Source organism: Miscanthus floridulus, chromosome 7 (genome assembly GCF_019320115.1).
Source record: "Miscanthus floridulus cultivar M001 chromosome 7, ASM1932011v1, whole genome shotgun sequence".
NCBI classification, from domain to species: Eukaryota; Viridiplantae; Streptophyta; class Magnoliopsida; order Poales; family Poaceae; genus Miscanthus; species Miscanthus floridulus.
In genome coordinates this window covers 132,705,411-132,848,881 of record NC_089586.1, presented here as the reverse complement: position 1 = coordinate 132,848,881, position 143,471 = coordinate 132,705,411, and the positions used below count along the sequence as shown (strand labels likewise).

Below are 143,471 nucleotides of genomic sequence, written 5' to 3'. Positions count from 1 at the left end.
ATACTAAATCAATCACCGGGAGAATATCAAAGGGCAAGAGACAACCATTTTTTGTCCTGAGGTTCACGTGCTTGCCGGCACGCTAGCCCCTATTGTGTCGACCAACACTTGGTGGTTCGGCGGCTAAGATGTGTTGTATGAACCTCATCCACACAATTGGACACTGTAAGAACCTACCCATAAGTGAGGTAACTCAATGACACGAGCAATCCACTAGAGTTACCTTTTGGCGCTCCGTCGAGGAAGGCACAAGACCCCTCACAATCACCACGATCGGAGCCAGAGACAATCATCAACCTCCGCTCAACGATCCTCGCTGCTCTAAGCTATCTAGGTGGCGGCAACCACTAAGAGAAACAAGTGAATCCCGCAGCAAAACATGAATACCAAGTGCCTCTAGATGCAATCACTCAAGCAATGCACTTGGATTCTCTTCTAATCTCACAATGATGATAGATCAATGATCGAGATGAATGGAAGGGCTTTGGCTAAGCTCACAAGGTTGCTATGTCAATGCAAATGGCTAAGAGAGTAAGCTTGAGCTGGCCATGGGGCTTAAATAGAAGCCTCTACAAAATAGAGCCATTGGCTCCTTATTCCACTGAAAAACTAGGCGACCGGACGCACCGGTCAGATTGACCGAACGCTAGACCCCAGCGTTCGGTCATGCGATGTGTTCCATGTGTCCCTGCTTCGAAACGCTGATCGCCCAATCTCAACGGTCATCAATACATTTAAGTTGTGATCGGACGCGCTGCTTCATAGTGACCGGACGCAGGACCTCAGCGTTCGGTCATTTCTAGTAAGCATCCAGAAGCATAAAATCACGACCGGACGCGTCCGGTCATGCCTGACCAGACTCACCCAACGTCCGATCACACGGCGTCTCCTTTGTGCGCTGCCATGTCAACAGGACCGGACGCACCCCGTCAGCGTCCGGTCACTAAGTGACCCAGCGTCTGGTCGAAGACCGACACCAGCGTCTTCATGCTTCCATTGACCAGACACGCTGGTCCTACCAAGACCAGCATCCGGTCACTTACAGTGACCTTCGTTTTTTTTGTATAGAGCGTCGGTGGCACCGTTGGACTGTTCGCACTCTATGGGCGGAAACTCCGCCGGTGAAGTTCCTATCCCTTGCTCAAATGTTACAACCACCAAGTGTATCCCCTTGTACATATGTGTTAGCATATTTTCACAAATGTTTTCAAGGGTGTTAGCACTCCACTAGATCCTAAATGCATATGCAATGAGTTAGAACATCTAGCGGCACTTTGATAACCGCATTTCAATACGAGTTTCACCCCTCTTAATAGTATGGCTATCGATCCTAAATGTGATCACACTCACTAAGTGTCTCGATCACTAAAATAAAATAGCTCCTACTATTTATACCTTTGCCTTGAGCCTTTTGTTTTTCTCTTTCTTCTTTTCCAAGTTCAAGCATTTGATCATCACCATGACATCACCATTGTCATGATCTTCACCATTGCTTCATCACTTGGAGTAGTGCTACCTATCTCATAATCACTTTGATAAATTAGGTTAGCACTTAGGGTTTCATCAATTAACCAAAACCAAACTAGAGCTTTCACATATTATGGCTGTCCCTGCCCCAAGCCACCCTATGATCCTTTGTTACTGTCTCTACTACCATCAATCGTCGTCGTCATCATCTCCACCCACCTTACCCACTAGACGTCCTCTTGCCGGTAATGCCCTCCTTGGCTTGCCCACTATCTGCCAGCAACCTATCACTATGGCCCCTTAAATCCCATGGGACTTTGATGACTCTAATCCAGTCCCTGGCTCTCAACCATGAGTAAATTCATGAGTTTGCTTGGTTCTCTCGCCCATCGCTCACCTCGCCTCGTTGAGCAAAGCTAGCCTTGCCAATGCAGATAGGTTGAATTGGCTCACCCATGCCAGCGAAGCCAATCCTTGATTTCATAGGTTACAATGCAACCAACAAGGGGATCCAACACATTATTCATGGTTCTACTTCTTGCTAGGCTAGGAGAAGGGAGGGTGAGCAAGGGATCAAGAGCACACCCTAATCTCCATGATGAGGTCACGGAAGACAGACCCAGAAAGTGAATTCAATAGGGGCGGATTCAGGGGGGCTGGGTGGGCTACAGCCCTATGTGGGCCACAAATACAAGGAGGATGTCGGCCCAACGCGTCCTTAATTCAGCCCAAAAGTCCTATGGAAGCCCACTTAAAGCCTTTTTCTATTATTTAGCCTCCCCTAGGCTAATTCTAGATCCACCCCTGGAATTCAACACGGTCGCATCAGCAAACAATAAGCAGCATGTTCGTTTGGTCGTATTTGACTTATAAGCCATGGCTTATCAGCCAACGAATAATATTTTTCTCTCACACCAAACTAGCTAACAGTACTTTTAGCCATGGCTTATAAGGCAAATAAGCCCAAACAAACAGGCCGAAGGATTAGGTGTTGGTAAGGCACTAACGCTAGATTGATTGTTGTTTCTCAGTTTTTGGATCATGTGAAATACTCAGATGAAGTATGCACTGATGAAGCTAGACATGGCTAATCGCATGTCTATGTGTTATTTGCAGCTAGCATATATAGCATAGCGTGGAGTGGTTGTTTGTTCCTTATGCTGATAACGAAACTATGTAACACGCGTTTAGCTGCCTATTCATCTTGCCCAAAGTGCAAGGCGTATGTGCAACTAATAACGCATACAAAATGTGACACCGTACCTACCCAGCCTGTGCTAGGTGAGGGTGAGAGACATGCCACAGGTCAATATTAGTATCATCTTCATCCTAGAAAGAATATTATCTTAAGTTTGTACTAAATCAAAATTTTAAAATGTAAGTATACATTTATTATATAGAAAATATTACCAAAATTTGTATCTCTAAAGTTTTTATATATGAAAATATATTATATGATTCATTGAGACCTAATGGTAGTTGTTATATACTATAAATATTAGTGATTTTTTCTTTATATTTGATGATGAAATATGAGATTCATTGACTCCTCGGAAAAGTGTAACTTACATTATTAATTTTTCGGATGGAGGGAGCATTATGCAGATAATAGTAGTTGTTTCTGGACTTCGGGCGGTTAGATGGGTCAGCTTAACAAAATGTGTGTGTAGGAGAGGAGGGGGGCGGGGCAAGGCATGCTGCCGCTGACCAACATCAGAATACACATGAATGCTCGATATATACTAGTACGTGGCGCGCGCCCTCACGTGCGTTGTACATGGGCCAACAATAGATAATTTTTACTGGGATGTGGTACGTGGACATGTCAAAAGATAAGTTATGAAGCTAGAAACATAATACATTATTATATACAACATAACATACAAGCATGTGGCGTTACTGGGATTATAGATTATGTAAGCACAGTGTGGTATAACATAGTGACATAGTAGGAGAAAGAAATAGATAAGTTTAAGGTCCCATGTGCACACGGTGTCATTGTTTCTCAATGATCTTGGCAGGGTCTCAATTTTAAATTTCTAGCATAAACAGTACCACAATATTGATAACAAGCTGAGGGAGCAATTCCATATCACCACTAATCTTTGAATATACATACAAATAAATATATATGGCTGACGATATGGTGATAACATCAGTATGACATAAGAAAATGTGAACATATTTGGTTTCTCTAAGTTCTAAGATGTAGGTGTTGGCCTCTTTATTTTTGTCAGTGTTTATGAACTCTTGGCATCCTTCTATGTCAGTGAAAGGATCAAGATGCCTAAGAGGAGGGGTGAATTAGGCTAATTCTAAATTTTCTTGCAATAATTAAATCCTACAGTTAGCCCAATTAACCCCTTGTGCCTAGAAAATTGTTTCTATTAATCTAACGCACAAAGGACTTGCAACCTATGTTCCAAACTTACTCTAGCATGGCAATTCTATGAATTTAAAAACAAGTATTGAATTGCTCAAAGTAATGCTCAAAGTAAATGCTCAAAGTAAATAGAGAGATAGGAACACGGCGATATTTTGCCGATGTATCGGAGAGTCGCCACTCCCCACTAGTCCTCGTTAGAGCACCCGTGCAAGGGTGTAGCTCCTCCTTAATCCACGCAAGGATCAAGTGCTCTCTATGGATTGATTCTTCGACACTCTGTCGCGGTGAATCACCCACAACCGTTCACAACTTGAGTTGGGTCACCCACAAGCTCTGCCGGGTGATCACCAAGCTCCCAATCACTACCAAGCCGTCTAGGTGATGGCGATCACCAAGAGTAACAAGCACGAACTCTCACTTGACCACGACAAGCCTAATGAGAACGGTGGATGCACACTTTGCTACTCTTGCTTCACTAATGAGGCTACTCTCTTGGATTCTCATATCTCAATCACCTCACTAGGACCTTGCTCTTCTTGACACTCACAAACATGTTTCTCAGCTGTTGGAATGAGCAAAAGTAACTCCACACATGAGTGGAGCTTCTATTTATAACAAGGGCTAAAAAACAAACCGTTATGTGCCTCTGCGGGGTGACCGGACGCTCCAGTCATGTTGACCGGACGCTCCGATCAGTTCAACCCACACACCAGTGTTTAAGTGTTGATCGGACGTGTCTGGTCGCATTTAACCCTCACTGGAACCTTATTGTACTCGACCGGACGCTGAACCCCTAGGGTCCAGTCAGTACTGACCGGACACGTCCGGTCCCAGATTTTCTCTTCTGGAACCTTACTGGAGTCGATCGGACGCTGGACCTCAGCGTCCGGTCACTTGACCATTCAGTGTCCGGTCACACCAGACGTAATCTCCTTGGTCAAATGAACTGACCGGACCCTACGGCCAGCGTCCGGTCGCACCGGAGCCAGCGTCCGATCAGTACTTGACCCTCCATTCACTTCCAACTCTCGATCATATGTGAATGAAGTTTGCTCCAAAGGATCTTAGGCATATGTAGGAGCTATCTAGTGCTAGTTTTGACAAGTGTGCACCACACCTAACTCACTAGACTCATCTAGGTCAAGCTACCCATCCATACCCCCCTTAATAGTATGGCCAAAGGAAAAATAAAGTCCTAAACTACTCTAAGTGTCTCTCCAACTCCAATCGAAACTTAGAACTAGTCATCCTTAACCTTATCATCCGTCCTTTGAAAACCAAAATGATTTCCATCGTAGGGACATGACCACCTAGATTGCCCAATTGATCTCCATTACTATGACCTAACTTAATTGCCTCTGCAAAACACACGTTATTCACAGTAATCACGTATTGTCATTAATCACCGAAACCCAATAAGGGGCCTAGATGCTTTCAATCTCCCCCTTTTTGGTGATTGATGACAATACTACCTCGAGTATGTGAAAGAGTTGAGGTTTTTGACATGCTTGGATCATATAAGCTTTTGTCAATAAGAACAAAAGAGTTAGACAAGCTTATATGACCCAAGCCAACATAATGTACTCAAAGGATATGAAATAAGTATAAGTACAAGTAATAAAGCTCATTTGCATTGGAGTATAAACGCGGAAGCAGAGCAAATGAGCATAACACAAGTGATATGACATATAAATAGTTATGAAGTAGAGAGCACACATGTCATATATCACAATCACGTAGATATCACTATCACATAGATATAGTTTAATGCATGAAGGTAAACACACGAATGCATAATAGTAATAGTGTATCACACAAATAAAACTCCAAATGTATATAATAGACTAATAGCTAACTAGGCTCCCCCTAAAAGTCGCTCCCCCTGCGTCTACATACTTGAACCCTCTCCCCCTTTGGCGTCAAACACCAAAACCTAAGGGTCGGCCGGCGGAGCTGCAGCGGACGAGCCGGGCACTGAGGTACGAGGAGCAAGCTAAAACTAGGCGCCATCATCATCTGACCCTGAGCTCTGTATGGACTGACCCTCTATGGTTGGAAGCATCACTGAAGTGGTCTGGGTCTGAGCTGGGGTAGGTGCAGCCTGTGATGGTGTTGGTATGTCTGTCGTAGGATCTGAAGATACGACAGAAGAAGGGAGCCTCTGAGTAGTCACGGCGACGGGAGCTGCTGTAGAAGGACCTAGGAAATGCATATGTGGTGGTGTAGGCATCCCTGTCAACTCGCTAATCGATGCTCCAAGACTCCTGGAGACTGACATGTCAGACACAAATAGCGAGGATGACTGATCTGGTGTGAAGCCCGTCTGAAATGGTGTGAACTGCGGGGCTACCACTGGCGAGGATAACCACTGGGACACCTATACTATAGGAGAAGCAAACTGAGCTAGAGGTTGTCCTTGACTCTGAGGCCCACTGGGCTGTACTGCTGGAGCCGTCATAGTGGTAGCACGCTAACCAATCTAGGGCGAAGGTTGTGGCTGTGGGGCCCCAATGGCTGTCACTACGTGCTGCATGAATCCCAAAAGCTGCTGCTGCATGAGTAACTACCGCTGATGCATCTGCTGCTGCTACTGGAGGACCTGCTACTGTCGCTAGAACTCATCCTGATGAGCCTAAAACTGTGCAAAGTTGGCAGCGGTCTCCTGAGCCTGTCTAGCCTGATCCTGCTGCATCCGCTCAAGGATAGCAATCAAAGCGGGGTCCGTCTACGGTGCAGGTGGAGCGAAGCTGGAACTACCGGCCTCTACATCATGTCTGCATGGAGGCATCCAAGGAATAGGCTGGTAGTCATCGTCTGAGCTGTCACTAGGCTCGCTCACCTCCTGCTGTGCCTCAAGCTGCTCCTCCTCAGTAGCTGTTATGCCTCTAATGATCTCATCCTACTGAGCTACAGACTCTAGTATATCTGGACGACGGCGATGCTGACTGGGTGCCTGTGGTGTGCTATGCCGGATCCTCTATGCCATGTTATAAGCAGAAAACTCGGTGGTGGCACCTCTATACTCTATAACCATCTCTGGTGACCTAACTGTCACTGCCTTGAGGATAATGAAAGTGATCCAGTGAGCATAGGGTAGCTGCCTGTGACCCTTGAAGCCCTCAGCTATCGTGTCCTCCATCTCAGACAGAAGAAGATCCCAAACATCAAACACTATCTGTTGCATCAGGGCATTGAGAAGCCATAGCTGGATACGTGTTAGGCCCTCCCTGTATCCCATCCTAGGAAGCAGTGTCCTCCTCATAATAGCCTCTAGAACTTGAGCAGTCGGAGTAAGATCACTGGGGTTCCTGCGTGAGCCCTCACCAAAAGGCTCCTTGAAGTAGTGTCGCACAAGATCTGTAGGGGGCACCAAACCACCATGAGGACACCTGGGAGGCTCTGTCTGTCCATAACAGACCTCATGTAACCTGACTGGCTGCTCCTGTAGCCTTAGTATCTCCCTGACCCTCTGACTTGTCAGTCTATAATCTCTGCCTCGGAATGCAAAGTGAATAAAGTTATAGCGCGGGTCAACAAAGAGAAGCATAGAACTGACGAACCTATGATGGAACATATAGTCCTGTCCATCCAATCAAATCAGTCAGCCCCGGCAGATATGCAAGGTAGGGGCAAATATACTCTCTAGCTACTGCTGCTATAGCCTCAATGCTACAGACTCTCTGAGATATGAAGACTGCTCCATTGTTTAGATATGCATTATAGAAATCTTCTTGGAGCGGTGGGTAGAATCCCTCAGATGCTCTCTCTTCCCTCCTCGGAGGAAACCATACATCAAACTCTACAAACCTCAGCTGCTGAACCTGCTTGGTCATGGCAGCCCTCAAGTCAAGGTGGGTCACTGGAGGCAGACCCTGTGGTCTAGGCAGTGGACATGATCCCCTCCACTGTGTCAGTGGCCTCGGTGAGACTAGAACATGGGTATGACCAGAGCGGCGTAGCTGTGGCTACGGTTCCTACTTAGTCTCCTCGGCCTACTCATCCTCCTGAGTCTGCTCTGTCGGCTCTACTAGTGGGGGCTGCTGCTGTGGCTCCTACTGTGACTCCCCCTGAGGCTGAGGATCCACAATGGGAAGACGTCGTCCTGCCATCATGACAGTCCTAGGTGGACTACCATGAAGACACTCAATACGCTCAAGTCTACCCTACGCCTTTAGTGACAAATGATCTGCAATAACAACTCCACTACGAGCTTCTCCTCTCTCAGCACGCTCTACGGCCTCAGCGACTATAGCTGCTCTGGCTATCTCTGCATCAGGGTACTTGCACTTCTTTGATGCAACCTTCTTTGTCACCTTGCCTTTAGGATTTGCAGGCAAGCGAGGTGGACGCCTTGGATCCTCATCGCCTAGACCACCACCGACATTCTTCGTGCGAGCCATCTGATCTGACTAGAACCACTACCGCTGACAAAATCAACTGTCCACTAACACTTTTGAGGCTTGGCCTCGATCCGTACTCGTGAGCTTAGCTCCGAGTTAACTGACAACAGCACCTATCACCTCAACGGCACCGACTCGCTGCACGATGGAATAGATAGATATAATAATAAATACGATATTTCTAATAGATGCGAAACCCTAAGAGAGCAAGCAATGTAGGTACGAAATTGAAGCAACTGGCTTGCTGCCTGACGAACCGATGATCCGAGAAGAGAAAAGCATCACGCGAGGGAAAACACTGAATAGGCTAGGGTTAGGGTTGAGCGGTGAATTGATAGCCCTAGATGCAATTAAAGTCAAAGCTTTGAAACCGATCTAGATCAAGAGCAAAGCAAAGTGGGTGCTAAGGCATGGCCTTACCGGTGCGGAGCAATGGGTGAGAACTTTGCAGTGAATCTTGGCGGTGTGGGAGCACGACAGGTGCGTAGGAGAGGACAGCGGTGGAGCTTTGCGTGGTGGCACGATGGTGCACGGGAACGGCGTGGTGCTAGGGCAGGCACGGCGGAGCTTGCTACGCGGCGGCTGGCAGTGAAGGCGTGACTCGAGGAGGCACTGGCGGTGGCACACGGGCTCGGATGCACGGCTGCTAGGGCATGGGAGATGGCGCATGAGCACAGGAGGCGGCGATGTCGGTGGCTGAGAATAGGATGTGATGGATTTGGTTAATGCTGCGACGATGATTTGGTTATAAAGTGGCCTCCCACGTGAGTAGAAAAGTAAACAGAAGAGAAGTCCAGAAAACACATGTTTTCTACTGACCGGACGCTCTGGTGGTAGCGACCGGACGCTATCACCCAGCGTCCGGTCAATTCCAGAGAGGTCCAATTCCTCTGGAATCGCGACCGGACGCGTCCGGTGGACACCGACCAGACGTAGCTAGAGTCCGGTCAACTTAACCTTCGTCTTCTTTACACGACCAGACGCTGAGACGTCTTCTGATCGGATGCTAAAAGACAGAGTCCGGTCACTCCTTCGCAGCGAGTTCACCTCCTATGAACTGACCGGACGCTGGACTTCAGAGTCCGGTACAGCGTCCAGTCACTCTTTTCCAGCAAATCTTCAAAGTTCATTCGCACTGCCTGTTTCCAATCAAGTCCCAACTTGAACAAGACTCAAATAAACACCAATTGGGACTGATGTGAGTGACCTTTCTCAAACCCTCATATTTTTCAAAATATTTTGCCTTAGGCTATAATTCTTTTTAAGAAAATAGGCAATAAGAGGGCAAATGGAATAAAACGACAAAACAACATCCATGCATATGCAATACTTGTAAGTAAATCTAGTTGCTTGTCAAGTTTGATCCAAGGTTAAGCTTCTTCACACGCTTTTTGGTGGTTATCTTAACCATGTTAGACAAGCTCTATATGCATTTCCAAAAAATTAATCATGTTGTATATTACAATGAATGCAAGGGACAACACAAGCTCATCTTTTAGTGAAGTTACTAAAATCAAGTACATTGAGCTCATTCCGCAATCTACAAAATGTAGCCTCATCTAGCGGTTTAGTAAAGATATCCGCTAATTGATCTTCAGTTCTTACACCTTCTAGTGATATATCATTTTTAGCAACATGATCTCTTAGAAAGTGATGGCGGATATCTATGTGCTTGGTGCGAGAGTGTTGAACTGGATTATTTACAAGTTTTACCGCACTTTCATTGTCGCACAAAAGAGGTACCTTTTCTAGAACTACACCATAGTCTAGCAAAGTTTGTTTCATGTATAATATTTGTGCACAACAAGCACCCGCGGCAATGTATTCCGCTTCGGCGGTGGACAAAGCCACACTATTTTGTTTCTTGGAGGACCAAGACATAAGTGATCTACCAAGCAAATGGCACCCTCCGGATGTGCTTTTTCTATCAACTTTGCAACCGGCATAATCCGAATCAGAATAGCCAACTAATTCAAATATAGCTCCTTTGGGATACCATAGGCCAATGCTTGGTGTGTGCTTAAGATACCTAAGGATTCTTTTTATGGCAATTAAATGTGTTTCCTTAGGATTAGCTTGAAATCTAGCACACATACACACACTAAACATGATGTTGGGCCTAGATACGGTTAAATATAATAAGCTACCAATCATGGAACGGTAGAGAGTTTGATCAACCGGGTTACCTCCCTCATCTAGGTCGAGATGTCCATTGGTAGGCATTGGTGTCTTGATTGGCTTACATTCATCCATCTTGAATCTCTTAAGAAGATCTTTTGTGTATTTCTCTTGAGAGATGAAGATGCCTTCTTTCATTTGCTTGACTTGAAAACCAAGAAAGAATGTAAGCTCACCAATCATTGACATCTCGAACTCCTTTGACATCATTTCACCAAATTCTTTACATGAGTCTTCATTTGATGATCCAAAGATGACACCATCAACATATACTTGACAAAAGAAGATATGCCCATCAAGTTTCTTGGTGAATAGTGTGGTGTCGACCTTCCCAGTGGTGAAGCCCTTCTCAATGAGGAAGTCCCGAAGGCGCTCATACCAAGCTCTTGGGGCTTGCTTAAGCCCATATAGTGCCTTAGACAACCTATAAACATGATTAGGATATTTAGGGTCTTCAAACCTGGGAGGTTGATCAACATAGACTAGTTCATTAATAAAGCCATTTAAAAATGCACTTTTCACATCCATTTGATATAGTTTCATTTCATGATATGACGCATATGCAAGTAGGATACGGATGGCTTCTAATCTTGCAACCGGTGCAAAGGTCTCTCCAAAATCCAAACCTTCAACTTGGGAGAACCCCTTTGCAACTAGTCTTGCCTTGTTCCTCACAACAACATCTTGATCATCTTGCTTGTTACGGAACACCCACTTTGTTCCAATGACTCTTGCACCTTTTGGTCGCTCTTTAAGAGTCCAAACTTCATTGCGAGTGAAGTTGTTCAACTCTTCATGCATGGCATTGATCCAATCCGGATCTTTAAGAGCTTCTTCTATCTTGGTAGGCTCATAGCAAGAGACAAAAGAGTGATGAGTAATAAATGAAGCAAGTTTTTGAGATCGAGTCATTACACCCTTTGATGGACTCTCTATGATGAGATCTTGTGGATGATCTTGTAGGAGAGGTGTATTTCTTCTATTGACCACTTGAGGAGGAGGTTGTGGAGCATCAACATCTTATGCTTGTACCACCATTTGCTCATGGGAGATATGAGTATCTTCATTTTCTACTCTCCCATCTTTTTCACCATCTCGTGGCACACTTGATGAAGAGGGTTGATCAATGACCTATACATCATCTTCATCCTCTTTAGGCTTGATGTCTCCCACCAGAATATTCTTCATAGCCTCCCTTAATGGTTCATCACCTACATCATCAAGATTCTCATGTGCTCCTTGGGAGCCGTTAGATTCATCAAATTTCACATCATATGTTTCTTCAACCAAGCCGATGGCATGATTAAATACTCTATATGCTTTGGACTTTGATGAGTAACCAACAAGAAAACCAATATCACAACGTCTTTGAAACTTCCTTAGGTGTTGTCTCTTTTTGTAGATGTAGCATTTACAACCAAACACCCTAAAGAAGGAGGCGTCCGGCTTCTTCCCATTGAGCAACTCATAAGGTGTCTTACCAAGGAACTTTTGAAGGAATAAGTGGTTGGATGCATAGCATGCGGTGTTGATTGCTTCCACCCATAGAGCTTCGGGGGTGTTGTATTCATCTAGCATTGTCCTTGCAAGAGTGATCAATGTCCGGTTCTTCCTCTCAACTACACCATTTTGTTGAGGAGTATAAGTTGCAGAGACTTCATGTTTGATTCCAACTTCATCACAATAGGCTTCAATGTTTGTGTTGTCAAACTCTTTGCCATTATCACTTCTAATCTTCTTGAGCTTCACTTCAAATTCATTTTGTGCTCTCTTGGCAAACTTCTTGAAGCAAGATGCAACTTCGGATTTGTCATGAAGAAAGAATACCCATGTATACCTTGAATAGTCATCAACAATCACAAGACAATAAATGTTTCCTCCCAAACTCTTATATGTTGTTGGTCCAAATAAATCCATGTGTAGGAGTTCTAGCACTCTTGTGGTTGACATGAAAGTTTTTGTTGGATGGGTATTTACAACTTGCTTGCCGGCTTGACATGCACTACAAAGCTTGTCCTTTTCAAACTTCACATCCTTCAACCCTCTCACCAAATCATTCTTCATAAGCTTCTTGAGTGAGCTCATCCCAACATGAGCAAGTCTTCTATGCCATAGCCACCCAAGTATTGTTTTGGAGAATAGGCAAGTCTTCAAATTTACATCTTCAGAGTTGAAGTCCACTAGATATAAGTTGTTGTATCTAAATCCATTGAATATCACTTGATTATCATCTAACTTGGATACAACAACCTCCTTCTCGGTGAACAAGCATTGGAAGCCAAGATCACACAATTGTCCAATGGATAGCAAGTTGAAGCTCAATGAAGCAACATAAAGCACATTGGAGATAGAATGATCATTTGATATTACCACTTTACCCAATCCTTTAACCTTGCCCTTTGAGTTATCTTCAAATGTTATTCCCTCTTGTCCATCTACCTCTTCATCTAGTGAGGTGAACATACGAGGATCACCGGTCATATGTTGAGCGCAACCACTATCAATAACCAAATGACTTCCACCGGTCTTGTAGTTCACCTACACACAAGAGATTCAAGCTTTAGGAACCCAAACTTGTTGAGGGCCCTTCACCTTCTCAACAAGTTACTTAGCCACCCAAATCTTCGTAGGCCTATTCTTGTTAGGGGGTCCTAAGAACATAACTTTCATCTTTCCACTAGAATCCTTTCTAAGCATGTAGTGAGCACTGAAGGCAAAGGGTCTAGCATGCTTGGGCAAGGGTTGTGGCGGTGGAGTTTGGCACTCATGGGCAAAGTGGCTTTCTTATCCACACTCAAAACATCTCTTTGGCTTTGGCTTTGGCTTTGATTGTTGTTGTTGAACTTGAGCCTTCTTCTTCTCTACACTCGCCACATATCCAATGCCACTTCTATCCATCTTCATGATGGTGTTCATGAGTAGCTCACTTTGGAGATGCTTGCCTCTTGCAAACTTGCTCAATCCCATCTTGAGATGCTCTTTCTCCATCTTGAGCTTCTTGTTCTCTTCCTTGAGAACATCATTGTTCTTCTCTTCCTTGAGCTTCTTATTCTCTTCTTTGAGCTTCTCATTCTCAAGGATCAACTCTTCATCATGATCAAGAGTTTCTAGCATAATGGTGTTGTGGCTTTTCATCTCTTCAAGATCTTTCATGAGCTTTTCATTTGCATTCTTGAGCTTGACATATTCATCATAGTCATTACACTCAACCACTTTCTTGCCTTTGCCACTAGATCCTTGTTCAATCCTCTCATCAATTAAATCATCACATGATGTAGCTATATCAATCTTAACAACATGGTTAGTAGCATCATGTGGCTCATTTGGTAAAAATTCTTGAGCAATAACAAGAGTATCATAATTGATCTTTAGAGTTGTATATTCATCTTTTAGCTTGTTGTGGCTAGTGATGAGCTCATTATGCACCCACTCAAGTTTATTATTTTTATCTTTAAGCTCTTTCTTAGAAGATTTGAGCTCCTTGAGTTTGGATGATATAGCATCATTTGTTTCTTTAAGCTCAACATTAGCCTTTTCTAATGTATCGCATTTTGCTAAGAGTGAATCATTTTTAGCATCAAGCTTTTCATTTTTAGCTCTACTCTTTCTAATGATCTTAGTGTATTGTCTTAGTATTTTGACAAGTTCATCATATGAAGGTGAATCATCATCATCGCTATCGCTATCATCATCACTAGCTTGCTCATCATCACTACTATCATCATTATTAGTTACCTTGCGTTCACCCTTGACCATAAGGCATAGGTGTATAGAGGATAATGGCGATGGTGGTGGTGAAGATGAAAGATCAATAGTAATGGCGGCCACCTTCTCATTTTCACTATCATCATTGGATGATCCACTAGATGAATCAATGTCCGCGAGCCAATCACCGACGATGTAGGCCTTTCCACTCTTCTTCTTCTTGTGGAAGTTCCTCTTTTTGCCATCTCTCTTCTTGTATGGCTTGTTCTTCTTCTTCTCTTCTTCTTCTTCATTGCTTGAGTCATCTTTCTTGCCCTTGACCTTGTTCTTGAACTTGTCTTTCTTGGGCTTTGTACATTGGTGTGCTAGATGACCAAGTTGACCACAATTGAAGCAATCCATTTCGGACATTGGCTTCCTTCTAGAGTTTGTGAAGAACTTCTTCTTCTTGCCATCAAACTTGATGACACTCTTGTTTAGCTTCTTTAGCATCTTGGCGGCTTTTCTCACCATGAGAGCAAGATTTTCATCATCATCTTCTTCATCACTTGAGCTCTCATACTCAAGTCTTGCTTTGCCCTTCTCTTGGCTAGCTTTGAATGCTAAGTCCTTCTCTTTCTTCTTGGTAGAGGATGAGCCATCTTATGGTGTGATGTGCATGTACATCTTATAAGCATTGATCTTTCCCAAGATTTGTGTCGGTGTAGTGGTGAAAAGATCACCTTGGTGTAGCACGGTCACAATATGCCTATATTTGTCAATGGGGAGGACACTCAAGATCTTTCTCACAACATCGGATGGTGATATTTGAGTAAGTCCAAGCCCATTGACTTCCTCTACAAGAACATTCAAACGTGAATACATCTCATTAGCACATTCTTTGGGAAGCATCTCAAATGAATTTAGCTTTTTAATTACAAGATGATAGCGTTCCTCATGCTCACTCTTGGTTCCCTCATGGAGCGCACAAACGTCCGACCATAGTGCATGGACGTCTTTGTGGTTCCTTACGCGGTTGAACACATCTTTGCAAAGGCCTCTAAAGATGGTGTTTCGAGCCTTTGCATTCCACTTTTCATAATTAACCTCATCGCCTTGTAAGTGTGTAGCATCCCGAGGTTATGGGAAGCCTTGTGAGGCGGCTCTAAGTATACCAACGTCTAGAGCTTCTAAGTACGCATCCATGCGGATTTTCTAATATGGAAAGTCATCTCCCTCAAAGATAGGAGGAGGTCCATCCCCGTAAGACATCTTGCTCTAAGCGATTAAGCTTAAAAACATGAGCACGAGGCTCTGATACCAATTGAAAGGATCAAGATGCCCAAGAGGAGGGGGTGAACTAGGCTAATTCTAAATTTTCTTGCAATAATTAAATCCTACGGTTAGCCCAATTAACCCCTTGTGCCTAGAAAAGTGTTTTTATTAATCTAACGCACAAAGGACTTACAACCTATGTTCCAAACTTACTCTAGCATGGCAATTCTATGAATGTAAAAACAAGTATTGAATTGCTCAAAGTAAATGCTCAAAGTAAATGCTCAAAGTAAATAGAGAGATAGGAACACGGTGATGTTTTGCCGACATATCGGAGAGTCGCCACTCCCCACTAGTCCTCGTTGGAGCACCCGCGCAAGGGTGTAGCTCCCCCTTGATCCGCGCAAGGATCAAGTGCTCTCTATGGGTTGATTCTTCGACACTCTATCGCGGTGAATCACCCACAGCCGCTCACAACTTGAGTTGGGCCACCCACAAGCTCCGTTGGGTGATCACCAAGCTCCCAATCACTACCAAGCCATCTAGGTGATGGCGATCACCAAGAGTAACAAGCACGAACTCTCACTTGACCACGACAAGCCTAATGAGAACGGTGGATGCACACTTTGCTACTCTTGCTTCACTAATGAGGCTACTCTCTTGGATTCTCAAATCTCAATCACCTCATTAGGACCTTGCTCTTCTTGACACTCATAAACATGTTTCTCAGCTGTTGGATTGAGCAAAAGTAACTCCACACATGAGTGGAGCTTCTATTTATAACAAGGGCTGAAAAACAAACCGTTATGTGCCTCTATGGGGTGATCGAACGCTCCGGTCATGTTGATCGGATGCTCTGGTCAGTTCAACCCGCACACCAGTGTTTAAGTGTTGACCGGACACGTCCGGTCGCATTTAACCCTCACTGGAACCTTACTGTACTCGACCGGACGCTGAACCCCCAGGGTCTGGTCAGTACTGACCGAACACGTCCGGTCAAAGATTTTCTCTTCTGGAACCTTACTAGAGTCGACCGGACGCTGGACCTCAGCGTCCGGTCACTTGACCACTTAGCGTTCGGTCGCGCCAGACACAATCTCCTTAGCCAAATGAACTGACCAGACCCTATGGCCAACGTCCGATCGCACCGGAGCCAGCGTCCGGTCAGTACTTGACCCTCCATTCACTTCCAACTCTCGATCATATATGAATAAAGTTTGCTCCAAAGGATCTTAGGCTTATGTAGGAGCTACCTAGCGCTAGTTTTGACAAGTGTGCACCACACCTAACTCACTAGACTCATCTAGGTTAAGCTACCCGTCCATACCCCCTTAATAGTACGGCCAAAGGAAAAACAAAGTCCTAAACTACTCTAGTGTCTCTCCAACTCCAATCGACACTTAGAACTAGTCATCCTTAACCTTGTCGTCCGTCCTTTGAAAACCGAAACGATTTCCATCGTAGGGGCTTGACCACCTAGATTGCCCAATTGATCTCCATTACTATGACCTAACTTAATTGCCTCTACAAAACACACGTTAGTCACAGTAATCACGTATTATCATTAATCACCGAAACCCAACAAGGGGCCTAGATGCTTTCAGTCAGCGATTTGTGCACTTGGAGGAGGAACCTGTAATCATAGATATTTGCTTTTATTCTTTAATATGTTGCATGAACACGAATCATTAGGCAAAACATATCATTTTGCACACAGATTTAACTAAATAGCGAGGAAAACACTAAGTAGGATAGCTTACCGAGGAAAGCCAAACCAGAACACCACATCTGCTTTCTTCTCTACATATGTGGGCCCATGAGCATCCAAACCCTGGCATAATATAATAGTAGGATTAAGCGGGCATGAAATCAATAGAAGGAACATATACTTGATTAGTGTTACCGTACTCTACTAAGGCAGTGTCCTTGTTATCCATCTTATTCCAGCTTTCATTATCAGGAACAGATCATTGGTTGAACATCTAGAACCCTTGCATAATATATTTGGGCTAATTGACCATGCAACCAACAAAAAGAAGATATGGATGATTATCTACTATTACTTGTTTATCTAAATTACTTTCAGGAGGCAGCGCCATTATTATCCACATTGCTGTAGGATCAGAACACAGATACATATCACTGCCTAGACCCTATTGATGTAGACCGTGGTCAATATGCTCTGTAGAAAAGATCCAAATTAAATAAGCAACAACCTATTTGATTTTGCTAAACATGTAGTGCTCCTCCGACAGTAACTGAAAGAAGTGAAGAACATGCGGTGCCAACACATATTCCAAAGATATTGATTAACACTTTATGGAGCTACAAACTGAGTGGGCAATGTATTAAAAGATAGGACATGACCACGTTATTTTATTTTCCAACAAAATCATGAAACAGAAGTGACATGAATATTGAAAATTCAATTAAGCAAGTAAATGTCCCTCAAGAAACAGAGAGAATGAGCAGAAATATAGATAACTGCACCGATCATCAGGGCCAGTAGGGAGAAACATTAGCATAGATCTTTATTGACTAAAACTTCCTTTTTTGGCCTGCAATGACCAGCGCCCAAATTAGGCCGAGAAAGAAGTTTTTTTTAATCCGAAAACCAAGTAGGAGACACCAAAACTAATAAGGCAATGCACAACTTCAAATCAATAAGCTCATATTTTTTTGTCAAAACAAGCTAAGAAATAGTGCTTATGCTGAAACATCGGTAAGAGTCAGAATAATTTCTACCTGTATTTGTGTCAATTAGATAGAAAGAAGGGACATAAATGGTGCTATGTTACCATAGATCTTTATCGACTAAAACATCTATTTTTTGTCACCTCCAATGGCCAGCGCCCAGATTAGGCCGCGAAAGAAGCCTTTTTTCTCCTCTGGAAACCAAGTAGGAGACACCAAAACTAACAAGGCAAAGCACAACCTCAAATCGATAAGCTCATAATTTTTCTCAACACAAGCTAAGAAATAGTGCTTATGTTGAAACATCGGTAGGAGTCATAATAATCTTAGCCTGTATTTGTGTCAATCAGATAGAAAGAAGGAACACAAAGGTTCTATCAACTATCATGGGCATTGCCTCAGCTATCATGGGACAGGCAGAAAGAGATGGCAAAAATAGTATCAACACTGGCCATGGTCATCGCCAAAGTTGTCAACATAGTAAAAACATGTAAGACGAAGAATGATAATAGGTCATGAGCATTTCCTCAGGTATCTAAAAAAACAAAGCGATGCAATCTGTGGAAAGGTAGACCATGATCATTACTTGAAACAGTAAACCTAATTTATGGTGCAATCATCATAGCACAAGCTCATTCCCACAACTTGAAACGTAACAACAATAGGAAATCGTACTCATCACTGCACATGAATGAAATGCAAACAATAAAACAAAAAACATCACCAATGTAGTGCATATGGTGTCAAACAAATATCACCGACATGCTCATGTGCTCAGATCTATGTCATAATAGCTGCCTGCTCTCAGATCTAGCCGAACCGAGCAGATCAGGACTTAAAAACCAACAAAAATTTGCAGTATGCCACATCAGAAGAGAGAACATCAGATCTACGGCGAAACGGAATCTTGCATATGCCACATCAGGAGAGAGGGAGAGAGGGAGAGAGGAAGAGGGAGAGAGAGAGAGAGGAGTAAACCAGCGAGCGGACGGATCTAGGGACAGCAGAACCGCGCCGACCGTCTGCAGGACCTCGCACGGAGGGGGGCCGGCGGCTGGCAGTGGCCACCCGCGCCGCGCCGTGCTGTGGGGGCCACCCGTAGGGGGGGCGGTGGGGGGAAGGGAGGGGGCCGCCGCGTCCTGGCCGCGCCGGCGCGCAACCCCAGCAAGCACCGTCGCCTCGCGCCCGTTGCTGCTTCGTGAGGGAAGGAGAGAGAAACGGGGGGAGTGAAGGAGATATTTTACGTTCTACAGGATTAAGAAGGGATCATGGACATTGAAGCCGACATCCAATGGCCTAAAATGAATTTGCTATCGTGGATAGCCCAGTTAGTGGCCAAAGTCTCCTGCTTTGATATATAGAGATCCCAACCCACATCTATAAACAGGATGGAATATCCCATGAGCAGATGTGGATATGCTTTCACTTGACATTAACAAAACATCACTAAGAGTTGCAACTGGATGTTTTTTAGACAAATATAAATAATATACCAAGCACCATATACCTGCATGACATGAACCCACGGTCTGGTCGTCCTAATAGTGCAAGCACACCATTACTGTTCATTTAGTACTTGCACCTACCTAGCCCAGTACACTGCTGCATATCGTAATGCCTAATACTGACTGCATATATCCTAATGCTCGCAGCATTTAATTTGACCTAATCACTAAGAAATGCAGGTACATATATTATTAAAACCTGGTTGCCACGCCACAAGCATCGGAGTTGTGGAAGAGATCAACGGTTCACAGTCATTTGGTACCACAGCAAAGGCCTTCTATATATGCTAGTGATGATGAAACGTCGTGCTATAAGGGCTTGTTTGCTCGGAGGACAGGGGAAAATCTGCACAGCGATCCTAGACGTCCGATTAGAGTTGGATCGAGCTAACCAGAGTGGCAACTAATTAAACACACCCTAATCACTGATGTATATATGACGGTTTCTATGCCACAAACATCAGAGTTGTTGTGGGAGAGATCATCAGCCGCCTGTCATAATCTAGCCTACCTCTACTATAAAAATAAATATATTTGAAGATATAAGTGTTGATTATTTTCTGTAAATATGGTCAAATTTATGAAAGTTTGATCATTCCAAATCTAGATTTGTATTTTTTTGGAACGAGGGAGTATACTGATCGATATAGATTACTGAGCATGATGTATGTATGTGTAGTCAATCGAGTAGTAGATATTTTTTGCATGATTTGTTTTAGTCATCTCGTAGCAAGGCACGAACATTCAACTAGTGCCAAAGAAAAAAGATACAGAATTTTTTTGAAGGAGCCGGTTAAGTTTATGTATACTAGCAAATATGGTTGTGCGGGAATATGCCATCTCATACCGCAGCATGGGGAACCGCATCCTGGCGGCCGCGTCGACGTTCCTCTATGTGGTGCTTACTGAGAGCAAGTATAATAGCAGGCTCTAAGCTGACTAAATATTGAGGTGGAGGAGAGAGGGGAGGAGAGAGGAGAAGTGGGTTGTAAGCTTACAGCCGGCTTGGGCATAAGAACCAAGAAAGTCTGTGAGAGAGATAAGTGGGCCATATACTAACTACTATATGAGTGGGCTGAGAGAAAGCTAAAAAAAAAACCTTACACTAATAAGTCGGCTATATTATTAGCTTTGCTCTGATGCGTCCTCGTGGACCCGAGCATCGAGATGGACGAGCTCTTTTGTGATCCATTATTCCCCGGCACGACGTGGCTGCTCCCACAGGACTTTCCGTGGCGAGTTACACCTACTTCAGCACCAACACAATTGCCGGCGTTCGTATACCTCCACCTCGACCACTGCTACAGGGACAAGTGTCCAATACTATCGATTTATTTGTTGTGAGAGAAAAAATACTATTTATTGACTGGAAAAATACGGCTCAGGTTTTCTTAAGGTTTTCTTATGCGCTGACGACCAACAGCTGTTGTCGAACATGCAGTGGCTGGTCATGAAGACCAACATGTACACTGTGCCGAAGTTGTTCGTGGTCACGACGTTCCAGCAGGAACTCGACATTCTGTTCCCAAAGCACGACACCGTGACAGAGGATGATGAGCCCAAAACTCACGAATTCGGTCCCGTTCGACTGGTAGAATTTTGGCTAAAACTGACTAAAAAACACTATTCTGGCGAAATTATTATGAGAGAAAAACGTTGTTTCGACTGGAAAAAGAAGCCGAACAAACTGATTTGATTGTTTTTTATTTGATGCAAAGAAAAGCAAGATCGAGGATGTAGCTCTGTCAGTCGTTGTTCATTTGCCGGCCAAGCTAAATATGAAGGAGATAATTTTCTCATGAAAACTGGAAAAAAGCAAAGAAATTATATTGGTATTATTGTCTCTACTCTAATGGAATTCAAAGATAAATTGATGACCCAATTTTTTATAATTTGATTTATTTTTTTTGAAGAAAATTTACGTTTGGTCATTTGAGAGACGTAAACTTATCTATTGATCCTTGGGGTTGGCGCCAGGACTCATAGCGCCGAGGTAATACGTCTCGGAGCCATAGATCTTGGCTTCGAGATGCCTGACCATGCACAGCAGAGCATCCTAGGTGGTGTTGACGTGGCCGGTACCTCGACGCCAGAATACATGGCTCCGAGCTCAGCGCCACAGAACTTGGTGCCGACCTCGGAATCGTCAGATGATGTACTGCGATGAAGATGATGAGACGTGTAAGCAGTAGCAGCCCACACACCACACATCGCTCTCCTCTCCTCCCCTCTGAGCCCTTGTTTAGTTGGCCGAAATCGGCGCCGCCAAATCCACTGTAGCGCATTTCGTTTGTATTCGGTAATAATTGTCCAACCATTGACTAATTAGGTTCAAAACGTTCGTCTCGCAAAGTACAATCAAACTGTGCAATTAGTTTTTGATTTCGTCTACATTTAGTACTTCATGCATATACCGCAAGTTGGATGTGACGGGGAATCTTCTTTTTGCATAGTACCAAATTCAGGAGTTTGGGGCGCGTTTAGTTGGCCGGAATTTGGATGTGCAAAGTTTGCATAGTGCCAGATTCCCTACTGTAGCATTTCCTTTGTATTTGGTAATAATTGTCAACCGTTGACTAATTAGGCTCAAAATGTTCGTCTCGCAAAGTACAACCAAACTGTGCAATTAATTTTTAATTTCATCTACTTTTAGTATTCCATGCATGTACCGCAAATTTGATGTAATGGAAAATCTTCTTTTTATATAGTGCCCAAGTTAGAAACTAAACCACGGCAGATGCCTGCCAGTCTGCCACCGTGCACGCGTTCAGTGCATGCAGGTTTTCAGTCGCGGAGTCGAGTCTTCCCAGTCGTCCCTCGTCTTCGGCCTTCACAGTTCACACTACAATCAGTCATTGCTATGTAGCTGTATAGGGAGCCAGCATTAACCACCGGCTCATCGCCGCGTCCTTGAGACGGCTGTTCACATCCTGCATGCCAGCCCAACTGATGACGTCTTCCTTCTTTATGCATGTCAGAGTAGTAAGGGGGTGTTTGGTTCCTACTGAAAAATTTTAGTCCCTATCCTATCGAATGTTTGATATATATATGGAGTATTAAATATAGACGAAAAAATAACTAATTACACAGATTGTGACTAATTTGTGAGACGATTTTTTTAAGCCTAATTAGCCCATGATTTAACAATGTGGTGCTACAGTAAATATGTGCTAATGATGGATTAATTAGGCTTAATAAATTCGTCTCGTAAATTAGTCTCCACCTATGTAATTAGTTTTATAATTAACTCATATTTAATTCTCCTAAATAACATCCGAACGTCCGATGTGACATGGACTAAAATTTAGTCCGTGGAACCAAACACCCCCTAATTTTGATAATAACGCCTAACATTGTACTATTACGGCCGGGATTGACAGTATAGTTGTTTATTTCTTTAGTCCCTCCTAAAATTCATGTCACATCGAATGTTTAGATTAAATATAGATTAATTATAAAACCAATTATATAGATGGAGGTTAATTTGCGAGACGATTTTTTAAGCCTAATTAATCTATCATTAGCACATGTTTACTGTAGCACCGCGTTGTCAAATCATAGACTAATTAGGCTTAAAAGATTCGTCTCGTAAATTAGTCGTAAATTGTGTAATTAATTTCGTAATTAGTCTATATTTAATACTCCATGCATGTGTTCAAATATTCGATGTGATAGAAATTTTAGGAGGTACTGCAGAAACCTAACCGGCCCTAAATAACACCACCAACTACAATTCTACTTATCAAACACCTAACAGTTGTTTACAGTCACCGGTCACCGCGTACCAAAGCAGCCGACATGGCACTGCACTCGCTGAGCTTGCTACTACTCCTGCTGCTATCCTCCTCGGTCACCATCTCGGCACTCACCAAGTCACCACCGCCGCAGAAGCCAACGACGAGGAGGCCTCGCTGCTGGCCTTCAAGGCAGCGGCGGGTACAACGACCCGCTTGCTTCGTGGAACCGCAGTACCTCCGGCAGGTACTGCAGCTGGGAGGGGTGAGGTGCCGGGGCAAGCACCAGCGATGAGCCAGTGGTTAATGCTGGCTGGTGCACAGCTGCACTCAATTACTCTCCCTATACAGCTATAGCAATGACTGAGGCCTCGTTTAGGTGGGTAAAATTTGGAAATTTGGCTACTGTAGCACTTTCGTTTTTATTTGACAATTATTATTCAATCATGGACTAATTAGGCTCAAAACGTTCGTCTCGCGATTTTCAACCAAACTGTGCAATTAGTTTTTTTTCTTCTACATTTAATGCTCCATGCACGTATCGCAAGATTCGATGTAATGACTACTGTAGTACTTTTTGGAAAAACTTTTTAGAACTAAATATGGCCTGATTGTAGTGTGAACTGTGAAGGCTGAACACGAGGGACGACCGAGAAGACTAGACTCCGCGACCGAGAGAAAACCTGCATGGCAGGCTGGCAGGCACCTACCGTTCGTGTCAGAGGGGAAGAGAGTTGAGCGGTGTGTGATGTGTGGACTGCTACCATTTACACGTCTCTACCATTTACACGTCTCATCATCTTCGTTGCATCACATCATCTGACGGTTTTGAGGTCGACGTCAAGATCTGTGACGTCGAGCTCGGAGCCATATATTCTGGCATTAAGATATCGGCCACGTTAACACCACCTAGAATGTCTTGCTGTGCACGACCAGTACCTCGGAGTCAAGATCTGTGACGTCGAGACGTATTACCTCGACGCCATGAGTTCTGGCGCTGAACCTCAGGGTCCAAAGATGAGTTTACGTCTTCAGGAGTCGAGCGTAATTTTTTTTTTCAAAAAAGAATTAAATTGTAAAAAACAGGAATTGCTGACCACCTAACTGGCATCGTTCGGAGGCTTACTTTCTTTAACTACACTGGTGCCATATACACGTTTGCATGTGTGAAGCGCAGGGAGGGGAATGAGATCCTCTGCAGTTGGCTACATGACTTCTCTCTACGGTTGCTGAACATCTGGCCGTTTATTCGTATCTAACGGTGACCGGAGCATATGCGCTGCCCCCCTCAGCTAGCTGGGCTTCGGCCCAATGCCAGCACAGCCCTTCACGTACAACAGAGCAGCGTGTAGTCGACGAGATCAGACACGGTGCAGTAGCTTCGTCGGCGATGAGGCTCGTGCATGGTGGCGGGTGGCGGAGTGACAAGCGCCGACACCTCACGCGCCCCTGGCGAGGACGGCACCGCCGGTCCAGTGATGCGTCGATCTGGTGACGAGAGGTCGGGAGTGCTGCGCCGCTCCAGTGACGCACCTGGCGAGGACGAGGATGGAGCCGCTGCGCCGTGCAATGGTGTTAGAGGAACGACGGCCGGCACCAACGACGCGCGCCGCGCGCCTGACCAGGACGGCAGCGCCCAATCCGGTGTGGCGCCAGAAGAGTACGGGAGCACCGGGGCGCTTCGGTGATGTGCCCGGCGACGACGGAGGAGCCACACGGCATGGGGAACGAGCGACGACGGAGGCGGAGGTTGGTGTCGCGAGCGGATAAGAATCGTGCGGGATGGACTCACATGGGCCGGTTGGAGGCCTATTAAATTAGTTTCCTAAAGCTCACCCTTGGATCTAGTATCAACGGTTTGGATGAGCAACTGCAGGGACAAGTCGTATTTGTCAACTGCAGACGATCTCGTTCCCAGGGAGGAGGAGACATGTACATGCAGGAGGTCAGAGTTAGTTGTTTAATATTCAAGTTTTAGCTTGGATGCTAGCTATTTGCCTATTTTTAGTTTCATGGCTATATGTCAGTCCGATTATTGGCTTGGAGATATCTTGTCCCTGCGTGCACCTGTTTTGGGCATACCAGGTTCTTGGCTTGAGTCCGATTAGGATTAGGAATTTGGTGTCCTGTGCCTGCATGCACCTGTCTGGTCGAACCAGTTTCAATTGGAATTGTTTCCTACCTATTGCTGAGAGATAGAGTTGTAGCTGCAATCCTTTTGATTTGTTGGGTGATTATTAATTTGGTCTTGCACGATCCAATATGTTTTGTAATCAGACTGTGTATCATGTTAGACAAGTGCTATTCTAACTTGTATGGTACATGTTATATATGCAAGTTTGAACGGAAGAAACTCTTAGTTGTCCGGTAATTAGATGGAAACGAACCAAAAAATGGATAGACAAAAAAATAGGCTAAAATTTATTAGGTAGGTATAGATATAGATTAAGGAAAAAGTCTACTTGACCCCCCCCAACTATCATACTTGGTCTACTTCACCCCCTCAACTATGAAACCGTCTGTTTTACCCCCTGAACTATCTAAAACCGTCTGTTTTACCCCCTGGGGCGGTTTTCAGCGGCGGTTTTGCTACAGTAACTGTAGCAAACCACCGCCACTGTAGCAAGCCCGCTGTTACTGTAGCAAAACCGCCGCTGAAAACCGCCCCAGGGGGTAAAACAGACGGTTTTAGATAGTTTAGGGGGTAAAACAGACGGTTTCATAGTTGAGAGGGTGAAGTAGACCAAGTATGATAGTTGAGGGGGTCAAGTAGACTTTTTCCTATAGATTAATATTAGGTATAGATATAAATACACACACTACACATTATGTGGTATGCCTACCTTTTTTGAGATTAACGTAGTATATGACTACTTAATATGTCAATTACCATCAGATGCACATCTCTTTGGACTACATCTTCTTATCTAAGCGCCTATTTGGTACAACCTCATAGTTATACAGCCTGTTCACTTATGCTGAAATTTAACTTATGAAGATGCTTACACTAAAATATTGTGAGAGAAAAACACTATTTCATATCTAAAAAGTGGTTCTGAATAAGTTAAAGCGAACATGACAATAGTTATTATAGGCCCTGTTTGGGAACGCTTATCTGAGAATCAATTTTAATCTGATCAAGATTTTTTGATAAGCTGCGATGAAAAGAATCTGCTGTCTAAACAATCGAGAGTGTTTGGCAATCCTGATTATTGCCCTTAGATTGTCTGTCATGAGTGCAAAATGACCTGTATGCCCCTGAGATTGATGACACCTCATTTATTCACTGGATACGAGCTGAAAACAGTTATGGTACTAATTTTTTGTGTTTCCATAATAATTAGTTTGTGACAATAACTAATGTGTAGGCAACATGAAATTAACAAAAGTCTAGACAAATTGAGATCGATACAACAGTTCATCAGCCAACCATATCATCTCCAGAAGCACTTCCTTCACCCGAGCTGAATTCGGGTCCATCTGTACCTTCTTCTTCGATATTTGATTGAAAGTAAGCATCATTTGTGGAATTGTCTCTAATGAAATTGTGAAGGGCCATACAAGCAACTATAATTTTTTATTGCTTGTCCACTGAATATTTGGGCATCTTCAAGAGAATGCGTCATTTCATCTTTAGGACTCCAAATGACCTCTCAATCACGTTTCTCAAACTTGAATGCGCATTATTGAACACCTCCTTGAATCCCACTGGAGTACGACCGTGTTGCCATTTAGAAACATGGTACATTTGTTCCTTGTATGGTGCAAGATATCCTTTTTTATTAGGATATCCTGAATCGGCGAGATAATACTTCCCTACATTTTGTAATTGTAGGTTACTTAACACCTCATATCCTTGTCAATTGCAAAAAAATGAGTTGAGTCCAAAAGATACGTACCTTCGGGAGGGTGTGGGAATTATTGCTTGTATGTGACTAGAGTATCCAATAAGACACGACTGTCATGCACAGATCCGGGCCAACCAGTGATAACAAATATGAATCGCATATCAAAGTCACAGACCGCCATTACATTTTGCGAAGCATAACCATGGCGACCAATGTATTTAGGTTGCTCATGCAGTGGAACAGTTACTGGTATATGTGTGCCATCAATTGCACCAATGCAATCTTTGAAATGAGGTCAAAACCTAGCTTCTTGTAGCTTAGGATGTATAGAACCAAAATGTGGATATGTAGGCCTCACAATGTAAAAAGCCAACTGCATGACACACTTAAGTACCTCTGTAAATTTCCTGCTAATAGTTTCTAATGAGTGGGTGAACTTGTTCTTCACTTGCCTAAATGATTGAGGTGCACCACATGCCCAAAAAAACACTTAAGTACCTCTGTAAATTTCCCGCTAATAGTTTCTAATGAGTGGGTGAACTTGTTCTTCACTTGCCTAAACGATTGAGGTGCACCACATGCCCACAAAAACACTTAAGTACCTCTTGGTACGTTCGAAGAACTTTCGGACAAGATTTGCATAGCCCAAACTATTCAAACAATGTCCAGGCCTATCGTGGGCAAGAACTTCTTCCACACAAATGTCATTGAAGGCCTTAGTAGAAAAAGCATCCCATTTTGCTTGAACTTTTGGTGACTTGTCCATTTCAAATCTCCACAGACTAATAAATATATAAAACACAAGCATTCAACATTATATTTGAAGAAAAATTCTTAACCAAAGCAATGCAACTCTAATTCCTAAAACAAAAAACATTCAACATCTGCACAGACATATCCCTGGCCATGGTACTCATCTATAATTCGTCCTTTTGTAATACAAATCAAAGCAATCCATAGATCGGGTATGAAGAAAAGTACCTCAACAAATCAAGGGAACCAGGATGGAGGGGGTCGTAGACGAAGCGGAACACCTTCAGTCGGAGTAGAGGAAAGGGCGACGGGGGAGACGGCCTCCACCGACCGAACAACTGCGGGTGCCTCCGGAGAAGATGACAGCGGGAGGGGCGACGCGAGCGGAGGGGAGGGGCGGCGTGAGCGTAGGCGGCGGCGTGAACCCTAGCGAGCGAGTCACGAGTGGAGGGGAGCGGACGGGACACGGACGGGTGAGCGGAGGGGCAGAGGGTGGAAAAAGAGTCGCGTTGTGAGAAACGCAGTCGCTCGCTCACGGTTCGCAAAACGCCGGTACAGTTCATTTAGGATTGTTTTCAACTCCCCGATAATTACATAATCTAAAATATTTCCACCTCGATTCCGATTATAAGCGAAAACAAACACACCATAGGCTTCTTTCGTGAGGCAGAGTGGGATGTCGACTCCTCCTCCAAACACACAGAAGCGTTTCTTCTGGTGCGGCTCCTCCAGCTCCATGCCAAACCTAGCGCCAGCGCCAGCGCCGGAGCCGAAGCTGCACCAAACACGCCCTAACGTGTTCACTCAAATAATACGTTTTCACAGGGCGGGTTTACGCGTCTGCCCTGACGAAGCGTGATGCAGTAGCTCGCCGTTCCGTCGCCCCAACGGAACGGACGTGACACGCACGCACGCGGCGGACTCCGTCCGAGTCATCGGACGAGAGGCCCGGGGTCTCCCTCTTCCACTCCCTTCCCTCAGATCCAAGTCCGTTTCTCCATTCCATCCCTCTCCCTAGCCCAGCCAAGGAATCAGTCCTCAGTGAATCCCGCACCCGGATCAATCTCGCCCAGATTCATCCATCCCAGGTGGGTTGGGGGCGTCGGTGGGGGAATGGGGGAGGGAATCAGCGGCGACGCCGGCCTCGCCGCGGCGCCGTACGACCAGTGGGTGCTGCTGAGCCCCGCCGGGGGCTCGCCGCGCCCGCCCGCGCGCTATAAGGTATGGCACGAGCGGTTCCTGCCTTTCTGCTGCTGCTGTTATACCTACTACTGTATCATTCGATCGATTTCCTCGTCGCCGTTACCGTTGCTGGCGGCGATCTCGCTGTGATTTCGTAACCAGCTAGGAGCCTTCCTAGTGTGCCGTCACCATCATCACTTCATATTCATTACTGGGTGCAAATTCGATCGGTGCAAACAGATGCATCGCCTGCCACAGATTGCAGCAGGAACCGCGCTGTAGTTCTGCCTTCTAGTGTCCGTCCCGTTTATGTCTAGCGGCTAGTTTTAGCTTAGCTCACGAGTCACGAGGAAGGGACATTGGCCCATCAAGCGGTAATTTCCGTCCATGTGTCTATACTGCACTAGGACTTCCATGTGTCTATGCTGCACTAGGACGACGGGGTGAATGGCGGAATGAATTAGATCTGCTGGCCGTGGTGTGTTGTGCGTTGATTGAACCCTCTGCTTCGGTTACCGCCCTCACTCCTCAAGTGCGCTGATATGTGACAGCATGCCGCGCAAGTGGTCCAAGACAAGCTGTATGTGGTCGGAGGGAGTCGCAACGGCCGTTCTCTATCGGATGTCCAGGTTTGCCACGCCACTAAATCTCATCCCTCACGGTTTTCCGTTACCTATATTTGAACAAACTCGGACACGTTTGGCAGGTTTTTTATTTTAGGACATCCACGTGGTCAGCGTTAAACCCTGCTAGAGACTCAAACCAGCTGAATCATGAAAACAATGCCACAGGTGGATCTTTCCCAGCATTAGCAGGCCACAGTTTGGTAAACATACAATCCTTCCTTTTTAATGGAATTTTTAATGTCTTGTTCATTCGATCCAAACAGCTGTTATGATCTATGCTGACCGTTGTTTTTTGCTCAGGTCAAGTGGAAAAATTATCTCGTGGTTGTAGCTGGAAACACGAGGTCATCATCATCATCAAATAAGGTTTCAGGTATTTCTTCATGAAACCATTACATTTTTTGTAACACACTAAACTTAGAGCAGAAAAATGTGAGATCATAGATTTCCTTTGACGCACATATAGTTCTCAGTACACCAGTAATTCAGTTGTTTCCCATGCTACGTTGATGTACCCCTTTTTCCCAAAACATTGCCTGTTGCTTGTTAATTTTATTGTAGTGATCTCAGTTCTACTAGAGCCAAACTGATTGTAAATGATAGTGCTGAATTTCTGGATGCAGTTTGGCTTATTGATGTGCAAGCCAATAGCTGGTCTGCTGTTGATACTTATGGAAAAGTTCCAGTAAGAATCCTTTCTTCCGCACTTAAAAACAAACTGATTTGTAAGTGAACTGGTGCACATGTTTACCTGGGACCTTGCTGAGTTCTATTGTTTTTTTAGACAGCTCGAGGTGGCCAATCTGTATCCCTACTTGGTTCTCGATTACTAATGTTTGGTGGAGAGGATAACAAGAGAAGGCTACTGAATGATCTTCATATACTTGACTTGGAGACAATGATGTGGGAAGAAATCAAATCAGAGTAAGAATTATGTACAGCTTATACTGAAAATATCCTTGTGTAATTCCAAGCTCTTGCTGAGCTTATTGTTTTGTTTTCCTATTGTGAAATAGGAAAGGTGGTCCGGCTCCTAGGTACGATCATTCAGCTGCTGTTTACGCTGACCAGTATCTTCTGATCTTTGGTGGCTCTTCTCACTCTACATGCTTCAATGATCTTTACCTACTCGATTTGCAAACTGTAAGTACTGAATGTTGTTTACGAGTTAGGTTACACAAGTTCATTTGTGTTCTTATATACTTTGGAACTTCGAATAATTTTACAAAAACAATCTGTTGCAATCCATCTTCTAATCTTGTTCTTTGATTGCTTATGAGTGCCTTCAAATCATTTTACACGTACTAGTAGTTTTGGTTTTAGTAGGACTACCAAATTCAAAAACTTTACCAAGTTAATAGTAATTACAATCCATTGATAGGGTAGGACTCCATTTCACTATGTCTAAAAGAAGCTGCTGTATGGCATAAGGTATTAAGGTGACATGCAGACATGCTAAGCAAATTACACCGTACTTCTACAAGATGGGATCAAGTCTATGTTCTCTCTCTCTCTCTCTCTCTCAGAAGTTTAACATTAAATTTGAAGACTCCAATGAACATAGGAATGAATAATATACTTTCAATACTCGCTTAAGTAATTTCTTGTGCTAACAGCTGGAGTGGTCTCAACCTGATGCCCAAGGAGCACATATAACTCCTAGAAGTGGTCATGCTGGTGCTATGATTGATGAAAACTGGTACATTGTTGGTGGTGGAGATAATGCAAATGGTAATGTGCACAGGATGCTGCAATTAGTGTTTATATTTTTTTTGGGTACAATTACTTATGATCTAATATCTATGTAAATGCACATGTTGCAGGTTCCACTGATACAATTGTAATGAATGCTTCCAAGTTTGTGTGGTCAGTGGTCACCAGCGTCTCAGCTAGAGATCCTCTAGCTTGTGAGGTAAGAAATATTTGGTGCAATTGTGTTTCCTAGTTCTGGAATTAGCTAAACTCACCATAAAGTAAGGTAGTCTTGTAGCAGCATTCCATCTGCAATTTCATGTCTCGAGTGCATGGATGTAAAATTGTAATAGACTCACATTGACAACTTTTTATTTTGCCTTCTGTACACTGCTTATTTACTAAATATCATATTATCATGATTATTCACATCTAACTCTTGTTTTCATATTTTTTTCCAACACTTGTCTAGATTTGGTTACAATACTTTTGTGGATAGATGTTAGGGATGGCTTAATGCTTTACAATCAGGTTTAACTTTTACTCTTGCAAACACCATTACAAAATGCCATGCCATCTTTGTGGTACTTTCATTTGCAATTCTTTTTGTTTCAACATTAGCCTAAATAAATGACAGTGTGCTGTTTATTTTTGGGGGCAACAATCAAATATGCCATTAAGAAACACATTCATGTTCCTTAGATCTTGAGCTTTGCAAAATGTGGTGATGTAAGACTAAACTGTGACTTACCAACACACTTTTAATACTATCTTTTGACTTGTGCTTATTTGATACTTTATACAGGGTCTCACCCTTTGCTCAACCACAGTTGATGGTGAAAAGGTTCTAATTGCCTTTGGCGGTTACAATGGGAAATACAGCAACGAGGTGCTCAGTTTAAGTGAATGATATCTAGTCATATTACCTTTTTTTTTTGGGGGAAATGATTCATGTGTTATATGTCAGATATTAGATTCATTTTCTGGGATTGTCTTCGTATATGTTAGCGGCTTGAGTGCCTGAGTTTCTTTCAGTTATCTATTCCTAATGTTAAAAGACATGCTTAACTATCTGACAAAAATGAGCACTTTGCTGCAGATCTTTGTTTTGAAACCCAAGGAAAGAAATTTAGTTCAACCTCGTCTTCTTCAATCACCAGCTGCAGCTGCCGCTGCAGCTTCTGTGACAGCTGCCTATGCTGTAATTACTGCTACAGATGAGAAAACCAGAGATATTGTTGCTACAGATGATTTTGACATCAAGAGAGCTCAACCTGCAAGTAATTCCAAAAAGTTCGTTGCTGAAATTGATGTACTTAATGGAGAGAATGGTAAACTAGCGTCCAGACTGGCAGAAGTTCGCGATGAAAACTCAAAACTAAAGGATAAATTAGACATGGCAAACTTGTCATATGGTGAATTAGCAAAGGTAAAGCTTTCTTTACGTTCTGCAATATGGAATTCTTGAATTTTTGTTGACAATCTCTGCCTTTTCCCCTTTCAAAGGAGCTTAAATCAGTTCAAGATCAACTAGCAGCAGAGGGTTCAAGATGCCAGAAGCTTGAGGTGCTAAACTTAAACATACAATTGATTCGCTGATCCTGAAAATACTTATTTTCTGGTTTCCTTCTTATGCTTCTGATCACTTGTCTTTTTTCCTGAATCTCTCAACTTAGTCGCAAATTACTGCTGCACGGAAGAGACTGGAATCTGCTGGTTCTTTGGAGAATGAACTAGACGTACTGCGTCAACAAATATCTCAGGTGGAGCAAACCATTGCAACGACTCAGAGACGAAAATCTGGGGGTGTTTGGAAGTGGGTGGCAGGTGGTGCAGAGGTCTCTGACGACGAATAGTAAGTCCTATCTGCAGCATGCTTGGATGGAACAATGTTTGATGTACTCAGGGTTTCAGCTACAGTTGTAGCTTTATGGTTTCCATTCCACACGACCTTTTTGGTCAGAAACTTGTTCAAATAGGGTTCTAACTCATGAATTGTCTAGTGCACACTGCATCATGCTGTTGCTAAGTTGTACTCTCTGTTTCAAATTGTAAGTCGTTTTAGTTTTGTCCTAAGTTAAATATGTCTAACTTTGGCCAAGTTTATAGAATTAACATCTACAATATCAAATAAATGCAATGATGACGTGGACATTAAATCATAATTATCTTGGATTTTTCACATTTATTTTTACTTAACAGAAGACAATAGAAACCTTGTAGATGGTATAGCCTTTTTGACCAAGATTTTATGGCACACTAAATTATGTTTGCCGGGAACTTTAGGGGAGACGTATGTGATTACCTAATCTCTAGTACATCGTTTATCTAAAAAATCTCTACTACATCGTTTATCTAAAAAATCTCCAGTACATCTGAAGGTCTTTTGAGTTTAGATTTTTATATGTTTCATACTTATGGGACGAAAAAAATGCAAAAGTTGTCACTTGAAATCTTAGAGGTAGGGACTTATAGCGTTGTAAGTATGGGGGTAAACTCTGCATCTTTTTTTCCCCATTCACATCATAAACTCACGGACTGCTTCCATACAATTTGATAGTAGAAATTATCAGCTTCTACTTTATAACTCAACATTTGATACTAGAAATTTCGACTGATTGTAACTTTTGAATCATGCTTCATCAGGTTGACAAGCAGCTTCCGAACAGGAAATGAAAGCGGAGGATCTGCTACAGTTTTGAGGCAGCTTGTCTGTTCCCAGTTACCGGGTGCTTCCTCAAGATCTTGCTCATGGTTGATCTTGAAAATATGCCTCCTGAAATAATCTTGTTTATCTTCTTAGGTGGTGGCACCTGGTAGAAAATTTTCCTAGGTAGTCTTAGACAATAATTCAACAGTAAGAGCATAGCATCATACAAGTATACCAAAGACTGAGATTGTATCACATTGGATTATTAGCTAGCTAGCACTTTGTTTATGTCGTCTGATACCCCTTTGTTTCCGTTTGGTTCTCCGGCGTGCCGGACAGTAGCTGCATCAGCTGGACCCACGGCAGCCTCCGGCGGAACTCCTCCCGTGCCCCTGGCGTCAACGGTGTGGGCACCACGATCACCTGCCTCAGCGAAGAGAGCTTCCCATCTAGCGGCACGGAAGCGGCGAGAGCTTGAAAGCTCTAGTTTGGTTTTGGTGAAACTCTAAGTGCTAACCTTGTTTATCAAAGTGATTATGAGATAGGTAGCACTACTCCAAGTGGTGAAGTAAATGAAGATCATGACATGATGATGATGATGATGGCACGATGATGATCAAATGCTTGGACTTGGAAAAGAAGAAAGAAAAATAAAAAGTTGACAAAGGTGAAACTTGATAGGAGCTTTTTCGTTTTAGTGATCGAGACACTTAGTGAGTGTGATCATATTTAGGATCGATAGCCGTACTATTAATAGGGGTGAAACTTGTATCGAAATGCGGTTATCAAAGTGCTACTAGATGCTCTAACTCATTGTATGCATTTAGAATCTAGTGGAGTGTTAACATCCTTCAAAATATTTGTGAAAATATGCTAATATATGTGCACAAGGTGATACACTTGGTGGTTGGCACATTTGAGCAAGGGTAAAGAAGATAGAGTTGAAAAGGAGTTAGTCGCCCTGGTTATAGAGTGACCGGACGCGTCTAGTAGACATACCGGACGTGTTTGGTATTTTGTCGAGAATTCAGGTAGTCTGACAGAAGTGATTGGACGCGTCTGGTCGCCACACCGGACGCGTCCGGTATTTGGACCCGAGGTGAAGCGACTACGAGAAAGTGATCGGACTTAGTGGAGTGATCGGACGCTGATGAGTTACTGTTCAGCGTCAGGTCAAAGTGATGTAGCCCGATATAGGTTTGCAGAGAAGCGATCGGACACGTCCGGTCGCTAGTATGAACCAAGAAATCTCGGTCTTCAGCGCTATATTTGATTGGACTCTAGGAGCGTCCGGTCCGGTGTGATCAGACGCGTTCGGTCAGCCCAGAGCGGCTCTGGGAGCTCTGTGGACTCGGCCAGACGCTGCGTCTTCCGCGTCCGGTCCGGTGTGACCGGACGCGTCGCGTTGGGTCATAGTTGAGCGTGGGACTCGTGGCAGCAACGGCTACTTCTTTTGAATGGGACACGTGGCGGTCAGGCTACGACCGGACGTGTTCGGTCGCCACACCTAGAGTTACTCTAGGTGGTTGTCGCCATCTAGACGGCTTGGAGCAGCGAGGATCGTCGAGCGGAGGTTGGTGATTGTCTACGGCTCTGATCGTGGTGATTGTGAGGGGTTCTTGACCTTTTTCCAGCGGAGAGACAAAATGTACTCTAGTAAATTACTCGTGGCTTGTGTGATCCTCATCTTGTGTTGGTTGTGCGGCACCCTATTGATGGTTTAGCGTGTGATGCCAATTAACGCGTGAACCTCCAAGTGAGTGAATCGCCACAACAAGAACTAGCTTGCCGCCAAACAAGTGAATCTCGATAAAAAATTATTGTGTCATCATTTGATTCCGATGTGATTGGTATTCATTGGTATTTATTCGTGTGATTGATTGGTTCATTTCTCAACTCGGTGGTATAACTATCTTGCTCTATCTATTTATATTACCGCAAATTAGTTGTCATGCTCTTTAGTGTAGCTAGTCGTAAGAGCTTGTTAGTTTTTTAGTGTGGCTCTTTAGTTAGCCTTTGAGAGCACACTAACTTAGTGTAGCAACATAGTCATTGTGTGAATAGAGACTATAGAAACTAAAATTATGGTAGGTGGCTTGCATTTTTAGTAGGCTAGTGCAACACTCGCTTTGTTATCTTATTGACTAATCATTTATCTTAGTGTTGTAGAAATTTTAATAGGCTATTCACCCCTCCTCTAGTCATTAGGACCTTTTAAATGGTATCAGAGCCATGTTATCGTGATTTGAGGCTTAACAACCTTCGGTGTAAAAATATCTCAAATCAACAACAGCAAGAAGTCACCCTGATTTGATGGATCAAATTATCTCTATTGGAAGGCTAAGATGACAACTTATATCAAGTCAATAAATATGAAGGTTTGGAAAGTGGTGCAGACCAAGATTGAGATTGATGATGAAGAGGCTCCCACCACCGTCGAAGAGATGCTACTTTAAAATAATGACATTGCTCTTAGTGCCATCCATGATGTTTTAGATGGGAGAACATTTGAGCAAATCAAAAACATTGAGAGAGCTCATGAGACATGAAAAAAGTTGGAGAAATTATTTGAGGGCACTCAAGTCGTGAGTTTGCAAGCTTCAAGATGAAGGAGGATGAGAGTGTGCCAGAGATGTTACATAGGCTTCAAATGCTTATAAATGATCTCAAAGCACTTGGAGAGAAGGTGAAGGATAAGGACTTCTCTCATAAGTTCTTGAGATGCTTACCCTCAAGATTTGACACATTGGTCATTGTTCTAGTGAGGAGTGGTTTGAACACCATGACACCAAACCAAGTGTTGGAAGATATAATGATCAATGATATATATAGAGATGATGATGAAAAGAAAAAAAGGAGAAGAAAGATGAGAAGAAGAGTGTGGCATTTAAGGCCACATCATCAAAGGGCAAGCCAAAGCAAGAATCATCAAGTAAAGATGAAGACTTGAGCTTTGATGAGATGGATGATGAGAAGATGGCTCTCTTTGTCAAGATATTTGTCAAGTTCATGATGAAAAAAGGCTACCGTGCTAGAAGAAAGAAATCTTTATCTAAGAACAATGAAGAGTTAAGAAGGTGCTTCAAATATGGAAGCAAAGTTCATCTTGTTGCTCAATGCCTATATAATAGTGATAATGATGATGATAACAAGAATAATAAGAAGAAGAAAAAGAAGGAAAAGAAAAAGAAGAAGGACAAGATGACCTTCAAGAAGAAGGGTGATTCATATGTGGTCACTTGGGATAGTGATGCTTCCTCAAGTGATGATAATGATAGTGATGATGACAAGACCATCAAGAAGAAGGCACTTGCAAGCATTGCTATAAATGAGAAGCCTTCACTCTTCGACACTCCATCATGTTTCATGGCTAAGGCCACTAAGGTACAAACTTATGATGATGGTAGTGATGAGGAAAATGATAATAAAAATAAAAATAAAAGTGATAGCGATAATGATGAATCAACTAAGGATGAACTACTTGACATGCTAGATGATGCTAAAAACACTTGACATTAAGAGAAGGGAATACAAAAGCTTATATAAGGAATTAAAAGCCTTTAAGCAAGCCTTTGATGAGCTTAATGCATCTCATGAGAGGCTAGAGGAAGCCCATGAGAAGCTTGGCAAGGCTCACAAAAAGCTTGAAAAAGCTCATTCTTCTTTGCTTAATGAACAAAATAAGAAGAAGCATATTGAGACATGTAATGTAGGCTTAACTTATGATTTAATTGATGAATCATTATATATGCCTATCATTGTTGCTCCCACTAATCCTTCTTGTAGCACTTTCGCTTTCACCTCATCTAGTAGTGATGGTTTTACTAGTGATGCCTCACTAATGGTTGAGAATGAGACCCTCAAGAAGAAGATCAATAAGCTCACTCACACCTTGGCTAAGGCTTATGGTGGTGAGGACCGCTTATTTATGTGCTTAGGTAGCCAAAGAGTTTCTCTCTATAAAGAGGGATTGAGATATATCTCCAAGAAAGACAAGGCGGCATTTGCTCCTCATAAGACTAGTTTTGTGAAAAACAATGGTCGATTTTACACTAGTTGTAAGCAAATTGATCATAAAGAGCATGAATGCAAGAACAAGAGCAAAAATGCTAATATATCCTTCATTAAGCTTGATTCTTTCTATATGCTTACTAAGGGTGCAAATGGTGTAAAGGCTAATTTATTGGTAAACCATGGATGAGCTTAAAAAAGAAAGTCATTTGGGTAACAAAGAGCTTAGTAACTAACCTTCAAGGACCCAAGCAAGTTTGGGTAACTAAAAAGAATTGATCTTCTTTTGTAGGTCAATTACAAAGTCGAAGGAAGGCATTGGATTCTTGATAGTGGGTGCACTCAACATATGACTGACGATGCAAGAATGTTCAACTCAATCAGCACCAATAACAATGATGATTATGATAGTATCATATTTGGTGACAATAGAAAAGGAAGGTCAAAGGGCTTGATAAGATTGCAATATCCAATGACATGAGCATTTTCAATGTGTTGCTAGTAGAGAGCTTGAACTTCAATTTACTATCCGTAGCTTAATTGTGTGATCTTGGATTCAAATGCATATTTAGGGTAGATGTAGAGATCATAATTGTAGATGTGTTTAACTTGATCTTTAAAGGTTTTAGATATGAGAATCTATACTTTGTTGATTTTAATGCTAGTGAAGCTAAATTATCTACATGTTTATTTACTAAGTCTAGCATGAGTTGGTTATGACATAGAAGGCTTGATCATGTTGGAATAAAATAATTGAATAAATTGGTTAAGCATGACTTGGTTAGATTCTTGAAAGATGTAGTGTTTGGGAAAGATAAGCTTTGTAGCTCTTGTCAAGCCGGAAAACAAGTTGGAAACACCCATCCTAAGAAAAGCATGATGAGCACTAGTAAAACATTTGAGTTATTGTACATGGACTTGTTTGGACCAACTCAATACACTAGTATTGGTGATAACAAATATGACTTTGTGATAGTGGATGATTATACTAGATACATTTGTGTATTCTTTCTAGTAGACAAAAGTAATATGTTTACAACATTCAAATCATTTATCAAGGGTATTCACAATGACTTTGAAACAACCATCAAGAGAGTTAGAAGTGACAATGGTAGTGAGTTCAAGAACACTAAAATTATTGAGTTGTGTGATGAATTTGGAATTAGACATCAATTTTCGACCAAGTACACTCCACAATCAAATGGCCTTGTTAAGAGGAAGAATAGAACACTCATTGATATGACAAAGTCTATGCTTAGTGAGTACAATGTGAGAATCTTTTTAGGCCAAAGCTATCAATACGGCTTGCTATTGTAACAACCGCCTCTATTGTCACCCATTGAAAGAGAAGACACTATATGAGCTTTTGAATGGTAGAAAGCCCAACATTGTATATTTTTGGGTGTTTGGTTGCAAATGCTATATCTTGAAGAAAGGCACTAGATTGAATAAGTTTGACAAGAAATGTGATGTAGGATTTCTACTTGGATACTCAACTACTAGCAAAGCATAGAGTTTTTAATTTGGATAGTGGTACTTTTGAGGAAGTTCATGATATTGAATTTGATTAAACCAAGGGTTCACAAGAAGAAAAGGAGAACTTCAAATATGTTAGAGGCATTCAACTTTCAAATGCCATGAAGAACATGGATGTTGGTGAATTAAGGCCTAGGCAAGTGAATAATGATAAAGATGATCAAGTACAAGTGCTCTCTAACTCAAATATGCAAGATAATACAAATCAAGTTAGTACTAATGGCTCTCATGATAATGAACAAAATCAAGTGACTAGTACATCATCTCAATCCAACGATCAAGCAAGTGCAATCAATCAAGTTTCAATACTCCAACCAAGCAATATTGCAATGGATCATCCATTGGACACTATCATTGATGATATTTCAAAAGATGTGCAAACTAGATCAAGATTAGCTTTATTTTGTGAGCATTTTTCATTTGTGTTATCTATTGAACCAAATAAGATAGATGAAGCATTGAAGGATATTGATTGGGTGAATACTATGCATGAAGAATTGAATAACTTCACAAGAAATCAAGTATGTGAATTGGTAGAGAGACCAAAGGGACACAATATGATTGAAACTAAATAGGCCTTTAGAAACAAGCAAGATCAAGATGGGATAGTAATAAGGAACAAAGCAAGATTGGTAGCATAAGGATATACACAAGTTAAAGGTCTTGACTTTGAAGAAACATATGCCCCAGTTGCTAGATTAGAAGTAATTAGAATCTTGCTAGCCTATGCTTATGCCCACAACATCAAGCTTCATCAAATGGATGTCAAGAGTGCATTTCTCAATGGTTACATCAATAAAGAAGTATATGTTGAGCAACCTCTCAGTTTTGAAGATGATAAAAAGCCCGACCATGTGTACAAGTTGAAAAAGGCATTGTATGACTTGAAGGAAGCACCTAGAGCATGGTATGAGAGATTGAGGGACTTCCTACTCTTTAAAGGGTTCATGATGGGTAAGGTTGACACCACTCTTTTCATCAAGAAGATTAGAAAAGATTTATTTGTGTTGCAAATCTATGTTGATGACATCATATTTGGATCAACCAATAAAGACTTTTATGATGAGTTTGAAAAGATAATGGCTAATGAGTTTGAGATGTCCATGATTAGAGAGTTAAGTTACTTCCTTGATCTTCAAATCAAGCAATTGAAGAATGGTACATTTGTGAGTCAAGACAAATATATCAAGGACATGATCAAGAAGTTTGGCATGAGTGATAGCAAAGCCATTAGCACACCAATGGAAATAAATGGCAACTTGGATAGTGATGCAAGTGGCAATATGGTGGATCAAAAATTATATCAGTCTATGATTGAAAGCTTACTCTATGTGACTGCATCAATGCCGAATGTCATGTTTAGTGTATTCATGTGTGCAAGATTTCAAGCCTCACCAAGAGAAAGTTATTTGAAGGCTACAAAGAGAATATTGATGTACTTAAAGCATACACCAAATGTTGGTTTGTGGTATCCCAAAGAAGTAAAGTTTGAGCTAGTTGGTTACTCCGACTCGGATTATGCGGGATGCAAGGTTGAAAGGAAGAGTACCTCGGGCACATGTCAATTATTGGGAAGATCACTTGTTTCATGGTCATCAAAGAAGCAAAATAGTATTGCATTATCAACCGCCGAAGATAAATACTTATCCATCGGTAGTTGTTGTACACAAGTACATTTGATGAAGGCCACTTTGAGTGACTTTGGAATCAAGTTCAAGAAAATGTCATTGCTATGTGACAATGAAAGTACAATCAAGTTGACCAATAATCCGGCTCAACATATAAGAACAAAGTATATTGATGTCCGCCACCATTTCATAAGAGATCACCAACAAAAAGGAAACATTTGCATTGAGAGTGTAGACACCGAAGATCAACTAGCTGATATATTCACCACGCCATTGGATGAGAAAAGGTTTTACAAGCTAAGAAATAAGTTTAATATATTGGATTTCTTAAATATGTGTTGATGTACCCCCCACTTATATGACATGCCTCTCCTTCGAGCAATCCAAGATAAAAGTTGATTGGCATGACATACATCCTTGCTAAGGACTCATTTAGTGCATCTAGTTATCTTTCACATTTAATATGCTCATTCATGAAAATCAAATGATTTTGATGTTTGTATGGTACCACTATTGCTTCTATACTTATTTTGGTCTAGTGGTACCATATGACATATTTGTGGGCTTATAAACCTAGTGTTTGATCTAGAAAATAAGCTATAAGTGTTTAACTCAACATGGTACAAGATAACCCTTATTTGGAGGTATGAAGAAGCTTGTTCTTGGATCAAACCGAGTTAAATATCTTTGGCAGATAATCTAGATTGGACCAAATTTAGAAAAATAATCCTCACCCTATTGATTGACATTGATTATCCTAACCTATCTATCATTTAATCCTTTATGGTCACTGATGATAAAGGAGAAGAAATAGTGTACAAAGATAGTAAAAAAGACAACAAGGGTGAGAGAAACAAAGATATAAGTAGATATAAGTGATAGGGGAAGAAATATTGAAAATTGACATAGGAGAAGAGATATGATAAAGAAAAGGATCAATTAAAATTTTAAGCACACAAGTAGAGGGAGCAAGCTCATAAACTTGGTGGATGCATCTGAATGCGCATTTCATATGTTTGCTTGTATGGCACAAGTTTTAAATTTCAATATCCATACTTGTGTGGTGTATGCTAGTTGTAAGTTTGATGAAATAAAAAACTAGCATGCATAGGTTAAATAACTAGAGTAATGTTCACATTATAAAAACTAGACCCTTACTTCTAATGTTGATCTCACGGGGTATTCTAGTTTTTGTGTCTGTCTAGTTACTAATGGTGCTAAGAATGGTATATTGGTGCACTCCGATTGGTACCACGCTTCAAAGGTCCATCTTTTATACCTTAGCATAATTTGGTAGATATTGTCTCCCATATTTTCTATCTAAGCATATGTGCAAGCTACAACACAAACTCTTAGCACATATATAGGGGGAGCAATTGCTACCATTTGGGGTTCATGAAACTTGTCCATATCCTTTTACATATGATAAATATGCTTGGCAAGCAACATAGATTCAATTAAATTTTAATTCATATCTTTAATGTAAGGGTTGCCATCAATTACCAAAAAGGGGGAGATTGAAAGTTTTAGTTTGATTTTGGTGAATTGATGAAATCCTAAGTGTTAACCTAGTTTATCAAAGTGATTATGAGATAGGTAGCACTACTCTAAGTGGTGAAGCAAATAAAGATCATGACATGATGATGATGATGACATGATGATGATCAAATGCTTAGACTTGGAAAAGAAGAAAGAAAAATAAAAAGCTCAAGACAAAGGTGAAACTTGATAGGAGCTTTTTTGTTTTGGTGATCGAGATACTTAGTGAGTATGATCATATTTAGGATCGATAGCCGTACTATTAAGAGGGGTGAAACTCATATCGAAATGCAGTTATCAAAGTACCACTATATGCTCTAACTTATTGCATATGCATTTAGAATCAGTAGAGTGCTAACACCCTTGAAAACATTTGTAAAAATATGCTAACACATGTGCATAAGGTGATACACTCGGTGGTTGGCACATTTGAGCAAGGGTAAAGAAGATAGAGTTGAAAAGGAGTTAGTCGCGCTGGTCATAGAGTGACCGGACGCGTCCGGTAGACATATGGTATTTTGTCGAGAATTCGGGTAGTCTGACAGAAGTGACTGGACGCGTCCGGTCGCCCCATCGGACGTGTCTGGTATTTGGACCCGAGGTGAAGCGACTAAGAGAAAGTGACCAGACTCAGTGGAGTGACCGAACGCTGACGAGTTATTGTCCAGCATCAGGTCAAAGTGATGTACCCCGATATAGGTTTGCAGAGAAACGACCGAACGCGTTCGGTCGCCAGAACCAGGAAATCTCGGTCTTCAGCGCTATATTTGATCGGACTCTAGGCGCGTCCAGTCCGGTTGGCCCAGAGCTGCTCTGGGAGCTCTCTAGACTCGACCGGACGCTGCGTCTCTCGTGTCTGGTTCGGTGTGACCGGACGTGTCCGGTCGGCCCAGAGCGGCTTTGGGAGCTCTCTGGACTCGACCGGACGCTGCGTCTCCTACGTCTGGTCGGCCAGACCAGACACGTCTGGTCGTAATTAAGCATGGGACTCGTGGCAGCAACGGCTACTTCGTTTGAATGTGACACATGGCGGTCAGGCTACGACCGGACGCGTTCGATCGCCACACCGGACACGTCTAGTGTGCACGACCTGCTCGTCCGATCGTCCCACAGTCAGTCCAATAATTAAGCCAACGGCTCTATTATTTGCAAGTGTCTATAAATATCGTTTGGCCGGTTTTAGCTCACTCTCTTGGCCATTTACATTGACATAACAACCTTGTGATCTTAGCCAAAGCCCTCACACTCATCTTCATTATTGATTCATCATCTTTGTGAGATTGAGAGTGAATCCAAGTGTATTGCTTGAGTGTTTGCATCTAGAGGCATTTGGTGTTCGTGTTTTGCTACGGGATTCACTTGTTTCTCTTGGTGGTTGCCGCTACCTAGACAGCTTGGAGCAGCGAGGATCGGCGAGCGGAGGTTGGTGATTGTTTCCGGCTCCGATCGTAGTGATTGTGAGGGATTTTTGACATTTCCCCGATGGAGAGCCAAAAGGTACTGTTGACAACCAAAAATGTTCATTTTGTGAAGTTGTCAAAATATAAAACGGACATCACCATTGCGTTCCTCTCGTCGAGACGGTCAAGAAACATATATGGAATGTCTAATTCGGAGTCCGGATGAAGAAGTTATGCCCTCGGAAAGATGCCTCAGTGTCGAGAGTTCCGACCCAAGTCGAGACTTCCGACTGTCGGAAGTTCCGACGTGTGTCGAGACTTCCGGGAAGCCTGAAGAAATCTGCTCGGGTGTCTGGGGTTATCCCTACGTCGGGAGTTCCGACAAAAGTCGAAAGTTCCGACTGTCGGGAGTTTCGACCCAAGTCGGGACTTCCGACTGGACTTCCGACATACCTGATAGAAAATCCTATTCGGATCTGGCCTTTTGGATTCTGATCCAAACTGTTCCAAACTCGTGGAAAACTTGGAAAATAAGGCTTGGAGAGGTTTTCTATTGGGATAAGACCACCCCCTCTATATATATGAGAGGATCATGACCAATTGAGTTACCATCTATCCAATCGTCATACAAACCAATCTATCAACTCCTTATACCCTAATTCCCCTCTCTCAACCCCTCTTGCTGTTCGTTAAGTTTACCAGCGAGATTCAGCGGCATTCTAGGCGGCCTTGCTGGTCCTAGAAGATCCTCCACGTGCTCTTCCCTGACGGGTCTTCCCGGGAGAAGTTCGGGAGCTTTTTCTTCTAAGAACAAGCTCTACATCGGTCTCACCGATTTTTAGATTGGTTTGATCGATTACGCCGTGTTCTTGCTGCGTTGCAGGTTGTGTGCAACCTCTTTGGGCGTTCAAGGCCCTGCTGGTGTGTTGGTTTGGGATCATCCTCAACGTCAACATGTACTAGTAAATTGCTCGTGGCTTGTGTGATCCTCATCTTGTGTTGGTTGTGCGGCACCCTATTGAGGGTTTGACGTGTGATGCCAATTAGCGCGTGAACCTCCAAGTGAGTGAATCGCCATAAGGACTAGCTTGCCGGCAAGCAAGTGAACCTCGGTAAAAAAACCATTGTGTCATCATTTGATTCCGAGGTGATTGGTATTCATTGGTATTCATTCGCTTGATTGATTGGTTCATTTCTCAACTCGGTGGTATAACCATCTTACTCTATCTATTTACATTATCGTAAATTAGTTGTCAAGCTCTTTAGTGTAGCTAGTCGTGACTCGTGAGAGCTTGTTAGTTTGGTTAGTGTGGCTCTTTAGTTAGTCTTTGAAAGCACACTAACTTAGTGTAGCAACATACTCATTGTGTGGATAGAGACTATAGAAACTAGAATTGTGGTAGGTGGCTTGCATTTTTAGTAAGCTAGCGCAACACTCGCTTCGACATCCTATTGACTAATGATTTGTCTTAGTGTTGTTGTAGAAATTTTAATAGGCTATCCACCCCTCTAGCCACTAGGACCTTTCAGAGTTGCCGCAGCCTCGTTGGGCATCGCCACGAAGTCTGTGGCGGCGTGCGCGACCACCGCCTACGACGGCGGAGGCAGCGGCACCGTGGTGGCTCCTGTAGCTGGGAGCCCGAGGGCGAGCAGCGGCAGGCCGTGGGCGCTGCACATGGGAAGGGAAGCCAGGCACACCCGGCGGCGGCTGCCGCCGCTGTCCGCGACGCGGGCCATGGCAGTCACGAGGTCGGCGTGCGTCATCGTGACTGTGGTGGCGGTTGTTGACTTGTTGTCGTGGACGGGTAGGCCAGGAACGCCACATCGGAGTCGGACACGGCCACCACCTCAGCAGCAGCGGCAGCAGGGTCCACAGGGTCACCGCTGTCGATGAGCTCCTCGGCTGAGAGCGCTGCGGGATCCTCCGGCGACCGCGATGTGAGGAGCGGCGGCAGCAGACCCACGGCGGGCGAGTCGCGCGCGGCGGCAGCTACCTCGGCGGGCGTGGCGTCCGGGTCGGCGGCGAGGACGCCGAGGACTACCTACGGGAGCAGGAGTGAGTTGCGCGAGAGGACCAGGACGGTGTCGCCGCGGCCGAGGCGGAGCGCGGAGGCGAGGGACAGCACGGCCCGCCGGAGGGCGGAGAAAGAAAGGCTCGTGCCCGTGCCCGTGGTGGCGTCGATGAAGGCGGCAGCGTCGGCGGCCGTTGTGCCAGGGTGGGGCAGGCGGGACAGCACGAAGGCTGCCGCGTCGTCGCCGGCCACGGGGAGGAGGAGCTGGAGCTCTTCCACGCGCGCGCATCGTCGTCTTGTTGGATCGGCGCTAGCTGGCGGGGGAATTTAAATTTAAAGCAAGGAAGAAGGAAGCAGGCGGGCGGGAGGGGCGTGGTGGAGTCCGCGCTTGTTTGTCCGGTGGGGTGGGCGGTGGCGTCAAGGCCAGCGACGGCTGGACCTGGACGGCGGTGACGATGCCAATGCCAATGCAAGCCAAGCCACGACTCAATCCATTCTCTTCCTGACTGGTTCTTTGTGCTGTTGGGATGCCATGTTTTTCTTCTTTTTATTTTAAATGAGATTTGACATCTGAGATCTTGTCTTATTTGCAATGTATGTATACGAACGATGTCTGCCAAGTGCCAACTCACTACGTAGCCAGAACACAGCTTACATATAGCGCTCCTTTCTTCAGTAATAATCAGTATGCAGTCAGCTTAAATAGACAGATGACAATATATCTATGATCTATCACAAGATTAAAAAAAAACGGCACAAGTAGTACCGCTCCTAGGTACTGTACAGGCTGAAAGTTCTGTATGGCATTTACATGATCTTTGATGCTACTAGTAATAATAAGCTTATTTAAGGGCGAAAGTATGAGTTCCGCAGGCATCTTCTTTCTAAATTTAATTTCTCCATATGTCCTTTTGAGAGAACGGATTTGTTATTTCACTCCCATTCTAGTATTGCATATACTTTATTGTAAAAATTCCACATGAACACCTGCGATTACAATTTTTTACCTTAAAAACAACAACTGGTTACAATTTATGAACAATGGAATCATAAGAAAATACGTACGCATCCTTTTTCCATGGAATGTTTTTCTTCGCAACAACACCCCAATTTAAAATATCATAGTTAGACCACCTGGACTTGAACTTGTCCAATGAAGACATGCCAGCTTGCAAAATTGAATGAATTCCAATGATCTGCAAGATAGTTTAACTCAGTAAATTTATAGACCAGATTGACAATTTTAACTTAATTGCTTAATATAACAAAGTAATGCACATACCAATTCTTTTGTTTCTTGTACATAATATTTATTGGTCTATTGTAAGAATCTAGAACTTGAATTTCGTTTCTAGCAGGATGCAGAACACAAAGCCACCAGTGAGTGTCTGTAGTGTTTATGGGAATGAAGATCTACATTCACACAGAGAGCAACATTTAGGACGTGCTTTAACATATGAAATAATAAATTATGATTTTACTCTTACCATATCAGCTTCTAAAAATTCTTGGCATATACCACATGGTTCACCGTATAATAAGGTAAACCTGTTTTTCTCCAGGCTTTCGCAACAATTTGTTGTAGCCATTGACATGTCTCAGCTGCAATTGCATGTTTCTTGTTCTCGGTATCCTTATCCATTCAGAGTTAAGCATACTTACATATGAGCTCATTATCTGCATGCGATAATTTTAAGAATAAAGGACATAAGTTAAAGTACATGAATTACCCAAGTACATAACCATTTTGACTGTCCATCCTCTCTCACAGGTCTAACTAGACAATCCAATTGGCCTGCATTTACATTCAGTCCATCTATACATACTAGATCTTTTTCGGGAGCAACCGCAACTTCCTCTTGAACATATGTAGTGGCAGCAAGTTCAAATTCACTTAAATTCAGCCCTTCAGTGACCTCATCTGCATAAATGTAAAGATCAAGACATAGAAAACTCTATGTGAAGAAGAACCAAAGCATGAAAGCATACCAACAGAAGCAGCATTCGTTTTTTTGTAGACACCCTCTTTTGTTTTAAGTCTGCGTACGGGGACTTCAAGACTTTGCTTGGTTGCCTACTTTCCCTGGTTTTCACCTTTTCAACAAGTGTAGGACTCGAAACAAAATCAATTTTCCTCTTTACTCCTGAAGAAAAGTTCGATCGATCACTGGTTCGAAAAGAAAACTCCCTTTCAGCAGCAGTACCTGGTTCTGGGCAGGGTTTTCCTTTCTCTGATGCAGGAATTGCCTTGTCACTTTCATCATTTGAATGGGATTCTCCCGGTTTGCTAGTACCCGCTGAATCGCACTGTTTTTCCTCACACTTTGCTGGCTTATTATTTCCATCAGCTGGCTTTACAAGCATCTAATATTTTAAATGGAAATGGTGTAAGGAACTTTATACTGATAATTCACATTTTCCCATCGTCACTTTTACGTTTATGCGACGGCGCGCACGGGATATCACCTAGTATGGTATTATATGAATATGATACTCCTACTCCGATAAGTTAGGCATGGGTTGCGATAGGGGCCAAGTTGGGTCTAGACACCGGCACTTAGGTAGATAGATAAATACTAGTATGTACTAATCGATGCACGTAATAATGTTTCAAGGTATGTAAAAAAAGGAATTACTTATACATATTACTTTCCATTTCCAGAAGTTAGAGGAGGACAGATAGGATAATTAAGCAAATAAAATTTATTTCGATTTATGGTGCTATATATAATTCATACTTAGCTCCATTACATACTAATAAATAAGGAGAATGATTAACACTGCCAATAATATAATATAATAGGTATACTTATTTTTGGTAAATAATACAAAAAAGGAATGTTTCTAAGAAATCAAATAATTGTGTGAGGACACCGTCATTAATTAATGGATCACATCGGTGACGATCGGAGCAAAAAGTTGTGTTCGTTGGTGCCCGATGAAATTAAAGCCATACACAAGAAGTAAAACAGTCGGAGGTGGACAGCAACTCCCGCCGGTTGTGTCCACTTTCGGATACGATGGTGGTGCCATCGTATATATCATATAAAAACAGGTGGTTCCACCTACTAAAATTTAGTCTATGTTGTATCGAATGTTTGGACATATGCATAGAGTATTAAACATAGACTAATTACAAAACTAACTGCATAGATTGAGACTTATTTACGAGACGAATCTATTAAGCCTAATTAAACTCCTGTTTAATCTTTCTAATTAGTACCTCATGCGACATCCACTAAACTTTAGCCCTTGCCGCCGCCGCCGCCTGCTACTACTTGTCTGCAGGTGGTATGGATAGGATCCAATTGTCTCCGGAGACAAATTGGGTTCCAAGAAAGGGTGCGGCCTCGGCATACTTAGACCCCGTTCGCTGGTCTGAAACTTGGCTGAAAAATACTATTCCGGTTAAATTGTTGTGAGAAAAAAATACTGTTTCGACTAAAAAAAGAAGTCGAACAAGCCGAATATAGGATAAGCCGAACAGGGCCTTAAACTGTACTGCACCCCCGCTCACACCGTCGTAGTTGTTGAATGAAGTATAGAAGAACGGCGTCAACTCCCTACATGCATGCAAGAAACAATATATTAATTAATTATATTATAAAGGGAGTGCGCATGTACCATAAATAAATATTGTATAAATAAATGAATAAATAAACTTAATAATATGAGGCCAGCCGCGCGCAGGTACGGTAGTGGTACCTGTTGATCTGAAATTTAGAGCCAGAGATGATTAGAGGAATAAGGTCGTGTTGTATGTCGGTGTAGGAGTAGACGACAGGCCAGCCCACCCTTCCCAGGTAGACAAAACTGTCCCCCGCGATGGTGCATGTCTTGAAAGAGAAACCGCCGCCATCAGCCGGCAACGTCAACGGCAGGTCGAGGTATCCACCGAACGTGGAGACAATGTTGCAGTCCTCGCAAATTAAAAGGACCTTGCATTACCCAAGATGAAGTCGATGGTGCCGTTGATTGTGCACTGACTTAAAGTAGTGCAGTCCCCTGTGGTCATATAGGGCGCCCTGCCCGCCCTCGATGGTGCATTTGTAGAAGGTGGCCTTGGATGCGCCATGCATGTTGCCGGTACTCAGCTCGCTGATCTTTCCCTTGTTGAGGATTCCGCTTCTCCTCCGGCCGCGGCGCGTCGTTCCTGAACACGACGCCGCTGGCAATATGAAGAAGTCCGACTCGATGGTCACGCTCTGCTGCTTCCCTGTGCTCCCAGGGTGGCGGCGGTGTCGTTCCAGGCGATGACGGCAGGGACCTTGGGGTGGCTGGAGGCGAAGGTGACGAACAATTACAACGGCTTGCTCCTGCCCAGGAACACCTTCTGATGACGTACCGTTTGGTGTTGCCGTCGGCGATCTTGGCGATGGCCTCGCCGATATGATGGTGTTGACGAAGAGAGCATGACGTACCGAGAGTGGGGTGTGTGTGTGTGCGCCTGGCATCGATGGATCGAGCAAGACCAGTGCTAGTGTTCCGCCACTTTGTGTCGCATTGCCAACGTATGGTCATCAGGCATTAGTGGCTATATATAATATAATAACCTAGCTAATTTCAGACCCGGGCACTGAACTAACAGGAGGGTAGAGTGCAGTGGCGGATGTGGGATGCGGGATAAGGGGGGGCTAAAACAACAGAGATGTTGATTTGCACGAAGATTTAACGGTGAAATCAAGTTTTTACTACAGTAATTAGCATTGAAATCAAGAAATTAGGGGGGGCTGGAGCCCCCCCAGCCCCCCCTTTGGATCCGCCACTGGTAGAGTGGTATTCTGGTCGATACAAAAAAAACGATGCGGGGCCTAACGGCATCCAAAGTGTACAAAGTGGCAGATTTTAGGGTATCCGTGTATATTGTGTTAAGCCTAGAAGATTTTAGGGTATCACCTAGTGTTGTGTTAAGCCTATATATCCCATTTGTATCTCCCTGCACAGATTCAGGTGACTGTCCCAGCTCAAGGAGCTAGAAGATTGACCCCTCGATCAGATCACTGAGCTTCTCCAAAGAGTTTGGATGCACAAGACCTTGCCTCCAGAAGAAAATGGAGACTCATTTCACATTTTCACATGCATTAGCAACACGTGGGCTTCAAGGTACTCCTCCCGCATTGACAACCGCTGCAAGCTTTGTGGTAAAGAATGAGAATGATAAGCACCTTTTCTTAGATTCTGACTTCGCTAGAGTAATCTGGTTAAGTGTACAACTTTCGTTGTCCCTTCTCCATTCTGACTCTTGTTCGAATGAGCTATTACAGAAGGCCCACACCAATTTGTGGTATATTTACAAAGCTAGAAACGACTTTAAGGTCTAATAACAAAAAGTGGACCATCATGAAGCGGTTGCCCTGAGATTTTATGTTGATTATAAGTGGTAATCGTCTTATAACTTACTCTGTACACTACGTAGTTCACAATGTATTAAGAATGTGATAATCTGATTATCTGAACCAGGGCAAATAACACGGCCTGATAATAATCCTATTTTCAGTGTTTCTTCACCTGCAGCTCACCAGGGTATCACACCAGAAAAAATAGCTTTTCTTCCACAGGACAGAACATAACATACTGCAGTTAAATTTTGGTTACAATAATAAGGGCAGAGCCCCAAGTTCACAGTGCACTACTTTGCCTGATGAGGACATGGTCCCGGCATGGCTACCATCACCAGTTCAAAAGTTTATTACTATATGTTTCGACAGGTCAGAATGGTAAATGTGTAAAAAACAAACAAACAGTGTCGAACGACTGCTATCCCCTCATCACTGAGGGGATGATCCACGTATAAAATCAAAATAAATAAACAGCCCTCGGGTCAGGCCAGACAAGAGGCACCATCACCTTCAACTTACCTGCTGTAGATACACGACCCTACTTTGTAGCTCAACAAGAGAATCATGGCCGACATAAAGAAAAGGTAAAAGCCACTTCGCAGCACCATGGGGACGGTGTTAATCCGAGTAGCATCCTCGAGACCAACAGGAAGCTTGGATGACACGTCGCTCTCTACGGCGAAAGACACAAGCAAACTCAAGTCTCCATTCTTCTGCAAGGGCCACCGATCGGAGCCACTGCTAAAAGTGAGGCCATCAAGTTGGATGATGCCAGCAGTAACACGAATTGAGCTCGAGCTGATAGCCGAGAGCACCCCAACAGATTTCCCTGTTGATGGCGGGAATTCTGAGGCCATTGCAGGTGGAGCTGGGATAGAGCCCAACATGCTGGCAAGGCGCTTTCCATAAGTTTTATCAGCAGTGTCATCTGTTGGCACACCTGGAGAAAAGGCAGTTACAAACTTACAGTCGAATTGTAGGTATGAATTTATTTCCAGACAAACTCAAGTATAGGCACCACAACATTAAAAATGAAGCTCTACAATACAAGTATACAACGCTAAGTATTAGTAAATAAAGAAATAAAAGGAATATAACTAATGTACCTGGAAATTCAGTATCTGTATGGGAACCAGATGAGGATGCACCGTACTGAGCATTTGCTTCCGGAACCTCAGAGATCCCATCGAATGTAAACTTGTCTTTGTTATCACTCTGTAAATAAGTAAACAATGTGGGTGTATCACCAGAAAGACAGGAAAGAAGACACGCTTAGGGATCCAAATTAGCTCCTTAGCATAGCGATCACCAATTATTTCTTTAGCCTAATAGTCAGAGAACTAGGAAAGAAATGCTACATACATACATACATACATCATACATATAAATAACAGTTCCAAGGCACACCTTTTGGGCAAAGTTCAACGGCATGTCTGCAAGTTGATAATTCGAACCCTGAGCAGAGCCCAAAATGTCATAATTGAAATCATTCTCTGTGGCATCAAAGTAAGCCATCACATTATCTCCATCAAAGAGTGATTCATTTCCAAGTGGCTCGTTGAGGAGGTCGTTCAGATATACGAAGTCATCATTTCCATCCACCAAGTTGTAATCAGATGGAGCATCATAAAATACCATACTGTCATCCACTTGGCAAGGTGCTGGAAAGCCATCAGCTTGCTGGTGCCCAGAATATGCAATCCCATTGGTATCATTCCCTGTGTCAAAGAACTCATCGGCAAGAGGGCCATTGACATAGTTCTGATTACTATATGCTCTCAAAGGCCAGCTTGTGTGATCACCATCTGCTGGACCACTCCCATTCATAGTGTTATCCTGGCCTACATAGCCATTATCTTTCCTGGGGTGTGCTGATAACAAGTCATCAACATTGATGCTATCATCAGTGGCATTCTGCCCTTCAAGTCTACCTATATTCTCCACGCTAATATTCGACAAAGGTTCCTGCAAAATCTCTTCCAGAGAAATAGCACCATCAGCACAGCTTCCATCACTCGTCTCTTTAGAATCCTGACCTTGTAGAGGAGCCATCTCTGGTGGATTGAGCATTTCATGGACCTGAATTCAAGGGAAATGATAACAGAAGTAAATATCAACACGTTAACTGGAGCTGCAAGGCGACACTCAAATTCGATTGCATGCCAGGAAATACGATGTCATTTGTCCATCGGGAGAGTATAATATGAGCAAATAAACATTTACCAAAGGCAGATGAGATGGTTCTACTCGAGCAGGTCTGTTTGTTTCACAATATGCATTCTCATCGTCCTCATTTGACTCCTCATCTACAGCACATGTGATTGCAGCCATTTGAGCAGATGCGCCACTGGTAGGACCATTCTCAATAGCATCATCATCCTCTTCCCATTCCTCTTCCATGTATGGTGCACCATACTGCGCACCGTTCTGTGGTCCAGATCCATGCTTCTGGAAGATTCTACAGACCACATGCAGATCCTACAGGCTCAGCAGAAAATAAACATCAGGATTTAAGCAGAACATGGGGCAAGCCACAAAACCACGTTCTCCTAAGCAGCATACATAATATGAAAAGGAACACATAGCCAAAGAGAAACATTATTCTTAGCGCATTCCTTTTTTTCCTTCTTGACTTTTAGATCAATCACACACAATTTCTGGAACTGAACTCTGGTATGGGAACTTGCAGCAACAAATAACTACTTCCTCGATCCCTTAGGGCACCTCCAATAGTGGCTTATGAGCTAGCTCTAAGCATTTTATTTCATATTTTAATAGAAGAGAGAAAAAAGATATCTCTTGATCAAGAGCTAGTCTCATGCACACATTCCAAGATCATGTGAGGTCGTCATGTGGGCCTATCCATATTATGAGCTATTGCTAAAAGTTAACACCATTGGAGAAGCTGTCTTAGAGACAGTAACTAGCTCATACTGTTGAGGATGCCCTTATACAAGTCCATTAGGACATTGATGGCATGGCCCGGTCTACAAAGTTACACTTTAACTAGCAACATTTATAAAAACACACTACTTAAAATAGAAAGAAGGCCTAGAAAGAATTAAAGTAATAATGAAAGTTATATCCATGAGCAATCTATTAACATGAATCATATGAAGTCAATCTATAGGCTTTTATAGAAATAGATGGTAATAAACGTTAAGAAATTTGAGTTAGGACAAACTCAGATGAACTTATATTTGGGTTCAAAGGTAGTCCATTACACCATCCTAACGTTGTTTAATAGAACCATCCAATTCCAATGACACAAAAACAAGAGCTATGTATACTGTATTGTCGTATCATAATCATGCAGCATGATGAGAATACACAATGTGCTGTTGCATATATCAGGTTACAGAATTTTTTTACAAAAGACAGAATCAATTATCTATCTATACTAGTAACCCCTTTTGGGTTGCATGCTGCCATACAACAAATGACAATGTGAAGCAGCAAACTCGCCTTCCATGAATGACTAGATGTATTGTCAGAGGGTCCTTATTCACGAAAGGATAGTCTCACAACAACAGGTTGCCAACGATATCATCTTGATGTAGAAGTAAATTAGCACCCACACAGGAGGAAGAGAGTGATTGCACCTTTTCAGGTGGCAGGGATTTATTTACAAAAAATAGAAACATGTACCAAGCCAAGCCATTTTTTGTTTTTGCATGGCATCCTACCATAAATTGTGAGAATACAAAACCATAAGGAGAGCTGCTGCCCTTAAGCAGCTGATGATCGAAATATTTGTATTGCAGATGGCCCTTAAATCGACAAAATAAAAATACTGTGCCGATTGGTCCGCGTGCAAAAGGGCGGGCCTGGTGCAAGCGGTAGAGTCATACCGCCTGTGACCGTCTGGTGCAAGCGGTAGAGTCTTACCGCCTGTGACCGGAAGGTCCCGGGTTCGAGTCGCGATCTCCTCGCATTGCACAGGCGAGGGTAAGGCTTGCCACTGGCACCCTTCCCCAGACCCCGCACAGAGCGGGAGCTCTCTGCACTGGGTACGCCCTACGCCCGATTGGTCCGCGTGCAAAATAGATTGGGCAGTCAGCCAAGGGCGTGAATTGGGGCAGAAAGAGCAGATCATAATCCTCCAGAACTGGGAGGTGGTGTGTTTGGGGATCGGGTCGTGAGTAGTACATACATACACTCTAATTTATATACACGCTCTTATTGATTAGATGAACACTCTAACTGATATTGATTGAGGATGGACGGACTGGTTGATTGATTTGTGAATGAAGCAAGGAGAAAACAACCTGAGGCCCGTCTGCGTCGAGGAGGCGGTACTCGTGCATGACCCAGTTGGTCCTGTCGCCCTTAGGCGCCCTCCCGGCGTGGAAGACGAGCGTCTTCTTCATCCCGACGGGCTTGCCGCGGTGGTGCACCTCGCGGTCCTTGCCCGTGGTCTTCCAGTACCCCCTCGGCGTGGCGCGGTTGGTCCTGTTGCCGGGGCCGCCCCGGCCCCCGGCGCCGGCGCCGGCGACCTTGCGGTCGAGGCGGGCGAAGAAGTACCACTGGGCGTCGCGGCTGCGGATGCGGGAGAGGGAGGGCAGGTCCCAGGGCTCGAGGCGGTAGAGATCGACCTCGGCGATGGCGTCGACGCGGAGGCGGCGGCCGAGGACGCGGCGGCGGAGGTAGTAGGAGACGAGCTCCTCGTCGGTGGGGTGGAAGCGGAAGCCCGGGGCGAGGGGCACCTCCGCCGCCGCCGGCGGGGAGGAGTCGAGCGGTGATAGGCTCATCGTAGTCTCTATCTATCTACAGATTGAGACTACGAGGGTTGGTGGCGAGCGAGCGAGCGATCGATCGATCTGGTACAGTAGGGTTGGGCCGGGCTAGGATCTCGGGGAATTTCGCATAATTCCTCGGGTGGGATGAGCGGATTTGGGTTCGATCGGGGGTGGGGGTTGCTAGGGTTTGGGAGTGGGGAATGGGGAGGCGGCGAACACGATGAGTAGGGGAGCCGTGGAAGTGGAGGAGCCTGCCTTTCGGAATTGGAAGTCGTCGGCGTGCTCTTTGACGTCGGCGTGAGCAACTTAACTGGGAGTCTGGGAAGGAGGAGGGAAGGAGCCGCAGCCGCGTGCGTGCGTGGACTGCTCCACGAGTGCTCGCCTGCTTTTGCTTTGCTCTCCATCTTCTCCAAGACTACTCCAGGCGCACTCGAAAGTTCGGTACACCGAAAAATGTCGTATTTCTTGGTAGATAGACAAGGTGAATGTGATTGGTTTGGTTTTACTAGACACAAAGCTATTGCACTTAAATACGGCCATGTTCGTTTCGCTAAAATTTGGTTTATGTTAATTTATTGTGAGAGAAAAACATTATTCGTTCGCTGAAAAGTACTGCTCGTTTGCTAAATTGTCTTATAATTTAAAGCGGAGGGAGTATATTATGATATGAGTTGTACGATATATGTCTCCATACGGAAGGCGAAGCTTAGTTGAGATCAAGGTGAGACATGGCCTCCCTTATATCCAACTAATTCTTAGCTCAATAAATAGTAATTTTAGCACTATTCATGGTGATTATAGCTAAGTTTATCTAGACCGCCTCCTTCTGTTTGTCAAGCTTCCCCTCTGTCTCCACGAACTACACTAACCATATAATATAGTTCCTCTATAAATTAAGTTTTCATGCTTCCAAAGCTAGGAGCCCTCGATTGGGGAAAGGAATATTCTTAGGCTGTTTGGTCATTTAGTTAGAAAAAACTCCCTTCGTCACTATAAATGTCCATTCAGCCCGAGACACGGCGGCCCGACACAAAACCCGCAATTTTGGCCTGGCCCAAGTCGGCACGGCCCGATAGTCAGCGGACCTGGGCTGGCCCGGCCCGAGGGAGCAGGCCATGCCTGGGCTGCTGCTCAGGCCCGTGGGCTGGCACGACACGGTCCGCCCTTCAACGGTCGGCCTGGCAGCGCCCCCCCCCCCCCCCGCCGCCACTCCCCATTCCCCCTCCTCCCAAGGTGAAAGGTCCTTGTGTGGTTTTGGTAATTGAGTGACAACCTAGGTAGACTAATTGTGTTTATGTGAGATACACAGGTGATTAGTCCACATGCACATGTATGTGAGCAATATATGCCATGAAGGTGAAAATGACTTGGAGATGTTGCAAAGCTCACACATGTGATGATGAAGGAGCTCATTGCAAATGAGACATGACATTGAGTCATGTGATCAAGGTGGAGAAGATCAAGACATGACTTGGCTTGATGGACCGGTTGCAAGCGTGAAGGGCAAGTCGGAGGCTTTGGAGCGATGGACCGCGTGGCGGTGAAGCTTAAGCAAGACTTAGCGCCGATGGACGAAGGCAACGGTGAAAAGCAAGTGAAGTCAAGATCGATGAACCAATATGATCACGTGATGATATGAAGTGGATCATATCATTGTTGATCACGTTGGTGCATGTGTTGCATCAACATTGGAGGAGATGAAATGGAATGCGCAAGGCAAAGGTATAACCTAGGGCATTTCATTTCACCGGTCATAGGTGTGTAGAGAAGTTGATGACCGGGTTTAGGATAGATGGCCGTACTATCAAGATGGGCAAACTTGTTTGCATATCGGTCATCTAAGTGCCACTCGAGTGATCTAACTTTGCATCGTCGCTAGGATTGAGTGGCGTGGCAAGTTGAGTGGCTAATCCTTTGAAAAATGATTGTGAAAATGCTAACACACATACACATAGCGGTGTACACTTGGTGGTGTTGGCACATTTCCAAAGGAGATGAAGTTGGAGTTGATGTGGATCAACTCGGCGATGGAATGGAGGTGAGAAGGGTTTGAAACTCTACCGGCGGAGTGTCCGCCGGTAGAGTGCGGACAGTCTGACGGTGTCACCGACACCCTATATAGAAAAGATAGAGTCACACAGAGTGGACCGGACGCTGGTCACGTGGTGACCGAACGCTGGGGTCCTGCGTCCGGTCAGTGGCGGCCGAGAGCGTGCAGGTGTCGGTCTTCGATCGGACGCTGGCGCTGGAAGTGACTGGACGCTGACAGAGTGCGTCCGGTCAGGCTGACGTAGGCGACACAGAAAAGTTGGAGAAGGACCGGACGATGACGCTGCGTCCGATTGTGACCAACCGGACACGTCCGGTCACGACTGGTATCTTACTGAAAACGACCGGACGCTGGGGTTGCTGCGTTCGATCAGTTTGAGTAGTTGCGTCCAGTCATCACTTGACCGTTGAGATCAAGCGACTAAGGTTGAACGGAGGCGACACGTGACGAGCATCCGTTGACCGGACGCTGAGGTCCTGCGTCCGGTCGATAAGACCGGAGCGTCCGGTCGTCCCGAGTTTTGCCCAGTGAAGAGGTAACGGCTAGTTTAGCCCGTGGGGCTATAAATAGAAGGTGGCCTTGGCCATGGCTGGTGCTGAGCACCTCGGGAGACTTTGTGTCCATGCTTGTGAGTGCTAGGGAGCCCTCCATCTCACATATACTTGATAGTGATCATTCGATTGTGTGAGAAAGCGATTCTAGTGCGATTGCATCGTGAGATTGCATTGAGTGGCACTAGGTGATCGAGTTGCAAGCCGGTGGTGCTTGTTACTCTTGGAGGTTGCCACCTCCTAGACGGCTTGGTGGTGGTCTCCGTCGAAGCCCGCAAGAAGCTTGTGTGGTGCTTTGGAGAAGAGCTTTGTGAGGGCCATTGTGCTCGCCCCGCGGAAGCCACGAAGAGTAACTCTAGTTGAGCGTGTCATTGAGCTACCCTCACTTTTGGGGTAGGTTCTTGCGGTGCCCGACGTGCGGGCTTGGCGGGTGATGCCAATTAGCCGCCGAACCATCAAGTGAGCGGTCGACACAATGGGGACTAGCGTGTTGGCAAACACGTGAACCTCAGGAGAAAAATCACCATGTCAACCTTGTTCTTCCCGTTAGTTTGCATCCTCATTACACAAGCTTGTAATTACTTTTGCATACATTGTGCTTGTGTAGTTGCTCTTATAATTAGTTAGCTTATGTAGCTTACTAGTTACCTTCTTGCTTGTGTAGCATAGAAGTAGCTCCCTTGCGTGGCTAATTTGGTTTGTGTGACCTTGTTAGTCACATTACTTAGTTTGTGTAGCTAAGTAATTGCGCTCTCTAATTTGGCATTGGTTGCCTTGTTATTGAGCATTGTTAGTAAGCATTAGGTGGCTTTGTGCTTTTGCTTACTAGCATGTGTAGGAGTTCCCTTTTTTGCTTAAAGTACTAGTGGCATAGATTTGTGTGACCTTGCTTCTAGAATTGGTTAGGTGAGCTCTAGCTAGTCCGGTACCTTTGTTGCTTAATTAGTATCTTTGGAAGGTACTAGAGAACATACATAGAGGGGTGTAGTCTTGGCTAGACCGATAGTTTTAATTCCGCACTTGTTTCGGTTAGTCGACACGATTAATTTTAGAAAATAACTATTCACCCCCCCTCTAGTCCGCCATCTCAACCTTACACAAGGCCCAGCGCGAAGCTTCCTAGCCCCAACGGCTCTCTGCCTTCCCCTCATATATAAGCGGCACGTCGCTGTGCCCTCTCCCTCACCCCGAACCCTAGTTCATTTCACCCGCCACGCCGCTATTCTCGCCTCGCCGTCTCTGCTCTGTCCTCCCCGACTCCGGTGAGGTGACCTCAATGATCCGCCTACCGCCGTCGAGCAGCTCCCTACTCCTCCTACCAGATCCCCTCACTCTCCGCCTCTCCCTTCTCCCTGTCCCTATCTCCCCTCTAGATCTCGATGATTTATGTGAGTTCCTGTCCATGTCTGTCCTTCCTCCGCCGCTCGCTGTCCTTCTAATTGGTGTGTCATCTTCTCTGGGTGACCCTCGTCTTCTCTAGCACCAGGCTCTGGTTGCGCAGGTACCACCCTAACCCTAACCCTCCTCTTCTTCCATTGATGATTGATCTATTCTGATCTGTTCTTTTCCTCCTCCTCCATCTCTTTGCGTAGGTCAGTAGCCGATGCGTCGTCCTCTAGCTGTGGCATAGAGCGACCAATGCGGACCCACACACCATTGAGGAATGGTGCTAGAGAGCCCTCCATGGTCGAGGGTGCCATGGCTGGTGCTGATGATGAGATCGTCTGGTCACTCACCGGCAACGATGATCTGATCGTGGCAGACCTGGCCTCTGAGGACGACGATGACACTTGTGAGGACGCTGCTGCCTTGTTTGGTAGTGGCTCTGCTGCTCCGATCGATCTAGACATCGACGGTGGTGAAGGGGCGACGGTGATTGGGACCCCGGTCTGCTCCAATGACTCAACTCCATCTGTTGCTAGTGCTGGTATCTCTTCTGGACCTAGTGTTGATAAGCGTAAATCTGCTGTGTGGACTGATTTTGATGAGATCTATGAGACTGTGAATGGTAGACAAATCTACACTAAAGCTACATGTAAAATGTGTAAGCATACTTTGTCTGCTAGATTTAATGCTAGCACTGGACACTTGAAGAGGCATCAAAAATCTTGTAGGCAAAAAACTAATCAAGCTGCTAGGGTTCAGTCTAGGCTTGCTTACAATCCTGATGGTTCTGTGCATAACTGGGACTATAAATCTGATGTTGCTAGATCTAAATTGTGTCACTTGATTGCTAGGCTTGATTTGCCGTTAGGTATTGGTGAGACAAAGGCCTGAGAGGATTACATTGTTCGTGCTCATAACCCTAGATTTGTTAAAGTATCTAGACATACCACCACTAGAGATTTGAGTAAACTGTTTACTGAACATCGTAATATGCTTAAGAATTTGGTGTTGTCTGCTGCTTCCTCTATTGCTCTGACATCAGATATTTGGTCTGGTAATGCTAAGGAGGATTACATTAGTATTGTTGCTCATTTTATGAGTGCTGATTGAGAGTTATAGAAAAAGGTTATTGGGCTTAGGTTGATTGAGGTGAAACATACTGGTGAAAAATATTGCTGAAAGAGTTGCTTGTGTGGTTGAGGAGTTTGGTCTAATTGATAAGGTTTTCTCTATAACTCTAGACAATGTTTCTTCTAATGCTAAGGCTATGGAAACTTTGATACCTATGTTTGCTGGTTATTTGGGTCCTGATCCTACACCTGAGCCTGTTAATCCTTCTAAGCGTAAGTACAGTCTTGTGCATCAACATTGTGCTTGTCATATCATTAATCTGATTATAAAATTTGGTTTAAAGAGGTTCAAACCTTACACAGAAGATTTTAGAACTGCTTTTACCTTCTTAAATTCCTCTAATCAAAGAATTGCTATGTTTAAGAACTATTGTACTGCTAAGGGTGTTAGACCTAGAAAGTTTGGCTTAGATGTGGATGCTAGATGGAATGGTATATATCTTATGCTTAAACACTTGGTTCCATATAAGCATGTTTTTTCGGTGTTTATTAATTCCAATTATGGCTCTGAATTGTTGTCTGCAAGGCATTGGTATATATCTGAAATGATATTAGAGTTTCTAGAACTATTTTATGACTCCACTGTTATTCTTTCTGGTGTTTACTATCCAACTAGTCCACTTATCCTGCACCATCTGCTAGAAATTGCTTCTCATTTACATGCAAGTGAAAAAGATCAAAATCTATGTTTGGCAATCATCATGAGGACATGGCACCCATGCATATGACCATGTTTGGCACATGGTATAGAGGGGTAGGAGGCCAACAAGGGTGTTCAAGTCAAGAAGGAGGCCCGAGGCTAATTCGGTTCGAGTCCCCGAGGTGGAGACCCAAAGCAACTCAAGTTTGAGTCTGCCTCGGCCTCCAGGACCAGTCTGCCTTAAACTAGTCACCCAGGACGCATCCGGACTCTGTTTTCGATGATCCACATATGGTTAGAAAGCTAATTTGATAAGGAAGCCAATGCAAGTGGTCTCACGTCAAAAGCACTTCGAAATCAATGGGAATCGTCGAAACAAGTCAGCATCTAGAATCTGTCAGGGTGCTGCGACACCGTCTTTTGATCTATTGGACCGTGTATCGTGTTTAGGCCCATTAGGGGGCGCGTCCAGGGGGGTGACGCCCAAGACTCTATAAATAGCAGATGTCGCTCTCCTTAGGGTTTGGGGTTTTATTTAGTTCTTGATCTCCTCGTGAAACATACATCGTTTTGTTACAACTGTGCCGCCAAGGCTGCTTGCTGTGAACCAGGGCCCCAGTTCTTGATCTTGTTCGCCTGTGGCGATTAGTCCTTTCGAATAAAGACTTGAACTCCTTCTTGTTATCATAAGCCTCATATTTATTTGTAATTTCAGATTGCGTTCATCCTGTTCTTGCTTGTGTTCTCGATTCGCTTGCAGGAAAGCCTTCTCGGTGAGGTCAATCGCGTTCGCGTGGTTGATAACCAACGAAGCAGTGGTGTAACGGTTGCGTGGGTCTGAATCAGTCTTGGTTCGAAGCCTAGATCGTGAACGTCGAGTCTCCACCAATCGTTGCTATCATACATTTCGAAAGATCGGACCTAGTCTACATCAGCAGCCATAGCGCGACAGTGCGAAGTAGGGAGGGCAGCGGCGGCAGCGGGTAGGGCAGCGACAGCCTATGGGGCACCGTGGCCCGCTGCTAGCCGATAGCGGGCGCTGCGGTCGGAGCGGCCAAGCCACAGCCAGGCCATGGTCAGAGCGCGGGAGTGCAGGGCACGACTGCATGACGACGCAGAGCAGCCGCGTGTGGTGACCGCACGCGCAGGCCAGTCAGCCAGTGACTGTGTGCATGCATGAATTTTAAAGCGTTCGTAAAAACTAAACTATCGGAGTTGAAGCTAAACCACCTTTACTATGCTAAAGAGGGCATATCAGGCTACCCATAAAGGCTAGAACATGGTACCAAGTCTTAGCTAGATTGCTCAGAATTAATTCGTGAACTTGGTATTGTCAAACTTGTATTTAGACTTAGTAACTTCTCAAGTTTGGCTGATTTTAAATTCTAAGTTCTATTTTCAAGCCATTGAAAATACTATCTAGCAATATTATTTTTCTACAGTAAGAGTTGCATTGTCGTCTACAAAGTTTGTGCTTCAAACTTTATTAAGGTGTCACACACATGTTCTATAATGTTTTTGCTCAATAAAAATTGGTTTTCAACCCTACTTGATACAACATGAGCTTTGAATCAATTTTCATTTAACCTTTTTATTGGTCATTTTAGGCTACAAAAAATTTATCTACACACTTTATCATATGCTTTATCACATAAACATAATGCTCATGACATGATTTAGTAATTTATTTAGGGCGTAACACCGAGGGTGTTACAACAGCCTACAAGACATACATGTAAGAAAAAATAGGTATAGTGAAGAATCTTTGGAGGCTCTAGATCTGTTGTTGGTCCTTCTCCTGCCTGTGCCCCCACTTTATCTTCATCTGGTTCTACTACTAGTGAGCTCTCAGTTTATCTGGACAGTGACAATGTCACTGCATATGAGGATGATTTTGATTTACTTCTCTGGTGGCGTGACCATAAACTAAACTATCCAATCCTATCTATAATGGCTAGAGATATTATATATGTTTCTATTTCTACTGTCTCTTTGAAATCATGTTTCAGCTTGACAGGAAAGATAATTGAAGAGCGCCGCCGCCGCCTGTTGCCTAAAACTGTGGAGATGCTGGCCTGCATAAAGGATTGGGAGTTGGGAGAAAGAAGATTACAGCATGTTGTTGACAACCAAGAGCTGCAGGACTCCTTCAAGAATCTGTATCTTGATGAAGATGCAGATGGGGTTGCTGGTACTGCTGGTTCATCTAGGGCTGGGGCTAGGGCTGGTACATCTAGGGCTACTGGTAATTAGTGTTGAGAGAGGAGAGAGTGCTCTGATAATCTTTTATCTCCATTTTGTATCTGTCATCTGTGACTGTGACTGGAGATCTTTGAACAATGATGGAGGCCTTAATTAAGAACTGTGCTTCACTCTTTTTCCTTTTCTAGAGTTTCTCACAAAGGTGAGTTTTACCTAGAAATGTTTTTAATAAGACAACATTGTACAAACAACTCATTTACCTTTTAAATTCTCCTCTGTGGCTGTATTTCTTATTTTGTTGGATTTGAGATTGCCTGAGTTTTTGACTTAGAAGTTAGAACAATTTGAGTGTTTGACAGATTGTGCCTTTGTTTGAGTTGTGACTTGTGAAATTTGATAAGTGTTTGATGAGTGAATCTTTTTGAGGGGTTTTGAGGTCACCGGACTGTAGGCTGGCACTGCATGTAATTTTGGTCGTGCTCAACGGGCCGACACGTCACGAATTACGGCCCGTAGTGTCGTGCTTGGGCCCAAGGCCAAGCACGGCGTGCCGTGGCGACCCGACACTCTGCGGGCCATGCCTGGCCCGTGCCCATGCTGTGCCGAGCCGGGCCGGCCCATTGGTCAACTATATCCGTCACCAAAAACATACAATTATAGCGTAGTATAGTACAGAGTCAATGCATAGACCAAGTTTAATTATAAATAAATATCATTTGATTCTCTATTTAAGTATATTTTATCAATAGTGTATCTATTTAAATGTTGTTATTTTTTATAAACCTTTTAATCAAACTTTTGATAGTTTGGCTAACAAGAAAACTAGATTGTAGTAGTTATAAGGAAAACTAAAGTCCTCGTAGATTGCTTCTTGAAAATTCTCACCCCTTGCTTGTTGAAAATTCTCGTAATATATCGGTTAAATTTTCAGCTCTTTTTTTTCAAACAAATGGCAACAACTCTCCTTTCGCTCAAGAAGAGGGTAGCAGGCCAAAACTTTATAGACGTAATCTTCCGTCCCAAATTATAAGTCATTTTAGAAATTTTAGAGAGTCAAAGCATCTCAAGTTTAACCAAATTTATATAATAAGATAATAACATTTATGATACCGACTAAGTATCATTAAATTCTTTATTAATTATATTTTTATAGTATAACTATTTGATGTCATAATTCTTTGTGTTTCTCTTTATAACTTTAGTCAAACTTAAAATGTTTATAACAGAGAGAGTATGACATTTGTAGTTTGTTGTTTTAACACTAGATCCCTGCTGGATTTCCTTGCCTGGCTCTGACAGCATTTTAGTCCTCTCATAAGCAAACATTAGTAACATATACCAGCATGGCAACAGGGCACCAACGTCTTGTTCAGCACATTCGACAAGTCCGGTCTTGTTACACGTACCATATGCTCTCCCTCTGTTCTAAAGACCGGTCTTTTTGGTTTTTCTACATACAAATAGTTTTTCTACCATGGGTCTAGATATTATAACATATATCTAAATACATAGTAAAAAGCTATTATACAAAGAAAAAAAACCAAAACAACTTATAATTTAGAATGGTGGGAGTACTTTCATAAGCGACAGCTAGATGCTACTATTATCTCCATCTCAAAAAGGATACAATGCTAGAATAGTGTTGAGTCAAACATTCATAAATTTAACCCACACTTGTATAAAATTATTATTATTTAACATCATAAATATAAATAATTAAATTCACCATTAAATATATTTTTCATAGTACACCCATTTAAAGCCATAGATATTGATATTATCTTCTATAAACCTAGTTTAACTTAAAATAATTTTACTCAGAACTGATTAGAATGGGGGCACTGTTTACTTAAACTTATTAGCAGTACTTTTTCAGTAAAATAATAGTGTTTTTTCTAGAACAATAAATCAGCATAACTGTTTTTCCCGCCGGCCGAACAGGGCTAGAACGGAGGGAGTACGGTAGACAAGCGACAAGAAATACCTGGCTCTCAATCTCAGCCCCCGTCAATACCGCAATACCCTAGTTCGCACCGGGCACAAGAGTGAATGGTAAAAGCTGAAAGCTTTCAGCAACGCTCTTTCTGGTCACGTGAAAGAAAGCAACCATAGGTAAGGCACTCCTTTGGAGTAACTGCAGCAGCACAGATCTACATATACATACACAAAACTCAAAAAGTGTAGCAGGAAATCAACAGCTCTGCAAAACCACTAGCACAGGACAGGCAGCACTAGCCACTAGCACAGAGCGGCGCCTGCCTTGTTATGGCATCCATGGGATATAACTCAGCCCTATTCCCAAATCAATTCAAACGCTGCACCTAATTATCTTCGACTACCAGTTTATACTAACATAAAACCATTGGTCGGACGCAACACAACAAACAATAATAACTTGATTTTCTCTTCTCGAGCTTGCTAGGAAAAAAGAAAAAAAAAAAGGAAAGCAGTTCCCACATCCTCCTAACTTGCATCAAACATGCTGCTCGGACTCAACAATGGCCCACGTCATTCCTTCAAAAGGGGCTCATCACCTCTCTGAACTGGCTGACACCCTCTGCATGATCATGGACTCCGCGGTCCGGATAGCTTCTGATGTTCCAGTAATCGTCACCTTCCTGCACCAGTGGATAAGATTTAGCAAAAACACATTATTTACTTATAGGAAAAAAGGTATGGAAGAAAATACCTGTCAGATGTCCCAGATATGAAGTCACCCCTATCTGATATCTTGATCCGAGCACCACTAGCCTGCATGGACAACAAATTGCAAGACATTATTTAGCTACTAGGTGCATTCACACCAAGGGCCACAGCAGTTTATCATGGGTTGTTCAAAACCTTTGTGCTATTGATGATCTTTTGTTCCTAAAGGTAACAATGGCACAAGGTATTGTTTATACTTCTCTTAAGGGCAATCTACTTGACCAAAACAAGTTTTGAGAGGCAGAAGCAATTAGTGATACACATCATACAGGGAGAATGGGATCTAGCTTATGATTATCTGATGACTGGCCACATTACTGCTATAGTAAAACCAAATGCAATATAAACAGTTACCTGAATGATCTCTGTTATGTTCCTTCCAGCACGACCTACAACAGCACCAATGTGTTCATCGGCTATACCAATGGTCAAAGATTCTTGGGCTTCATTACTAGCAGGCGACCTCATGGGTGTACTGGGCTGCAAAGTGTCAACAGCAAATAGTCAACTCAAATTTATGCACCAGTATAGATATGTATGTCAAAAAATATGAAACAATTAAATTGTAACAATGGGTGAAGTTCTTTCGTGTTTTCCACCAAAAGCCACACTTTCCACGACATGCACAACATCAACCAACAAAAAACTACATAATGTTCACAGAAAACATAATAGCATTTCAAACATCTCAGCATACGAGCAGTATTACCAAGTCATAAATATAAGCATATAAGTGTCAAACTGCAAGAAAAATAGCATATGCAAATTAAATCAAACATCTACACTGGTTCATTAACATCATTCTAATGTTAGGTTGCACTCTGTAATCACAACAATTCAACAAAGATCAATAGTGCCCACGACAATGCGAGCACAGTATTACCTTAAATTTATGAGACCTCCAACTTGTACTATCAAAGTTTGTCTCCATGAGATTTCTTTGAATTTGTTCAGAACAGAATATATAACATGATTACACTACAGAACAGTGTTTCCATTAGATAACATTACATACATATCAGCCCTCCAGGCTCCAGCCTACCTCTCTAATGCATAACAAAAGAAAACATAGAATAGCTCAATTTCAACAAAGATGGACTGAATACATGCATATTGCAATGCACCTACAGAATAGCATGACAACAAGCAGAGCAACCCAGAGAAAACACTAACCTTGTTGTTTTGGTACCTTCCTCCGTACCCATTATTAGGTCCATAGTTCACAGCATTATTATATGGCACCTGCGGAATCATATAACCAACAGGAACACCAGGATAGCTTGGGAAAGTAAGACCTGATTAAATTTAAAGAACAGAATCAATCGCAGAATATTGTGATCAATATAGAATCGAAATGCCAGGCTTGACCATGACTGGCAAACGGTACTGCAAATACCACATGTCGATATACAAGAAAGCTCAACTATGTTTCCAAGAAATGCATGTTGTCATAAAGTGTGAAATGCAGATGGGATACATAAAAGACAGATGCAAGGAAGAGGTCATAAGGAGACATTTTCAGATATACATGTGGTAACATCAAGTAGTCATAGATGCCAGGATTTACCTGCATATGGAAATGGGGAACTCAAATTAGGTGGGTAGTGAACATCCTCAGATAACTTCTTCAGTATCAAATCTATAGCATTCATCTGATTATCAAAGGTTCCTGTGACTGTAACAAGCCTATCATGCAAACCAACATAGTTGTTATCCTGTGGAGAAATTTTGATTCCAGCATGTGATTCTTCAATAAATGACCTGAAGAGAAAAGAGAACACACCAACTTTCAACATGCAGAGTAATGTAAAAAAGAACAGCCATATAAAATGGGAATATAAATGAGTCAAGAGATATTTAGGACTGGAAAAACAAATTTACCATCAAACAACTAGAAGACTATTTGCAAAAGTAGGAACAGTATGCTTCTTACTTAACTATTTAAGTAGCATGGTTAATTTGTCGAATCATCATATATCACTGGCTTGTAAATAAAATTAATTACCACAATAGGAACAAAACCACTGATAATACAACAAAGTAGAACAGGTCTATGAAGGAGGCCCGAGGCTAATTCGGTTCGAGTCCCCGAGGTGGAGACCCAAAGCAACTCAAGTTTGAGTCTGCCTCGGCCTCCAGGACCAGTCTGCCTTAAACTAGTCACCCAGGACGCATCCGGACTCCGTTTTCGATGATCCACATATATTTAGAAAGCTAATTTGATAAGGAAGCCAATGCAAGTGGTCTCACGTCAAAAGCACTTCGAAATCAATGGGAATCGTCGAAACAAGTCAGCATCTAGAATCTGTCAGGGTGCTGCGACACCGTCTTTTGATCTATTGGACCGTGTATCGTGTTTAGGCCCATTAGGGGGCGCGTCCAGGGGGGTGACGCCCAAGACTCTATAAATAGCAGATGTCGCTCTCCTTAGGGTTTGGGGTTTTATTTAGTTCTTGATCTCCTCGTGAAACAGACATCGTTTTGTTACAACTGTGCCGCCAAGGCTGCTTGCTGTGAACCAGGGCCCCAGTTCTTGATCTTGTTCGCCTGTGGCGATTAGTCCTTTCGAATAAAGACTTGAACTCCTTCTTGTTATCATAAGCCTCATATTTATTTGCAATTTCAGATTGCGTTCATCCTGTTCTTGCTTGTGTTCTCGATTCGCTTGCAGGAAAGCCTTCTCGGTGAGATCAATCGCTTTCGCGTGGTTGATAACCAACGAAGCAGTGGTGTAACGGTTGCGTGGGTCTGAATCAGTCTTGGTTCGAAGCCTAGATCGTGAACGTCGAGTCTCCACCAATCATTGCTATCATACATTTCGAAAGATCGGACCTAGTCTACATCAGCAGCCATAGCGCGACAGTGCGAAGTAGGGAGGGCAGCGGCGGCAGCGGGTAGGGCAGCGACGGCCTATGGGGCACCGTGGCCCGCTGCTAGCCGATAGCGGGCGCTGCGGTCGGAGCGGCCAAGCCACAGCCAGGCCATGGTCAGAGCGCGGGAGTGCAGGGCACGACTGCATGACGACGCAGAGCAGCCGCATGTGGTGACCGCACGCGCAGGCCAGTCAGCCAGTGACTGTGTGCATGCATGAATTTTAAAGCGTTCGTAAAAACTAAACTATCGGAGTTGAAGCTAAACCACCTTTACTATGCTAAAGAGGGCATATCAGGCTACCCATAAAGGCTAGAACATGGTACCAAGTCTTAGCTAGATTGCTCAGAATTAATTCGTGAACTTGGTATTGTCAAACTTGTATTTAGACTTAGTAACTTCTCAAGTTTGGCTGATTTTAAATTCTAAGTTCTATTTTCAAGCCATTGAAAATACTATCTAGCAATATTATTTTTCTACAGCAAGAGTTGCATTGTCGTCTACAAAATTTGTGCTTCAAACTTTATTAAGGTGTCACACACATGTTCTATAATGTTTTTGCTCAATAAAAATTGGTTTTCAACCCTACTTGATACAACATGAGCTTTGAATCAATTTTCATTTAACCTTTTTATTGGTCATTTTATGCTACAAAAAATTTATCTACACACTTTATCATATGCTTTATCACATAAACATAATGCTCATGACATGGTTTAGTAATTTATTTAGGGCGTAACACCGAGGGTGTTACAACAGCCTACAAGACATACATGTAAGAAAAAATAGGTATAGTGAAGAATCTTTGGAGGCTCTAGATCTGTTGTTGGTCCTTCTCCTGCCTGTGCCCCCACTTTATCTTCATCTGGTTCTACTACTAGTGAGCTCTCAGTTTATCTGGACAGTGACAATGTCACTGCATATGAGGATGATTTTGATTTACTTCTCTGGTGGCGTGACCATAAACTAAACTATCCAATCCTATCTATAATGGCTAGAGATATTATGTATGTTTCTATTTCTACTGTCTCTTTGAAATCATGTTTCAGCTTGACAGGAAAGATAATTGAAGAGCGCCGCCGCCGCCTGTTGCCTAAAACTGTGGAGATGCTGGCCTGCATAAAGGATTGGGAGTTGGGAGAAAGAAGATTACAGCATGTTGTTGACAACCAAGAGCTGCAGGACTCCTTCAAGAATCTGTATCTTGATGAAGATGCAGATGGGGTTGCTGGTACTGCTGGTTCATCTAGGGCTGGGGCTAGGGCTGGTACATCTAGGGCTACTGGTAATTAGTGTTGAGAGAGGAGAGAGTGCTCTGATAATCTTTTATCTCCATTTTGTATCTGTCATCTGTGACTGTGACTGGAGATCTTTGAACAATGATGGAGGCCTTAATTAAGAACTGTGCTTCACTCTTTTTCCTTTTCTAGAGTTTCTCACAAAGGTGAGTTTTACCTAGAAATGTTTTTAATAAGACAACATTGCACAAACAGCTCATTTACCTTTTAAATTCTCCTCTGTGGCTGTATTTCTTATTTTATTGGATTTGAGATTGCCTGAGTTTTTGACTTAGAAGTTAGAACAATTTGAGTGTTTGACAGATTGTGCCTTTGTTTGAGTTGTGACTTGTGAAATTTGATAAGTGTTTGATGAGTGAATCTTTTTGAGGGGTTTTGAGGTCACCGGACTGTAGGCTGGCACTGCATGTAATTTTGGTCGTGCTCAACGGGCCGACACGTCACGAATTACGGCCCGTAGTGTCGTGCTTGGGCCCAAGGCCAAGCACGGCGTGCCGTGGCGACCCGACACTCTGCGGGCCATGCCTGGCCCGTGCCCATGCTGTGCCGAGCCGGGCCGGCCCATTGGTCAACTATATCCGTCACCAAAAACATACAATTATAGCGTAGTATAGTACAGAGTCAATGCATAGACCAAGTTTAATTATAAATAAATATCATTTGATTCTCTATTTAAGTATATTTTATCAATAGTGTATCTATTTAAATGTTGTTATTTTTTATAAACCTTTTAATCAAACTTTTGATAGTTTGGCTAACAAGAAAACTAGATTGTAGTAGTTATAAGGAAAACTAAAGTCCTCGTAGATTGCTTCTTGAAAATTCTCACCCCTTGCTTGTTGAAAATTCTCGTAATATATCGGTTAAATTTTCAGCTCTTTTTTTTCAAACAAATGGCAACAACTCTCCTTTCGCTCAAGAAGAGGGTAGCAGGCCAAAACTTTATAGACGTAATCTTCCGTCCCAAATTATAAGTCATTTTAGAAATTTTAGAGAGTCAAAGCATCTCAAGTTTAACCAAATTTATATAATAAGATAATAACATTTATGATACCGACTAAGTATCATTAAATTCTTTATTAATTATATTTTTATAGTATAACTATTTGATGTCATAATTCTTTGTGTTTCTCTTTATAACTTTAGTCAAACTTAAAATGTTTATAACAGAGAGAGTATGACATTTGTAGTTTGTTGTTTTAACACTAGATCCCTGCTGGATTTCCTTGCCTGGCTCTGACAGCATTTTAGTCCTCTCATAAGCAAACATTAGTAACATATACCAGCATGGCAACAGGGCACCAACGTCTTGTTCAGCACATTCGACAAGTCCGGTCTTGTTACACGTACCATATGCTCTCCCTCTGTTCTAAAGACCGGTCTTTTTGGTTTTTCTACATACAAATAGTTTTTCTACCATGGGTCTAGATATTATAACATATATCTAAATACATAGTAAAAAGCTATTATACAAAGAAAAAAAACCAAAACAACTTATAATTTAGAATGGTGGGAGTACTTTCATAAGCGACAGCTAGATGCTACTATTATCTCCATCTCAAAAAGGATACAATGCTAGAATAGTGTTGAGTCAAACATTCATAAATTTAACCCACACTTGTATAAAATTATTATTATTTAACATCATAAATATAAATAATTAAATTCACCATTAAATATATTTTTCATAGTACACCCATTTAAAGCCATAGATATTGATATTATCTTCTATAAACCTAGTTTAACTTAAAATAATTTTACTCAGAACTGATTAGAATGGGGGCACTGTTTACTTAAACTTATTAGCAGTACTTTTTCAGTAAAATAATAGTGTTTTTTCTAGAACAATAAATCAGCATAACTGTTTTTCCCGCCGGCCGAACAGGGCTAGAACGGAGGGAGTACGGTAGACAAGCGACAAGAAATACCTGGCTCTCAATCTCAGCCCCCGTCAATACCGCAATACCCTAGTTCGCACCGGGCACAAGAGTGAATGGTAAAAGCTGAAAGCTTTCAGCAACGCTCTTTCTGGTCACGTGAAAGAAAGCAACCATAGGTAAGGCACTCCTTTGGAGTAACTGCAGCAGCACAGATCTACATATACATACACAAAACTCAAAAAGTGTAGCAGGAAATCAACAGCTCTGCAAAACCACTAGCACAGGACAGGCAGCACTAGCCACTAGCACAGAGCGGCGCCTGCCTTGTTATGGCATCCATGGGATATAACTCAGCCCTATTCCCAAATCAATTCAAACGCTGCACCTAATTATCTTCGACTACCAGTTTATACTAACATAAAACCATTGGTCGGACGCAACACAACAAACAATAATAACTTGATTTTCTCTTCTCGAGCTTGCTAGGAAAAAAGAAAAAAAAAAAGGAAAGCAGTTCCCACATCCTCCTAACTTGCATCAAACATGCTGCTCGGACTCAACAATGGCCCACGTCATTCCTTCAAAAGGGGCTCATCACCTCTCTGAACTGGCTGACACCCTCTGCATGATCATGGACTCCGCGGTCCGGATAGCTTCTGATGTTCCAGTAATCGTCACCTTCCTGCACCAGTGGATAAGATTTAGCAAAAACACATTATTTACTTATAGGAAAAAAGGTATGGAAGAAAATACCTGTCAGATGTCCCAGATATGAAGTCACCCCTATCTGATATCTTGATCCGAGCACCACTAGCCTGCATGGACAACAAATTGCAAGACATTATTTAGCTACTAGGTGCATTCACACCAAGGGCCACAGCAGTTTATCATGGGTTGTTCAAAACCTTTGTGCTATTGATGATCTTTTGTTCCTAAAGGTAACAATGGCACAAGGTATTGTTTATACTTCTCTTAAGGGCAATCTACTTGACCAAAACAAGTTTTGAGAGGCAGAAGCAATTAGTGATACACATCATACAGGGAGAATGGGATCTAGCTTATGATTATCTGATGACTGGCCACATTACTGCTATAGTAAAACCAAATGCAATATAAACAGTTACCTGAATGATCTCTGTTATGTTCCTTCCAGCACGACCTACAACAGCACCAATGTGTTCATCGGCTATACCAATGGTCAAAGATTCTTGGGCTTCATTACTAGCAGGCGACCTCATGGGTGTACTGGGCTGCAAAGTGTCAACAGCAAATAGTCAACTCAAATTTATGCACCAGTATAGATATGTATGTCAAAAAATATGAAACAATTAAATTGTAACAATGGGTGAAGTTCTTTCGTGTTTTCCACCAAAAGCCACACTTTCCACGACATGCACAACATCAACCAACAAAAAACTACATAATGTTCACAGAAAACATAATAGCATTTCAAACATCTCAGCATACGAGCAGTATTACCAAGTCATAAATATAAGCATATAAGTGTCAAACTGCAAGAAAAATAGCATATGCAAATTAAATCAAACATCTACACTGGTTCATTAACATCATTCTAATGTTAGGTTGCACTCTGTAATCACAACAATTCAACAAAGATCAATAGTGCCCACGACAATGCGAGCACAGTATTACCTTAAATTTATGAGACCTCCAACTTGTACTATCAAAGTTTGTCTCCATGAGATTTCTTTGAATTTGTTCAGAACAGAATATATAACATGATTACACTACAGAACAGTGTTTCCATTAGATAACATTACATACATATCAGCCCTCCAGGCTCCAGCCTACCTCTCTAATGCATAACAAAAGAAAACATAGAATAGCTCAATTTCAACAAAGATGGACTGAATACATGCATATTGCAATGCACCTACAGAATAGCATGACAACAAGCAGAGCAACCCAGAGAAAACACTAACCTTGTTGTTTTGGTACCTTCCTCCGTACCCATTATTAGGTCCATAGTTCACAGCATTATTATATGGCACCTGCGGAATCATATAACCAACAGGAACACCAGGATAGCTTGGGAAAGTAAGACCTGATTAAATTTAAAGAACAGAATCAATCGCAGAATATTGTGATCAATATAGAATCGAAATGCCAGGCTTGACCATGACTGGCAAACGGTACTGCAAATACCACATGTCGATATACAAGAAAGCTCAACTATGTTTCCAAGAAATGCATGTTGTCATAAAGTGTGAAATGCAGATGGGATACATAAAAGACAGATGCAAGGAAGAGGTCATAAGGAGACATTTTCAGATATACATGTGGTAACATCAAGTAGTCATAGATGCCAGGATTTACCTGCATATGGAAATGGGGAACTCAAATTAGGTGGGTAGTGAACATCCTCAGATAACTTCTTCAGTATCAAATCTATAGCATTCATCTGATTATCAAAGGTTCCTGTGACTGTAACAAGCCTATCATGCAAACCAACATAGTTGTTATCCTGTGGAGAAATTTTGATTCCAGCATGTGATTCTTCAATAAATGACCTGAAGAGAAAAGAGAACACACCAACTTTCAACATGCAGAGTAATGTAAAAAAGAACAGCCATATAAAATGGGAATATAAATGAGTCAAGAGATATTTAGGACTGGAAAAACAAATTTACCATCAAACAACTAGAAGACTATTTGCAAAAGTAGGAACAGTATGCTTCTTACTTAACTATTTAAGTAGCATGGTTAATTTGTCGAATCATCATATATCACTGGCTTGTAAATAAAATTAATTACCACAATAGGAACAAAACCACTGATAATACAACAAAGTAGAACAGGTCTATGAAGATATACATACTTTATAGTTGCTCCACCTTTACCAATTATCCCACCACACGAGCTGTTAGGAACTACAAGTCTAACTTTAGGTCTAGCTTCAGCTTCATTCAATTCTTCACCCTGATAAAGTAACTGGAGAACATCAATCATCAACCATGGATCAGTCACTTGCAAATAAAATGCTTTACCTCAGCCAAAAGTTTCTCGAGAATCAACTCCATGGCCTTCATTACTTCATCAAACAGTCCAGAAACCATGATGATTCTGTCATTTGTACCAGGGAAAAACTCATGGCTACGTGATAACTGAATACGAGCCCCAGACTGGGACTGAAAGTCATTAATAGTTGATCCACCCTTGCCAATGATACATCCTGCTGCCGTATTAGACACCAGAAACCTCAAATGTGTTGGTTTCTCCTTGTCATCTGAGAAGAAATATCAATTGAAACTTCAGAAATATGTTGAATCTCAATAGTTATTAAACCATTATGAGTTTAATCATTAAGTTTTTAATAAGTTAAAAAACAGCAAGGTTGATGCATATTGCAGTTGAAACTGGAAACCACCGGTACATCTATTAACTCAGTTGAAGCCTAAGGATGCAATGGCTTAAATAATTTCAGTTAAAAAAATCACAAATCCAGAAAACAGTAAGCAAGTAAATCCAAATTGCCCATACACAGAACAGAACCAATGTACACAACATACTACGTGGAATAGGACATAGGATGGAGTCTTAAGCTGACAAAACTATTTCACCTAGTTGGTTGAGGGGTAGGCCACAAGCTTTATCCTACCTTCTGGCTTCTAGTGGGTTCATATAGGTTACCAATAGAACTGACTACGTGGACAAGTGTACAGGGCTGAGGTACCATTCAACAAGAGGACTATAAATGATCATAGAAACAACTTTTAGTCTATGCACAAGTACATGCACAGAGTCACAGATCCCAAGTACCACGGTTTAAGCATCACCAATTAGCATATTTTCACAAACATAACCAGTTGAAAACTATAGTATCCCAACATTTTCAGGATAGCAGACATTGTAGGTTAGAATAGCTACAATATGAATTTGGCATACTTATTTCCATCCAATGACCTACACTTAATTCAAACAGGACCATATCTGTAATTGCAACTTCTCTTTAAACAGAGAGGAGGAATAATTTACAACACTAAGCTTCGGGGGTGCCATCATTATACTAACTATTATGCACTAAGTGTCACATTTATCACGGCATCCAGCAGTTAAATGTCCTAGGTTAAGCCTGCCATGCCCACATAATAACCCGCATCATTATCAGCTTCCAGTACATGATGTGCAACGGCGTCAGCAATCTAACCGAGGACAAACATTATTACAGATTAAACCAGCGCTGAACCGAACGTCCTCCGCAGTGACGTTTATCATTAAGAGTGGAAGTGGAGACAACAAAGCAAAGCAAAGCAAAGCGGTACTAGGGCAACCCCGTGAAGGCGATCCTATGGGAAACGCAGCTCAAATCGCAGCGCACCGATGGCGACGCGACACTGGCGCCAACCAACTGCTTACAGATCTCGGCATCGGGGCGGGAAGCGGGGGCCCAGATCTCACGGATCCAGGCACGCTGCAGCCAGGCACGCGCACTCAGGGGCCACGTACATACAGACGCCGGGGAGAGCGAACCCGCGCGCGCGACGGGACGGAGAAGAGAGACGCGTGGCAGTTACCTCCTTCCTCGGAGGGAGGCTGCTGCTGCGGAGGGGAGCGGGGGGCACGCTTGGGGGCGGATTCCGGCGAGGAGGCGTAGGGGGAGCCCGGGGCTTCCATCCTTCCTTCCTGCGGCGGGGCGGCGCGGGGGCGGTGGGGGGCGGAGGCGGAGGCAGATGCGGGAAACTCTAGCTAGATCTCTCTGGGCCTACGCCATGGATTCCAAGTGAAGTGCGGAAGGAGAGGGAGGAGGGGGGCTGGTTGGGCTTTTTTGGACTTTATTATCCGCCCGTCCACCCGTTTTCTGTTTTTGGGCTTGCCGCGACAGAGCTACTAGTAGGGATTTTTTTTAAATGATACATATATTTCCACACAAAAATAAAAAAGGGATGTATATTAAAATATGTACTTCCTCCCCATGGCAACTTTCACATTACTCCCTTGAAAATATGTATACTTCCCCCAAGTTTTTGTTTACTTGTCGTTCATGACTTTCACACTTTTAGATTTGATCAAATACATATAAAGATACTAATAAAAGTATGATGTATAGTTAGTATCATTAGTTAATAATGAAATCTCTTTTCATAGCAATAATAAACACATTAGAAGATACAAATAGTGATAATAGTTTCTATAATTTTGATCAAATTTAAAAATGATTTCTCAAGAAACAAGATAAAATAATTCATTGCAAAACAAAGTTATGCAATTATTTTACAATGAAGGGAGTGTATTAAAAAGGTGGTGTAGGTAATCGAAGATAGCGGTAAGGATTAATGGTATAATCGAGAGCGGTAAGGTGGTCTAAATATTTGTTTCTTTTAGAAAGCAATACAATATCTTTGTGCTGCACTGTAGCACCGTAAACTTCTGGCGCTGTTTGGCAAGGCTCCGCTCCGCGTGCTCCAATCCGGAACGGAGCCCTTCTGCAGAAGCCGAAAATCACAGCTCTTTCTACCGTACGAGAAAATAGCACCTCACCCATTCTACGGCTCCTCCTCACCGCTTGGTGCAGCTCCGCTGCCGAAGCTGGAGATGGAGGTGAAGCCCGAAATCGCAGCTCCGTGTGCCGTACGAAAAAACGGCTGGTTTCTAGACTGATAAATCCGACTGATGCTAGTTTATTATGAAAGAAAAACACTATTGACTGACTGATAAACCTTAGCTGAAATCAACAAGCGAATAGAGCGGTCCTCCAACCTGCATCGTTTGGTGCAGCTCTCCTTCCCAAACTGGAGCTGGAGCCGCACCTAACAGGCGCTTAGTTCGCATTTCCCAGTGGCTAACCCCGACAAGTAACATGGATCCCGTACTTAACTAGCAAGTGGTATCTCAAAAATATTACCCAAAACGATCCACAGCCTTCAACGCGTTTTATAATCCACAGGGACAATTAACCTGACACAAAAATAAACGACTAAAATTGACCACTTCAACGTACGTACTCAGCAAAAATGGCGTAGCTGCTGACACAACACAGCGTGCAAAATGGTCAATAACCTTGGTAATAATTTCTCTAAGCTGCCAACTAGGCAATGTGTTCTGATAAGATAACACGCTCACAGAGGACATCGCAAAAGCTACCACAGTATATGACATTTCACCATCATCTTGTGCTAGGGCTTGATGACTTTTGCTGTTTGGCTTTCTCGACCAGAGGTTTTAGTTGCTGCTTCTCTGCAAGCATCTTCAGCAAGTTGAAGAGGAAAGGGATGTAGTTATGCTTCCTCCGAATGTTCTCCGTCTTCCACTTCTTGAACTTCTCTTCTTCCATGATCATCTTCTCTGTGACGGTTTCGATTGCCGATATCACCTCTGTAAGCGAGTTGTTCAAGGATTCTGTGGCGGAAGTCTTGTTCATCTCCTGCAAAATCTGCTCCCTTCTCTTCTCCAGTTCCTCCAGCTCAGCATTGTACACCTCTTTCCTGTTCTTTATGATGGCCATAAGATTGAACCTGATCTCACTCTGTGAGTAGCGCTCGATCCTTTCTTGAATAAAGGGCTGAACCATCCGTAGCCAATCAAGGTCATCAGCACCACCGCACCGCCCAAGATTTACAGGCCCTTCCTTCAGCCCATCCAGCTCATACAGGACACCTTCAAAAGGTAAATAGCTTATGAAATGGTAAACATCATCATCCTTAGTCGCGGCTCTCTGCTCATCAGAAATAAATGGCTCTGGCCTTGCAAAGCTGTTATGAGATGTCCGGATAGATTCACTGTTGCTGATAGCTAAGCCCTTCAGATCAGGTGTGAAAGCTCCTGTGAATTCCTTCAATTGTGATAATTCTGGACCGATGTCAATTTCAGGGCGATTCATGAGAACTGAGAGAATAGCTTGAGTAGCACATGCGTTAGTGATGACCTGAAAATAAGCAGATAGATTGGCTGTTATTGTTAAGCACAAAGTAGCAAACATGGTAAGCTAAAAGGGCCAGAATGGAACTAACTTGGTGTGCAAAGAAAAGGTTTGGATTAGGATCTCTGACAACAGGCCGTTCATCATTCTCCCCAGGTATCCACTTGAAGAGAAAAATTAGCCCATATACTGGCCTATGAAAAGTGGTGAGGAAGAATATGTGTTCAGGGCGTTCAGATAGCAGATATTGATGACATAAAAGAATAAAGATTCTCACCGCAGTTCACTAAGAGAGTCCACATCAAGAGAATAAAGCTCTTCCACCTGTTCAAAGAACATCCCAAATATATAAATGTCTTACCAGCATTATCAAACTCAAGAATAAAAGCATGACCTCAAACATAGTTGGTAGCTGGCATGTTGTCATGTGACTAGAGGTCCCATACTGAACGAGTGCAAGTGAATAAGCAAGTGAAGAACAAAATCTCACTCAAGGCCTCTCATTTGAATTTGAGTTGACAGTTGCATAAAGGTAAAAAAAAAAGTAACTATTGACAGCAAATTATCAGTTATTCTTCTTTAAACTATAGTGCACATCTTCACAATCTTGTTGACATACAAGTTTGCAATCAGCTACGTGCCATATATTAATTATGTTTATCCTACAGTCATATTTGGCAGTAAGGCAGTTCCTAAAATGAGAGTTTCAGGTTGCTGTCAGTTTCACAGCATCAGGAAGAAACAAATCTTCAGAAGAACTAGTGTACACTAGTGAATGAACAGGTCTGAGTGCATACTGCCATTGCAGATACAATAATAATTCAGAAGACGAGAAAAAAAAACAGTTGATAGAAAACAAACAGTTTAGGCAAGGAACACAACAGAGCCCTGGAAGCTAACCTGTACACCTTTCACTTGCATTTGCTGAATCAGCTCGGTGAACACACCTGCTCAAGTAAAACATAAGCAATGGTTTAAAACACCGATAAGAACAACAAAGACAGAAGTACAAATGGAAGTAAGCATAACAAAATGCGTTTCAACTCATCAATGGTTTGCTGTTTCATGAAAGTATGGAGAAAGTAATATGCCAAAGAACAGAGCTACCAATGGTCGGTAGATTATTCAAAAGTGTGATGACTGATGACATAAGTTGTTTTCTCACGCTACTATTAGGAATGGTGAAGAGCACATGCTGAATGACTTAAAAAGATGATGAAAGGGCGGGCCTGGTGCAAGCGGTAGAGTCTTACCGCCTGTGACCGGAAGGTCCCGGGTTCGAGTCGCAGTCTCCTCGCATTGCACAGGCAAGGGTAAGGCTGGCCAGTGACACCCTTCCCCAGACCCCGCACATAGCGAGAGCTCTCTGCACTGGGTACGCCCTTGAAGATATTTCAAGTATAACCGAGCCCACTACACTTATGAGCAAAACACAGAAAATGCATGATATGCGAAGCTGGACGGGCAGGAAAAAAAAGGGAGTATCCTGCCCGTGCGCTACCATGCCCATGCACCTCCCATGAATCGGAAATTACAAGGAACAGTACATATGGTCATTGATGAGACCATGCTCAAACTCACCAGGATCAGACTCAATAGTGCACCAGGACATCCTTGCGAAACCACTGAAGTATCCTGGTTGCCCTGGCACAATCAATCATAGCAAAAACATGGTAAATACACGCAGTAAAGGACGTGGCTGTACACATGTACACTGATAATTTTTTGCAAAACAATCGAAGTTAGTAGGCATAATACATGCACATACACTCGTAGTTAGATCAGATCCGAATACAAATAGTAGGTTAGGGTTTGGGTGCTCAGTTTCGCACAGCACGAAGAGAAGACCAAGGGGCGGGCGTAACTGATGGTGCTCGTCGACAGCGAAGGGGACGAAGAAGACATGGGCACCTGGCGAGTAGCGCGGCTGCGACGGCCGCCCAGTCGTCGTCGTCGCCGTCGCCACGAGAGAGAAGTGGGGAGGGAGAGTGCAGCGCGCACGCTGGGTAACGGAAGGAGCGGCGTGTTCGGCTGATCTGGTCGGCTTATTCTCCCACAGAACACTACCAACACCCCCGAGAAAAGGGAGGGTTGCAGGCTATGCAGCGAACAGGCAGGTCCGGTCCGTGTAGGGCCATTTACATGGGCCTGAGCCTGGACTTTTACTGGAAGGAAACTATCGATGGCCAAACGGGCTAAGCCTAGTGAGCGACACGAGGCCCAGTTCTATTAGACATGAATCTCCTCTCTCCTACAACTAAAAAGAATAAAGTGTGGACACCGTTTTGATGCGACAATTGTCTTGATTCGTCCGTTTGCCACTCTATGCGATCGATCCTACCTCCCACGCTGTCCAACGGACGAGCGAGAAAAGGAAAGGCACGATAGAAAAAGAAATTGTCATCCCTGCGATCCCTGCCTGCTTTGAAGGAAACAAATCGATCACCTGAGACCATATGCATGGAAGAAAATAATAATTAAGCATGAAAGGAAACAATAATAATGTATGGAAAGAAACAATAATCATTCATGGAAGGAAACAATAATCATACATGAAACATTAATCATGCATGAAATAAAACAATAATCATGTATGGAAGGAAATATCAGTGGTGCCAAATAAAATATGTGCAGGTTATACATGGTAAAACTGGTGAACCATCTGCAATTTTCTAAACGAATATTCCCAATATTAGTATATAGGTCCATTCCCCTATGTTTCTTCGTGCTCCTATTAGCATATAATATAAAAGTATTATTGTGTTCATCACCACTTCCAGTTGACTACTCTCATTAGCATATACTTCCTCCACCCCAAAATATAAGTCGTTATGGGATGCGTGCAGGTTAAACTTTTTCAACTTTGACTAGGTTTGTAAAAAATACGTGCAACATTTATATCTCTAAATAAATTTATTATAAAAATATATTCAATGTTCTATATAATGATACTAATTATGTATTATAAATATTAATATTCTTTTATATATAATTGGTCGAAGTAAAAAAAAAGTTAACTTCTCGGGAAGCGAGAATGAATTCTATTTTGGGACAGAGGGAGTATATGAAAGCAGTGTTGAAAATATTTTAACAATCAAGTTCGTCTCTGTCTGATTGGTAAGCTTAGACATCATAATGACATCAAAAATTTTGACTCTCGTGGACACCATCATGTATCTGTGCAAAGCATCCTAATTCTACAGCATACACAAATGACAACCTTAAAGTTATGATATTTTCAAAGGATAAACAATAAAGACCATCTTAGACGTTCTGGCATTAGAGTGTATACGTGCAGACACATAGGCATGGTGGTGCAAGTGAGCAACCAGCAGGAGTCGAGAGTCAGGGGTGTTTGGATCCTAGGACTAAACTTTAGTCACTGTCACGTTAAATTTTTAGATATCAATTAGGGGGACTAAATATGATCTAATTATAAAACTAATTACATAAGTTGTGGCTAATTCGCTTGCTAGCGCCGTATACAGGATGGTATGAAGATGTGGTGGAACTTATTCGTGGATTTGTTGGCGCACGAAAGAAATAGATATCGGAAATTTCTTCCTACCGGTATAAAAAATGATCTTAGCCGCATCACGAAAAGATCTATATAGTAGAGTTTGTAAGCCGCGACGTCACGCTCTCTGTGATTGTGTAAATTTCATGAACTTAGCTTTTTCGATTAAATGTCACTTTAACGTCGGTCATATACTTTTACAGTATTTTATCTTATCGTACGATCCGTGTATTTTTAGTATAAAAGTTTAGCTGTACCGTAGCAACGTACGGGCATGAACCTATTTGCATATATACTCGAACCTGTGTGTACATGATTATATAGAGATGCAACGGAACTTATTCATGAATTTATTGGCGCATGAAAGAAATGGATATCGTAGAATTCTTTTTGTCGATATAAAATATTATCTTAGCCGTATCACGAAAAAGTCTATACAACATAGTTTGTGAGCCTGCGACGTCACGCTCTCTGTGACTGTGTTAATTTCACGAACTTTGCTTTTTGAATTAAATGTCACTTTGACGTCGATATTTAATTTAGCAGTATTGTTATTTTATCATGCGATTCGTGTGTTTTTAGTATAAAAGATTTAGTTGTTCTGTAGCAACGTACGAGCACGCTACGTAGTTTTAAACTATTTTTGACCTTCAACTTTTAGAATCGTCCGATTTACTTTACAAAACCGACTTTTTATCGTCTTAACTTTTAAAATCACTAGGTAGCGTGTCCGTGTGTTGCTACGGAACAACTAAACTTTTATACTAAAAACACACGGATCATACGCTAAGATAACAATACAGTAAGACATTAAACTGATATTTAATCAAAAAGCAAAGTTTATGAAATTAACAGTTACTCGGTCTGTTCGCTGGTTGGTATCTGGGCTGATTTGGGCTGGCTGGTGCTGGTTTTTATGAGAGGAAAACACTGTTGACTGGTTGAATAAGCCTGGCTGAAACCAATAAACAAACAGGGTGACTAAGAGCTCGGCACCACAGGCTCACAAACTCTACTATATTGACCTTTTCGTGATACGACGGGAACCAAAAATATTTATAAAATTATATATTTGGCTGGGTTAAGCTAATGTAAAATAACATCATACATTAGTTTCGTACTTCCGTTTCAACAGATTAGCGTGATCAAAGAAATCCTAACGACAATCTGTGTCGAGGTTGAAAACACCACCAACTTTGATCAAATAAATAACACACCAGGAATAGGACCAAATATTGATCAATATATAGTAAGTCCATTCTGCCAGAAAGAACAATTGTCCCGCTGAAACTAATGCATTACTTTGCCTTGCCAAATATAACAAGCGCCAGCCACAGCCACTTTGCTTCTCCATCGAGTCTCACTCAGTTATTGATAATTGATAACATTCACTTGAAAACACACCGATTTCACTTCTCTTGCATAACTGGATTGATCAAAAGGAAAGATACTTCACAATGGGATGCCAAAACATTTACCAATCCAAACAGTTGTCGATTATTAATGATACAACATATCTCATAATACAAAGTTTCCTAAAATATTAACTCATCTTTCTACAAAACTAAAGATTTTGACATCTGCCTGTGCTCGATATATGTTTTTCTTATTGAAAATGATGTGCCCTGCAGTGTAATACAATAAAAATATTAAGAAACATAAAATGAAGATAGCGTTAGTGTAGGAAAGAAGGGGGAAACAAGGGCTGATCTGCTCCTCTTACTGATAGCCGCAGCTTGCAAAAGTGAACTTGGCAGGAATGGCCACACAAGTGTATTGCCTCCACCAGAGGGCCAGATCATATCACCATATGAATATTCCTCAGCTCGGTTACCAAAAAACTGCATATTTCTTTTTTAGATATATGGAACTGGGGCAATACACATCTCCTTTATAAAATAATTGGTTAGAGCATTAACAAAAAAAGATTGATCATATTAGGTTGATCCCTATGAGATAACAAACAAAGCAAGGAAAATAAAACTGCATATGTTGTAACTCCCATGAATTACTAATATGAGAATGTAGCTCATTTTCTTGGATGCGAGGCAATCAACTCCAATAAAGCAATGACAAAAATCGACCACATGTAGAGTCCATTCAATTAGAGATGGACTGTGCAAAACTGTATCCATCCATGATCTAATTGCATCAGACACTGCTAAACCAAACTACACAAGAGGGATGGCTATTAGAGATATATATGTGCATTCTGAAACCAAAAAATCCATCCTTGTACGCAATCAGAAAATTCAACGCTTCTGATGGAAGCACAAATGGCCATAGATGAATAGAAAATGCTTATATTTGCCAGCCAACTGATTATCCATATCGATGTTAATGACATCATGCAGCAGCACAACTGAGCTAGCTAGGAAGATCTACCTCAACCGCTCAACGTCAAGAGGCAATGTTCAAGGCGCTAGGGGAAAAAGGGGTATATATTATATAACAAACAAATTTCAGCCAAATTGTACAGCATAATTCAAAAAAGTTGTGTCTAAAACACGGTCTATGCAGCGCAAATGTAGTACTATCATGGATAAAGCATCTCGTCATAGTTAGGCATGTATATGGTCAGCCATAACATTTGGGACAGGTAAGAGTCTCTAAGGATAGATGTTACTGTATTCTTCAATTATTTGTTGAAAATTTAAGGTTTTTGCCCAATCGCAGGCATTGGTTGGTAATATACTACACAACATTATCCACAAGTAAGGTTTGGGGTGCACATTATTTGCCATGTTGAAATATATACTCCACGCAAAATGAAAAGATGGAAAAAATTTGGGACTTCTCAGAGTAGCAAAATAAAAATGTATGGGGAAACTTATGCTGCTTCCACCAATATGGGCATTAGAGCAGTCCCAATGGTGCATTGATGATGGTTTCTATCCTCATTAAATGACTTGTCACGTAGACAAAATGCTGACATGGCAACGTAATTAATGAAGAAAGAGAGCAAAAATCATAGACTTGGTTTCTTCATGAAGAAACCAGGTCTACTCTTGACCCAATGCACCAAGAAACCATGAAATCGTCATTGGGGGAGAAACCACCAGTTTCTAGGGAGCTCGTGTCGCACTCCCATTGGAGGAAAAGATAGAGTTGGGAGAGAGAAAGAGAAAATAGTTATTACTCATAGAAACCATGGGTTGGAAATGAGTACTTTTTTGGTGCGATATCCTATGTTATAGAAACTACTAGTTTCTTTCATTGGGACTGCCCTTAGGGATGATAGCTATTCGAATTAAACAAGAAGCACTGAAGAAGATAGCATGGTTGTGAAAGTTCTCTACACAATACCAAATGCAATACAGAAATTTTTTAAGAAGATTAGTGAGTGAACCGAAACTATGACAGTACTACCATCTGTTACAAAACGAATTGTAATGTGAAACGTTTGAAATAAATGAATTTCTTTCAGTAACTAACGAAAACCTCCAGCGAAATTCATCTGTTCTAGCATGTAGTGAAATGGAAAGCAAACAATACGGAAATTAACATCAATAACAGGTGATAGCCTCTGACCACAACTACTACTATCCTGCTAGCACTGCGTAACAAACACGAAGAGTATGATATCACATTTTTTTTAATATTCATCAAGAGGGGTGACTCAGGTGAGTAATAATGGATCGAACCTCCGTTGAGCAGGGATGGCTTGGACTTGGCAGCGTCCTCAGCTTCGGTGAGGTACTCCTCCTGGTGCCCTCGTCCTCGTCCACATAGTCAGCGAACTGCAGGAAAGCCATGGACGGCTGCCCCGGTACCCCCTCCCCGTACCAGGTCTGGGTCAAGGTACCCCAGCACGCAGACGCAGCCGAGCAGGAGCTAAGAGAGCGCCACCGCCATCAGCCAGGAACCAGCCAATCAGGCGAGGCCGTGATCGCGACATCCAACAACTTGTTGGGTGAGGGAGGCGCACGGTCCTAGCCAGCCGATCGGGGCGGGCGGAGCAGGCGCCGGGCGAATCGGAGCGGCAGCCGAAGGGGGCGGTGGCGGTGCACCATGAACACTTGTACTGAAGCTACAAAATTCTGCGGAACTGGGCGCGAGAAACACAAACCTGATCAGATACTGGAGCTACGCACTGCAGATGAGAGACCGAGTGGGAGACGCACCAGCGCCGGATGTGCATTGATGTGGTTGTCGGTGCTGAAAATCGTGGCCATGTTGAGCAGTTTATTGGAGTCGTAGGGCGCCAATCGGAGGACACCGAATGGCTGTGCAGTCTTGGAGGCGCCGTCACGTTCCCGTTGGGATCCGGCCGGCGTCGGGCGTGGGGGGCATCCTCAGATCCAGCGATGGTTGGGCATGGGGTGGGTGGCGTCGGAGTCCGCGACGAGGGTCGAGCGGGGGTGGCGCGGCATCGGCGGCGACGGTGGCGAGGGCGTGTGCGATGGGCTATGGAGAGGGACGGAGGAGCGAGGGCGGCGCACCATGGGATTGCGGGTGGAGAACGCCCCCTTCCTTTTTACAAAGCCACGGGTGGTGAGCGTCTTCTGGATGGACGTCTCCCACGGGGGGCCATAGCGCGGTGTCACCCCGCGCCATCGTGACGCCGATCTGGAAGGGAGATGGATCGGCACGGAGGGGGTCGCGAGCGTGGAGGGAGGCTGCGGGCGTGCGGGACTGGCGGCAGTGGGGAGGATGGAGTGGAGCGCGTGATGCAGTATCGCAAGAACGGGTAGGAGGAGCGACAAAAAAAAAAAAAGCCATCGAAAAAATAGTCTTATTTTTGTTCTTTTTAGTTGTAGGAGATTTGGGTTTTGCATCTATTTAGTTTTGTTGACGTGACACCACGTCAAAGGAGACAAATCGAACTAAGTTAAAAGTTTTGGGATATAAATCAGACTAGAAATATTGTTTTTAAATAAGAATTTTTAAACATGAATTCAAAATTTATCGAAATATTTTTTCCATAGAAAATAATGCAATTAAAAAAACCTAACATTTGGTTTAATCTAAGAAAAATCATAAAATTTTGTTTTAGCTTGAAAAAATCCGTTTTTTCCCAAAAAAGCATACTCCATCTTATAGTGCTTAGCTCGAAACTGTTCGAATCTTACTTTTGTGCCTATTTGTTAGTAGAAGCTCTTGTTATCTATTATAATTAGTCGATGTTGATCGTCCAGACTATGTAGAAGCGTTTTGTTGCCTCTATGTTTTGGTTCCCAGCAATTCGATAACAGCAGAGCTAACAGAAGCAGCATCTCGAAATTCTTTCGATTTGGTCAGGTCAACAGGAGCAACAGGTTCAGTGCAATAACATTCCGTTCTTTTGCATGCATGCTTAGCCAATGGTGCTATGCGTTTAGGTCTTTTGTTTATTTTGAGCACTGTAGACTAATCATTGCTTCAATTTTTGTACTAATTCTATTTTGTTCTCAAGGCAATAATAGTACTTGCTTTTACAACCAGTTTTATAGCAACCTGGTAGCATGTTAATGAGTTTGAAAGTGCTATTGGATTTTTTTCGTTCATCATTTTGCTTCGTCAATGATCTGAGAAATGCCTAATCATTACTAGGGTTAGCACATCACTAGCTAATATATGTGTAGTCTTGCCGATTAGAAGAGAGGCGTGTTGGGTTGTAACTACGATATAGGCCAAGTTCTTGACCCTCTAGATGCCATTTCGGTCCATTAGACTTCTTGATAACATGAGCATGGTTTCATAGGCTGAGGAATCCAAATTTTTTTCTTTTGATTCCGTGTTTGTTTTGAATTCAGAATATCGAAGGAGCATTCATACTACAGAAAACCACTATGCCGGTCCCAGAATTTTCATTCCTGGGCTATTGCTACTGAATGTTAATGTACCCTTTATAATGTCCAGGCATCCTGCCCTCCGCCGCCGCCTGCTCCTCGTTGCCGCCGTCGGCTGCCGCTCCGCCCTTCCTCGCGCCGCCGTCGCCGCGGCGGCTACTTCGTCTCTCCCCATCGCCTCCTCTCCGATGACTTCACGGATCTTGAGGCCTTACATCTCTACCCTCACTAGAAAGACCTCACTAGTTGTTCCTTTGGCCCCAGCCGCAACCTAGCCGTCATCCCCCCTTGGTGAGGTCCTCTTGCGCCGCCCTCCGTCAATTCCCCTCCACCGAGATCTCTCTTGCCCGCCCAGATCTACTCCGCCACGGGACAGCTGGCCGCCGCGCCCCTGCTCGCTGAGGCGGCCCCCGCCGGATCTCGGCTTCCCCCCTACAGATCCACTGCTTGCCATGGAGCCTGGGTCCTCTTCACGGCGCTCATGGGCAGATGAGGTGGTTGAAGAGGAGCCCACCGCCGCGGCCGGCCTCAACCCCAACGCGACGCCCTTATTTGGCAGCACCGCGCGGACCGGACCCAACTTCCCCGGCCTCAACCCCAACGCTGAGCCCTTCTCCCCTGCCTCTAGGAGCTACGGCGTGAGGCTCTCCTTCACTGACTCTGAGGCCTCTGACGGATCTGAGCCGGACTCGCCGCCGCCGGCGGGCAAGGGAAAGGAGCCCGCGCCGGCCAGGGGGCGCCGCCTTCGCCCGCGCCACCGACGTCGGTGTCAAATCGCTGGCGAGTTCATGGCCGCCGCCCGCCGCGCCCACCCCCCGATGGAAGGTCCCCCGCTGACCTCTCGGGGCCAACATGGCGTGGATGATGCCCGCCGCCGAACTCGCTCAACGGCCGCCCACCCATCGCGCGCCTCCAGGGCTCCGGACGCTGATGGCTACTTTTAGGTCCAGAGCCGCCGACGATGGCGCCGGCGCACACCACCACGCCAACCGAGACCGGTGCCAACCACCTCAACAGCAAATGCTTCAACTGTGGCAGCATGCATCACCTCAAAGCAGCCTGCTCTTCACCCACCAGGTGCCTCCATTGCGGCAGCGAATGCCACCGACAGCGTGACTGCCCCTTCCCTCCAATGACGGGCACCAAATCATTCAGAAGGCGCTCAACGGAAGCGACTGCGACTCCCATATGCCGCAATTGTGGCAGCGCGTGCCATGGGCTGCGGGACTGTCCGTTCCCCCCCCTTGGGTGCCCAGAAGTGACACCGGTCCTCCGACGGTGCTCCCCGCCGTGGCACGGCGAGGTGCCGGCAGACTAGGCAAGAACGGCCGGCGGGCTCCGACGACACGATCTCCGCCTGGTCGGTTTCCACCGGCAGGTCGACATCGGTCCCCCACTGCTATGCTCCATCGACTCCGGACACTTCAGTGCCAGAGCCGCCCCCCTACCCAGGAACCCATCACTGATGACAGTATTCTAGGACGATCGACAAGTGATGGAAGACGCCACTCTGGCCTTGTCGTCGTGCCTCGCTCCATGGAGCTGGAGGCCGCAGAGCGTGACCTCGGCCTGGCTTTGGTCGCCGTCATTGCCGGCACCAGGCCGCAAGTGTCCCCTACGATGATATGCGACTATCTTGCAACTTACCTTGGAATTGTTGACGCCACGGTGTGGATTCATGAACCGGAGGACTTCATCGTCAGATTCTCACGTCTCTAGGATTTGGAGGCGGTGCTGTACACCAGGGTGCCCAACCCCCCCTTCCGCCTCATCTAGCATCGGTGGAGGCAGACCTCGCTCGCGTCTGCCAGCTCCTTCCGCTATAGAGTTCTGGTGGGCATGACGCATGTTCCCCTTCACGCTCGCTCTGCCGCGGTGGCACAGACAATTCGGTCCAGGGGTGCGCCCAGATTGTGCCCGCACCACCGGAGGTGGCCCCAGTGGACGATGACCGCGAGTTCTTTGTTGCTGCCTAGTGCCTACACCCGCGGCTTATCTTAGACGAGGAGTCCATCTTCATCCCAGAGCCTGGGGCTCGCGTCCCTAGTGATGCGCTCGACCTCCGCGCGGACGAGACCGTCCTCCACGGCTTTTTGGGGCTACGCTATCGGGTATGCCTTCGCATCGTCGAATGCCAAGACTGGAACACGCCACCAGCCTCTTCGGAGGGGGGGCTCACTGGCGGTGACTCGGACGACGATGACTCAAATGACAGTAACTTCAACCGATGGCACCCCGGCATGGACCGAGGCGGTGACTATACGCGTGGACCTCGTTTACGCAGGTTCGCTAACGCCAATGATGATGCTCCACGTCTTGGTGGGCGACACGAGACCACCTTCATGCCGCAACAGTGCATCACCATCGGCTCCGTCAGATGTCTGCCTGTCTCCTTCGAACGGGTTGTGGTCGGACCCCGCTCGCTGGTTCGACCCCCCTCACCATAGACGCAACCATCCCTATCCGCAGCACACACTGCCGGATACTCGGCCGACTAGGAGCCCGTGCCACTCCTGCTAGACCACGCAGAGCACTCTCGGACACTGGCGGGCAATATCTCCTCCAACCCGTTGCTTCAGGACTTCTGTGATGACACCCATCTCCTCGGCGGTGGCCGTACGGTTGTGCCACAACATGGCTTCCTAGGCTCCCTTTTGGGCTCAGACCTGTCTCTTCTCGAGGCCCCATGGTCGGTGCAGCTAGTGACGCTAGCTGAGACGACCCCTTCCTCACCGCCAGCGGACCTCTGCTTGCTCCCAGACAGGAGCCCCTCTGTATTTCGACCACCTACTTCACCCTCAGTCGTTGATGAAATCTTCGAATTATAGCTTCAGCAGAACTGGGTTTGCACAGGTGCTGCTTACTCTCCTACGAGAGCACTGACTGCGGACATGCTCAATGATGCCCTGCATGCCCAGACTCCCCAACTAGCGGTATGCGCCTCACCTGGGAACCACCAGGGCGATGACACCATCGCCATGTCGACGCCTATGGCCGATGTGCCTGCTGTGCAGCCGACCACGGTATGCGCATCACTTAGGAACCTCCAGGGTGGTGACACCTCTGCCCCGCTGCTGCCTGTGGCAGATGTGCCTGTTGTGCAGCCTACCGCACGCACTACAGCCTCGATTGCCTCCTTCATCGACTCGCTGAAGCTGCCATTGGAGGAGCCCCTGGTCTACACCCCACCGCGCGCCCGGACAGCCAAGAACGTCGACGATGACTAGATTCCACGTCGCAGTGACCGATTGGCCGCCAAGTCGGCCTTCTGTGACCCGTAGCCAGAGAAGCAGGCGCGCCGTGTCCTGCTTAACAAATGGGCCAGGCGTTCGGACAACACGGCGAAGGGAACGCCGAATGACTCGATTGCATCCCAATTCCACGAAGATTTCGGTGGGTCCGTCTCTACCTCGAAAAGGGCGGCCATGCGTGAGATCTTCCCCATGCGCGGTGCACACTGGGCGAGGATCGTGGCGAGGCTAGAGCTATAGCGCGGTTGACCGAGCACTGCGGTATACGTCGCAACAGTGTTCTACCATGAGTACGAACCACCTGTTAGTCTGGAATGCACGTGGCCTGAACAACCGCGCGCGCCGCAACGTAGTGCGTGACGTCGCCGAGCAACAGCGAGCTTCCATCGTTTGTCTTCAGAAAACCAAAGTCACCAACTTGTCTGCCTCCATGAATGCTGATCTTACTGGAGCCGGTTTTGATTTTGCTTGTTTGCCTATGATCGGCGTGGCCGGAGGGGTAGTAACCTCCTAGTGTCGAGACCTCTGGAGTGTCTCTAGCTCCTACGTTCGCCGCTTCTCCGTCACTGTGAAGCTATCGCCTGCTGATGGCCACGCTGAACCTTGGTGGCTCACTAATGTTTATGGGCCAGCCACGAGAGCTGGGAAGCCAGATTTCTTCTAGGAGCTATGTGATATCCATGCAAGCTGTCCTGGCGCTTGGCTTGTTTGTGGAGACTTCAACGTCATCTACTTGGCATCTGACAAAAATAGTGGAAGGCTACACCAGAGACTCTTGCGCCGCTTTCGGAGCCTTATTGACGACTTGCATCTTAAGGAGCTCACTGTTCACTTGGTCTAACGGCCGGGATTAGCCGATGCTTGAGCGTCTAGACCGTGCATTCGCCACAGTTGAGTGGCTCGAGCGCTACCCGAGTCACTAGCTCCGCTGCCTCTCCTCGGACTGCTCCGACCACGCTCCTCTCCTCCTGGTGCTCAACACTGAACCTTGGGCGCGACCACGCTTCCGCTTCGACACGTACTGGACCAAGGTTGATGGCTTCCTGGACACCATTAGCATGGCTTGGGGGCCACCCAACCCCAACGTTGACACCTGCAGATGCCTCGACCAGAAGCTACATGCCCTAGCCAAGGCCCTACGCAGCTGGCATGCCACTCGGGTCGGCAACATTCGGTTGTAGCTCGCCGCAGCTAGGCTGATCATCTACGAATTCGACATCGCGCAAGAGTCCCGTTCACTGTCGCTGGGCAAGCTGGAGCTCTACCATGAACTTAAGGCGAATGTTCTAGGCCTAGCCTCGCTCGCTCGCTCAATGGCCAGACAGCATGCGCGGACTAGACACCTGCGAGAGGGAGATGCATGTACCAAATACTTCCATCTCCAGGCATGTCACCGGTGGCGAAAGAACTACTTGCCATTAACCATAATGGCCAGACGTTCACGGAGGAGGAGGCGAAGGCCGGCATTGTCTTCACCTACTATAATAACCTGCTGGGCAAGCCCTTCACCAGAACACACCGCATCAATCTAGGCCAACTAGACCTACCGTGCCTCGACCTCTTCGACCAGATCGCTCCCTTCTCCGCCGACGAGGTTGCAACGATCGTGAGGGAATCCCCGGCTGACCGGGCACCGGGCCTAGATGGCTTCAATAGCGCCTTCTACCGGGCGGCCTAGGAAGTGGTCGGACCTAACGTGCTTCGAGTGTTCCAGGCACTCTAGGACATGGACTTCCGCAGCTTCAGCCATCTAAATGAAGCGACCATGGTACTCATCCACAAAACACAAGCACCGGATGGCCTCAAGGACTACCGACCGATCAGCCTGATCCACTCGATTGGAATTTTTTTTGCAAAAGGACTCGCCCTCCGCCTCGCCCCGTGAATGCCAGAGATGATCAAAATCAACCAAACGGCCTTCATCCGTGGGCGCAGGATACATGAGAACTTCCGCACGGTACTGCTCGCGTGCCGTTGGCTGCACGCCCGGTGCCACCCTATGATCCTGCTGAAAGTCGACCTCGCCAAGGCCTTCGACACGGTGGTGTGGCCCTTCCTGCTTGAGGTGCTGGAGCGCTTTGGCTTCCCGTTGCGCTGGTGTGATTGGATATCCACCATGCTGTCCACAGCTAGCACCAAGGTGCTCACGAACGGCCGAGCCGGCCGCCGCATTTGTCATGCACGTGGCCTCAGATAGGGCGACCCGCTCTCGCCATTCCTGTTCATCATCATCATGGAGGTGCTCAACGCGCTGATTGCCGAAGCCGACCGACGTGCGCAGCTCACCCCACTCCCTAGGAACGCGATCAGGTACCGTGCCTCCATTTACGTGGATGACCTGGTAATCTTCCTGGCACCCTCGAGTCTGGACTTCAGCTGCATCTGCATGATCCTTGAGCTCTTTGCTGGAGCGTCCGGGCTAGCCACTAATCTAGACAAGTGCGCGATCACGCCCATCCGCTGCTCTGAGGAAGACATTGCGGCTGTGAGACAGGTCTTCCCCTGCTGCCTATAGGAGTTCCCCACCACCTACCTAGGAGCTCCCCTTTCGCTCTCCAAGCTGCCACGGACCTGCGAGCAGAACTTCATCGACAAGGTCGCCGCCAGGATCCCCACTTGGAAGGCCGGCCTCCTGACGACCGCTGGGAGGACGATGTTGGCTCAGTCCACCCTCTCAACGATCCTGGCACACGTCTCCATCTGTTGTGCGCTCTCCCCGTGGGCGATCCAGGAGATCGACCAAAGAAGACGGGCGTTCGTGTGGACGGGCACGGACTCGGTCGTCGGGGGCAAGTGCCGAGTTGCTTGGCCGATCGTCTGCTCCCCCAAGGAACTCGGTGGCTTGGGGCTAACGGACCTCACCTCCCTCGGCTTCGCACTACAACTACAGTGGGAATGGCTGCAACGGTCCTAGCCCGACGCTCCCTGGAATGGCCTGCCATCGAAGCCGGGTCGCATCATCGACGCCATGTTTAGGGCCTCGGTCTCCTTCTAGCTGGGGGATGGCACGACCATCCATTTTTGGACCGACGCCTGGCTCCCGAAGGGTGCCATCTGTAGCTTCGCCCTAAACCTATTCCGTGCAGTCGGGAGCCGCCGGCGAAGCCATACTGTGTGAGACGCCATGAACGGGCGGCAATGGGCCAGAGACATCACGGGAGCGAGGACTATGGCAGTCCTAGTTGAGTACCTCCACCTCTAGGAGATGGTGGAGACCATTCAGTTGTAGCCCAATGTCTCGGACCACGTGATCTGGAAGTGGACATCCGACGGCGTGTACTCGACCTCCTCAGCCTACTAGGCGTTCTTCCTAGGGAGGACCGTGATGCTGTCGATGGGGAACCCTACGGGTCCCCCATAGACCGTACTACACGGAGCATAGCAACGTGCAAGACCAAAACTCCAATTTGGACTATACAAGGAAAGGCGCCCGAAGAATAGCTTAGGACTCTGACCTTGTATCTGAGTAGAACACAAACAACTCCTCTCAGCACCTGGACTATAAAGGGCTGGTGAGGATATCCCTTGTAAACGACGCGACTAAACACACCCAATACTCAAAGCAATACGATGCAAATAGGCTAACGGCGAACTGGATGTAAGGTTATTACTCGACCAAGTCGAGGGCCTGAACCAGTATAAATCGTGAGTCTCTTTGCGTAACCACCGAGTTCCACTATTCGCCAAAGCCCGAACAACTGTCCTGGGTACCCCCGTGGCAGGCTATTGGTGGTAAAACATCGATAGCTGGCGCGCCAGATAGGGGCTTTCGACGAATTTTTTCTCGAGAGCTCGGCGGACCTCAACCTCAAGATGACTTATTCGGCGGGAACAACCTTCGTCTTTGGATCCTAGATCTGTGAGGCAAGCGGCGATGGCAAGCTGCATACCCGTCTCCGAGAAGAAAAAGAATTCGATGACAAGAACAATCCCGTCGAGCAAGAACTCGCTGAAAAAATGATGAAACTTTCGACTTCGAATCCAACTCGGAAAGGAGAAGAAAGCGGATACGAAACTAATTCTGAGAAGGAGATGGAGTATGACTCCGACTCGGACAAGGAGATGAAGCGCAATTCTGACTCGGACAAGAAGATGGAGCATGACTCCAACTCGAATAAGGAGATGGAGCACAACCCCAATTCGGATGCAATTTTCAAAACAAAGGAGTCACACCTAATTGGACTCGAAGACACAACAACAATCGTGAAGGAATACAACCCATACGACTCCAAAAAGAACTCAGTACCGTACGGACTATACAACACGGCATCAATCTACCAACACTTTACCCAAGGCAAGATGAACTCAGCAAAAAGAATACTCCTGGAGGGAGCACAAGAAGGGATGATCATGACAGTTACCCCACAAGACTGTGTGGTGCATTGGCCAGGTTCTTTCACCTCAAGCAAAGCCCAGACTAGCATGTACATTGAAGAACTACCTTATCAAGGGGGGAAAAGAACTCGGATCCAGCTCAGAAACTACCGACAGCTCAACCAAACAAAGGATGAAGTACCGTACAAGAAGAGCTCGGAAAAGGTACACTGTATACATGGTGGAGCAGTTAGAACAACCTTTGGAACCACCACAGATACCAGATATAAAATCTTCAGACGAATCAGAAGGCAACATCTCGCCGGATGAGAAAAGCGACAGCAACGAAAATGATGAGCAAAGGCTAGCAAGACTAAAGAAGAATAAATTGAAGGCTAGAAGAAGGAACAGGGCTAAACAAAGGAAGCAAATCTAGAATAAGTACAAGGTGGAACTAACAGAATACAACAGAAAGAAGGCGGAAAGAGAAGCCGCAAAAAGTACAAAAAGGGAAAGAATTGAAGAATTAACAAAGGAGTTGTACACCCTCATGAACAACAGAAGAACAAAGGAAGATCAGAAGAAAGAAGTCGGGGGATCAGAAGAACAACCCGGTGAAGAAGTTCCACAAGAGCCACAAGGAGAGCAACCACCCAAAAAATCAAATTTTCAAAGGCTAGGACAAACAGAAAGTGCCGATGCTAATGGAAGGCAGGAACATTACTTAAAGCAACAAGAAAGAGGCAAACTAGAATTGAGCCAACGCTACCAAGAAATATCAAGAAGATTTGACAAAGAAGATGACTACGGAGAATCCGAGCTTAAAGAAGACAGGTCTTATTATAGAAGGGCAAGATCGCCAGACTATGGAAGAACGGAACCATATGACAGATTCCCTTATTTCACAGGAAGACTACAAACATTGAAACTACCACACAAATTTAAACCAGCAAATCATTCCAAGTACGATGGCAAAGTAGAACCAAGACAATGGCTAAGAGTTTATTCCCAATCTATTGAGTTAGCTAAAGGAGATGACGACATCAAGGCTCTATTTTTTCCAATGGCCCTCGAAGCAGTGCCACTATAATGGTTTGACAAATTGAGGCCAAGATCAATCAGATATTGGGAAGACTTGCAAGAAGCTTTCTGCAACAACTTTGCAGGCATTATTACCCATCCAATGACCGTAGTCGAGTTGAAAGGAGTAAGGCAAAGGAGGGGAGAAAGTCTAAGGGAATACTATAGAAGATTCGGAGAATTCATGGCTCAAGTCCACGACATTACCGACAGAGAAGTGATAGAAGCCTTTGCGGAAGGAATCTTAGCAAACTAACAATACAAAGACTATTTCAATGAGAACCCAAGAACAAATGAAGATTTCAAGAGGGTTGTTGAAAAGCTGATGTCGATGCGGGACCCACAGGATACCCCACAAGGGAGAGAGAAGATCTAGTTTAACTAGGATTCTTCCCATGTAATCTTAGTAGTAGTACTATTCAGTAATCCTACTAGGAACTCTCATTGTAAACTGACTAGGACTCTGGCCTCCTGACTATATAAAGGAGGGCAGGGCTCCTAGGGAAGAGGACAACAGAACAATAATTGTACGACACTTCATAATCAATCCAACGTAGAGGCTAATGCCGGCTGGACGTAGGACTGTTACTCGATCAACGATCGAGGGTCCGAACCAGGATAAGTCGTTTGTCTCTTGCATTCACCATCGAGTTCTGCATACGCTGAAGCCCGAACATACTGCCTCGGGTACCCCCGTGGCAGGCTATCGGTGGTGAAACATCGACAGCTGGCACGCTAGGTAGGGGCTTTCAGCGACTTTGCATCCGGGAGCTTGATGGACCTTGATAACATGATCTTCCCGACGGGATCAACTTTCATCTTCGGCTCATGGATCTGCGAGGTGGACAACTATGGCAAGCTTCAAGGCCATCTCCTCAAAGATCCGGATCATCATGAAGAATTTCCTATTTTGACAACTACGACGGATCGGCTCACCAGAAGATTCACGCAGCTCATAATATCCGATTCAAATTAGATTTCACGGCTACGCGCATCCGACTCGAATTCAAGTTCCGTGTCCAAGGTGAAGTTTTATCCGAGTTCTTTCAAGAAACCGAGTTCTTTTTTGGTAGGATTCTAGAGCACAACCCAAAACAACTCGGATTACACTCAGAGTTCTTTTAAGAAGTCGAATTCTTTTCCATTTGGGCTCGACAACATGGCAAAATCCTATCAGGGACAGTTCGAAAGATCCTTCAATCCAATGCTTGGGATACCACTGATAGGAGCCCAGGAGGGTCTCGTGCTAACGATAACATCGCAAGACTGTATCATCCACTGGCCAGGTTCCGTTCCTGAAGATAGCGAAACCCAACTAATCGGCACAACAACAACAACAATCCTACCCTATCAAGAAGGGGATTCGATCTGTAATCATGAAGCATCTACTGAAATTATCAACAACTGTGACAGCATGGGAAATAACACCTATGACGAAGCAATTCACACGTGGGAGGTGTTCATGGTTCATCGTCCGCAATCACCTTTGGACCCACCAGAAGCACCTGATGTCAGGTCATCAAATGAATCTGAATCCAACATATCACCATTTATCCAGGGGTATGATGGTGAGACCGAAAGTCAGAAACAAGCCAGAGAAAGAAGAAACAAATTAAAACAAGGGCGTCAACACCGTGCCAGGCAACGCAAGGAAGCTTGGGTAAGATACGAGTCTGACCTGGCCGAGTACAATAGAAGAAAATCTGAACAAGAAGTCGGAGAAAGGCGTGCAGCGAACACGCCCTACGATAGGATCCGAGAAGCACTGGAAGAACTTAGAGCGACTACGCATCCCGACGAGAAGCAGGAACAACTCCAGAATTTTTTCCAGCCAGCGATTCAAAAGACGCATGACGGAAGAACACGCTCAAGACCACCTGCGAAGTCAACATCTCATGAGCAAGAAGGTCAAAGCAAGAGGAAATCTGCTTTTACGAGACTTGGACCAAGTGGAAGTCACAACAGAGAAAGTAAAAGGGATTATAGCCAAAATCACAGAGTTGAACAGCCAAGAAAGACCATAAGCAGAGCACCTGCACAGACAGCCTTATAGAACTATTCTCACCAAGACAATAGCTGGCAAGAAGGAGGTGCTGAATCGGAATACCAAGAAGTCGGGACGCGCGATAGATTCTCCTATTTCGCAAGCAGACTAGCTTCAATACGACTACCTCACAAATTCAAACCATCCAATCACTCCAAGTACGATGGCAAGACTGAACTAAGGCAATGGCTTAGAATATACTCGCAATTGATTGAACTAGCCGGTGGAGATGACAACATCAAAACTTTGTTTTTTCCCATGGCTCTCGAAACTATGCCCCTCCAATGGTTCGATAAATTGAACCCAGGGTCGATCAGAAATTGGGAGGACTTGCAAAGAGCTTTCTGTGAAAATTTCGCGGGTATCATCATACACCCGATCACCCATGCAGAACTAAAAGGACTCAAGCAGAAAGGAGGCGAAAGCCTCAGGGATTACTATCGACGATTTGGCGAACTACGTGCTCAAGTACACGATATCACCGAACGAGAAGTAATCAAAGCCTTTTCTCACAGAATCATGGCCAAGTGGCAATTTCAGGACTTCTGCAAAGAAAACCCAAGAAGCAACGAAGAATTCAGACGAACGGTAGAAAAGATGATTACTGCAGAAGAGAAGACGCGAGAAAGGTTCCCGGAAAGGAACAACCGAGACAACCCGGACAAGACAAATCATCGAAACAACAGGCATCAGGAAAGAAAACGTGGACCGGACAACACGGTGGCAACGGCTGACAAATCAAAGAAATTTTCAAGGCCAAGGAGATATGACGACACTGAAAGTATGCATTGCATCCTACACCCAAATGGAAAGCACACCATCGGAAACTGCTACACCTTCAAAGAGCGATACACAAGGATAGACAGCAAAAAGGACACTAAATAGGACGGTCAGAAGAAAAGAAGAAGAAAACCCTAAGGACAAAGGATTCCAAAAATCCAGAGGGATGGTAGCAGTGATTTTCGCTGGGGCCTTAGATTCTAGAAGCAAGCATCAAGAAAAGTTAGCTTTACGAACCATCATGGCAGTAGAGCCAGCTACTCCAAGATATCTCAATTGGTCACACTATCCAATCCAATTTTCAAGAGAAGACCAATGGACTAGCATAGGGAACGTAGGCCATTACCCACTAGTTCTAGACCCAACTATTGCCGGTATGACTGTCACCAAAGTACTAATTGACGGGGGAGCTGGACTCAACATCATCTTTTCAGAAACACTAAGGAAGATGGGACTACAACTCGCCGGGATGATCACACCAATAAGCACACCTTTTTACGGAATAGTACCCGGCAAAGCAGCCATGCCTCTCGGACAAATTACTCTACCAGTCACTTTTGGAACACCCTCGAACTACCGTACAGAATTCATCAAATTTGAGGTGGTGGACTTTGAGTCATCATACCACGCAATTCTCGGACGACCGGCACTAGCAAAATTCATGGCGATACCGCATTACCCGTATTTGCTGCTCAAGATGCCAGGACCTAATGGAGTACTTTCCCTTCGAAGTGACTTGAAACACGCTTTTAACTGTGATGTTCAAGCAATCCAGATTGCAGCCAGAGCATAAGATGACCAAAGTAGAAGAGAAATAGCCACCGTTGCTGCAGAAATAAACCCAGAGGAGCTAGAGATACCGGCTAAAAAGCCCGACATCCTAGTACCACCAAAAGAAGCCGACGTCAAACAAATCGACCTGGGCACTGGTGATGCCTCAAAAACAGCAATCATCAGCACCCACCTCTCGGCAAAATAGGAATTCGCGCTCACCAACTTTCTTCGGGACAACAAAGATATATTCGCTTGGAAACCGGCCGACATGCCAGGTGTCCCAAGGGAGTTGGCTGAGCACGGAATCGATGTCAATGAAGGCTCTAAGCCTATAAAACAACGGCTACGACGATTCTCACCCGACAAAAAGGCAGCAATTAAAAAGGAAATCACAAAACTGATGGCAGCCGGATTCATCAGAGAAATCCTTCATCCAGACTGGCTAGCAAACCCGGTCCTTGTGCAGAAGAAGAACACGGACGAGTGGCGCATGTGCGTCGACTACACAGATCTCAACAAACATTGCCCAAAAGATCCATTCGGGCTACCACGCATTGACCAGATAGTTGACTCAACAGCAGGGTCTGCACTATTATCCTTTCTCGATTGCTATTCAGGGTATCACCAGATCGCATTAAAAGAACAAGACCAGAGCAAGACGTCTTTCATTACTCCGTTCGGTGCTTACTGTTACAAGACCATGTCGTTTGGACTAAAGAACATTGGTGCCACATACCAAAGAGCTATCCAAACTTGCCTTGGGGATCAAATCGGTGAAAATGTGGAGGCATACGTGGATGATGTAGTGGTGAAAACAAAGAACCCAGACACTCTGATTGAAGATTTAAAGCAAACCTTCGAAAACTTGAAAAGATGGAGATGGAAGTTGAACCCAAATAAATGTGTATTCGGAGTTCCCTCAGGACAACTACTCGGATTTTTGGTCAGTCAGCGCGGGATTGAAGCCAGCACCAAGCAAATTTGAGCTATAACAGAAATGGGCCCACCTAGAAGTATCAAAGATGTACAGAAACTAACAGGATGCATGGTGGCCCTCAACCGTTTCACATCAAGACTCGGTGAAAAGGGGTTACCTTTCTTTAAACTACTAAAGAAGACAGACAAGTTCGAGTGGACAAAAGAGGCTGACGAAGCTTTCAAAAAACTTAAAGAATACCTCACCTCGTCGCCTGTCCTGACACCTCCAAAGAAAGATGAAGATATGATGCTATATATTACGGCGACTTCTACCGTGATCAGCACGGCAATAGTCATAGAAAGAGAAGAACAAGGGCGCGTGTATAAAGTGCAACGTCCCGTATACTACATCAGCGAAGTACTGTCAGAATCCAAAATCTGGTACCCGCATGTACAAAAACTACTCTACGCTCTACTTATCACCTCACGCAAGCTTCGCCACTATTTCGAAAGCTACAAGATTACCGTGGTGACAGATTTTCCACTCGGAGACATCCTACATAATAAAGATGCCACAGGGCGTATATCTAAGTGGGCAGTCGAGCTTGGTACTCTCAATATCGATTTTACCCCACGCAAGGCAATCAAATCTCAAGCCCTTGCTGATTTTGTTGCCGAGTGGACAGAGATCCAACAACCTATATCAAATACCATCTTTGACCACTGGAAGATGTATTTTGACGGGTAACTCAAACTAGGCGGAGCCGGTGCAGGCGTTCTCCTCATTTCTCTAGAAGGAAAACAACTCAAGTACGTCCTTCAGATATTATGGCAAGCTACAAATAACGAAGCAGAATATGAAGCCCTCATCCATGGGCTATGAGTGGCAATTACCCTCGGAATAAAGAGATTACTCGTATACAACGATTCAGCAGTAGTCATCAACCAAGTCAACAAAGATTGGGATTGCACCAAAGAAAACATGGGTGCTTACTGTGCTAAAATACAGAAACTTGAAAAACATTTCCAAGGATTAGAAATTCTACACGTCCTGTGCGATTCCAACATTGCAACAGATGTCCTCGCCAAGCTCGGATCAGACAGAGCAAAGGTTCCACCCGGCGTATTCATAGAAGAGCTATCAGTTCCCTCTATCAAACAACCCGGTGAGACAACCCATGAAATTCAGGCTAAAGGCGTTCAGATCTTGGTAATCAACACTTCATGGAGCCAAGTTTTCATCGACTATATCAAAGAAAATAAATTGCCAGCAGATAAAGCAGAAGCCACCCAAGTTGTTCGCAGAAGCAAAAACTACGTTCTAGTAGGAGATAGACTTTACAGAAGAGCAGCATCATCAGGAGTACTCCTAAAATGTGTCTCATTTGAAGAAGGCAAAGACATCCTAGACGAAATACACTCAGGTTGCTGTGGAAATCATGCCGCTTCAAGAACACTAGTTGGCAAAGCATTTCGCACCGGATTCTACTGGCCAACCGCTTTGAAAGACGTAGAAGAACTTGTCAGAAAATGCAAAGGTTGCCAAATGTTTGCAAGACAAGCCCATGTGCCAGCTCACAATCTTATCTGCATCCCACCCGCTTGGCCTTTTTCCTGCTAGGGGCTGGATCAAGTAGGACCTCTGAAGAAAGCAAAAGGCGGCTTCGAGTACATCTTTGTAGCAATCGACAAGTTCACGAAGTGGATTGAATACAAACCACTCGCGAAATACAGCGCAGCCAAAGCAGTCGAGTTCATCCAAGACATTATGCACCGCTTCGGCATGCCCAATCGAATCATCATAGATCTAGGCTCCCCCTTCACAGCTACAGAATTCAAAAGCTGGGCACAAGACTGTGGTTTCAGTATAGACTACGCGTCTGTTGCACATCCAGAAGCCAACGGACAAGTCGAAAGGGCTAATGGACTCATACTAGCCGGATTAAAACCAAGGTTATACGAAGAACTAGTAGACTATGGGTCCAAATGGATTGAAGAATTACCTAAAGTAGTATGGGGGCTACGAACTCAAATAAGCAGAGCAACATGCTACTCACCCTTCTTCCTAGTTTATGGGTCAGAAGCCATACTGCCTGCCGATTTGATCTGGACATCACCAAAGATAGAACAATACAATGAAGGAGAAGCAGAACACACAAGAAGATTAGAACTCGACAGCTCAGAAGAAGTCAGAGTAAACGTTACCCTCCAATCAGCCAGATACCTACAAGGTTTAAGACGACACTACAACAAGAGTACCCATCCTCGATCATTACAAGTCAGAGACTTAGTGCTAAGAAGGATACAAAAAACTGACGGACGACATAATCTACTCAGTCCATGGGAAGGTCTGTTCATTGTCACAAAAGTCACCGGACCAGGCACATACAAGTTAATAACCGAAGATGGAAGAGAAGTCAACAATACATGGCACATCAGCCAGCTAAGAAGATTCTACGCGTAAAAACAACTCAAGAAAAAATAGATATGCAAGCCACAAGGGACCAACGTTCACAATCGACAAAGGACAATATTCCTCGACAACATATGTATTAGTTTATATTCATGATCAATAAAGATAATATTCATCCACAGCATGTCTTGTCATGACTTTCAATGAGTTGTTTTCATGAAACAAAAAGCAAAATGGCTGAAAACATGCCTGAGCATCCCGGCCGAGAGCAAAATAGCTGAAAAGACGCTTGAGCCCACCGATGAGGGTAGCTAAAAGCTAACACCCGAAACAAAAAGCAAAATGGCTAAAAACATGCCTGAGCATCCCGGCCGAGAGCAAAATAGCTAAAAAGACGTTTGAGCCCGCCGATGAGGGTAGCTAAAAGCTAACACCCGAAACAAAAAGCAAAATGGCTGAAAACATGCCTGAGCATCCTGGCCGAGAGCAAAATAGCTGAAAAGACGCTTGAGCCCGCCGATGAGGGTAGCTAAAAGCTAACACCCGAAACAAAAAGCAAAATGGCTGAAAACATGCCTGAGCATCCCGGCCGAGAGCAAAATAGCTAAAAAGACGCTTGAGCCCGCCGATGAGGGTAGCTAAAAGCTAACACCCGAAATAAAAAGCAAAATGGCTGAAAACATGCCTGAGCATCCCGGCCGAGAGCAAAATAGCTGAAAAGACGCTTGAGCCCGCCGATGAAGGTAGCTAAAAGCTAACACCCGAAACAAAAAGCAAAATGGCTGAAAACATGCCTGAGCATCCCAGCCGAGAGCAAAATAGCTGAAAAGATGCTTGAGCCCGCTGATGAGGGTAGCTAAAAGCTAACACCTAAAACTAGTCGACCGAAATTAAGCTTAAAAAGACCCTCCAGCTCTTCGTTCTGAAAAGCAAGAGGCTCGGGGGCTACATCCAGATAGGAATATTTTTCCTCATAAAAGCACAAGCGCCACTCAAGAAAGCACTCGGATGCCGAAGTTTGTCAAGGCAACATTCTATGCCGAGTCGTTTTACATAGCGCAGACGAAAGGTTGTCAACACAAAGATCTACATCTAACAAGTCATAGCGCGGACAAAGCACTCGACGGATCACAAAAGAGGAAGAAAAGAAAAGTACTCGACAAATCGAGGGATTTCATTAGGATAACGCACAGAGTTGTTTACAGGGCAGAGACGAAAATGGGACAAAGTACTCAGCAAGTCAAGTAACTCCGACCACACCCGGGCAAAGAATACATCAACGAAAATAAAGAATCTTCATTTGAAGAGGAGTGTAATATTACAAGAGGCTGGTCAATTGGATCAGGCATTGCCATCAGGAAGGGAAATATCAATATTAAGACTGTCTACAACCCTACTGGCTAAACCTTCGACCTCAGGTTCCATCCTCTCAACGGCATCAAGGTATTCTTGGCTATCAGCTTCCTCTGCTATCTTGGACAGAGGCGCCTCTGGAGCAAGGACCCGGACCTAGGCCAGCACATTCTTGGTACATACTTGAGCGCACTTCTTCGCGAACTCTTGGAAACGAGTCAGAATCCAAGGAATGAACTGAGCCCAAGATTGCCCGTCATCCGCTGGAGTCCGGAGAACATCAGCTACTGAACGAAAGGATTTCCACAAAACGTTCCAATTTTCAGTAGCCGTCGCCAGCTTCCCAGACAAGTCTTCAATAGTTTTTTGGGCCTGCACAAGATCTTTATCAGCTCCATGCCTGATCAACTTAGCAAGTGCAAGTTCTTCTTCAGCATGAGTAATTACCTCCTCAGCCTTGTTATGACTTGTATGAACAAGAGTCTTCATTTCATCAATGCCCTCCGAGAGCTTTTTTCCTTCAACTCGGAGAGCTGGACAAGACACCAAACAACGAGTCAGTAGGAGGGAAAGGTTTGAATACTAAAAGAAACAAAGAGAACCCGGATTACCTTTACATTCTTTCTTCACGGCTTCTAAGCTCTTCATGGCCTCCGAGTTCTTTGAAGCCTCCCGGATAGCAGCATCTTTCTGTTTCTCCAACTCCTAGGCAACAGTGTCTCTCTGTTTCTCTACCTCTACCACCTGGGCACAGAGAGCCTTTTCCTCTTTTTGATGCGACTTACGCTCAGTCTCCAACTCGGCCCGGAGGAGGTCAAGGTTAGTCTTCAGAGAACTTACCTCAGAGGACAACTTCTTCTCGGTTTCAGACGAAAAGAAGAAGCCGGTATGGTCATGAGAGAAAGTCTAAACAATTAAAGAAAGAGAAAAATAAGGCATAAGGATGAAGGCAAAACAAATGGCCTAAGAAAGAATCTCAGAAAAACTTACGTGAAGCTTCTCCCCAAAAGAAGTCACAGAGGACGCCAAGCTCCCCCAGGCTGCGGTCAGCTCCGATAGCCGATGGGTGGCATCAAACTATTGCACCACATCATCGGTAAAAGAGGGACCACCGGAAGCAAGAGAAGGGGAAGGAGAGGCCGGCTGGGGCGAAGAAGGAACGACCAAAGCAACCTCCCGGGAAGCCGAAGCCAATCCCTCAGAAGGACCCGACGCGACGGCCACAGTCACCTCCGGGGCGGCCAAGTCTGCAACTTTGCCAGGTAGCTCCGAAGCCCCCGCAGCAACTTCACCAATAGTATGTTGTGAGTCCTGAGGCTTGGAACTCAATGGCACGGCGGAAGGCTAAGAAAAAGTCGATGAAGAAACAAGAGAAGACGAAAGACTGAAAATTGATAAAAGAAAGCACCGATGAGAACCAGAAGAAGGAAGACAGAGGCAAAAGGATGAAGCCAGAATCTACTCACCCAGCCACTTTCTTCTTCACGAAGCCAAAAGAAGGCCTCGCAGGGGGGACCACGACGGCGAAAACGTCCCCGCCACCCGACGACGGGAGCGGGATAGCAGATACCGGAGCCACGGAGGAAGCCGGGGCTGGAGCCATGGGAGAACTCTGCACCGGAGGAGCGGTAGAGCTTGGTACTGAGGCTACCAAAGAACTCGACACCGGAGCTTCAGAAGAAGTCGGCGCGGGAGCCTCAGAAGAACTCGTACCCGACGTCCGGTTACTTCAAAAAGTTCAAGGCTAAAAGTCAAGACAAAGAAGAGAAATTCAATGCAACAGGAATATGAAAACAACTCACTGCCGCATGATGAGGGGTACTTCATCATCCTCCTCTCCCTCGGCCTCAACCAAGGAAACCAGAGCACCTGCTGAAAAAAAGAATAAAAAATACTCGGTTCAAGAGAAAAACAGGAAAACAAAAGAACAAAGAGTATTAAATGTGCTCACCTAAGAGCATGCTAGCAACAACTGGAGTACCTGAGAGAGTACTTGGTTTGTGAGACTTCTTGGAGACATGCAGTCCAGATGAAGACCCATCCGTTCGCCCCCTCTTCGGGACACTACGAGGACCGCGAGGGACTAGACGAGGAACATATTCTTCATATACATCAACAAATCCAGAAGAAACTCCAGGAAGCGCTGTGGAGGTTGGGGACTTACTAGTTGCAGAAGTTCCAGCAAGTTTATCCCCAGTCTCCGCCACGGCAGGAAGAACATCAAGAGGGATCGGGTCAACAAAGTTCCGCCCAAGCTCCTACGAAAAAGGATAAAATAGCAAGACAAGGAAAAGCTAAGCAAAAATGGATGCAGCAAGAGTATATAAAGTACCCAAACAAAGAGATAAACAACTCACAGCTGGGGGCGGGTTGTTGGCAGAGAACTTGGAGACAGCAGGAGGAACAACGCTCACTCCTTTCAACATCTTCTGGAGACGCTCGAGTACCTCGTCATCGGTCAGCTCAAGAGCTGGGACCATGAGTGAAGGATCCTCGGCCCCAGAATACTCGAAGCCAAGGTGCTCCCGCTCTTTCAAAGGCTGAACTCGACGATGAAGAAAACTCGAAACAATACCGAAACCGGTTAAAACCTACTGTTTCAGCATGCTAATCCTATCAAGGAAGGGCTGGATCACTTGAATCTCAGCAGGTGACTCAAGTTTCTTATCCCATCGGTCATTCACCACAGGACCAGATCTAGAGTGGACGACAAGGGAAGGGATCAAATTGGCAGCATAAAACCAGTCGGCACGCCAATCTTTTACAGAATCAACCAAGTCATAGTCAAAGAACTTGCTCTTAAGACCCTGGCGAAACTAAATCCCGCAACCGCCAAGAACGCTGGTTTCTTCGCGGCGGGGTTGGGGTTTCAGGCGAAAGAAGTAACGAAACAGAGAAAGAGAAGGGGGAATTCCAAGGAAAGCTTCGCAAAGATGAACAAAGACAGAAATGTGAAGAACTGCATTAGGAGCAAGGTGGTTTAGGCAAATCCCAAAATAATCAAGAAATTGGTGAAGAAAAGCGGAGGCGGGAAGACAAAGTCCAGCGCGAATGAATGAGACAAAAAGAACGATCTCACCAGGAACTAGAACAGGAACTCGATGCTCGCCTGGAACTCTCCATTCAGCAAAAGCCTGGCCCTGGATCAAGCCATCGCTGACAAGCTCACGAAGCTACGCTTCGGTGGTTGTCGGAGCCGGCCAAAACTTCTGGGCGGCCCTCATGGCAACAAACTCCTGATTCTCGATCAAGGAGAGTGAAGACTCCTCGTCCACGAAAGAAGACTGGGACTTACTGGCGGTTTTCTTCTTGCCCATGTACTAACGAAGGCAAAAAGAAATCAGAGGAAAAACAAAACCTAGATGGCGGCGCTAAGGACGACGGCGGCAATGGCGACGGTGGATGATTAAGAGCTAGGGTTTGAAGGCAAAAGAAAGGCAGTAAAGAAAAAGAGGACGAATGGTCTATAAATAAATTTTACAGCGTTAGAAACGGCCCACCAGGCCCGTTAAAACACCGTGTGAGAACGCAACGGTCCATTTACCGACGCAACTAAAATGACGGAGGACACTAATCCACACAACGGTACAATCCAACGGGCAGATTTTAGACTTATCCATCCAGCACTACTGCGGAGCCATCAGATAACTGCAAGAACAACCCATCCTCAAAGAAGAAAGGGAGGGTAACTTCTGAAGGGACAAAAGAACCCGGTTCTTGATAAAAAGAACTCGGAAATTCCACAAGCAATACAACAGGAGAAAGCATGGCAACTAAGAAGGCAAGAATCTTTTTTATTACAAATGAAATCAAGAAGTACAAGATTACACATCTTACAAGACCCGACAAACTCGGTACTACAACAAGCAAGGTAGCAAAGAGGAACCCGGACACAGCTAAGCTCTGGAACGACTACGTGTTCCAATTTGCTGCCAGGTAGAACAAACCGCCCTTGGATACACTATTTTCTTCAAAGGACGAACACAGTGCATCCAAGACAGAAATTAGTAGCACAGCAGGAAAGCATGGACCAAAGGAGGCTGGCAGGCATCTATCTACCCAAGCCCGATGTGATGCAGGATCAGGTGTTGATCTGCACCGGACAGCCGCAGGGCAGATAAAGAGCACCAGCCAAGAACTGCCGAATGAAGGGACGAAGCCCACATCACAAGACTTCCTCCAACTACCGCCACCAACTTCCTGATGCAACGCCACTGCGGGATTAGTCTACCTCTAACCCCTATCACAAGACTTCCTCCAGCTACGACGAGATACACAACAACTACAAGATACGCCCGGGGGCTGCTCAACTTCACAAACTACCATAGCCATGACTACAAAGACTTTAGGCCACTCAATAGAATGCTCAATGATTCAAAAACAAGCACCACAGGAGGGTATTTATAGACCAAAAGAGCGGTGCACATGAACCGGGAGCACCAAAGGTAAAGACCTGACAAAGGAAACAGTGAAAAGATAGAACTCAATAAAAAAGGACTCAGGCGTGAAGGAACAGTGACCAGGGACAAGCATATTCGGAAGGATATACCACCTCGGTACAACCCATCAACAAACAGCATTTACACCCAACCAACTCCACACAACTACATCCGACAATAGAAGACTAGCGGATAGTATGCCAAGGCCATGTAACCGAGTTCTTTCCGAAGAAAAAAAAAGAACCTGGACATAAGCTCAGAGGCCGGATGCCGTGAAACTACTCGGATGATGGTTTAATCCAAGACTAAAGGGCTGCTTCGGAAAGATACCGCAAAACTACTCGGATGATGACATAATCCAAGTCTCGGGGACTACTTCAGAACACAAATTTTCAAACAACATAAAGATTCAAGACCCTCCAACTTTTTGTTCCAAATAGCAAGAGGCTCGGGGGCTACACTCAGTGAGTGCCCTTTTTCTTCGAAAAAGCGCACGTCACCAAAAGACTTCCTTAATGCAGACCACTTCAAGACATTACGACAAAAAGAACCCGGAACGAGCCATATTCGAGTTCTTTTTGATAAAACTTCAATGAACAATCAGAGCAACTTCAAGACAAGATCCTCCAGCTCCTTGTTCCAAATAGCAAGAGGCTCGGGGGCTACAACCAGATGGATATACTTTTTCTTCAAAAAGCACGCACCACTCGAAGATCCCAAGAAGCGCTACAAGGTTTCACTCCAGAAAGTACTCGGATGACGTTTGTTCCTACTCAACAAGACCTAAAGGAGCAAAACGAGACTTTCAGAGCTCAACCATGAAGTGCTCGGGGGCTTGTCGATGTAGGACCCACAGGATACCCCGCAAGGGAGAGAGAAGATCTAGTCTAACTAGGATTCTTCCCATGTAATCTTAGTAGTAGTACTATTCAGTAATCCTACTAGGAACTCTCATTGTAAACTGACTAGGACTCTAGCCTCCTAACTATATAAAGGAGGGCAGGGCTCCTGGGGAAGAGGACAACAGAACAATAATTGTACGACACTTCATAATCAATCCAACGTAGAGGCTAATGCCGGCTGGACGTAGGACTGTTACTCGATCAACGATCGAGGGTCCGAACCAGGATAAGTCATTTGTCTCTTGCGTTCACCATCGAGTTCTGCATACGCTGAAGCCCGAACATACTGCCTCGGGTACCCCCGTGGCAGGCTATCAGTGGTGAAACATCGACAGCTGATTTCATCAGAAGAAAGAACCCGGCATCGGTTTGCTAGGGACAACCCAGAAAATAGGAGACCTGATTATAGACAGCAAGACAAAAGGCCGAGGCAAGACAACATGGTGGCAACCACAGATAACAAGAGAAGATATAATGACAACAGCAACGATGGCAATTACAATGGCAACTACAACAATAACAACAACAGTAACAACAACGAGTACAACAGTAATAGCAACTATCGGAGTAACAACTATCAAGGAAGAGCACCAAAAAACATAGAGAACATGCCATGTCACATACACCTAGGAACTAGACACAAGTTAGTTGAATGCAACACTTTTCAGCGGCAATTCATGAAGAGAGAAAATAGGAATCAAAACAACTCGGAGCAAAAACAAAAAGAATCCAAGAAGGAGGAAAAGAAAGCTGAAGGAGATTATCAAGAACCCAAACACCAATTAGTAGTTATATTTTCAGGTGTTCCTAACACACGAAGCAAAAGGCAAGAAAAACTAGCTCACAGAGCCATCATGGTAGCTGAACCAGCCACCCCAAGATATCTAGATTGGTCAGAGTACCCCATCCACTTCACAAGAGAAGACCAATGGACCAGTGCAGCAAACGCAGAATGCTACCCACTGGTACTGGGTCCAACTATCGCAGGAGTGGCAGTAACTAAAGTACTCATCGACGGAGGAGCCGAGCTCAACATAATTTTCACAGATACTCTTAGAAGGATGAATCTGGATTGTGAAGGACTAATGACACCAGCAAGCACACCATTCTATGGAATAGTACCCCACAGAGCAGCTATGCCACTTGGACAGATAACCCTACCAGTCACCTTTGGCACATCAGACAAATACCGGACGGAATTCATCAAATTCGAAGTTGCAGACTTTGAATCACGCTACCACGCAATACTTGGGAGACCAGCTTTAACAAAATACATGGTAGTGCCACACTATCCATACCTACTACTCAAGATGCCAACAACAAAGGGTGTATTATCATTGAAAGGAGATATAAAGAAAGCACATGACTGCGACGTACAAGCAGTACAAATATCCGAAAGATTACAAGATATAAAGGAAGGAAAGGAGATTGCAATACTAGCCAAAGAAATGAACCCAGATGAGATTCAAATACCGGCTAAGAAGCCAAGCAACTTTGCACCACCAAAAGAAGCCGCTACCAAGACTATTGACTTATTGACTGGTGACCCGGAGAAGACGGCAATCATCAGTGCAAATCTCGATCCCAAATAGGAACTCGCGCTCACCAACTTTCTTCGGAACAACAAAAATATCTTCGCTTGGAAGCCGGTCGACATGCTAGGGGTCCCAAGAAAGTTGGCTGAGCACATAATTGATGTGAACAAAGGGTCCAAACCCGTTAAGCAGAAGCTACGAAGATTCGCTCCAGACAGAAAAGCAGCAATCAAAAAAGAGATCACCAAGCTCATGGCAGCAGGATTCATCAGAGAAATAATCAACCCGGATTGGCTTGCCAACCCGGTACTAGTTGAGAAGAAGAATTCAAAAGAATGGCACATGTGCATTGACTACACATACCTCAACAAACATTGCTCAAAAGATCCATATGTTCCACCAAGGATTGACCAAATCATCGACTCAACAGCAGGATCAGCTCTATTATCCTTTCTGGATTGCTATTTAGGTTATCATCAAATATCTCTAAGAGAAGAAGACCAAAGCAAGACATCGTTCATTACACCATCTGGGGCATATTGCTACAAATCAATGCCTTTTGGGCTAAAAATGCAGGAGCAACATATCAAAGAGCAATTCAAACTTATTTGGGGAATCAAGTCGAAAGAAACGCAGAAGCATACATTGACAATGTAGTAATCAAGACAAAAGAACCCAGATCATTGATAGAAGACCTAGAGGAGACTTTCAAGAATCTAAAAACATGGCAGTAGAAGCTAAACCTCACAAAGTGTGTTTTTGGGGTCCCATCAGGACAACTACTCGGATTTCTAGTCAGCAACCGAGGAATTGAAGCAAGTACAAAGCAGGTTAAAGCCATCATGGATATGAAACCTCCAAAGAAAGTTAAAGACATATAGAAGTTTATAGGATGCATGGCAGCACTCAACAGATTCATCTCCCAACTAGGAGAAAAAGGGCTACCTTTTTTCAAATTATTGAAAAAGGCAGGAAATTTTGAATGGACAGAAGAGGCATAAGAAGCATTCCAAAAGTTAAAAGAATACCTAGCATCATCACCAGTAATGACACCACCAAAAGGCAAAGATGACATGATGCTATACATTACAGCAACCAAGAACGTTGTCAGCACAGCAATTGTGGTTGAGAGAGAAGAACCCGGACACGCTTACAAAGTGCAGAGACTAGTCTATTACATAAGCGAAGTACTAACAGAATTAAAAGTGAGATACCCACATGTGCAAAAACTACTTTATGCAGTGTTGATATCATCAAGAAAGCTGAGACATTATTTCCATGAACACAAGATTACAGTGGTAACCAATTTTCCACTTCAAGACATTCTACGCAACAAAGATGCAACAGGCCGGATATCAAAATGGGCAGTAGAACTCGATGCTCTCAACCTAGACTTCAAACCAAGAACAACAATCAAATCTTAAGCATTATCCGACTTCATTGCTGAATGGACATAAATCAGTCAAAAAGAACCCGAACCAATACTTGATCATTGGAAAATGTATTTTGATGGTTCCCTAAAGTTAGGAGGAGCTAGAGTAGGAGTGCTATTCATATCACCAGAAGGAAGACAGTTAAAGTATGTGCTACAAATACTTTGGCAGGCAACTAACAATGAAGCAGAATATGAAGCATTAATACATGGTCTAAGAGTTGCAAGCTCACTTGGGATCAAAAGGCTACTTGTCTACGGTGATTCAGCTGTAGTAATCAATCAAGTCAACAAGGATTGGGATTGTACAAAAGACAATATGGATGCATACTGTGCAGAAGTCAGAAAATTAGAGAAAATTTTCCAAGGGCTCAAAATCCATCATGTACTAAGGGATTCCAACGTTGCAGCACATGTGCTAACCAAACTGGGATCATATAGAGCAAAAGTACCACCTGGTATATTTGTAGAAGAACTCACATCCCCATCTATCAAATAACCCGGGAACACAGAAAAGGAGAAGGAGACAACAGATCCAATGGAAATAGATCAAGTAGAAGAACCAGACCAATCAAGACAGATCATGGTCATACAAAATGATTGGAGACAAACATACATTGATTTTATCAAAGAGAAGAAACTACCCGAAGAAAAAGTAGAAGCAACCCGGGTTATACGAAGAAGCAAAAACTACGTTATGGAGGGAGACAAACTATACAAAAGAGCAACATCATCTGGAGTACTACTTAAATGTGTTCCAACAGATAAAGGAAAGGAAATTTTGGATGAAATCCATTCAGGATATTGTGGAAATCATGCAGCCTCTAGGGCACTAGTCGGCAAAGCATTTAGAACCAGGTTCTATTGGCCAACAGCACTCAAAGATGCAGAAGAGCTTGTCAAAACATGCAAGAATTGCCAAATGTTCGCCAGGCAATCACACGTGCCCGCTCATAATTTGATATGCATACCACCAGCTTAGCCATTCTCATGCTGGGGGCTGGATCAAGTAGGACCATTCAAAAAGGCAAAGGGAGGCTTCAAATACATATTTGTGGCAATCGACAAATTTATAAAGTGGATTGAATATAAACATTTGGTCAAATATAGTGCAGAAAAGGTAGTGGAATTTATACAAGACATCATGCATAGGTTCGGCATGCCCAACAGAATAATCACGGATCTTGGTTCACCATTTACAGTAAGAGAATTTCAATACTAGGCAAAAGATTGTGGGATAGAAATTGACTTTGCTTCAGTAGCACACCCGCAGGCCAATGGACAAGTCAAAAGAGCAAATGGACTCATATTACAAGGCTTAATACCAAGATTATATGAAGATTTGAAAGATTATGGTGGAAAATGGATCGACGAACTACCAAAAGTAGTATGGGGTTTAAGAACCTAGATCAGCAGAGCCACCGGCTACTCACCTTTCTTTCTGGTCTACGGATCAGAAGTAGTACTACCAGCCAACTTGATATGGCTATCTCTAAGAATAGAACAATACGAAGAAGGCGAAGCCGAAGAAACATGGCGGTTAGAAATTGATTCAATAGAAGAAATAAGAGACAGTGCAATAATCCAAAATGCAAGATATCAGCAAGGACTACGAAGACATTATGACAAAAGTACTCAACCCCGATCACTAAAGCCAGGGGACTCAGTATTACGACTAATCCAGAAGAAAGATGGACGATACAAACTACTTAGTCCATGGGAAGGACCCTTCATCGTGAAGACAGCAACAGGACCTGGCACATACGAGTTGATGACTCTAGATGAAATACTAGTGAAGAATACTTGGCATATCAGCCAACTCAAAAGATTCTACAGTTAGTACAACATATTGTACTCAAGCTTCAAGAGAAATAAAGCAGAAATTCTTCAAGAAGAATGACTTCAAATATAAGCCCTGTCCAACAGGACAGAACCAACCCGTAATCAGGTTGGGGAAAAAGGGGCTTCCCCGTTAACAGCCAACCTAGAAACGGTTGCGCTACACGGGCAATTTTGTCACTCTACCATAAAAAGAGATGGTACGACTGACAGCCCTGTCCAACGGACAGAACCAACCCATAATTAGGTTGGGGAAAAAGGGGCAGCCCTGCAACAGCTCAACCTAGAAATGATTGTTGCTAAACGGGCGCAATCACTTACCCCAAGAGCTAGTACGATTGCTTACTTACCCTGCAAACAGCCAACCCGAAAACAGTTGTGCTATATGGGTCCGATCGCTTACCCCAAGAGCGGTACGATCGTTTACTATGCCCAACAAGCGGCGCTATCTACAAAAACAACTCGGTCGCCTACCCTAAGAGCGGTACGATCGACTACTTCGCCCAAGGAGCGGCACAAGCACTACAACAACTCGGTCGCCTACCCCAAGAGCGGTACGATTGACTACCTCGTCCAACAAGAAGGCATCTACAAATATACAACTTGGTCGCCTACCCCAAGAGCGGTACAATCGACTACTTCACCCCAAGAGCGGTACAATCACTCCAACAACTCAGTCGCCTACCCCAAGAGCGGTGCAATCGACTACTCCACACAAAGAACAAGCACAATCAACTCTACAACTCAGTCAAGCGATTACTACACCCTAAGAGCGGAACAATCAGCAAAAAACAACTCGGCCATTTACTCCAAGAGTAGTATGGTCAACCACTTCGCCCCAGAAGCAGGCACAAGTAACAAGTACAACTTAGGAGCTTGCCCTCAGAACTACCCCACCCCAAGAATGACGTAGATCTACAGTACAAATTGGTTGATTATCCCAAGAAAAGTATAATCAACTTCGTCAACTCTACTACATCACCAAGAAGAAACAAGCTATGGCAAAGCACGAAAAAGCCACAAGGAAAGACAGGTCAAAGCCTGCTCATACCGTTCAAAGACAAATCAGAAGAAAAGAAAGACAGGATGAAGCCTGCTCACATCTTAAAAATTCAGAGACAGTATATTACAAGGACATCAAAAGAAAGTTGTCTTTTCATATCTGTTCAAGAAGACAGAGGAGAAGGAGGAAGTACATTCATTTGATCAAGAATCTGGCCTGATAGACCACTAAGCTCTACTTTGGCCTCCTCCCACTGTCTTGAAAAATCAGCCGATACAGAAGCTTTAGTAATCCGCTCAAGTGGGGCATCAGGGGCAACAACCTGGACATATGAAACCACATTGTTGATGCATCGGTGAAAGCCACTCTTTACAAAATCATAAAACCGAGAAGAAAGCACCGGTATTATACCTCCAAGGCCTAGATCCCTATCTTCTAGCTAACAGACTGAAGTAATGATTGGACTGACTGCAGCATAAAGAGCTCGGAATTGATCATGGGCAGCCTTCAACCTCCCCTGCAAGTCTTGTACTGACTTCATTGCCTGAACAATATCACGATCAGCACCAGCTCTCATCAAATTCACCTAGGCAAATAAATCATGAGCCTCTTGCAGTTTTGAATCAGCAAGGGTACTTACAGATTCAGTATTATTTTCGAAGGTACGGAGGGTATTGACCATCTCTTCCCTCTCCTTCATCCAGACCTCTTTCTCTTTAACAAGAGCTGAAAGAGAAAGGAAACAACTCAGAAAATAAGAGAAAGAGCCCAAGATATATTAAAGCAATGAAAGGGGAACTCACCAGCTTTCTCCCTCTTCAAATTAGAGCTCTCAGTTTGAGCCTCTGCTACAACTTTCAGAGAAGAATCTCGGATAGCATCAGCATCAGCAATCCTAGCATTGAGGGTAACCTCCATAATTTTGTGCTGCTCCTTCTCCTGAGCCAGCTCAGCATGAACCCAAGTTAACTCGGACTCAGCATTCTTCAAGTCGATGAAAATCAGGGCAGCAGATCACACCTCTTGAGGACCAAACAAGAGATCTTGATCTTCAACTAAAGACTACAGCAAGGAAAAATCTTATGAGAAATAAGAGACAGGGAAAAATGAAAGTAAAGAGGCAAAGAAATTTAGTACATTACCTTGAGCTTGGCGCCATAAGCCTCCCATGAAGAAACCAACTTGGCCAACCGTTCAATATGGCCAAACTGAGCGATTTCCTCTCCTGACCGAGATAGCAAAAGAGTACTCGGCCCAGATGTCGACGGCCGACCAGTATCAGCAACAGAAACTGGGGGAGGGTAATTATCAGAACCCTCGCCCACTACCGCATCAACTCGAGCAGCAGCCTCGAGGGAGTACAACAGAGACGACACAAGTGGCAGACGAGCAGTAGCAATGCCCGAGGGACTATCCACAACCCGGTGCTCCTCCTGAGAGGACACCAGAGCCCCAACATTCTGTTCCTCAACATGTGTCTCAAGAGGAGCAACACGAGGAGGAGAAACTACAAAAAGCAGAATTATATGTCTACAAGGATATAGAATACATAAATTATACAAGAGACAGAAAGGCAAGACAGAACAAGAGCTCACAAGCAACAGATTCTTATAAAGTTTTTTCAGACCCAAGGGCTAGAGAAGACGAAGCATCCTCAGAAGGCCTGCAATTGAAAAAAGAACCCGGGTTAATTAAAGACAGAAGCAAAAAATTATCAAGACAAAGAGAAAAGAAGCTGGAACTTACTTAATAGCCTTCTTGAAGCTACCTGCCACCCCCGAGAAGCCAAGACTCGGGAGTGGTACATCAAACAAATCATCCTCAACCACCTCAAAGGAGGAGATTGGGATGGCCCCCAGGACAGAAGCAAACACAATTGTCACAGAAGGGGCGCAGGGTGCCGGTTCACGACTATATTGAAAAAAGCATTTCAGTTACTTTGGAAATGAGCAAAAAGACAAGCACAAGGAAATTTACAGCAGAAGACTTACGCCCCAGTGGTCAAGGGAACCTGAGAACAACTATATTGAAAAAAGCATTTCAGTTACTCAAGGCGGAACCACAACCAACAAAGAAGGAAAGCTACATCTGTACCATGAGATCAGGAAAAACACGCTCCTAAGAACAACTTTACTCAGATAAGTCAAGAAACAACCTGGATTGATCAGAAAAGAACCCCAACAAGGAGAAATAGAGATCAAGTCAAGATCAGAAAGAACCCATATTGAAGAAAAACAACCCAGACAAGTTGGGAACAGAAATCAAGACAAAAAAAGAACCTGGAGTGATCAGAAAACAACCCGAATGAGGTACATACAAGTTTAGAAAGAACCTGGACGAAGTGCAAACAACCTGGAAGAGGTACATCAAGAACCAGAGAAGTCTAGAAACGACCTGGATGAATAAAAACAACTCAGAAGAACATCACGGCTTAGTCAAACACTAAGCTCAGGGGCTCGGCATTCGCTTCAACTATGCCCGGGGGCTTGAATTATAGACGAAGGACCAAGAATACAAGAACTCAAGACTACAACAAACGACAACACATCAAGACCCTTCATCCGATTTCTTTTTGAAAGAAAAGAACCCGGAGAAGGCTCGGGGGATGCAAGTACCCACCACAGAAAAGTACATTTTTAATTTTTTGACCCTCCAGCTTTTTGTACCAAAAAACAAGAGGCTCGGGGGCTACACTCAATGAGTGCAACACTCGCTGCACTCAAAGGAAAAGAACTCGGAGGACATCAAGACAGAAAGACCCTCTAGCTTTTTGTGCCAAACAGCTAAGGCTCGGGGGCTGCACTCACTGAGTGCACTTTTTTCAGTAAAAATGCACATCAGTCAGAAGAAGAATCAAAGAAGACCATCTCAAGATTTCACTTCAAGAAGAACCCGGATCAAGTCTACAACAACTCGGCCTTGAAGCTCAATCATGAAATGCTCGGGGGCTTGTCGATGGGGAACCCTACGGGCCCCCATAGACCGTACTACACGGAGCAGAGCAACATGCAAGACCAAAACTCCAATTCGGACTATACAAGGAAAGGCGTCCGAAGCATAGCTTAGGACTCTGACCTTGTATCTGAGTAGAACACAAACAACTCCTCTCAGCACCTGGACTATAAAGGGCTGGTGAGGATATCCCTTGTAAACGACGTGACTAAACACACCCAATACTCAAAGCAATACGACGCAAACAGGCTAACGGCGAACTGGATGTAAGGTTATTACTCGACCAAGTCGAGGGCCTGAACCAGTATAAATCGTGAGTCTCTTTGCGTAACCACCGAGTTCCACTATTCGCCGAAGCCCGAACAACTGTCCCGGGTACCCTTGTGGCAGGCTATCGGTGGTAAAACATCGACAGATGCCTGGCGCTAGAGAGCTTTGGCGCGCCTCCGCACCACCAAAGGTGAAGTTTTTCTTTTGGATAGCCCTCTTTGGCCGCCTCTGGACCGCGGAGCGACGCATGCGCGACGGACTACAACAGAGCGCCGACTACGTGCTCTGTGCCCAACGCACGGAGGCCACTGACCACCTGTTGGTGTCCTGCGTTTTCACCTGAGATCTGGCACCGCCTCCTCGCACGTGTCGGGTTCCAGCATTTTTGCCCGAGCGACGAGTCCGTTCTACTCGACTGGTGGCAGCAGGAACGGATGCGGGTTCCCGAGTCCTTCCGGCGGGGATTCGACTCCTTGGTGCTGCTTGTTTCTTGGGAGGTTTGGAAGGACGTAATAGAAGGACCTTCGACTCCTCCTGCAAGACGCCGACCGAGCTCGTATCTCTTATCCGTCACGAAGCCAACGACTGGATAGCGGCCGGCTTCCGGAGCTTCGCGCCGCTCTTCACGCCTGCTGCCTAGCGGGCTTCCCCTAGCTCTCTGTCGCACAATTAGTCTAGCCACCACTACGACCTTGCTGCTCCACCGTTCGAGCCGGTGATCTTTGTATGTGTTCTACCCGTCGCGCCTGTGGCAACTCGCCAACCGGGCCTTCGGGTTGTGTACCTTGATTCTCACTTCCCTTAATGAAGCACGTGCTAAGCACGCTTTCGAACAAAAAATGTTCAGGCAGCCTTGATCATGCATATTCTGTTGCCGAGTGTGTTCATAGGTGGTTCTGACAATGTGTTGCAGGTCTCAAATTTTGGCATGCTTCATCAATGAGCACACTGGAGCTGCCTCTATCATGATTTATATGTGTTAGGTTGTGTTTAGTTCCCAAAAAAGTTTCCCAAAAAATACTACAGTAGCCATTACATCGAATCTTGCGATACGTGCATGGAGCATTAAATGTAGACGAAAAAAACTAATTGCACGGTTTGGTTGGAAATCGCGAGACGAACGTTTTAAGCTTAATTAGTCCATGATTGAACACTAATTGCTAAATAAAAACGAAAGTACTACGGTAGCCAAATTTCCAAATTTCGCGAACTAAAAACGTTTTTGTCAGATCTGATGTACTGATCAATTGCTTATTAAGGCCCTGTTTAGTTTCAAAAAAATTTCACCCTAAAATGTCACATCAAATCTTGCGGCATATGTATAGAGTACTAAATGTAGACAAAAAAAAACTAATTGCACAGTTCTCGGTAAAATCGCGAGACGAATCTTTTAAGCATAATTAGTCCATGAAAAGCCTTAAGTGCTACAATAACCCACATGTGCTAATGACCGATTAATTAGTATCATGAGATTCGTCTCGCAGTTTCCTGATGGGTTCTGTAATTTGTTTTTTTATTAGTATCCAAAAACCCCTCCCGACATCCTTCCGACACATCGATGTGACACATAAAAATTTTCATTTCACGAACTAAACACACCCTAAATTGACAGCAGATCTGCAGTTGCACCTGTTTCTAGACCTGCTGTCTCAGCAAGAGCAGTATTGCTTTTTGCATTTTCTGTGTCCTCAGTTTCTTCTGCTAATTGTGAATTGTCTTCTTGAGTGTCAGACCTTGCAACTATTGATGTCGCGTTATCAAGCATGGTTTAGGTGGTGTTTGGTTGCACCTCATAAATTTTAGTCGTCGTTTCATCGAATGTTTGGACACATGTCTGGAGTATTAAATATAGACTAATTATGAAACGAATTACATAGTTTGCGACTAATTCGCGAGACGAATCTTTTAAGCCTAATTAGTCCATGATTTGACAATGTGATGCTACAGTAAACATGTGCTAATGGCGGATTAATTAGGCTTAAAATTCGTCTCGTGGAGTACTGACGGATTATATAATTTGTTTTTTTATTAGCATCCGAACACCCTATGCAACGTTCTCCTGACACACCTCCTAAATTTTAATCACCAGAATATTGATCACATTCATTGGCCCTCTCGATCCTGGTAATGGATCCTTACCCCCAACCAGTTTTCTTTCTTACATGATTCTTGTTTCCTGTTTCCAGCTCCCGTCCTCAAATGATGTAGGGTACATAGATGTGTATCCACTGTTTGGACTGTACCTGGAGATTCTACTTCCTGCCTTAACAATTACCTGCTTTAGTTTCATTTTTCATTTTTATCCTTGCTTATGGAAGAGTCCTTTTTTTTGACAGTTAACTTTTTCCCTGCACGTGTCTCGTGTGTTACAGTTGCCAGATTAGAGGTCTTTTATTTGCTTGCACAACGTTCGAGGCTTTCCTCAGCTGATAGCAGATGTCGACTACTAACCTGCTGTCCAAAGGTCAATTTTCTTTAGTGCTTTTACTTTACTTCAGTACATGTGCCTTTGGTTGTCCAAATTGGAGCTCTTTTGTTTGCTTGCATACCTCATGTTTTCTACTTGCTAATTCTGGTTCCTATCTAAAAATGATGTAGAGCATAAATGAGTATGGGTTCCCTAGCTGAACTTTTTTGCTTACTTACATAATTACTTTATTTATAATGCTGGCCATTTTCCTTCCCATCACTATGTCCATTTATATTTTCGTTGAGCATGAGCCAGTATATGATAAAAGACCTGTCTTCTAGACAATTGATACTGGCATGTACAGCCACTGTTGGATGATGGGTCTCTATGATTCGTTTTGCTTCACGTGATGCTTGCAAACTACACCCGAGTTGGACATGTTTTGTGAGCTTAATTTCTAAGAAAATATGCTAGATAAGGAAAAGGGCAGCTTCATGTTAATCCATATCCTCAAGGAGTGGAACAACATTAGTTCCTGCTCTAAATTTGCTTACTCCATGTAGTATCTCAGTTGAGTTGTTTGGTTATTAAAAAATAGGGACATTAAGCTCCAGTGCCTTTGACTTTGAGAAATTCTGGAACTCATGGATTAGTTTTTTTAGGAATATTTGTAAGTATCTGCTGGCTTGGTTCTATGAATTCTGCTATTTTGTAGGGATTGCCTGACAAAAATGGCTCTCGCCCAGCCCCCTCCCCCTCCTCCGTCCCCCGACGGCGACGCGTCGCCCGCCCCAACCCGAGCTCCCGAACCCTGATTCAGCCATCCAGCACTCAAATCCACCTTCCCCCGCCAAGGATCTGCCGCCCCTGGGTAAGTCCACAGCTCCTACTCCCCTGCTCGTGGTGTATGAGCGGCGTGAACGTGGAGCAAAACATAGTAATTCCCAGCCCCAACAAGTAACCAGCAGTCCAGATCGAGCTCCATGGAGTGTAGAAGGGGAGCCGCAACAGCTAGCTTCGCCCATGGTGAGAGACATGCTCCCGTCCGCCCCTCTTTTGCCTCCCGACATTGACCTCCCCCAAACCATCGATCCACCCAAACCCACAAAAAATGCAGCCAAATCAGCCGATTCCCCGCAAGATCTAGATGCTCCTCACCATTATCTACATCCCCATGGGTCAGATGAAGCCTAGGAGCCTCCGGTCAGTGAAGTGCAACCTTCCCTTCAAGGTAAATCGACTGCAACCCTGGAAACGGAAAACACAATACAAGATCCTCCAGATTTTGATGCGGTGTCAAGTCCGTGGGAAATTGATCCGGCACTAAAGGCTCAGGTTCAGGGTTTTCTCCTAGATCTTGCCAAGGATTTGCAAACTCTCTTGCACTCAAGGCAGCGAAGGCAATCGTCCGGTCACACCACAAACCTGCAAATGGACCCGATAGTTCAAGATTTGCTCCAAAAGCACCCCAATCCGCCTAATGCATCAGGCCAGAGTATGGACGCCATTAACCCCAACCTGCAGCAGCCCAACATCGCTCAAGAAGAGCTTCTTAGAGGTAGGCTCTCCTGTAAAGAGAAAGAGAAATGGTGCTTTGAGGTGAAGGTGGCGGAGGTGGAAGAAGAAGAGAGAGACCATTCAGCTAACCATCCCAAGGTTGATGTCAGGTCTGTGCCCAATGGCTTCACCGTAGCCTTTGCTCCAAATAAGCTGCTACATTAGGCAATTTCAAGGCAAGCAATTTTGGAAGACAGTGATGCTGAGTGGACTAAGGCTCACCCAGATTATTGGTGGAATCAGAACACAGAGGACTCAAGTTCACAGAGAAAGGGTCACCTACCAAAATTGCGGGGCAGAGAGTATGAGAACAGAGCAAGCCTAGGATACTATCGCTTACAGTTTCAGACCAGTGCATAGGCTAAGAGGAAGTCAAAGTTCTTCATTCATGTAGAAGGCAAATGCTTCAATTGCTTGTCGCCTAACCACAGAGTTGCAGATTACAGAAGGCCAACTCGTTGCTGGAGTTGCCTAGGCGAGGGCCATAGATCGTATGCCTGTTCGCAGTTTAAAAGGTCATACTATTCTAGTTCAAGATATCAAGTGAGGTGTTGGCGATGCTTGAAGGTGGGACACAAAGCCATCTCATGTTGGGATCGCACTAGGGTGCACCATGAATCCTCTTCTCCACATCGCAGAGGAGATTGCAGCAAGGCGGGCTCCCCACCTTTTTTGTACTCTGATTTAGGAGGTTTTGTTGCAGCTTCATCCCATGAAGGCTTTGAAGGTTGTAGCACGAGAAAGACCAAGCACGTCACATTTGCAACGCCTCTTACCCAAGTTTGTGAGGAACAAATAACGCCGGTGTTAGACAATAGTGACTTACTCATCGAGGGCAACATGTTCAGCGTAGAGGTACCAAAACAGAGTATTTTCAGTTGTGATCCCATGCAGTACGAGTCACTCATCCACACACCACATGCCACCGCCCCACCTTCATTCACAGCAAACAAGATCTTGGGGATGCTGAATGCGGCAAGAGATCATGAGTGGACCTCACCATCGCAGGTTGACCAGTTGAACCCGATCACTGTTGCTGATTCATCACTGGACGAGACTGTACCTAATCTCAGCTCAGGTTTTTCATCGCGGCCAATTCTTGATGATGAAGTACAGGAAATGAATCACTCTGAACAACACATCGCCACATATTCAACTTCAGGCATCTCCACACCACCGACTTTGATGGTTGAACAAGTTGGGCCAGGGAACCTTGAAACAGAAGCGGGAGTCAATGGTGAAACTTTAAAGAGTGGACTTGCAGTGCAATCTGTGCCACCAAGCAGTCTACAAATAGAGGTACCTGACAGCTCGGTCCAATCAATCAAAGAAAAATGCCCTTCGTCAGATGTGATTCCAACACTTGGCATTGATGATTTCATTGTATCAATCACCAGACCACTATCTCCCCCATTGATTCAGCAACAACCTAGTTTAAATTTGGAAGCTCAAGACTCAGATGTTTTTAACTCTAGCACTATGCAATCTTCTCAACTCCAGCTACCCTCCTTTGTTCCTGAAGAGGGTTCCCTGCTCGGTCACCTCGTACTCCTTTTCGCAAGGGGAACAAATCTAGTCCTCAATGCAAAAGTAGTAGACTTGCTAACAAAGCCAAAAGCAAAATTGGAAAAGGGATAATTCAAGTAGCGCAGGAGCTTCTAGTTAAGAAACTTGGTGATTTATCTCCTAAGTTGGAACCATCTGCTGCTGATCAGTTTGAACAATTTGCACAACACTTTGTTCGTCCGCTCACTAAGGAAAATATGGAAGCCCTCGAAGCACTGGTCGAGCATGGTCAACAACTAAAAAAGAAGAGGGCAACAAAGACCCACTCGAAGCAGATTATTGGCGATGGTAAAATGGCTTGAGTTCTTTTTCCTTTTAGGCGTTCCAAAAAGGCGAAGGCATCATATGCTAAGCTGTTGCTTCCCTTCCAGTCTAGAGAAAACAAGCTAGTGGGTTAGTTGCTGTGTCTTCAGAGCAAAGGGTAGCTGGCGGGTGCTGCCTTCTAGGGTCAAATTCAGTTAGCTTGTTCTTTTAGCTTTAGTTACCATAGGTCCTTAGTTTGTCTCAAGTTGTGCTAAGTTTTTTCTCCTAAGTGTGTTTTGTGCATGTTGTTAGTAGAGTCAGTGTTAGAGTGAGTGAAACTGGTAGTTTGGTTTTGTTTGTTTTCGACTGAGTTGTTTTTAGTGTTGCCTCGTGCACTAGAGGTTTGTTAAGTTTTAATAGTCGGTCTTCGTGCTTGAGTTGTTGGTCGTTGTATTTCTAGTCCGGTGGTTTTTGGGCTCAGTTTCCACACAAAAAACTGGGCCGTCATCTTTTTTTTTGTTCTTCTTCTAATAAAAATTGCGGTAAAGCTTTTGTCGTCCTTTCTAAAAAAGAATTCTGCTATTTTCACGTTATATGTTCTTCTTGTTGATCTCCCATAAGATGTTATATAGAAAAATGTGCATTTGAATACTCTTCCTCCCATGACTGAAACATAGTGTTTAATTGAATGTTCCTTTCCCAATCCTATGTATACATGTTTCCATCCTCTAAAGTGTCAGCGACAATTTCTTTAGACAAATCAATGGCCCTCAAGTTACATGGCGGCGATGATGTTCAAACCATGGCCGTTTAGAGCAGCTTAATAAATATTGTGCACATAAATTTTCTGTCGTTTTACCATGTCTAAACTCTCCAGCTCATGTTTCCCACATCCCTCAAGCAAGGCAGCAGATTGGCAAGGGGAACTACAGCTATGATTCAAGCAGTCCCATGAATGCACCCTTTCTGAACCCAGGTCTCCTTGTGATGCCCCCTAGGTACTTTCCCCTCTCCATCTTCCTTTCCTGTATTTTGAAGGTTAAAAAAATAGGATTTGAGAGTGGTGCCCTTTTCATTGCTATGACAAAAAATTTGCAAAAAAATGGGTTACTAATCACATGAATTGATGGCTCCCATTCTAAAGTTCCATCCATCAGCTTTTGAAACCAATTTATTTAGCCAGATTTGGGGGCCTGACTGTTTGTATGGGCATGCATTTTTCCCGACAATATTCAGAGTTAAAGTGTCTTTGTTATACAATGTTTCAGAGAGGCTACTTATCCCAGCCATTTTACTTTAGCTTCTCATGTGCCAGTTATAATTATGCTAATGACCCACCGGTCCTACAGCAAGAGATTGAGTTAGGAATGTCCTGTGAACCACATTTGTTCCATACATCAATAATTCAATATTATGTTTTATTGTCGGCCTGATTTTACTTTCTCTGTAATTTCTTCTTGCACTAAGGCATTTATAGCGGCAATCTCTCTAATGCCATTCCTTCCATTGTGCAAAGTCATCGTTTCAAATCTTAAACTGAACTGAACTAAACTAAAAAGCACTTAGTGCTATGTATCTACTGGGAGATTGTTCAGTTATCAGTTCAATATGTACGACTTCACTTATGCGTTTGATTGCGGTGTGGAATATACAAAGTTAGTTTAATGTATAATGCAATTTTATTGGTCTACATTGCTACAACAATCAACTGGCACAGTACCCTTATGCCTTTTCCCTTTGATCGGTTATTAACATTCATCTCCCTGGTTGTACTTGCATTTTTTGTCCAATTTACCTACAGGTTCATATATGCTTAAAGCTCTTTAATTGGCTGTAGCACGTAGTTACCAAGCTCACCACATAAGTAGCTGACTCTAATATAAGAGCAACTTCAACAGCCTTATTTTAAAGATGGAGGTTGTTTTAGAATTTGTATAGGAAAAAAGTAGGTTCTAACAGATGTGTTATCTGGCTTTATAAAATAGGAAGCTGGCTATTCCTTCATTTAAACTATGGAATTTGGCTACTAATTTTAGCCAAGCCGTCGGAGTTGCTCTAACCCACATGCCATCCAAAAACTCCTCATTTCCTCTAAACAAACAACAGTTGGACCATTCGACCATGGCTGAGATATACATACATACATAATCATCGTCATTATATAAGAGGAAGAAGAATAACTCCATGGGTTTTGGCTTTAATTAACCCGTTTCCTGCTATCTGTAACATTATTCGATTTCAATATACTTGACTGGCTTATTACACGTAGAAATATATAGAATGCTAAACGCGATATACAACTTTTTCTTATGATGTGCTAATAATACCTGCTGCTCCAGAATCTACAGCTTTCTTCAGTGCTTACTAGCAGAGCGTGTATGTACATCCCAAAACGCCTCCAGCTCCGAGCAAGCACCATGCTGATGTCTATCTCTATGGTGCTAGTGCTACGCTAATCTCACCAGTATAGAGGAGAGGAGGCAACGACGATCGTATCATGTCCCCCAACCAAACGAATCTTGCAGAAATTCAATACAAACAACAACAACTAGACCTGTCTGTGACGATCAATGCTGAGAAAGAATCCAGATGCATTCTTCTTCCCCAGACCGAGACCATCCTCCCTTCCTATACGCAATCGCAATGCCAATTGCCAATGCGTGCGTGCATGATTTGCTGCTGCTGGCGTCGGCCATCCATCACCATCAGTCAGTAGGTTCTGATGAGCAGCAGGCCGATGCCGGTGACGACGAGCGTCGCCGGGAAGCCGAACTGGAGGTGGCTGAAGAAGGGGAGCGTGTAGCCGAACTGCTGCGAGCGGCGCGCCTGCTCGCACACGATCAGGTTGGCGGCGGAGCCCAGCAGGGAGAGGTTGCCGGCCACCGTGCTCGTCCAGGCCAGGATGAGCCAGGCGTTGGTCTCCGCGGCGGGGGAGATGGCCGCCGCCGACGCCGCCACGCGCGCGCCCAGAAGCAGGACTGCAGGCAGATTGCACAGCAGTTCAGTTGTTGGCAATCATAAAAACATAATAATAATGCAAGTATATCTGAGGTACACCGACTGACTGACCCGTCGGGACGTTGGACGCGACGTTGGACAGCAGGAGGATGACGGCGGCGAGCACGGCCGTCCCTGTGGGCGTGTCGATCCGCGCGTACGGCTCCATGGACTCCCAGAACGCGCTGGGGATGCCCGTCTTGTTGAAGCCGTCCACGGTGATGAACATCCCGCAGAAGAAGAGCAGCAGCGGGTACGACACCTTCTCCAGGCAGGGGCGGGCGTCCTTGAAGTCGAGCACGATGAGCGCCAGCGCGGCGGTGATGGCGCTCCACGACATGTTGAGACCCAGCAGCAGCGCCACCAGCATGCCCAGCGTGATCACGTACACGCACGTCTTCCACGCCTTGCTGTTCCAGTCGTCGGCGTCGGCGTCTTCGTGCAAGGGATTGACGGGGTCCTTGCCGTTCACCACCGCTGCGGCTCCTGTTGCGGTCGTGGTACCGTTCCTTCTGTGGTGGACGCCGTTGGCCGGCTTGACAGGGTCTTGATGCACCACCACCGGCACCGCCTCGTCGTAGCCCGCGGCCCCCTGCTGCTGGGAGCCGCGGCGGAGGAGGTGCGACATGGTGGCGGGCGAGAACCGGTGCGACGTGACGTCCTCCTCCTCCACGACCTCGGTAGGCACGGCGACCACCTCCTCCGTTCCACGTCCACCAGCGGGCTTGCACCCACCGTCCAGCTGGTTCCAGTACAGCGCCAGCAGGACGGCCGCATTCACGACGGAGCCGACGAGCGTGGCCGGGAGGATGCCGAACACGAACTGCCCGAACGAGATGCCGCTCTGCACCGCGATCACCAGGTTCTGCGGGTTCCCGATGGGCGTGGCGGCGGAGCCGATGTTGGCGCTGGACGCCAGCGCCAGCAGGAAGGGCCGCGGCGGCAGGTTGTTCTGCCGCGCGATCTTGAGGATGAACTCCGTGAGCACCACGCAGCAGGTGTCGTTGGTGAAGAGCGCCGAGGACAGCGCCGACACGGCGCAGGTGCGCACCAGCAGGTCGCGCCCGCCCTGGCTCCGCCACGAGAGCAGGCGGCCCAGGTGACGGAACATGTCGGCGCGCTCCAGGTACACGCTCACCACCATGGTGCCGAACAGCAGGCCCAGGATGGGCAGGTCCACCGCGGCGTACGCCTCGTCGGCGCTCATCACGCCCAGCAGCACCATCAGCATGGCGCCCAGAAGGGAGCCCGCCGTGCGGCCGATGGGCAGGAACGGCACCGCCGGGAACACCGCCAGGACCCAGAAGACGGCGAACGCCACCGAGCCTAGCGCCACCTTCAGCACGGGCTCCATGGCCATCGCTGCTCTGCTTGGGATGGAATTGGATTGCCTTGGCTTCTTCTTCTTTCTGTCTGTCTTGCAGATTATTCACTGCTATATGTGCTGCGAATCGAAATCAATCGAAAGGGGATCTAGCTGAGCTGGCTAGCTATAGCTCGGATCGGACTCTGCACCAAGCCACCAACCACCAAAGAATTGAAATCTAGCCAGGAGCCGGGAGGGGGAAATTAAGATCTGACAACTGATGAACCTGCGATCGATCGGCAGCTTGCGGCACAGCTTGCTGGCTGGCTCTCACATCAAGTGGCGATCGGATTCGGAAGGCAGCAAGAACCAAGAGAGGAATTCAACAAGGAAGCTGGAGCTCGCTTGCTGGTCAACTAGCTAGCTAGTAGCCGCATAATCTACATGCATAAAGTAGCGTACATACCTCGATTATCTTGTCTGTCTCCATCCAAGAGCTGCTAGCTACAACTACAAGAATGAATGGAATGGAACAACAGAGGAGGGAAGGAAGAAGAAGAAGAAGAATTGGTAGGAGCGAGCAGATTGGGAAGAAGCTTAGGTGGGAGTGTTCGTGCTTGGACAGACGTCACGAGGCGACAGGCAGGCAGGCAGGAACATGAACATCCAGGATTCCAGGTAGGATGGGATTGGGATTATTTGTCTGAGGAAATGGAACAACACATGGCCTGGGATGTTCCAAGGAGGCAGCGCACACTTGGCAATCTCCACATGGCCCTCTCGCTTGGATATTTTCTTTCCTTTGGTTCCTCTCTCTCTCTCTCTCTCTCTCTCTCTCTCTCTCTCTCTCTCTACAATGATGAGGGAATGCATAGGATTTTTATTGGAAAAAGTCTACTCCACCCCTTCAACTATGGAAGGTGGTCTACATAACCCCCTCAACTATGAAACCGTCTGTTTTACCCCCTGAACTTTCCAAAACCGTCTAATTTACCCCCTAGGTGGTTTTCCAGGGCGGTTTTGCTACAGTAACAACGGGTTTGCTACAGTAACAGCGGGTTTGCTGCAGTATCGGTGTTTTGAATTTCCTTTTTTTATTTTTGTTGAATTTTTGAAAAATCATAGTAAATCATAGAAAAATCGTAAAATGAAAAATCTAATTTTATTGGACTCCACATGAGTAGATCTACACAGTGAATATATAATACGGTATGTTTTAGTACAAAATTTTTTTGTAGCTTTAGATTAATTGGAAAATCTAATTTTGTCTGTAATTAATTGGAATAATTCATAGCTGCAGCTTCTATGGTCCAATTGTGGTGAAATTTTTATGGTACGCTAATTATTGTATGCTTGAACTATAGTAAAAATTTCGTACTCATTGGACTATGTATAACTTAGTTATAGATAAATTCTAATTAATTACAGACAAAATTGGATTTTCCAATTAATCTAAAGCTACAAAAAAATTTGTACTAAAACCTACCGTATTATATATTCACTGTGTAGATCTACTCATGTGAAGTCCAATAAAATTAGATTTTTCATTTTACGATTTTTCTATGATTTACTATGATTTTTCAAAAATTCAACGAAAATAAACAAAAAAAAAAGAAAATTCAAAACACCGGTACTGTAGCAAACCCCGCTGTCACTGTAGCAGACCCGCTGTTACTGTAGCAAAACCGCCCTGAAAAACCGCCCAGGGGGTAAATTAGACGGTTTTGGAAAGTTCAGGGGGTAAAACAGACGGTTTCATAGTTGAGGGGTTATGTAGACCACCTTCCATAGTTGAGGGGGTGGAGTAGACTTTTTCCGATTTTTATTATTCGGTAAATAGAAACGGGGAAATGGACATGATTGCAATTTGCAACAGTGAAGCACTGTTGCAGCGGAGGTCGACAGACAGGCCTCCATCCATTTGAAGTCTTTGGACCATCATCTACGAGGCTAGGACTAGTCCCTTGGGCCTTGGATCCTTCCTAGTCACAGCTGGAATAATATATATATCTAGCTTATTACTAGAGAATTTTTGTCAGTTCTCTCTGTCCGTCTCTCCTATCTGTGACTGAGTGAGTGTTGTTTTGACAGGATTTTAGATATCGATCCAAGTATGTGATTTTTCATGTGTTGATGTGGTGAAGAGCAAGGTAAACTACACTCTTAATTACCTGGAGACTAGACTTGTCGGAGGTTCAGTGCCACATGCGGCGAAGCATGTCATTTTCCTATGCCTACTACGTTTCACATGCCATTATTGACAAGCAACAATAATCCGCATGCGATGCTCAATTGCTCATATAGTCAGACAGATGCTTCTCCTGACAGAAACAGGCATAGACAGATTAGTGTGCTGATCTTGTAGAGGTTTTTATATACAACTTATCTCTTGGTTTGTCGGCTTTCCCTCTAACACACTTTTCCATCCCTCGACTATTATTAAAGTGACTGTTCTAGTCCTCGAAAATTTTCTTTTGGGACCAATCCCGTCCCTCGTTCTATTTGACTTACCACGACATCGTACCTCATCAGCAAGCCACCAAAGGGTTCATGATGTCCATTCAGACGCTCCCTTGAACTAACAACAAATCCAATCCAAGTGAAACTTGAACTTACCTTCAACCTAGCACCATGCCTTCACTCGTTGTAACGCTGAGAGCTAGAGCAACCAAGAGCACTGCACCTCCACCTAGTACTCGTGACTACCTAGACTTCGTGCCTCCATGAGGCTATCTTCTATGCAACAAACCCTAGGCCTCATGTGTACCAGCCCAGGGGCAGATCTAGCACCGGGGCGGGGTGGGCTTGAGCCCTTGCTACCGATGCTCAGACCATGAAGCCCCTCCTACAAATTTATACCTATTCAAGCTTGGAAGGGGAGACTAAGGATGGAATATTATAAGATAAGCCTTCCAGGCTTATTTTTCAAGATTCGCCACTGTACCAGCCATAGGAGAGGATGAAATGGGATACAAATTTGATGCTGGTGTAAGGTCGAGATGGCAAACTAGAGGGGGTTGAATAGTCTTTTCTAAAATTAATCGCGTCGGCTAACCGAAATAGTGCGGAATTAAAACTATCGGTCTAGCCAAGACTACACCACTCTATCTATGTTCTCTAGCACCTTCCAAAGATACTAATTAAGCAACAAAGGTGTCAAGCTAGCTAGAGCTCACCTAACCAATTCTACAAGCAAGGTCACACAAACCTATGCCACCAGTACTTCAAGCAACAAAGGAGCTACTACACATGATAGTAAGCAAAAGCACAAAGCCACCTAAGCTCACTAGCAATGCTCAATAACAAGGCAACTAATGCCAAATTAGAGAGCGCAAATACTTAGCTACACGAACTAAGCAATGTGACTAACAAGGTTACACAAACCAAATTAGCCATGCAAGGAAGCTACTTCTATGCTACACAAGCAAGAAGGTAACTAGTGAGCTACATAAGCTAACTAATTACAAGAGCAACTACCCAGCACAATGTATATGAAAGTAATTACAAGCTTGTGTAATGAGGATGCAAACCAACGGGAAGAACAAGGTTGACATGGTGATTTTTCTCTCGAGGTTCATGTGCTTGCCAACACGCTAGTTCCCGTTGTGTTGACCACTCACTTGGTGGTTGAAAGGTCCTAATGGCTAGAGGGGGGTGAATAGCCTATTAAAAATTCTACAACAACACTTAACAAACCGATTAGACAATTATGAGGCGAAGCAAGTATTGCGCTAGCCTATTAAAAATGCAAGCCACCTACCACAATTCTAGTTTTTATAGTCTCTATCCACACAAGGGCTATGCCACTACACTAAGTTAGTGTGCTCTCAAAGACTAACTAAAGAGCCACACTCACCAAACTAACAAGCTCTCATAACTAGCTACACTAAAGAGCTTGACAACTAGTTTGCGGTAATGCAAAGAGAGTGAGCAAGATGGGTTATACCGCCGTGTCGAGGAAGGAGCCAATCAATCACAAGAATGGATACCAATGAAAACCAATCACATCGGAATCAAATGATGACACAATGATTTTTTTACCGAGGTTCACTTGCTTGCCGGCAAGCTAGTCCTTGTTGTGGCGATTCACTCACTTGGAGGTTCACACGTTAATTGACATCACACGCCAAACCCTCAATAGGGTGCCGCACAACCAACATAAGATAAGGATCACACAAGCCACGAGCAATTCACTAGAGTACCTTTTGGCTCTCTGCCGGAGAAAGGTCAAGAATCCCTCACAATCACCATGATTGGAGCCGAAGATAATCACCAACCTCCGCTCGACGATCCTCGCTGCTCCAAGCCATCTAGGTGGTGGCAACCACCAAGAGTAACAAGCGAATCCTACAGTAAAACACGAACATCAAGTGCCTCTAGATGCAAACACTCAAGCAATGCACTTGGATTCTCTCCTAATCTCATAAAGATGATGAATCAATGATGGAGAGGAGTGGGAGGGCTTTAGCTAAGCTCACAAGGTTGCTATGTTAATGCAAATGGCCAAGATAGTGAGCTTGAGCTGGCCATAGGGCTTAAATAGAGAGCCCCCACGAATAGAGCCGTTGGGCTCCTCATTGCACTGAACACAGGGCGACCGGACGCTCCGGTCAGATTGACCGGACGCTGGACCCCAGCGTCCGGTCGTACGATGCACGCCACGTGTCCCCTTTCTTCAAACACTGAGCACCCGATCCCAACGGTCAAGTGATGACCGAACGCGCTGCTGTGAAGTGACCGGACGCTGGACCCACTGTTCGCCTAAATGGTCGTTTAGCCTGTTTAAACACCGTGTAAATGCTACACGGTGGTCCGCCATTTCCGTTTAATCACCCGTTTACCCCATTTAATTGGCCGTTTAGCCCGTTTAATGCGACGTTTTGCCCGAATAATGGCTAAACAGTAGGTGACCGACTGTTTACCGTTTAGCGTTTAGGAAAACACTGGCTAGACCTCAGCATCCATTCGTTTCCAGTAAGCATCCAGAAGCAAGAAATTATGACCGGACGCATCTGGTTATGCTCGACCGAACACACCCAGCGTTCGGTCACTCTACGTCATCATACGTCAGACTGACCGGACTCAGGCCCTGAGCGTTCGGTCAGTTTTCACGCCAGTGTCCGATCATGAGACCGAAACTACGCGTCCTCAGCTGCCACTGACCGGACACGCCGATCCTTCAGAGACCAGCGCCTGGTCACTTATAGTGACCACGTTCACCTGAGTTTAGGGCACCGGTGGCACCATCGGACTGTCTGCACTCTACAGGCGGACACTCCATCGGTGAAGTTTCTAACTCTTGCTCAAATGTGCCAACCACCAAGTGTATCACCTTGTGCACATGTGTTAGCATATTTTCACAAACATTTTCAAGGGTGTTAGCACTCCACTAGATCCTAAATGCATATGCAATGAGTTAGAGCATCTAGTGGCACTTTGATAACCGTATTTCGATACGAGTTTCACCCCTCTTAATAGTATGGTTATCGAACCTAAATGTGATCACACTCTCTAAGTGTCTTGATCACCAAAACAAAATAGCTCCTACCATTTATACCTTTGCCTTAAGCCTTTTATTTTTCTCTTTCTTCTTTTTACGTCCAAGCGCTTGATCATCACAATGACATCACCATCATCATGATCTTCATTTGCTTCGCCACTTGGAATGTGCTACCTATGTCATGATCACTTGATAAACTCGGTTAGCACTTAGGGTTTTATCAATTCACCAAAACTAAACTAGAGCTTTTAGTGGTTCGGTGGCCAATTGGCATCACCCGCCAAGCCTGCACGTCGGGCACTGCAAGAACCTACCCTTAAAGTGAGGGTAGCTCAATGACATGCTCAACTAGAGTTACTCTTTGTGGCTCCCACGGGACGAGCACAATGCCCCTCACAAAGCTTTTCTCCGGAGCACCGCATAAGCTTCTTGCGGGCTTCGACGGAGACCACCACCAAGCCGTCTAGGAGGTGGCAACCTCCAAGAGTAACAAGCACCACCGGCTTGCAAGATGACCACCTAGTGTCACTCAATGCAACCTCATAATGCAACCGCCTAGAATCGCTCTCACACACAATTGGATGATCACTATCAAGCATATGTGAGATGGAGCGCTCCCAAGCACTACCACATAAGCCACCAAGGCTCTAGTGTGCTTAGCTCTACCAAGCTTGTCGCTAAAGACTGACTACCACTTCTATTTATAGCCCCCACAAAAATAGAGCCGTTGTACCCCTTCACTGGGCATAGCTCAGGGTGATCGGATGCTCTGGTCAGATCGACCAGACGCAGGACCACAACATTCGATCAACGGATGCTCGCCACATGTCGCCTCCGTTCAACCTCAGTCGCTTGATCTCAATGGTCAAGTGATGACCGGACGCAGCACAGTGCCAAGACCAGACGTAGGACTCCAGCATCCGGTCACATCCAGTAAGGTCCCAAAGGTGCTCAACCGCGATCGGACGTGTCCGGTCAGTCACGATCGGATGCAACATCAGCATCCAATTCTTTCTCCTTTTCTCTGTGCCGCCACGTCAGTGGGACCGGACACACCCACCCAGCGTCCGGTCATGAAGTGTCCTATCATCCGGTCAAAGACCGACGCCTATGCCTTCACTGCTGCCGCTGACCGGACGTAGGACCCCAGTGTTCGGTCACTATGTAACCAGCATCCGGTGCACACTGTGAAATCCTATCTTTTCTATACAGGGCATCGGTGGAGTTTTGAACCCTTCTCTCCTCCGTTCCATCGCCGAGTTGATCCACATCAACTCCAACTTCATCTCCTTTGTAAATGTGTCAACACCACCATGTGTATGTGTATTAGTATTATCACAATCATTTTCTAAAGGATTAGCCACTCAACTTGCCACGCCACTCAATCCTAGCGACGATGCAAAGTTAGATCACTCGAGTGACACTAGATGACCGATATGCAAACAAGTTTGTTGTGGTAGAACCGCCTAATCTAATGCCTCCCAGGAGTGCTTGTCTTTCATTAGACCCTAAGCACTCAGGGGAGAACACTAAATTACTTGGTTCCATCGGACACACCCCAAGAAAGAACCCAAAAATCCACGTTTTTGCCATCAGGATCACAAATGAGAGAAGAAAGCTTACATCATTCTTAACCATTTCTTACATCACTTTTATTACAACATCAGAGTATAATATTTATTATTATAACCGTGGAATGTAATCATATTATCAGAGTTATGAACAATTTAATTTAACAACGGAATATAAACATATGATCAGAATTACAGCGGAAATAATTATCTAATCATGACATGATGAAGCATTGATATATAAACTACGACAACAGATTATGAAACTTTCATTTATAAAAGCATTTGGTGAGAGTTATAAATAACAACTACGATCACAGCGTAAGGGAATCCTCGCTGAGCCCACCAGGAGGTATCCACACACAAGGGTCATCTCTAGCATCCACCTGTCACCTGCAACAGGGGGAATAAAACTCTGAGTACTCAATTGTACTCAGCAAGACTTACCCAACAGGAGAAAAGAAAAGACTCTAAGGATATGCAAGGCTATCTGGCTTGTGGGTTTATTGCATTTGCAGGAAGCATTACTAAGCGTGCGTCCTTATATTCAATTTTTATTAATAGCCGCATTGGTTCATTAACTAACTATTCTATGTAAGCACATGTGCTACTTTCAAGCAGGTGGTAAGCAATCAGAGTTCCTTTTTTCATCTTTCATCTTTCGTCTTTCAGTTCTTACTATGGTGCTAGGCACAAAACAAGCCGTACCGGATCGCCTGGCGATTCGCGAATCAATGCCCCCAGCTGGGTACCCTGAAAACACACGCCCCGCTTGTACCCAAGGTACAAACAGGACCAACCCATCACCCTCCTATCCTGGGTTCCTAGGTCCCTATCCAAACTGGAACTCCAAGCCCCCGCCCCTGAGTCCCGGACTCAGTGCGGTGCAAGGACCTCCTCCACAAAAAAGAAACCCTGACGGTTGGTCCGAAAAGAGCCGAAACCCATGATAAGAGAGCAACAAGTCTTCCAAGTGCCCATACCCAAGTATGTGCTCGGGATAATAAGTCTGTGACTTGCCTCGAGTCTTATGTAATGGCCGGTCCTTAACCGACCAGACAGGGAAAGCAGTGTAACCAGGCCATGCCCCGCATCCACGATGACACAACCTCTTACACCCACCAATACCCAAACCATATCCCTACCCCGTCACCAATTTCCTTTCCACCATTTATATTTTCCAAGTGGTAACATATTTCCTATATCTCACAAGTGACAGGCAATCACTCGACTTCTACCGGTTCCTGTAGTATAGCAATCTACACGATCCTATCATACTAGTAAGACTCATAGGATATATATATATATATATATGCAAGTGTGTTTCATTCAACTCCTTAAAACTTAATGCACAAATATAATTTAAACTGCAGAAAAGTAGGGGTTATGCACTGGGGCTTGCCTGAGTAAAGTATAACCAAAAGTTAGTGTTTGCATCTTTAGATCATCCACCATCATCTGAATAGAAAGCCCATTGCATCATCTCCTGGAGAGAATACCATTACACCATCTTCGGATTCCTAATCATCCTTCAATTGGTCCATTGATCCATCACCGTATCTATATGATATGCAATGCGATGCAATGCAAAGACGTAATTAATCGACTGCAATCGTGATTCATAAAAATACGATTTATGCTGTTGATGCAAAAGTGGATCTGCAAACACAAAGGGCTAATACCCGAATCGATATCCAAGGCGTGCCAGTCGATTTGACCTGTTAATCGACAAGGATGAAGATACGAGCACTTTGGTCCTGACAACAGCGATACGCCCGGAAGTCACGGCCAAGAGGTACTCACGCGGAACTCGAGGATCGCCAAAGGTTGCACTGAAGCGATGCAACTCGCTGAATCAATGAGAACTCGTAAAAAAGAAAAATATGCAAATTGACGAAGTCGCCGAAAAGTAAGTAGATGCAAATAGAAGTAAAAATTGGTTTTGATATTGATTGATATATCCATTACATTGCCCCTCACTCCATATTTATACCCTGATCTAAAGAGACACAACCAAACACAACTAGGACACCAAGCCCATATCTAAGGAAACACGTGACTCTTACATGAATCATACTCTAACAAATATAGAAAAGGAAATCAACTCCTATCTATTTCCCTGTCCGCCTCAATTACGATGGAAATCTCATCGTCCTCCTTCCCATCGGCATACTCCCTGTTTCATCGGCAGTAGTCTTCAAGTCTTCCTTCATCGGCATACTCCCTGTTTCATCAGCAGTAGTCTTCAAGTCTTCCTTCATCGGCATACTCCCTGTTTCATCGGCAGTAACACCTCCAACCTCATCGGCAACGCCCGAGTCTAAATCAACCTTTCCATCGACCACCACCAGCTATCGGCAACCATCTTTACAAGCTGGCTTTCATCGGCTATCAGAATATACAGTAACTCTCCCCTTGCCGATTAGTCCACTCCAATCATTTTAACACGTGCAAAAAACGGTGTCAACACATGCCCCCCAATTTCGGAGTACAAAACCATTAATGCTCCGAAATTTACTCCAGATAACGTTTGCCTTCGCCTGATTACCGTGACTCATTCTCCAAGCCAAAACTTGATCTGTTATCAAATCCAATCAAATCTAATCCCGATTCACGCACTTCAGTAAATATCGCACGATCGCCAACCACTCTTGCCTTGATTATGGTTAAGATACCGAAACAATAACCCATCGGCAAGATCTTAACATGATAATGCTGTCATTTTCAGAATTAAAATATCCTGTACCGATATCTCTTCCAAGTCATGATTACTTACCATCAACTCATCTGTATAATCCCCTGATTATCGTGCGAACAGTTACCATATCCATCTGAACTACCTCGACCTACATGCGTGCGGTATAGAGATAAGTCCAAAATACCCCTACTCCAAGCGGCTTATAAATAGATTCCTCCGGAACACCCGTCTTCTACCCTCAGACTCCAATCTTTGACATTTTCTCTTTCCGGCGGCGACTCCGACGAACAACTACGCGACCTCAACCAACAAGAACTCTTCTCCAGCGTTAACCTCAAGTCTCCGGCTCGTGCCCCCATCTTCCTCAAGATAATGGCAATCAACTTCGACATCCCTGCGGTTCGCTCCACTTCCATTACCTTTTACTTTGATTCCCCTAGTTTTTGCAAATCCATACAATTGGTGATTTTCCTTTCTTTTGTTCTCCGGATCCTTTAAACTTAGGAACTGCGCAACAAATTAGTTATTCCAACCAATCAGCCGCATGTCCAATGCCTAGGACCAATGGGCAACCTAGATCCAACTGATCTGATTAATGCAGAAGTTAACAGAATCCCCTTTAGAGCCCAAAATTTCTCTCTGAATTTATGGAAAGACACATTCCGATCTTGGCCCAAAACCACCAAAGGGTGGAAAGATTGGTACTTAAGGGTTAATAGATCGATGCAAGTATACTGGGCAGAACAGAAGTTAGACCAATGCATTAGGCTATCTATTGCCGATATGCAGAAGAATGAATCAATGATGATTGCAGCTGCTTACTTCTGGTCAGACACAACAAACACTTTTATGTTTGGACATGGCCCAGCTACTCCCACACTTGCCGATGTCCACATGCTCACTGGCTTGGATATTTCAACTGTCGATGAAGGCTCCATCTATGGTAGAAAATCTGAATATAGGGTGAATACCCGCAACATCGGCGGTTGGACGGGATACATTCAAGAATACCAGAAGACCGGGACACTTAACCAGAGGGAACATGCCACATTCTTGAATATGTGGTTAGAAAAATTTATCTTCTGTGGTCGATCAGTAGGACCAACCAACGCCTTCCTCCCCGCAGCTAAACTTTTGGCCAATGGTGTAAGGTTTCCTCTTGGCCGATACCTTTTGAGCTCCACTTATCATCTTCTTCATCAAGTGTCTCAGAAACTTTTGCTTGGCGAACCCATCAGCAACCTAGGAGGCCCGTGGTGGTTTATCAACATGTGGTTGAATGCCCATATGCATAAACGTTTGCAATGGGACTTTTTTGCCCAACAATTCCCACGAGAAATTGCTGAAGACCATGTGCTCGGGGACGATGAATCGGCAACACGCTCACCCCTCAATTTTGGTGAAGCCATAATTGTCCTTCCTGGAACAGAGGCCAATGAAGACCAGATCGGCAGATTCTTCCAAAGCTTCTACAATGGTCTTTCCCGTGATCATAGGGCCTGGGTACCTTATATTGACGAGGAAAACAGATTCCCCCTTCTTTTCAACTTTGCCGACGACACCCTAAATCAGGATAAGGAACTCATGATGGCCATCATTACTCCCAGGGCAATTCCAGTAAATACATTTGGTAGCGGGAAAAACACCAACATTACATATAAATTTTACAACCCATCGGCAGTATCCCGTCAATTGGCTTTTGGGCAACTGCCAATCAAACTTTGCTTTGCCGATGTGATCAAACCCAGGGAAACAATCACCTGTGGAACAGATTGGAACAAGGTAGTACAACTCTCCCCCGATGCCGATACTACAGATGTTGATATATCCACCTGGACGCCAGTATCCTTCATCACCGAGTCATATAAGCAATGGTGGCGAGAGTGGAAGGAACAACTGTTTGCAACTTCTGCTCACACATATCGGCACATGATCGACCCTGAATATGCCATCCCTGACGACGCAGTAAGTTTCTTTTAACTCCCTTCTGCTTTTCCCTTCATATATCAGTAACTGACTCTCTTATGACAGGTTAACAACCCAACACCATCTGTGAGCAAAAGTGGGAAACCCTTCGATCTTCAGCCTGTTTCCCCGATATCACCGATCGGCTACAACGCCCCCACCTTAACTGCTTTGACTCACCAGAAGATCCGTACCAAGACCATCACCTCTAAGTCCAAATTGGCTACAGCCAGGGCCACTCCATCGGCTGCTGCTACAACCTTGGTCAAGGCATTCAAGGTAACAACCTTGTTTATTTCTACTTATGCCGATCACAAACTGTATTAACATTAATCATCAGGGGGTAAGAGCTGCTGCTGGATCGTCATCGGCAATTCCTCCGATATCAAGCACCACTTCTTTTAACAGACCTTCAGAGGTATCCTCTTGACTTCTCATTTTATCTGTTAAATATCATACCTTACACTTGTTTTGCAGCAACAATTGGGTACATCGGCAAGCGTACTAGATATCCAAGCTTCACAACCAACAAGTGCCGATGTCCCCCAGCCAATCGTTGCCGATGCCCAAGCAAAGCGCAAAGCTTTAACAGATGCTGAAGCACAGCCAAAACGACAAAGGTCCATGCTGATCCCTACATCTGCCCCAATGTCATCGGTCATCATACCTCAAGAGCCAACCACCGATGAAGTCACAGAGGATATCCCATCGGCAAGCTCAGCCGATCCCCCACACGGCATACTCCAGGTTGCTTCCTCCAGTCAAGCACAGAAAATTGCCTTGAAACAGGTAAACCGATTAACCTAGCTGATTTACAATACTCATACTTATCCTTAACTGACCTCCCTTTCTTTTCCTCAGGAACAAGACTCCCCAAACAGCCTATTCTCCTTTGCTATTGACGTCTCTGACGATGATGGAGAGGAAACAAGTTCTTCCCTTGCATTGGGAATAATATCGGCAGAAACTAAGTCCAAGTTGGAAGCTCTCCTGAACTTGCTACAGCAGGATACCGCCCAACTGGTAGATGACTCGGACCCCGCAAAGGCAATTTTCAAAACAATCCGTGGCCAGGTCCCTGCCGATGTTGAAGAAGTACTCTTCCCAGCAGCCCATTTAGAAAGCCGCCAACTACAATATCAACGGGCTGCTCAACGTATTGCCGATAGAGCAGCTCAGGCTCAACTCAAAGAAGAGATGCT

General features: G+C 44.5%; 6 protein-coding genes, 1 long non-coding RNA gene and 2 pseudogenes across 18 annotated transcripts; 1 reads left to right on the top strand and 8 right to left on the bottom strand.

Moving 5' to 3' along the window:
* Positions 1 to 28,802: 28,802 nt before the first annotated feature.
* Positions 28,803 to 34,987, top strand: LOC136464875 (acyl-CoA-binding domain-containing protein 4-like). Of its 4 annotated transcripts, none has more exons than XR_010761292.1 (15): positions 28,805 to 29,145; positions 29,658 to 29,735; positions 29,813 to 29,932; positions 30,033 to 30,105; positions 30,356 to 30,417; positions 30,517 to 30,656; positions 30,749 to 30,875; positions 31,349 to 31,463; positions 31,556 to 31,644; positions 32,230 to 32,313; positions 32,524 to 32,853; positions 32,931 to 32,990; positions 33,101 to 33,279; positions 34,071 to 34,178; positions 34,417 to 34,987. XR_010761292.1 is itself a non-coding variant. In XM_066463828.1 (14 exons), coding segments are annotated over exons 1-14 (1,566 nt in total). In that variant the 5' UTR covers positions 28,805 to 29,037; the 3' UTR covers positions 34,072 to 34,987. The 4 variants fall into 4 exon arrangements, 2 of the variants coding, with proteins under 2 accessions (XP_066319926.1, XP_066319925.1); XR_010761291.1 differs by having other exon boundaries at positions 34,414 to 34,987; XM_066463828.1 differs by having other exon boundaries at positions 34,071 to 34,987.
* Positions 34,115 to 46,527, bottom strand: LOC136466320 (4-coumarate--CoA ligase-like 3; annotated as a pseudogene).
* Positions 46,528 to 46,995: 468 nt separating this feature from the next.
* Positions 46,996 to 48,355, bottom strand: LOC136464874 (uncharacterized). 2 transcript variants are annotated; one of them, XR_010761290.1, is made up of 4 exons: positions 47,688 to 48,355; positions 47,483 to 47,613; positions 47,266 to 47,396; positions 46,996 to 47,187 (listed from the first exon to the last, which is right to left on the bottom strand). It is a non-coding gene; the product is annotated as an uncharacterized lncRNA (long non-coding RNA). The 2 variants fall into 2 exon arrangements; XR_010761289.1 differs by having other exon boundaries at positions 46,996 to 47,396.
* Positions 48,356 to 49,354: 999 nt separating this feature from the next.
* LOC136466319 (putative pectinesterase 63) lies at positions 49,355 to 50,721 on the bottom strand (annotated as a pseudogene).
* Positions 50,722 to 51,775: 1,054 nt separating this feature from the next.
* LOC136468036 (NAC domain-containing protein 53-like) lies at positions 51,776 to 56,630 on the bottom strand. The gene is made up of 5 exons (XM_066466893.1): positions 55,808 to 56,630; positions 53,763 to 54,017; positions 52,947 to 53,618; positions 52,646 to 52,754; positions 51,776 to 52,479 (listed from the first exon to the last, which is right to left on the bottom strand). Exons 1-5 carry the CDS (start codon positions 56,288 to 56,290, stop codon positions 52,055 to 52,057), a joined length of 1,944 nt encoding a protein of 647 aa, XP_066322990.1. The 5' UTR covers positions 56,291 to 56,630; the 3' UTR covers positions 51,776 to 52,054.
* Positions 56,631 to 66,361: 9,731 nt separating this feature from the next.
* Positions 66,362 to 68,754, bottom strand: LOC136464873 (protein BTR1-like). The gene is made up of 5 exons (XM_066463827.1): positions 68,511 to 68,754; positions 68,117 to 68,238; positions 67,298 to 67,423; positions 66,927 to 66,988; positions 66,362 to 66,855 (listed from the first exon to the last, which is right to left on the bottom strand). Exons 1-5 carry the CDS (start codon positions 68,737 to 68,739, stop codon positions 66,768 to 66,770), a joined length of 627 nt encoding a protein of 208 aa, XP_066319924.1. The 5' UTR covers positions 68,740 to 68,754; the 3' UTR covers positions 66,362 to 66,767.
* Positions 68,755 to 73,180: 4,426 nt separating this feature from the next.
* On the bottom strand, positions 73,181 to 77,814 carry LOC136464872 (protein BTR1-like). Its single transcript, XM_066463826.1, has 8 exons — positions 77,528 to 77,814; positions 76,001 to 76,239; positions 75,832 to 75,932; positions 75,330 to 75,523; positions 74,936 to 75,057; positions 74,117 to 74,242; positions 73,746 to 73,807; positions 73,181 to 73,674 (listed from the first exon to the last, which is right to left on the bottom strand). Exons 1-8 carry the CDS (start codon positions 77,625 to 77,627, stop codon positions 73,587 to 73,589), a joined length of 1,032 nt encoding a protein of 343 aa, XP_066319923.1. The 5' UTR covers positions 77,628 to 77,814; the 3' UTR covers positions 73,181 to 73,586.
* Positions 77,815 to 78,999: 1,185 nt separating this feature from the next.
* LOC136464870 (ubiquitin carboxyl-terminal hydrolase 2-like) lies at positions 79,000 to 81,950 on the bottom strand. 8 transcript variants are annotated; one of them, XM_066463824.1, is made up of 7 exons: positions 81,638 to 81,950; positions 81,451 to 81,513; positions 81,123 to 81,282; positions 80,770 to 80,816; positions 80,147 to 80,193; positions 79,961 to 80,063; positions 79,000 to 79,875 (listed from the first exon to the last, which is right to left on the bottom strand). In XM_066463824.1, exons 4-7 carry the CDS (start codon positions 80,788 to 80,790, stop codon positions 79,117 to 79,119), a joined length of 930 nt encoding a protein of 309 aa, XP_066319921.1. In that variant the 5' UTR covers positions 80,791 to 80,816; positions 81,123 to 81,282; positions 81,451 to 81,513; positions 81,638 to 81,950; the 3' UTR covers positions 79,000 to 79,116. The 8 variants fall into 8 exon arrangements, with proteins under 8 accessions (XP_066319921.1, XP_066319915.1, XP_066319917.1 ...); XM_066463818.1 differs by having other exon boundaries at positions 81,123 to 81,251; positions 81,735 to 81,938; XM_066463820.1 differs by having other exon boundaries at positions 81,123 to 81,251; positions 81,781 to 81,933.
* A 46,846-nt stretch (positions 81,951 to 128,796) lies between these two features.
* Positions 128,797 to 131,322, bottom strand: LOC136468035 (silicon efflux transporter LSI3-like). The gene is made up of 3 exons (XM_066466892.1): positions 130,822 to 131,322; positions 129,302 to 130,738; positions 128,797 to 129,210 (listed from the first exon to the last, which is right to left on the bottom strand). Exons 2-3 carry the CDS (start codon positions 130,587 to 130,589, stop codon positions 128,942 to 128,944), a joined length of 1,557 nt encoding a protein of 518 aa, XP_066322989.1. The 5' UTR covers positions 130,590 to 130,738; positions 130,822 to 131,322; the 3' UTR covers positions 128,797 to 128,941.
* Between the last annotated feature and the right edge of the window lie 12,149 nt (positions 131,323 to 143,471).

Bases quoted from the DNA above. Each gene is read 5' to 3' on its own strand.
- LOC136464875 (XM_066463828.1), top strand. From the start codon at position 29,038: ATGGGGGAGGGAATCAGCGGCGACGCCGGCCTCGCCGCGGCGCCGTAC. The intron at 30,657-30,748 runs GTAAGAATTATG...ATTGTGAAATAG, and splicing joins TGGGAAGAAATCAAATCAGA to GAAAGGTGGTCCGGCTCCTA. The intron at 30,876-31,348 runs GTAAGTACTGAA...TTGTGCTAACAG, and splicing joins ACCTACTCGATTTGCAAACT to CTGGAGTGGTCTCAACCTGA.
- LOC136468036 (XM_066466893.1), bottom strand. From the start codon at position 56,290: ATGAGCCTATCACCGCTCGACTCCTCCCCGCCGGCGGCGGCGGAGGTG. The intron at 54,018-55,807 runs GTTGTTTTCTCC...CTGAGCCTGTAG, and splicing joins TCGACGCAGACGGGCCTCAG to GATCTGCATGTGGTCTGTAG. The intron at 52,755-52,946 runs GTGTGCCTTGGA...ACTTATTTACAG, and splicing joins CGTTGAACTTTGCCCAAAAG to AGTGATAACAAAGACAAGTT.
- LOC136464873 (XM_066463827.1), bottom strand. From the start codon at position 68,739: ATGTTGAAAGTTGGTGTGTTCTCTTTTCTCTTCAGGTCATTTATTGAA. The intron at 68,239-68,510 runs GTAAATCCTGGC...AAATTTAATCAG, and splicing joins TTCCCCATTTCCATATGCAG to GTCTTACTTTCCCAAGCTAT. The intron at 66,989-67,297 runs GTAACTGTTTAT...TTGTCCATGCAG, and splicing joins ACATAACAGAGATCATTCAG to GCTAGTGGTGCTCGGATCAA.
- LOC136464872 (XM_066463826.1), bottom strand. From the start codon at position 77,627: ATGGAAGCCCCGGGCTCCCCCTACGCCTCCTCGCCGGAATCCGCCCCC. The intron at 75,058-75,329 runs GTAAATCCTGGC...AAATTTAATCAG, and splicing joins TTCCCCATTTCCATATGCAG to GTCTTACTTTCCCAAGCTAT. The intron at 73,808-74,116 runs GTAACTGTTTAT...TTGTCCATGCAG, and splicing joins ACATAACAGAGATCATTCAG to GCTAGTGGTGCTCGGATCAA.
- LOC136464870 (XM_066463818.1), bottom strand. From the start codon at position 81,774: ATGTCTTCTTCGTCCCCTTCGCTGTCGACGAGCACCATCA. The intron at 81,514-81,734 runs GTTACGCCCGCC...TGATTGTGCCAG, and splicing joins GCTGTCGACGAGCACCATCA to GGCAACCAGGATACTTCAGT. The intron at 80,194-80,769 runs GTTAGCTTCCAG...TTCTTTGAACAG, and splicing joins TGCAAGTGAAAGGTGTACAG to GTGGAAGAGCTTTATTCTCT.
- LOC136468035 (XM_066466892.1), bottom strand. From the start codon at position 130,589: ATGGCCATGGAGCCCGTGCTGAAGGTGGCGCTAGGCTCGGTGGCGTTC. The intron at 129,211-129,301 runs GTCAGTCAGTCG...ATCTGCCTGCAG, and splicing joins CGCGTCCAACGTCCCGACGG to TCCTGCTTCTGGGCGCGCGC.